This window comes from Bos indicus, chromosome 3 (assembly GCF_029378745.1).
Source record: "Bos indicus isolate NIAB-ARS_2022 breed Sahiwal x Tharparkar chromosome 3, NIAB-ARS_B.indTharparkar_mat_pri_1.0, whole genome shotgun sequence".
NCBI lineage: Eukaryota > Metazoa > Chordata > Mammalia > Artiodactyla > Bovidae > Bos > Bos indicus.
This window is the reverse complement of record NC_091762.1, coordinates 114,100,002-114,244,180: the sequence shown is the minus strand read 5'-3', so window position 1 is coordinate 114,244,180 and position 144,179 is coordinate 114,100,002. Positions and strand designations below refer to the sequence as shown.

The 144,179-nt window shown below is 43.4% G+C and overlaps 1 long non-coding RNA gene, 1 other non-coding gene and 1 pseudogene across 6 annotated transcripts; 2 read left to right on the top strand and 1 right to left on the bottom strand.

Annotated features, from left to right (window-relative positions):
* The first annotated feature begins 11,681 nt into the window (after positions 1 to 11,681).
* On the top strand, positions 11,682 to 11,761 carry LOC139182396 (small nucleolar RNA U2-19). Its single transcript, XR_011566060.1, has one exon. It is a non-coding gene; the product is annotated as a small nucleolar RNA U2-19 (small nucleolar RNA).
* Positions 11,762 to 11,933: 172 nt separating this feature from the next.
* Positions 11,934 to 11,997, top strand: LOC139182395 (small nucleolar RNA U2-30; annotated as a pseudogene).
* A 26,944-nt stretch (positions 11,998 to 38,941) lies between these two features.
* LOC109556557 (uncharacterized) lies at positions 38,942 to 106,426 on the bottom strand. 5 transcript variants are annotated; one of them, XR_011565954.1, is made up of 5 exons: positions 106,131 to 106,426; positions 103,954 to 104,068; positions 74,266 to 74,400; positions 40,805 to 41,021; positions 38,942 to 40,365 (listed from the first exon to the last, which is right to left on the bottom strand). It is a non-coding gene; the product is annotated as an uncharacterized lncRNA (long non-coding RNA). The 5 variants fall into 5 exon arrangements; XR_002180421.2 differs by having other exon boundaries at positions 38,942 to 41,021; positions 106,131 to 106,420; XR_011565956.1 differs by lacking the exons at positions 38,942 to 40,365; positions 40,805 to 41,021; positions 74,266 to 74,400 and adding exons at positions 89,022 to 89,164; positions 91,999 to 92,142 and having other exon boundaries at positions 106,131 to 106,425.
* Positions 106,427 to 144,179: the final 37,753 nt, after the last annotated feature.

The window sequence follows — 144,179 nt, the reverse complement described above, 5'->3', positions numbered from 1 at the left end:
AGCATACTGGAAATGAAAGTGAAGGTGAGCTTAGCAGAGAATTGTGTAATGAAGGATCCTAAATACTTGCCAGAGGTGAGCCTCAAATGTGTGAAGTCAAAAATATAAGCTGTAAGAATTTGCAGGATCCACGATGCTCATTAAATAAAACATAACATGCTTTTCAGACCAGGACCATACTGATACCCCAGGGAGAATTTCTTTCAAGAGTCCTTTGAGGGAGGATCTGCTTATCCTACAATTAAGCTTGTGAACAAAGGATAGGAGGGCTTCCCAGGTAGCGCTGGTGGCAAAAGAATCCGCCTGCCAATGCAGGAGCCTCAAGAGATCCCTTGGGGCAGGGCCTGGCAACCCACTCCGGTATTCTTGGCTGGAGAATCCCATGGACGGAGGAGCCTGGCGGCCACAGTCCATAAGGTCACAAAGAGGACTCTAATGAAGTGGCTTAGCACTCAGCATGCTCAGAAGGATAGGAAGACACTTCATCCAAGTTTTATTCTTATAACTCCCCCACTGTAGGCTGTATCATGAGCTCTTGAGGTGAATCTTTCCTACAGTTGCCAAAGCATATGAGGAAATGGGCATCGCTTTTCTTAGGTTTCTTGTAAATATCTGGAACCCCTTTCTGTCCTTACTCGTGGAAGTCCAGCTTCTGTGCCTAAAAGATCAGACGGTCACGAGCTCATAGTGATGCGGCTAATTAAACAAGGAAGCCATCAGAATGATGTGGTTCTGATGCCAGTGCTGCAATGTATGCAAACAGAATCTGGATCTGTAAATGCCCCAAGCTTCCAAAATCTCAACACCGAGGATGACCAATCACAACAGCCAGGTAAGCTATAAGCCAGAGCCAATCAATCACTGTCTCACTTTGCTTCTGCTTCACTTTTCTCTATAGAACTGTCTTCCCAGCTCCTAGGAGTAGAGTGTTTCCAAGCACTTGTGGTTTGGGGTTACCCCACACAAATCAATTTTTACTCAAACTCTCAATTTATCCTTTAACAGCACACAAATGCGAATGTATAAATATTTTCACAGGAATGTCCTTTATAATTGCCAATGTATGCAAATAAAAATCACCCCACAGCTCGGCATTAAGCAGGTTGGCTAAGGTAGCTCAGTGGTAAAGAAATCTGCCTGCCAATGCAGGAGCCACAGGAAACGTGGGTTCAATCCCTGGGTCAGGAAGATCCCCTGGAGAAGGAAATGGCAACCCACTCCAGTATTCTTGCAGGGATAATCCCATGAACAGAGGGGCCTGGTGGGTTACAGTTTATGGGGTCACAGTGAGTCAGACATGACTGAGCATGCATGCGAGAGCAGATAATTAAATATATTGATTATTGATTAAGATTCAATAAAAATGGAAAAATTGAAATCAAAAGAAAACTACAGAAAATACAAAGCATCCACTTAGTAATAGAAAATTATTCAGCCATCAGGAGAAACAACTGTGAAGAACATTTATTGATGTTAATTTTTAAAACCTGGGTACCAAAGTTTATGGAGACTGGCATTGAGATTTTATATGCATATGAAAAAAAAAAAACTGGAGAAAATGGTTAAAATAATAATAGTGGTGGCTGCTTTTCCTCTTCCTGCTCTTGGCTTCTGACTTGTCTAAATTGCCTTGCTTGTTTTAAGTAATCCCTGTTTGGTTTGTTTGTTTTGTTAATCTCCGCTGTTGGGTCAAAGAGTTAAACGACCAGGTCGCTTGACAGTCAGCCCAGACTTCTACTCACCGGCAGGAAGCCTTCTGCAAGCTTGACTGATTTGTATCAATTGCAAAGCACTGTTTGTTCTTCTGTAAACTAGGCTGGTTATCATCACTTAGAAAATTCGCTTGCACAGACCTCCCTGTTGCAACTCCTAAAACTGACTCTTGCTAATTTGACCTGGAAAAAGTACAAGCCCAGATGGAGCAGGATTGGAAATGATCTCTCACCCCTGCAGGTCCTCCGGGGATGAGGAGGGTGATTTCTCCTCCAGCACACATCCCTTTATGTAAGACTCTGGTGAGACAGACACCCTTAGTGGCAGTGACCCGCCCTCTTTTCTTTCCTGTCTTTGCTATTTGGCAGCATAGTTTGTTGGAACCTCACAGTGGGGCCATGGAGAATTAGAAGAAGCTGGGAAGAGTGAGGACCACGGTAGGAGAGACTAGACTAGGGTAGGTCCACAGGAAGGATGAAAGTCAACAAGTAAAACTCATGTATCATGAAAGAAAGTTGAGCTTGAACTGGACTTGAATCATCTTTTACACCATTGGGGCACAGTCCAGAGGTCACGGTTTGGGGGGAAATTTGGTGGTCCTAAGTGGTCCTTTGGGCTTCCCAGATGGCGCAGTGGTAAAGAATCCACCTGCCAATGCAAGAGACGTGGATTGATCCTTGGGTTGGGAAGATCTCCTGGAGTAGGGAATGGCTACCCACTCCAGTATTTTTGCCTAGAAAATTCCATGAACAGAAGAGCCTAGTGGGTTATGGTCCACGGGGTCGCAAAGAGTCAGACACAACTGAGCGACTGAGCATGCACACATACAAATGGTCCCTTTACAGCATGAAACAGAATTCTCATCTAAGGCACAGGTCTGGGAGCAGAGCTCCAATCAATGGGCCCATGAAGCGCATTGAGAGGAAGTGCAGAGTAGTAGGGACAGTCAAAGCGTTAGGACCCACGAGGTGGTGTCTAATGCCAGCCCCTCAACCACTGGCCATGGCAGAGCCTGCCCTGTTTCCCCTCCCCCCAGGAGCTTATATGGTGGCCCAGTTGGCCTGTGACTGTGGTGCCTTTGTTGGGCAGAGTCTACTTCCTATCCCACTGGCTGAGTTTGGGGGTGGGACTTGCTTTGGCCAATGAAATGTGAGCAAAAGTGACGTAGCCTGTCTGTCCCCAGCTGACCAGGTGGTATTTTAAGATCCATTGTCAGGATTATTGCCGTGGCTGTTGCTTGCTTTTCTTTTGTTTTGTTTAAGCTTTCTGGCTATTTCCCTTCACCATGAGAAGAAGACCTTGGCCCCCAGATCAGCTGCCCCTTGGATGTGTTTCTGGACAAGGGAGGATAGAGCCAGAGCCAACCTTCTGCCAAAGTGTAACTTATGCGAGAAACAAAGCTGTGTGGTTGTGTGGGTGTGAGCTAAGGTGCTTCAGTGGTGTCTGACTCTTTGTGATCCTACGGACTGCTGCCCACCAGGCTCCTCTGTCCAAGGGCTCCTTCAGGCTAGAATACGGGAGTGGGTTGCCATACCCTCCTCCAGGGGATCTTCCCAACCCAGAGATTAAATCAACGTCTCTTATGTGTCCTGCATTAGTAGGGGGGTTCTTTACAACTAGTGCCACCTGGGAAGCCCACTTTGTGGTTAAAAGGGGTTGTGCAGTTATTATTATTACTATTATTTTTGCCAAAGAGTTACTTTTAAGATTCAATCCCCATAAGCCAGTTACTTAACCCCTGACAGTGCATTTTATGGGGCTGTTTTCTATGGCTCTTTGGAAGATGAACAGGGGAATGGTGGGACTGCATTTAAAACAAAGAAATGAAGGTGAGATAAGAACTGTGCCTTCTCCTGGACACTCTGTTCTGGTGATTGAAAGAGGGGTCAGTGGTGAGAGTTTCCACGACTTCTGTATTGTTTTCCTGTGAATTGAAATTTCTTTTGTGCCTTGAAAAATATTGATCTAAAAATGAAACTGGTCAAACACATGCATTTTTTTTGATGTTTTGGAGAAATGCAATGTTCTCAAGGGAAAAGACATTCATTGTGGTTGAAATTACCCTCTTTTTGCTAGCCTGAGCATGACCTCTTGTGAATGAAAAATTGCAAAATGCTTCCAGGCCTCTAAACTCAGATTTATTTTTCTCAAATAGCTGAGCTAGAAAAACCTGCTTATGTCCCTATGTTACTGAAAGTGGGATCAGACTGCTCACCGCTCTAAAGCCAATACTGGAGAGGCAAGGCTGGTGGAAAGGAAAGTTAGCTTTATTTTGGAGATCAGCAACCAGGATAGGGGGTGGACTGGTGTCCAAAGGCCAAGTCCCCTTGACAATCAGGGGCAAGAGTTTTTCAAGGGGAATTTTAGGGGTGTATAGAGTGGAGGGAGGGGGCTACATACAGAGCAGCAAAGTCAGCTCTGACAATCACCTCGAAACTGGTCTTGCCGTGGTCTGATCAGGGTCATCTTGATTGTTTTAAGTACACTTATTCTTCAGTTCCAGGGTCAATTTGTTCCCATTTCTTTGAGGCCAACTCTTGAAACTGTGGCCACAGGCTTCCCTGGTGGCTCAGTGGTAAAGAATCTGCCTGCCAATGAAGGAGACACAGGTTCAACCCCTGGTTGGGAAGATCCCCTGGAGAAGGAAATGACAATCCACTCCAATATTCTTGCCTGGCACTTCCCATGGACCAAAAAGCCTGGCAAGCTATAGTCCACGGGGTTGCAAAAGAGTTAGATATGGCTTAACGACTAAAACAACAACAAACAACAACAAGTCATGCTTACAGTCTGGTCATCATGTAGTTAATGTCTTCTACCTGGTGGAGGTTTTAGTATCGACAGGATAGCTCAAAGGAAATGACTCAGAATATTATCGATAACCCTTGAAGTGAGGAAGTGAGGTCGCTCATTTGTGTCTGACTCTGCAACCCCATGGACTGTAGTTTACCAGGCTCCTCTGTCCATGGGATTTTCCGGGCAATAATACTGGAGTGGGTTGCCATTTCCTTCTCCAGAGGATCTTCCCAGCCCAGGGATCCAACCCGGGTCTCCCACATTGTAGGCAGATGCTTTGCCGTTTGAGCCACTAGGGAAGTCGAGGAAGAAGTAAATGTCCTTGACTTTGCTTAATGACTAAACTATGATTATCTTGTGCTGTTTGACAGCTTTCCTTTGCGTCTGTATTTTCTCATTCCCCTGATTAAAGTTATTCTTTGACTGAAGTTTTTCTACAGACAAAAGGCAGGTGGAGGGCATGGTGGGGGAAGGATGGGAGGGCCCTGCTGCATTTCACCTGCAGCTGCTCCTGCGAATGGCAACGAGAGCTTCCTTTGCAGCTTTGGGAGAGAGGCTGACCTGGGAAGGACTGACACTTCAGTCCAGCGTGAGCTGCCATGGTCTCCCTCTCCAGCACCTCCCAGCACTTGAATTTACACCTTCATTACCTCCTATCTGGACTTGGGAAACTGCTTTTGGGCTGGTCCTTCCCCAGGCCCTGTTTCTCCTAAAGACCATGACTAGAGTCTTCTTCCTAAACCTCACCCCACCAGAGTCTTCCTCGGATGAAAATCCTTGCTCCCTATTGTCTACCAACACCTCCACCTCCTTTCCTGAGTCTCAACAGTTCTCTCCAGCTTTCCTGCCCAATCAGAAATTCTACCCATTCATCAGGAGCCAGGCCTTTTCCTACACTGCAATCTTCCTAAACCTTTTCTAGTCTCTAATCATAGGTGATTTCTCTCAGCCACGAAAGCTAATTTAGCACTTCACCTTTAGTATAATAATAAATTATAAGATTATTGACAATCAAGGTAGAAAATCTGGATATTTAAGGGAATTGTGGAGAAAATGAAAATTCAGAAGCATAACTGCCCCTCAGGGGACAATCACTGTGATCATTTAGTGAATTTTCCCCAGATAATTGATAAGGACTAAAAAGAATGCTAATCTCTAGGGTAGGCACAGGAGTGAGAGGACTTCCCAGGTGGCGCTACTGGTAAAGAACCCACCTGCCAATTCAGGAGACATAAGAGACGCTGGTTTAATCACTGGATTGGGAAGATCCCCTCGAGGAGGAAACATCAACCCACTCCAGTATTCTTGCCTGGAGAGTTTCATGGACAGAGGAGCCTGGTGGGCTACAGTCCATGGGGTCACAAAGAGTCGGACACGACTGAAGCAACTTAGCACGCCACACGCACCCCATGGATACACTGAAGCCCTAGCCCCCAGACCCTCAGAATGTGACCATATTTGAAGAAAGGGTCTTTATAGAGGTCATCAAGTGAAAATGAGGTCATGAGAGGGAATCCAAACCCAGTTTGACAGGTGTTTTCACAAAGGAGGAAATTTGGAGGCATATATACAGATAGGGAGAACTCCACATGTAGATGGAAGACAAGGGTCAGGATGATGAGTCGGACATGACTGAAGCGACTTAGCACACATGCATGAAGGGTAAGAAGTAAAAACTATCAAGGAGTTGGATTTGTACATTGGGTAAATGGCACGTTGGAAGGCGACAAGGAAGCAAAAAATTTAAAGAAATCAAAATTGAAAGATACCCATATTCTTTGACCTAGCAACCCTGCTCCTCAGAATTTATCCTACAGAAATAATGGCATAAATATGCAAAGGTACTAGTTGGAGAAATCTCATTGCATCATTATTTTTAATTGCAAAAAAAAAAGGAAATATCATTAATATTCTAAGTTGTACTAAGAAATGTTTGTCTTTAGTCCCTCAAGCCACTATAAAAAAAGTGCCATCAACTGGACAGTGTATAAGCAAACAGAAGTTGATGTCTCACAGCCCTGGAGACTGGGAATTTCAAGGTCAGGGTACCTGCCATTTTTTTTTTTAAGTTAAGAAATTAAAAACTCAATATTCAAAAAACCAAGATCATGGCATCTGTCCCATCACTTCATGGCACGTAGATGACAAAAAATGGAAACAGTGACAGACTTAATTTTCTTGGGCTCCAAAATCACTGCAGATGCTGACTGCAGCCATGAATTTGAAAACACTTACTCCTTAAAAGAAAAGCTATGACAAGCCTAGACAGTGTATTAAGAAGCAGAGACATTACTTTGACAACAAAGGTCTGTCTAGTCAAAGCTATGGTTTCTCCGGTGGTCACGTATGGATATGAGAGTTAACTGTAAAGAAGGTTGAGGGCCAAGGACTGATGCTTTGGAACTGTGGTGCTGGAGAAGACTCTTGAGAGTGCCTTGGACTGCAAGGAGATCAAACGAGTCAATCCTAAAGGAAATCAGTCCTGAATATTCATTGGAAGGACTGATGCTAAAGCTGAAGCTCCAATACTTTGGCCACCTGATGAGAAGAGCTGACTCATTTGAAAAGACCCTGATGCTGGGCAAGATTGAAGGCAGGAGGAGAAGGGGATGACAGAGGATAAGGTTGGATGACATCACCAACTCAATGGACCTGAGTCTGAGAAAACTCAGGGAGATAGTGAAGGACAGGGAAGCCTGGTGTGTTGCAGTCCATGGGATCTCAAAGAGTCGGATGCAACTGAGCAACTGAACAACAACAACTTTTCACAGCAATCTTTATTTCTGTAATAAATTTATTGGTGCTTTTTGCATTACTTTGTTTTTAAAAATTAGAAGCCACCCAAAGGTCCATCAGCTGGGGATTAGTTAAGTCAGACATCAGTGAGATGCCTATGAGGTTGTCAACAAGAAGACAAGCTGCATTTTAGTATATAGTGTGGCTCAGCCTGCAGTACTGAGTGTGTGTGTGTGTGTTGGTGTTGTTGAGTCGCCTGGTCATGTCTGACTCTTTGCGATCCCATGGACTGCAGCACACCAGGCCTCCCTGTCCCTCACCATCTCCCGCAGTTCGCCCAGGTTCATGTACACTGCATTGGCGTTGCCTCCCACCATCTCATCCTCTGATGCCCTTTTCTCCTTATGCCCTCAGTCTTTCCCAGCACCAGGGACTTTTCCAATGAGTCAGCTGTTCGAATCAGGTGGCCAAAAATACTGGAGCTTCGGCTTCAGCATCAGTCCTTGCAATGAGTATTCAGGGTTGATTTCCCTTAAAACTGACTAGTTTGACTGTGTGTGTTTTAATATGTGTGTATTGTTTACTTACCTAAAGTCAGTTCTAATGTACTTTGCCTAGATTGTTTTCACAAACACAGGCATAGAAAAACTTTTTGGAATGAGGTCTATCTGCCAGTGATTAATGGTGGTTATCTCAGAAGGATGAAATTCAGAAGGATTCTTTTTCTGATTTGTATGTTCTTGCATTTTATAATACTAAATAAAACATTGTAGTCCCCTGCTAGAATAACAATAATAAAAATTCATGACTGGAACCGTTTAAGTGGGATATTTTTACAGGGTTGTTTATAAAAGGACTTAATGAAAAAATTAAAACTTCTTAGAAAATAAAATCGTATACTTAAAACTCGCAATTAAAAATTGAATATTCAGGGCCTGAGTAGACTTTTTTCCAAAGAATACATGGAGACCAACAGATACATGAAAATATGCTCAGCATCATTAACCATGAGGGAAATGCAGATCAAAACTACAGTGAGATGGCACCCCATGCCTGTCAGAATGGCTGTAAAAAGACAGCAAATCGGTGTAGAGAAGAGGGACCCTGGTGCACGGTTGGTGGGAATGTAAACTGGTGCAGCCATTATGGAAAACAGTAAGGAGATTCCTCCAAAAATTAATAATAAAACTACTGTATGATAGCAATTTCAATCCTGGGTATTTATCTGAAGAAAACAAGAGCATGAATTAGAGAAGTTATATGCACTCCTGTGTTCATTGCAGCATTATTTACAATGACTGGGATATGGAAGCAACCAAAGTGCCCACCAATAGATGAACAGTTAAAGACGATGTGGCATATATATACACACACGTGGTGGAATATTACTCAGCTATAAAAAAGAGTGGAATCTTGCCATTCGTGACAACTTGGATGGACCTACAGGGTATTACGCTAAATGAAATAAGTCAGAAAAAGACGAATACTGTGTGATTTCCCTTATATGTGAAGCCTAAAAAATGAAGCAAATGAACAAACAGGAAGAATCATAGATATAGAGAATGGAGAGGAGGCTGCCAGAGTGAAAGGGGTTTGGGAGAGGAGAGAAATAGAGGAAAGAGATTAAGAGGCACAAATACTCAGTAACAAAAGAAATGAGTCACAGGTGTAGAAGGTACAGTGTGGGGAATGTAGTCAATAATTATGTAATATTTTTATATGGTGACACATGACAACTAGACATCATGGTGATCATTTTGAAATATCAAATCCCTATGTCGCATACACAGTACTGTAAATCAATTATACTTCAAAACAAACTGACAAACTCACAGAAAAAGAGATGAGGTTTGTGGTCACCAGAAGCAGGGGTTGCAGGGAGGGGGGAAATGGACGAAAGCAGTCTAAGAGTACAAACTCCAAGTTATAAAATAATCAAGCACTACAAAAGTAATGTGCAACTTGAAAAGGATAATAACACTGCCGTATGCCAAATAGGGAAGATAAGGGAGTAAATGCTGAGCGTTCTCATCACAAAGGAAAAATGCCTTCTAATCTATTTCTTTGATGTTATATCAGATGATGGATTTCCACTGAAATGATTATGGTAATTGTTTCCTAATGTATGTAAGCTAAAAAATGGTACCAATGAACTTATTTACAAACAGTTACAAATGTAGAAAACAAACTTACAGTTACCAGTAGGGAAGCAAAGAGGGAAGAAAAAGTTGGGGGATTGGGATTGACATATATATACTACTGAATTGTTATTGTTCAGTTGCTCAGTGGTGTCCAACTCTATGAGACCCCAAGGACTGCAGCACACCAGGCTTCCCTGTCCTTCACTGTCTCCCAGAATTTGCTTAAACTCATGTCCATTGAGTCAGTGATGCCATCCAATCATCTCATCCTCATGCCCCCTTCTCTTTTTGCCTTCAATCTTTTCCAGCATCAGGATCTTTTCATATGAGTCAGTTCTTTGCATCAGGTGGCCAAAGAATTAGAGATTCAGCTTCAGCATCAGTTCTTCTAAAGAATATTCAGGACTGATTTCCTTTGGGATTTACTGGTTTTATCTCCTTGCTGTCCAAGGGACTCTCAAGAGTCTTCTCCAGCATCACAATTTGAAAGCATCAATTCTTCAGTGATCAGCCTTCTTTATGGTCCAGCTCTCATATCTGTACATGATTACCGGAAAACTACAGCTTTGACTATATGGACCTTTATCAGCAACACTATTATATATAAAATAGTTAATTAACAAGAACTACTGCATAGCACAGGGAGCACTATTCAGTATTCTGTAATAACCAAAAGAATCTTAAAAAGAGAGGAGATATATATATAACTGATTCACTGTGCTGTACAGCGAAAACTAACACAGCTTTGTAAATCAACTACACTTCAATAAAAAATGTTTAAAAAATCATTATGCTGTATTCTTCACACAGTACTGTATAGTCAATTATTATCTCAATAAAGCTGAAAGAAAAACTTCATCTATAAGTGAGGGTTAACATGAGAAGTTAAGAAAGGCCTGAGCGGATATCTTAAACTCTGGTGTAAACGCTCCCTGGGTTCAGCTCTGGGAACTCTGTGAATACTCTGTGAATTTCACTCCCCTCACCAATAAGGGCCCTGACACCTCCGGGATGGGGAGGTGAGCTGGCAGGACCCATGCCTGTTTTCTCCCTGCACTCACCCTCCAGCCACACTTCTTGAGATAAAGTCCTTGAGATTGCCCTAAAGCAGTCAAAGCCCCTTCTCCCCCTTGATGGATCATCTTCACACCGAGACAAGAATTTGCATCAAGAGACTTGAAAGATAAACACCAGTGTTCCTCACCTGCGCCCGGAGTGGGCCGGGCAGGCAGCACTGGTCTGGACCTTCTCAAGACCCAGGCCTTATCACTGATGGCTGGGCTTTCTCCCTGTGCTCCATCCTGACCTGCTGTTGCCCAGATGTCAGCTTTTCAGCAACAGAGACTTCAAAGAGCAGAGCCTCACCAGCCGTGTTGGAGAAGCTGGTCTCCTCCAAGCAGTGAGTGCAGCTCAGAGGTTTCTATTCTGCAAGCATGGAGCTCTCACCTCGGCCTCCTTAGGGAATGAGATATCTGATGGGGCTGCATCCTTCCTGTGAAAGGAAAAGCCCCTTCCACACTGAAACAGAGCTTAAAACAAAGTTTTCCATCACACAGAAAACCTGAGGTTTTGTCCATTAAACTTATCACCCAAAACTGTATATTTAAACCTGCTGAAGATTTCTGCTGTGTTGCCTAGACAATAAAAGAAACACATTTTCACCTGGGATTCTGAGAGAGTTCACACTGATTCTTTTCCGTGGTAGTCTTTCCTGAGTTGCTCCCCACCCCCACCCTTTGGGACCAGATTCCTTCCTTAATTACATATAGGTTGACTCCAAGGACAAAATTCAACATTCACTGCAGCCTTTCCAGAATGTCAAATTCATTAGCGCTGTTTCCAGTGTTTGCTAGAACCTAAGCAGAAGTGAAGAACAGCACACACGCGCACACACACACACACACACACACTGCCCCAGGCTTTGCAGGCAGGACCATCAGCTACAAAATTAATCGTGATTTCTTAAGGGAGCTGATGACATTCTCTTTCAGGTTTCTGGGTTGCTGGACATTCACAGATGCTAAGTAGGGCCGTGACCCAGGCCTTTGAAGTTTCCAGCCCCACAGGTTGGAAAGGCAGTGTGATTTAGGATGGTCAGTAGGGGGGAAGAGCAGTCAAGTAGACCTCCCCCTCAGACAGATAAAGGCAACCCAGGGGCTTGGGCAGCTCGGTGCCTTCTGTGCCTGGTAGATCCAAGAGAGGGGAGTTCCCAGGGGGCAGAAATGGACACAGTGATGGGATTGCTAATATGTCCTAGGATGAGAAGATGATTCTTTGCATAAAGATTAAAGCAATTGTCGATGATGAAAATAGCCAAATCTGAGCATCAAAAGATCTCTTGGTGTCCCTAATGCATGATCTCTATATTTCTGAGAAGCAAAAGGATAATTTAAAACAATAAGGAGTGTGTGTGTGTGTGTATGTGTGTGTGTGTGTGTGTGTGCCTGCCTGTGTGTAAAGGTGACAGTGGGTAACTGAGGACTTATTGATGGAGTGAGTGTGTGTGTGTGTGTGTGTGTGTGTGTGTATCAAAGGCTAATCAGTTCTGAGCAATGATGAAAAGATGTTACTGTGGATCTTTATGAAGGTTTCTACACTTGATCTGAGCTCAGAATTAAAAGAAAAAGATTAAAGCAATTATTTTTGTTTAAAGTTTCTCAGAAAGAAGAGGGAGTTTGTGGGGGAAGGCTTTTGGAAGGGGATGGGGAAGAAACTCTCTGTTCATCAAGACTCGGCTATTTCTATTTGCACTTCCTTCCATAAGCACAGACCAGGGATCCTTAATCAAAACTCTGTCAACTGCCTCATGCCTTTCTCACTGCAGTGCAGGCTACCCGTGTCCAGAGGCTAAGGTTTCTCATCCCTCGGTCTGTTTGGAGTAACAGCAAATTCCTCAAAACTACTGTCTCCCCGGAGGCATTCTGTGATCTCGTGAAAATGGACTTAGGTGGTTTCTGGATTAGCACTGTCCGGCGACACGTGGTGACCCTTAAATTTGAAAGTAATTGTTATTGGGGATTCTCCCAATGAAAAGAAAAAATTAAGCAGAGGTAAATTTTATGGAAGAGTCAATCCAACTTCACTTTCAAAGACCCAGGCAGATAGAGGCCACCAGGGCTGGGATGCCTCCTTGTCTCCCCAGAACTGAGTTACTGGGCTCTTCTCCGGGGGGCCTTGTCTGAGCGGGAGCTGTTCTGACAGGTAAACAGAAGCCCCAGCTCTGTTGGGAATATCCAGGACAGGGTTTCCTGGAGCCTGCTTCCCCTTTCGAAGGCCACAGAATGTCTTGGTATGAAAACAGGCCCTACTTAGGAAAATTATAAGAAATCATTTATAATAAACAGGATTTTAAAAATAGAGTCTTGATTTAGGCTTGGTTTTTATTTCCAATTCAGAGCTTATAAATCTATGACTTCAAAACACTGTAAGCTTCAGTTTTCTCAACTTTAAGATGAGTATTCTTTTTTTAAAACAGTTTTTTTATTGGAGTATACTTGATTTACAATGCTGTAGTTCTACGTATGCATATATCCACTCTTTTTAGATTCTTTTCCCATATAGGTCTTTACAGATTATTAAGTAGAATGCCCTGTGCTATGAAGTAAATCCTTATTAGTTGTCTATTTCATATATAGTACTGTTTATATGTCATTCCCAGTCTCCCGGTTGATCCCTGCCCTCCCATCCCTGCTTTCTTCCCTATAACCATAAGTTTTTCTATATCTGTGACTTTATTTCTTTTTTTTTTTTTTAAGGATATTCTCTTACACTTGTCTCTCCTCTGGTTGTTGTAAGAATTAAATGAGATAAATAAACTATTTTAGAGTAAGAAGTGCTTGTCCCCTAGTAAGTGTTACTAAATGTAAACTATTGTGTAAGTGTTGCAGAAATACTATGTATATGACACAGTTGAGTTCAGCTCAGTGGCTCAGTCGTGTCCAACTCTTTGTGACCCATGAACCGCAGCACGCCAGGCCTCCCTGTCCATCACCAACTCCTGGAGTTTACCCAAACTCATGTCCATCGAGTCGGTGATGCCATCCAACCATCCCATCCTCTGTCGTCCCCTTCTCCTCCTGCCTTCAATCCTTCCCAACATCAGGGTCTTTTCAAATGAGTCAGCTCTTCGTATCAGGTGGCCAAAATATTGGACACAGAGTAGGTCTTCAACAAATGCTTATTTCTATGTGTTTGTAAGTGAGATAATGCTCATACTCTTTTAGAAAGATTGTTGTTGTTATTATTTAGTTGCTAAGTCGTGTCCAACTCTCTTGCGATCCCATGGACTGTAGCCCACCAGGCTCCTTTGTTCATGGGATTTCCCAGGCAAGAATACTGGAGTGAGTTGCCATTTCCTTCTCCAGGGGGTCTTCCTGACCCAGGGATTGAACCGCTGTCTCCTGCATTGGACTGCGGGTTCTTTACCACTAAGCCACCAGGCAAGCCCTGTAGAAAGATACTAGGAGCCAAAATCCTCTCCCAGCCATCTTACCAATAAGTTTAACCATAAAGAAGGTCTGTTTGTCTTGGGGAGATACTTCTGTTTTTCTAACTTATGAATGGATGAAATGATCCTTTCTCCTTTTTCCCTTAGGAAGCCAGCATTGAACTTAGTGTTATGCTTACTTACTCTGTTGTTTATACGACCCTTGAATAACTGATGAGTGCATAGCCCAGTGTCCAGCTGCATCAGCACAGCAGAGCCTGGGGATCTGTCCGCCCTGTGAACACAGCCAGGGGGAGGCAAGACTAGACCTCTGGTTGGCAGACTTTTTCAGAGGCAGGGAGAAGAGCCTGCTGTCTCTTTGTTTTGTGGTTGCTGTTTGGGGCTCTCTGCAGGCATAGGGGAGACATTAAGGGTAAAGGAATTGTCTCTTTATTATGGTTTATTTTAAACAGCTTCAAGGGGCTCTTTATTGTTTCTTTGTTTTGTTTGCTCCAATTGCTTCAAAGCTGGAGTGTCTTTCTTGGGAACAGAAGATGAGGTCAGCAGAGTCCTAAACAATTCAAGGGAGGATGAAGTTGGTGAGTGGACAATGATGCTTTTTGAGAAACAGTGAAAAGAGAGAGGAGATAAAAAAATAATTGGTATTGTATTTATTATGGTAAGAGAGATTAACTGACACTTGAATTCAAAACCTTGGTAAAGAAAAAGATGGCTTGTACCTCTGGGAATAAATCATCTCACACTTTCTCAGATGAACCAATCACCTGGATGGGTTTCTTTGAAAAGCTGATTCACAGGGCTTCCCTGGTGGTTCAGTGGTCAAGACTCCACACTCCCAATGCAGGGGGCCTGGGTTCAATTCTTGGTCAGGGAACTAGGAACTCACATGCCACAGCCAAGACCTGGCACAGTCAAATATATACATAAATTTTTAAATTAAAAACACAGTTGGTTTACAAGGCCCATCCCAAGGGGAACTGCTCATTCTGTACACCTGTAGGAGTATGCATTCTAACCTAGGCCCCTCGGAGGCCGGGCAAGGTGCCTTGGGAAGGCTCACTTAACACAACACAAAAGTCACAGACAGCTGGTAACTTCATTGAGTGCGATGATTACTTTGCTCTGGATTCCTCGCCCCCTGAGGTCTCTGGGGACTGTACCAGGGAAGATTGCACCAAGGATAAAAGAGGAGCAGAACCTTTTCATCCTTCCTGGAAAAATAGCTCCAAGCACTTTGGCAGATTGACCGGCTGGGTTGAGGCCTGGGATATTGGGAAGGAGGAAATGGAATCAGTCCACATAGTAAGTGGCTCAGGACCATGGCCGCAGGGTCCCTGGGCAGTGTTTAACCCACCCCCAGATGCAAACAGCCTTACAGGATGGCCGCTGACAGGCTCCCAACCTGGGCTGAGGAGTCAAGTAAGGTGCACACGGCACAGGTGTCCACAGGCAACGTGAGTTCAAAGATACAAGAGTAACTGGAAAGATTCATGGTTAATGAAAACAACAAAAGCCGAGGTGGGCTGAAATCACACTAAGGAAAGATACACATCTCTATAGATATTATGAGGTCTATGGGATCATATTTACACAGAGATGGCACCATAAACCTAAACGGATTCACAGTTATAAATAACTTCAAGTAGTCAACTTGAGGCTTTGAGATATTGTGCAGTTCACTACTCACCAGGGAAGTGGTGAGACTCTTCTGTGAGAAGTGGGGAGGGGGCGGAGTGTTTTCAAAGTGTTTTGCAGACCTGATACTGTTATTAGGCAAGGAAAGGACTATCGGATAAAATGTTCGGAAGACTCTGGGTTAAAATAAGTGGAATATGATTTTGTTTTTTATGGCAAGACTTCTCTCTGTTCATTGCAGATCTGTGGGTTTGACTACTAGACCCCTTTGGCAAAGATCATCTTTCAAAATTAGTATCTCCTGGTCTGGTTCTGGGAAATGCTGGGCCACACAGCTCCAAGTGTCTCCTCTGGCTCTTACAACCCGCAGCCCACAGAGAAGTGAGACATGGGAAAGCCCACAAATGCCGCTGTGAGCGCAGCGGGAAGAGAGATGGCTGTCCAAAACCCTGCAGGCAGCTGGTGCGCAAAATGAAACACTAAACGTTAAAAAATCCATACATACCTCTCACAAAATAATTGCCTCTCCAGAAAGCATATCAGGTAGAAAAGAAAATCACCTGCGTGTGTCCTCAAGAGTCAAAATGAAAACCTACTCAAGTGCATTTGTAGTGCACACATTACAAAAAGAAATTGCACTACCTCAAGAGAAGAAAAGACCCCGTTTAGTAAATGGCAAGTCTCAATGAAGGAAAAATAAATGCAGTGGCCCTCTGCGACGTCCAAATTCTGATGTACTGGGCCTCAAGGAATCAGACACAGTCATGCCAGCAGCAATTGGACCCCACAGAGCAAGGCAGCCGCTTCTCAGGAGAGCACAAACTGCTCTGCTTCACCCACAACAGCAGGAGCCTGGGGTCGGGGGCGGTGTCCAGAGAGGTCAGAGAAGGGAGACAAAACGGGCACGGACAAGAATACCTTGTACTTTCCTTTTTTCTTCTTCTTTTCCATTTTTCTTTCCTTTTTATAGGCAATGATTTGGCAAATTTAGAATCTTGGTCAATGAAGTGTGATAAATAGGGGTCATTAGAGCAATGCTAAATTTTGCAAACTGAGTGAAGATAAAATTAAGAGAAGACAGCTTTAAGGAAGGCAAAATTACAGCAAAGTTGGCTTCAATTTAGAGAAAAAAAGAAAAGTGTAGACCTCATTTTCCCAGGAAATGAGAGTATTACCTCTAGCTTGAAGCAGGCCAGTAGCCTCACTTTTCTGCACCTCGGCTCTTTCCTTTACAGTATAATGTCAGCACATACTGGGACCTCAACAACTTGGAGGTCTTAAATAGGGAATGATGGTTTTACTGGAAGGGAGAAAGGCTACTTTCTTTAGAGAACACTTAATATAAATCTCAAAGAAACAACTAGAATCATATTTAAAGCTGAAACGCTCCAGAAAGATCTGTTTAAGATAAGACAGGAAAGGATGCTCTTATCACCACTCCTCTTTAACTTTATTCTAGAAATTATAGCCAATGCAATAAGACATGTGAGAGAAATAGCTTTTTTAGAGAGAGAAAATGCCTATTGCCAGAAGACTACATAATTGTCTATCTAGAAATCCCGAAATAACGAACAAAAATAGCCAACAACAAAAAAATAGAATTATAACTTAAAAAAGTAGAACTTAGAAAGACATATATGTTACCGATCGTTATCCGAAATATACTAATGACTCTTAAAATTCAACAATAAGGAAACAAACAATCTGATTTTAGAAATGGGCTGAAGGCTTTAACAAACACCCCACCAAAAATGAATTGCAAATAGCAAACATAGAAAGATACTCCATATCGTGTACCAATAAGAAAATGAAAATTAAAGTGAGATAGCACTACATACCTGTTAGAATGGCCCAAATTCAGAACATCGACACCACCAAGTGCTGAATGTATAGTAACAGGGACTCTCATTCATTGCTGGAATGAAGAATGATACAGCCACTTCGAAAGTCTGACAATTTTTTTTTTTAATAAAACTAAGCATATTCTCACCATATAATCCAGCAATCCCACACTTTGGTATTTATCCAAAGGAGTTGAAAAGCTGTGTTCACACAAAAGCCTACATAGGGAAGTTGTTTAGTTGCCAAGTCGTGTTCAACTCTCATGACCCCAAGGACTGTAGCCTGCCAGGCTCCTCTGTCTATGGGATTTTCCAGGCCAGAATACTGGAGTAGGTTGCCATCTCCTTCTCCAACACATGAAAGTGAAAAGTGAAAATGAAGTTGCTCAGTTTCACACATCACTACAAATTTATCCAAACCCATAAAGTAGACAACACCAAGAATGATCTCTAATGTAACCTATGGACTTTGGCTGATCGTACTGTGTCATTTGTAACAAATACAGCACTGGGCTGGGATATTGACAATTGGGCTGGCTGTGCATGTGTTGGAGCAGGGAAAATTTAAGATCTTTTTCTTGACTTTCTGCTCAATGTTGCTGTGAGCCTGAAACTGCCCTAAAAAATAAGCTCTATATTTTAAAAAGAACTCAATAGCTTGTGAGATGTACCTAAACAAATGAGAACCTCCTTATGAATGGCAATATCTAGTAGGAAGAAAAATTCACTGTATCTGTGTATCCAACAAACTGAGGGTTGAAAAGAATTGCTGGAGGCTTTCAAAAAGCAAAACTTCAGTTTGCTATGCACTGAGAACTATTTACATAGTATTTACATTGTGCTTATAACTATTTATATAGCTTTTACATTGTATTAGGTATTTAAGTAGTCTAGAGATCATTTTGGAGAAGGAAATGGCACCCCATTCCAGTACTCTTGCCTGGAAAATCCCATGGACGGAGGAGCCTGGTAGGCCACAGTCCACGGGGGTCAGGAAGAGTCGGACATGACTGAGCAACTTGACTTTCACTTTTCACTTTCATGAATTGAAGAAGGAAATGGCAAACCACTCCAGTATTATTGCCTGGAGAATCCCAGGGACAGAGGAGCCTGGTGGGCTGCCATCTATGGGGTTGCACAGAGTTGGACATGACTGAAGCGACTGAGCTGCAGCAGCAGCAGAGATCATTTAACTTATTCAAGAGATGTGCACAAGTTATATGTAAATACTATGTCATTTTATATATGGGACTTGAGCATTGTCATACCATCCACAGAGGTCTTGGAACTATATACAACCTTGTAGATTATGTATATATGTACAAATATGCCTTATGTATATCCAGGAATAAACTTAGCATAAAAGTGTAAGAATCCATTCAAGGAAAAAAGAAAACTATAAAAGACATCTAACAATAAATAACTGAAGAGGCTTGGAGAAACCTACTGTGTTCTTGGATGGAAAATCTCTTCAGTGTTTTAAATATAACGCTTTTACCCCAAATTGGCTATAGGTTCAATGAGAGACCAGTGAGCTTCCATTTTTCTCTTTAATATAATGACAAAGTGATTCTAAAGATAATCTGAAAAAATAAACAGGTGGAAGTCCTAATAATTTCTTTTAAAGATGAGTAATGATAAAGGCCTTAAAACATATTATAAACATAAAGTAATTAAAATATGAATACATCTAAATAAAGCAGACAGCTCAGTCACAACTTAATGTGAAAACAGTGACACAATACATTGGTGGAAAAAGAAGGATCATTTAATAAATAGTGCTGAGAACATGGTTAGCATCTTAAGAATAAACAAATGAAATTCAATCCTTACCTAATGTAGTCTAAAAACTAAAGTAACAAGTTAAAGAATTTTAAAAACAAAAATGAAAAACATCTGCTTTCTTGGTCTGCATTAGGAGAAACTTTCTAGGAACAAGTGCAATGCAAGGGTTTACAAATTTAAAGATCAATACTTCTATAATCAGAAAATTTTAAACATATAAGTTTTGATAATTAGAATGTTACAAATTAAACATATATATGAGAACTAATGTTATAGTCAGGGTCAAATTTATAGCCTTAAGTTCTATTATAATTAACTAAGAAAAAATTGAAATAAAGATACTAAACATTCAGAAAGGGAAATTATAACAAAATTCAGAAAAAAACTAATTTGAGAAAATAGTAAAAAAAAAATAATGAAACAAATACATGTATTAATAAGCTAAAGGCAGCTTTTGACAAATAAATCCTTCTTTAAGAAGCAATTAACAAAACAGATGACATTAGACTGCTTGTATCATGAGGGTAGGAATCCTACACATTTCATTGACCTTGGGATCCTCAACACATAAAAGATTGCCTACAATTTAGTAAGTCAACAAAAACCACCTTTGAAAGAATAAAAATAGATATACAACTTAAAAGTATAGTGAAAAGATGACAGAAAACCTAATCATAGAAAATTAAGAAAAATGTGGAGATAGCATGATAGGGAAGTTAAAAATTTAAATATTTCCATAAATTTAAAAATCTCTATGAAATAGAAAACAGTGGAAGCCAACAAGAAAAAAAAAAAAAAAAACCCTAAAGTAAAATCCATGAGAAACTTGTTTAAAATATCTCCAAATAAGAATCTAAGGCCAGACAATTGAATCTGTGACTATTACTTTAAAATCAGAAAAACCTACAATATCCATGCAGTGTAAACTGTTCCAAAATTTAGTTTTTAAAAGTGTGTGTGGAGGCAAGAAGGAAGGGAAGGACAACTCAAGCTATAAACTGAGGAAGAACATATTTATAATATTATAAATATTAGCCGTCTCACATCTCATGCTTAAAATGTTTTGGCTATCAAAACATTTAAAATATTTTTATATGTCAAGAAATGTCATAAAGAATGATGAGTAAAGTAACAGACTTGGAAAAACGCTGGTCATGCCAAGAGATAATTAGAGAAAGCAAAGTATATTCCTGACCCTGTATGTTCTCTCACTAAGCGAATATATGCAACAAAAGAAGAGATGCAAATAGATTATAAACATTGTTTAAATATCAGCATCTTTCAGTTCAGTTCAGTTCAGTCGCTCAGTCGTGTCCGACTCTTTGTGACCCCATGAATCGCAGCACGCCAGGCCTCCCTGTCCATCACCAACTCCTGGAGTTCACTCAAACTCACATCCATTGAGTCGATGATGCCATCCAGCCATCTCATCCTCTGTCGTCCCCTTCTCCTCCTGCCCCCAATCCCTCCCAGCATCAGAGGCTTTTCCAATGAGTCAACTCTTCGCATGAGGTGGCCAAAGTACTGGAGTTTCAGCTTGAGCATCATTCCTTCCAAAGAAATCCCAGGGCTGATGTCCTTCAGAATGGACTGGTTGGATCTCCTTGCAATCCAAGGGACTCTCAAGTGTCTTCTCCAACACCACAGTTCAAAAGCATCAATTCTTCTTCGGTGCTCAGCCTTCTTCACAGTCCAACCCTCACATCCATACATGACCACTGGAAAAACCATAGTCTTGACTAGATGGACCTTTGTTGGCAAAGTAATGGCTCTGCTTTTGAATACGCTATCTAGGTTGGTCATAACTTTTCTTCCAAGGAGTAAGCATCTTTTAATTTCATGGCTGCAGTCATCATCTGCAGTGATTTTGGAGCCCCCAAAAATAAAGTCTGACACTGTTTCCACTATTTCCCCATCTATTTCCCATGAAGTGATCATTAGGGGCTTAAAAATATTAAACAAGATCAAATTTGCAAACATGAAAAGAAAAGATAATACCCAGTTTTGACCAGGGTTGTAGGAAATAGTACTCACATATAAGGCTAGTTGGAGGCAAATTTGAGTAACTTCTGTAGAGGATGATTTGGCAATATGCTCAAAAGTCTTAAAAATATTCAAATCTATCAACTTCTAAATCCCACTTTTTGGAATAATACTTTTTATCCAATATGTAATGTCTCTTCTTGGGATAACCAGAGTATACCCAGGTTGCACCAAAGATGTTCATTTTAGCATTGTTTATGCTCACAAATATGGAACCATGTCTGATATTTTGTTGATATAAATTCTTCGAAGTGTTTTCAATTTCATTTTCTCATTTAATTCTCAGAAAACCTCTTGGTGGTAAGATTATAATGCCCATTACAAAGCTTCAAAAATGATAAATATCTCAGGCAAGTTATAGAACATACTTGAAACCCTTGGGCTAATTGAGCAGGAGCTTGGACTGAGCCCAGGTCTCTGGAGGTCTGGTCCACATGGTCTCTACCATGTTAGGATACTAGAGATGGATCTTAGAAATTACATGGGTCATGCAAACCCCGAGGTTGGATCGGTAACTTAGGCTGGTTAGCAAATGACTGAGCATAATCGCCTTCTTCTTATAACAATAATCTTCAGACTGCATCAAATGTTGGTCTGTAACTCTCCGAACAGAGCAGAGAATGGTTTTGAGGACAAAGCTACAGGGAAAAGATTTGGGGAAGCTAAGAAGTACTCCAGAAGTTTGTTTCAGGAAAACCCAGCTTCCTCAACAAAAATATTTTTATTTTAAAATAAAGTAATAGCATCATTCCTTTAATTATTAATATCCATGCATGTGTGCTAAGTCATTTCAATCATATCCAACTCTGCAACTCTATGGACTGTAGCCTGCCAGGCTCCTCTGTCCATGGGATTTCCCAGGCAAGAGTACTGGAGTGGATTGCCATCTCTTTGTCCAGGGAATCTTCCCAATTCAAGGAGTGAAACTGTGTTTCCTGCCTCTCCTGAATTGGCAGGTGAATTCTTTACCACTGAGCCACCTAGGAAGTCCTTTAAACTATCCAATAGACTTTAGATATCAGAATGAATTAATATACACTGTCATCCAAACACCCTCTTCCAACAACACAGAGAAGACTCTACACATGGACATCACCAGATGGTCAACACTGAAATCAGATTGATTATATCCTTTGCAGCCAAAGATGGAGAAGCTCTATACAGTCAGCAAAAACAAGACCAGGAGCTGACTGTAGCTCAGATCATGAACTCCTTATTGCCAAATTCAGACTTAAATTGAAGAAAGTAGAGAAAACCACTAGACCATTCAGGTATGACCTAAATCAAATCCCTTATGATTATACAGTGGAAGTGAGAAATAGATTTAAGGGCCTAGATCTGATAGATAGAGTGCCTGATGAGCTACGGAATGAGGTTCGTGACATTGTACAGGAGACAGGGATCAAGACCATCCCCATGGAAAAGAAATGCAAAAATCAAAATGGCTGTCTGGGGAGGCCTTACAAATAGCTGTGAAAAGAAGGGAAGTGAAAAGCAAAGGAGAAAAGGAAAGATATAAGCATCTGAATGCAGAGTTCCAAAGAATAGCAAAGAGAGATAAGAAAGCCTTCGTCAGGAATCAATGCAAGGAAATAGAGGAAACCAACAGAATGGGAAAGACTAGAGATCTTTTCAAGAAAATTGGAGATACCAAAGGAACATCTCATGCAAACATGGGCTCGATAAAAGACAGAAATGGTATGGACCTAACAGAAGCAGAAGATATTAAGAAGAGGTGGCAAGAATACACAGAAACTGTACAAAAAAGATCTTCATGATCCAGATAATCACGATGGTGTGATCACTGACCTAGAGCCAGACATCCTGGAATGTGAAGTCAAGTGGGCCTTAGAAAGCATCACTACCAACAAAGCTAGTGGAGATGATGGAATTCCAGTGGAGCTATTCCAATGAAAGATGATGCTGTGAAAGTGCTGCACTCAATATGCCAGCAAATTTGGAAAACTCAGCAGTGGCCATAGGACTAGAAAAGGTCAGTTTTCATTCCAATCCCAAAGAAAGGCAATACCAAAGAATGCTCAAACTACCGCACAATTGCACTCATCTCACATGCTAGTAAAGTAATGCTCAAAATTCTCCAAGCCAGGCTTCAGCAATACGTGAACCGTGAACTTCCAGATGTTCAAGCTGGTTTTAGAAAACACAGAGGAACCAGAGATCAAATTGCCAACATGCGCTGGATCATGGAAAAAGCAAGAGAGTTCCAGAAAAGCATCTATTTCTGCTTTATTGACTATGCCAAAGCCTCTGACTGTGTGGATCACAAGAAACTGTGGAAAATTCTGAAAGAGATGGGACTACCAGACTACCTGACCTGCCTCTTGAGAAACCTGTATGCAGGTCAGGAAGCAACAGTTAGAACTGGACATGGAACAACAGACTGGTTCCAAATAGGAAAAGGAGTACGTCAAGGCTGTATATTGTCACCCTGCTTATTTAACTTATATGCAGAGTACATCATGAGAAACGCTGGGCTGGAAGAAGCACAAGCTGGAATCAAGATTGCTGGGAGAAATATCAATAACCTCAGATATGTAGATGACACCACCCTTATGGCAGAAAGTGAAGAGGAACTCAAAAGCCTCTTGATGAAAGTGAAAGAGGAGAGTGAAAAAGTTGGCTTAAAGCTCACATTCAGAAAACGAAGATCTTGGCATCTGGTCCCATCACTTTATGGGAAATAGATGGGGAAACAGTGGAAACAGTGTCAGACTTTATTTTTGGGGCTCCAAAATCGCTGCAGATGGTAATTGTAGCCATGAAATTAAAAGATGCTTACTCCTTGGAAAGTTAGACCAACCTAGATAGCATATTCAAAAGCAGAGCCATTACTTTGCCAACAAAGGTCCATCTAGTCAAGGCTATGGTTTTTCCATACATGACTGGTTTTTCCAGTCATGAATGGATGAGAGAGTTCAACTGTGAAGAAGACTGAGGGCCATAGAGTTTATGCTTTTGAACTGTGGTGTTGGAGAAGACTCTTGAGAGTCCCTTGGACTGCATTGAGGTCCAACCAGTTAATCCTAAAGGAGATCAGTCCTGGGTGTTCATTGGAAAGACTGATGCTGAAGCTGAAACTCCAATACTTTGGCCACCTCATGCGAAGAGTTGACTCATTGGAAAATACCCTAATGCTGTGGGGGATTGGGGGCAGGAAGAGAAGTGGATGACAGAGGATGAGATGGCTGGATGGCATCACCAACATGATGGACATGAGTCTGGGTAAACTCCGGGAGTTGATGATGGACAGGGAGGCCTGGTGTGCTGCGATTCATGGGGTCGCAAAGAGTCAGACACGACTGAGCGACTGAACTGAACTGAAATGATCATCCATTAAAAGACAACCAGCAAGAAAAAATTCTTTAGCCATTGAAAATTTTGCATGCTTCCCTTTCTCTTTGAATTCATATTTCCATTCCTATAGAATTTAATCTGATGTGAAACATTTTTTGTTTGAAAGTATTCCATTTATTATATGTCTCTGAATCAAAAACGAATGTGCCCATAAGCAGGAGCTAAAATATGTTTCTAATATCCCATGTCCATATGCATTGTGATGCTAAAAATTACCTCTGGATCACATTACCATGACAATTATTAGTAGCAAAGAACTGACCAAAATACAAGTAGATTTCATATTTTGATGGATAAATATTAAAGGGGAAATGTTAGCAGAAATTTATCTCTTCACGAGATGAATGATGCTATCTCAATTTTCAATCGTTTCATGAGTAGGAATATTCTCCTTTTAGAATAAGTTAGAATTCACAATTAAACTACTTCTATGTTTTTCATTTTTATAACTACCAGCACTAAGGTTTTTTCTTTTGCATGCAGAAGTTGGTTTTTTAAATTTTTAAATTTAATTTTTTAATCAGTCAGTGTCACTCAATTCTTTGAATTTTCTGAGCTATGTGCCAAAAACATGCACTGCTTTTTCATCAAGAAAGAGAATAATTTTAATGATAATCAACTGTTGACTTTTTGGAAAGCAAACATAAAACTGCCACCTGGTGTGTGAAAGGATTTTTATCTAGCCATTAAAGCCTTTCAATATTTTCAAGACCATCCCTGACATTAAATGGAGAAGGAAATGGCAACTCACTCCAATAATTTTTGACTGGAAAATCCTATGGACAGAAGAGGCTGGTGGGCAACATTCCATGGGGTCACAAAGAGTCAGATATGACTTACAACTAAACAACAACCAACATTAAAATGTCTTTGCGCAAAGAGTCCTGTAGGTGAGTAGGAGGCAGTTCCTTTTTGAAATATACCAAACGGGGAGTGCGAGAGGGGAACCCCAACTTCATCACCCGTTGAGGACACTGAGACTGTCCAGATGACTCAGTTCCTCCTGCCTGATCCCCACTGGAAACTCTTCTCATTTCTGCGGGTGTGTGGTCCCCTGGCTGAAGACCTCTGGTCAACAGGGCTACTGACCACCTGAATCAGGAACCATAGTCAAAAAGAAAAATCAAAGAGGCTCCAGGCTAAGATGGCAGACTGACCATCAGAGTCTAGTTTTGTTCTCTCCAAACAACACCTAGTCTCATTTTGCTAAATCAATGAAAGACTGGGGAGGAATTAGAGGACAGAGATGGAGACAGGGCCCCGGGTGAGCAGGAGCAAAGATGACAACATGACCGCAACGACTTTGGGAGAACTGGAAAGAAGATGGGTGCAGTGATGACTGAAGAGCTTAAAAAGTTGACTTCACTTTCAGGAAGGAAGCTGAGAACCAATCTGACTCTGAAAGGCCCTGGGAAGAGTCAGCTCTAGGTACCTGTGGATCTGGTGGTGAACCCAGGGCAGCCTGTGTGTGCTGACGCAGGACAGTACTTTCAGGCTGGAACCCTGTGACTCTGGAGACCCACCGGGTGAGGTCTGTGTCCCGGAGTCACTGTCTTTTACTTGAGGACGGAACTCCTGGGTCAGCCTGACCCATCTGGGCTTGTCTTCCTTGTGTGTTGATGGGGTTTCTATTCTCCCCTCAATACACTGGCCCCTGGTCCACCTGAGGTCCCTAATTTTACCCTACAAAAGTGTTCACACTTGGCCTCCTTGACAGCTGGAGGTGAGCCAGCAAGCTTAGAAGCTTGGAAAGCGTGAGCAGCTCCCTGACCTTGTTCCTCCTGTGGTCCCCAGTCCACCCATCCCATCTGCCTGATACCCCAGCTAGGATGGTCCCTGTGGCCCCCAGAACCCACTCAAGATCTTGCTTATGGCTGCCCCAGGAGGGGCTCTTGTAAACTCTCAGCAAAGTGGAAGCCAGGCTCTACAATAGAGATGGTTCCATTTACTCTCCTGGGAGCTTTCATTTCCAAGCAGGGTTACAATCTTTTCTTTGTCATAAGCACTAAATTTGTGCTTATTATCCGTTTCTCTAAACCAAACAACACGTTGCTCAGAAATATATACATAGGTGGTAAAACAATAAAGAAAGCAAGGGTGTGTCTAGCCTGAAAGTACTGGAAGGAAGTTCTTGGTGAGAGGCACCAGGCAGCCCTGCAGGACTGCTGATGCCTTACTTTTTATCACGAAGGTGGATGCACGGGTGTTTGTTTTATTACTGGCTTTCAATGTTTGTATTTATTTCACACACACACACACACACACACACACACACACACTCTGCTGAGAGCTCAGCCAGTGCTATTAATTCCCCCAGGGAGGACCAGTTCAGAGTCCCTGTGTGATTGAGGTTCTGACCTGAACATTTAAGGAGCAGCTCAGGGCTTTGGTGACCCTCTTACGATGTCACTCTGGGTGTCCCGCTGCAGGGACCACCCAGTCTCCCTGGTAAGTCTCCAGGTGCTTTCACTGCAGCTCCAGAAGCATTGCTGGAGAAGAGCTTCTGTTCTTAGAAATCTGCCCTCCCCAATCCCTCCTTGTCCACCAGTGACTTTTTCCTCCACATCTCCTTCAAAGCATCCCGCCTTTCTTCCTTTTGAAGAAATAGGGCAACCAAACTGCCATCAGTCTGGAGAAACCTGTGCAAGCTCCTTTCCTCTCCAACTGCCTGGGTTTGAGGCCTTAGAAGCCTTGACTTAGGGAGTCAGTGACGCAAGTGTTCTCCTCCCCGCAGAGGAGAGCAACTCGGGGACCAGTTCTGGATAGTTCGTGAGCTTCAGGCACTGGTGTCAGACTGCAGATAGCATATCCTGGCTCTGCGGCCATGCCCAGCTTGTTTCTCCCCCCTCTGCTTGTTCCCTCGTCTTTACAGAAGATGCTGAGATGCAGCCCAGTAACCCGCCTCCAAACGCTGGTCCTTCCAGCCCCACTTAGTTCTCAGGTCTCCAAGCCACTGTCGCATGCTGCTGAAAGCCAGGGTGAGGGTGTGCTCCTTCTGGCCACGGAAAAGTGGCTTCCAGGAAACATCTCATATAATGACACCGCACGGACGCAGTGCTGGTGGTTCTGAGATTGGGTGGAGCAAGCCTTTGTCATTCAAGGCTCATTTTGGATTCTCCCCCTCTGTTAACACCCCAGGGTTTACAGCACATAAGCTTTCATGAGGAACGCTGCTCTCCAGTCATACTTTCCTCCTTCTCACCATTTAGGCTGGCGTTCCTTGAAGACATTGCTTACATGCACTGTGTTTGGCATACAGTTCGTGCTCCCCAATTTTTCATTAATCTGATTTATAAGTGAATGAGCTTGGAACCAAGCAGGAAGCATGTTTTTTCTCAGCCAAAGCCATTGATGGCAAATTCCTCCCTCACCTCCACATTTCTAGAGCATAAGCAGGACAGGAACAAGCAGAACATGGAGGCCACTGAAGTGGAGACGTCGATCCAGGACCCGAAACCCCTGACTCCTAGCCCAGGACACTTACCCCACACAACTGGGAATAACCTGTTTTGCATGCTTGGTGGATGAAGGGCACAGCTTGGTGCAGTGATGAAGGACAGGAGAGGGAACAGGAGGTCCTGAGTGTCCTGGAGGAATGTCACATGGGGAGGGGATTCCCTGGAGTAAACCTGCAGCTAAAGACCATCTAGTCAAGGCTATGGTTTTTCCAGTAGTCATATATGGATGTGAGACTTGGACTATAAAGAAAGCTGAGCACTGAAGAACTGATGTTTTTTAACTGTGGTGTTGGAGAAGACCCTTAAGAGTCCCTTAGACTATAAGAGATCCAACCAGCCATCCTAAAGGAAATCAGTCCTGAATATTCATTGGAAGGATTATGCTGAAGCTGAAACTACAATCCTTTGGCCACCTGATGGGAAGAACTGACTCATTGGAGAAGACCCTGATGCTGGTAAAGACTGAAGGCAGGAGAAGGGGACGACAGAGGACGAGACAGTTGGATGGCATCACTGACTCAAAGGACATGAGTTTGAGTAAACTCCGGGAGTTGGTGATGGACAAAGAGGCCTGGTGTGCTGCAGTCCATGGGGTTGCAAAGAGTTGGACATGACTCAGCTCCCTCACTTCATCATGTGAACGCAGGGTTGTCCCACTCAGACGTCACACCTCTTGAGCAGGTAATTCAAAGAGGATGCAGATGTGGCTTCAGAGACCCCAGGCCACATCCAGGCTCTGTTGGCTACTCTCCTCCAGGAGCCTGCATCCCCCAAAGTGGGGACGATGATGCCTGTATCAGTGGGGTGACTGGAGACAAAATGTGTGTACATTTTAAAGTAATTGGCCCTTGACCTTTTGAAATTAAAACTTGTTTTTGATGTTAGAGCCAATGAGACTGGCCAGAAGATTGGATCTGGGGAAGGAGGGGAAGAGGCAAAGGCTGTTAGTGGTCTTGACCATGAGTACAAAGGTGCCCAGAGGAACTGTCAAATGAACTGGAAAGCCGGAGGTGGGTAGATTTAGGGGGCCTGTGATTGCACAGACTTCTAGCTCCTCCAGACCTCACTGCCCAGAGCCTGTGTCAGTTCATTTTCCTGAGACAGTCTGTTCCTGTTTGCACGGCTCCTTGTATCTCTGTGGTTCTCCTCTCCATCCAGAGTAAGCAGGAGTCTGTTTTGTCTATGGAATGTTCTAGAAATCATCTCATCTTCAGTCCTCTCCGTGGAGTCCATTGAGGCTTCCCTGAGAATCAAAGCCCCAGCTTCGCCCCCGCCACCCTCACTGCCTTCCATCCTGGAAGGAGTCCCCACACACCTCCACTAGTGGGTCTCTACTCATGCGGCTTCTGGCTTCCGGAACAGATGGGCGGGGCTTGGATAAGCAGACCCTGAAGCTACAAACACATCCCATAGGAGGCCTAGTATAATTCCAGGTGCAGAGGGAATTGATGAAGCCCCCAGCAAAGCCTGCCAAGGGGTCTGGCCCACCAGGCCGAGGCTCAGCAAACAGGCTCCCACATCTTTCAGAAAGGAAGGACTTTTCAGGTTGCTGAGGAGGCCGGAGCCCCTGACACTGTTGTCTTGATCCACAGTGAGCTGGAGGCCGTTGTCCTGACCTTCTCTTGAGTGCTGACTTCTGAATCTGTCACAAACCAGCTGTGTAAGATAAAATGACAAAGCAAAAAAAAAAAAAAAAATGCAAACACAAAACAAAGCACTTGTCCAAGCTTTAAAATCAAAACCAGATGTCTGATCATCAGTGAATGCCTACTTTTATTGATTGACACTTAACTTCTTGCTGAGATATAGGAAACATCCCACTCTTACGATCAACACCCAGTTTATCTCATGGAGGGCCTCTTTCCTAGAAACATGACTAATAGGCGATTTGGGTGTGATCCCTGCTTTCCATGTGACCAGGGGAAAACCAGGGTCAGGATAGCGGTCATGGGCAGTCTTCCTAGGGCGCTGCTGACACTTGCTGTTCTGGGAACGTCATTCCCACATTCTAGAAGTCTTCCTACCCAGCTCTTTTGAGAGGACCCCCGTGCTTTCTAGGCTGCTGCCATCAGCAATCCTGGGGGCTCCCCTCCCTGCCAGGTCCTAAGCTATGAGCCGTCACTGGGCTGAGAAGCTGGAAGCATGGGGGCTGCTCTCCTCCCACCACGCCTGAATCGAGGCTGCCAGCACCAGTGCTGGGTGCCCTGGGCTGCCTGAGGTCCCTGGGGGCAAAGCCCTCCATCACTCTCGGGTACCAGATGAGCTGCAGGCGGCGCTCTGTGCCTCCGGGTCATCCAGCCACTCCTTAGCGCAGGCACTGCCCCGTGTGGAGCTCCAAGCACAGCCCCACCCTCAAGGGCCTCTCAGGACCCAGGAGCATTTCCCATGTGGTGGCATCAGTGCTTTGATAGAATCAATCAGAGGAGTGTCCACAGCAGCTCTGGGGTCCCACGCTCCCCAGAAGAGAGTCTGGAATGTGAGCATGGGTGATGAGTCATCTGGGTGAGAGGCAGATAGGAAATGGGGTGTTCACGCAGGGGGACTCACCTTTGTGCTGGGTTCATCAAGACCTCAGCACGCTGCTTCCCCACCCCCTACAGAGAGGCAGCTACCATGGCTCCCTGCCTCCCTCGTCCTTCCTTAGGAAGGGGCTGAGCGTGAGTTACGGGGCAGACCATGCTCAAAACGGCCCTTCCCCTCAGGGCTGTGGATTAAAGGACTGTCCCACCTCCTGAGCCTTCCGAGGGGGTGTTAGTTCATTGTGTGAACAGCCCAGCTGGCCTCCCCTCAGGAGCTCCTAGAATCCACAGGTCTTTTCCCCTATGGGATGGACCCCAAGTCCAGTCTAGCCCTCGGAGGGTCCCAAACACCCCTTTGTCCCAGAATGCTCTTTATGATACACACAGCACCAAACCATAAAACATGTGCAAGAAAGCCCAGTGTTAGGAGTTCCATCTCTTTTCTCCATATCACTGACCTCAAGGCTTTTATTAAATGTCAGCTATCATACATTTTCAGTCCCATCATTATTCACCAGACCTGCATGGCTGGCACCTTAAGCATGAGTTTTGTGGGTGACCAGCTCCACGCACGTGGCCTCGGTTCACATGGAGACCCTGGCCAGGTGCCTAAGCTTTCGCATCAGAGACCGATTTGAGTTGTCCCAAATTTTAGTGGTAGGTTTGGAGCCAGAATATGAAGTCTTTATTTTTCAATTTGATATTTTGATGTATAGATTTGAAAAAGGAATAAAAGTGTGTTCTAAAACAGGGATCCCCAACCCCTGGGCCCCTGACCAGTACAGGTCCGTGGTCTGTTAGGAACCAGGCAGTAGGGCAGGAGGTGAACAGTAAGTGAAACAAAAACCACACCCCTACCCCCCTACCCCACTACCCGCCATCGCCCAGCTCCCCCATTCCCCCTTCCCCCTCCCATTCCCCTACCCCCTCACCCGCCGGCCTCCCGTAAACCCCTACCCCTCTCCACTCTTCCACCAGCTCCTCCCCACCCCAGTCTTTGGAAGAGTTGTCTCCCACAGAACTGGTCCCTGGTGCCAAAAAGGTTGAGGACTGTGGTTCTAAAAAGTCCATCAAAACTGAGCAGTGTAGTGGGGGCTGGGGAGACCTGAGCAGTGCAAAAAGGTAAGACTTTTGATGGGGGCCTGGCCGTCTGGTCCTGTCCCTCCCCAGTGTGAACACAGCACTGGTGTCTCACGGATCCCAGCAGGCACAGGTAAACCCGCTCAGCCATACACTCCGTGAGGATGAATGGGACAGGACACTGTGCTGGGCTGGGCCCAAAGAGGCAGAGAAGCGCTCTCTCAGACCCGAGGCTGGAGGAGGAGGGGGCGCCGGTGCACCGTGTCAGTGGGGACTCCTGACAGCAGTGGGTCCACCGGGAGGGCACGGGCACCCCCACTGCCTTCCCTGCATCCTGGTCTCCTCACTCGGGGGCCAGCACCACCGTCGGTCATTTGCAAGAAAGGGGATTCCCCTGCAGCCTCTCCCACCTCAGTTCTGCTCATCCAGGTTTCTCCACGGCAGCACTATTGACCTTTCGCATCACTTTTTGTAGAGGGGCCATCCTGAGCAGGTAGGATACTGAGTAACATCCTTGGCCACTAAGATGCCAGTCAGTGCCTCCCTCCAAGTTGTGATCCATACACTCCGTGAGGATGAATGGGACAGGACGCTGTGCTGGGCTGGGCCCAAAGAGGCAGAGAAGTGCTTTCTCAGACCTGAGGCTGGAGGAGGGATTTGTCAGCCATCCTTTGAGGGTCTAAATCATCCCTAGTTGAGAAGCACTGCATTATTTTTCTCTCCTTAGTCTGCCCACTTCCCTTTATCTCTGCCTTTGTCACCCTGTCTGGTCTCCCAGATGGTCACTACGGTTGCCATCTAGTGTGTCTACATTTTATTATTCCTACTGCAGCAACGTCGACATTTTCTCAAAAGAAGTCCGGTCATGTCACCCTCTGCTGAAAATATGTCCGTGGTTCTTGTTGCCCTTAAGACAAAGCCCCAAATATTCCACAAGGCCCACAAATCCCTGTTCGTGAAGTGCACGTGTATCCCCAGCCCCATCTTGTCTTACACCCTTCGTTTCAGCTGCGCTGGTCTTTAAGTTTCAGACAGTCTTACAACTCCGGCTTCTCCTCCATTCAGGCCCCTCTCTCCCTCACTTAATACCTGAGCTGTTTTTCCAGCATCACGCTCATTCATATACCTGTGCTCCATCCCCCATTGAGAGAAGCCCCTGGTTCCTTGCATGTTCGTGGATGGAGGGAGGGCAGAGGCGGGAGGCAGGCTCTCCAAAGAAGAGCCTTGGAAATGCTCAAAAGTTCGCCTGGGGCGTGTACCAAAGAGAAGGCTATTCGTGAATCCTCATGCATTAATTTGGTTTCAGTCCAGATACAGTTTTGGAAGGAAAGAAACATTAATTCTGTCTGACTTGCTAAGTAGGGAGGAGTCCTCCATGTCAGTGACTGATGAAGTAATCGGTAACCAGTGAGCAGAAGGTGGTCCCTCGAGATGAGAGTTGAGCAAATGGACACCTGAGCAGGTCATGCCTGGGCAGATCCCACCTGGGCAGGCACCTAGGATCCAGATCAGAGTGAGCACATCCTGGGCTTAATTGTAATTTTAAACTTTTTTCTTGAAAAATTGTTTATTATTTGTTTACTGTATAACTACGTATTTGTTGCCCAACTTTTGAGAAATGTACAGAATAGAAATAAGCAAATTTAAATCCCCTATAATTTCACCTCACAGTCCCTGCCAATTAGTTCATGTCGTTGTTTTGTTAGCTTAAAAATAGGAGTATTTGCTCCATGTTGTTCTGTAGCCTGTTTTTGCACCTAAGCTGTAAATCTCGCATTTCCCAGTGCCATTTTAGAGTCTCTGAAAATGTGATTTTCATGAACATAGGGTCCTACTTTGCAGATGGCAATGAATGGTCTCAGAGCATTGACATCACTAACAACATTTTACAAATCTTGGCATTTTCAAGGAATTAATCATTTCTTTCTAGACAGAGTTGATTAAAAATGTGTGTAAAATTTCCTGATTATTTTTGTTGTGTTTTCAAATTTTAGTTACTAATTTCAATTTAATTGCTAAGTTCATACAAAAGAGCCACTTTTGTAATTCAGTTTTCCTGTGTGCTATTTAATAGTCACTTTTGTAAATATCCCATGGATGTTTGAAAGAAGTTACATTTTTTTTGCATGTAAATCTTTTTAATAATTATCCTTTAATCAATTATATTATTTTATTATCCAAAATTTCTATGCTTCTTAAAATTTTCTGTTAATTCCATAACTTGCAAATGAAATCTTATCTTGGTTTGTTAAAATTTTCAGTTACAAAATTTTTTGTATTGAATTTCATCTTAGATTTTTAAGTTTCTTCTTTAAATATGTCAGTGCTGTTTTATTTGGCACATTAGGATTCAAGATCACTAGTTTCATCATAATTATATCTTTAGCAACCTGAAATAACCTTTTTTGTTTAATAATTTCCCCTGCATCCTATTTTATCTGATAAAAGATTTGAAAATTCTGCTTCTTAGCAGAAGACTTAGCAGCAGCAGCAGAAGCAGAAGCATAACAAAACACATTAAAATTTTGCTTTTGATCCAGTCTTAGAGTCTCTTAAAAGGAAACTTTATTTTGTTAATTGTCTCAAAAAGGATGTTTGCTCTTACTTTTGCCATCTTATTTTTATGCTTTTGCTTGCTTTTTTAAAAATGCACACTTGATATCCCTTTTCTGTCTTTTGCTCTATGGAGTATCTTTTTTTTTTCTTATTATAATTTGGAAGATATATATCCTAACCTTCCTGCCCCAGCTGCTGCTGCTGCTGCTGCTGCTAAGTTGCTTCAGTTGTGTCCGACTCTGTGCGACCCCATAGATGGCAGCCCACCAGGATCCCCCGTCCCTGGGATTCTCCAGGCAAGAACACTGGAGCGGGTTGCCATTTCCTTCTCCAATGCATGAAAGTGAAAAGTGAAAATGAAGTCGCTCAGTCGTGTCCGACTCTTTGCGACCCCATGGACTGCAGCCCACCAGGCTCCTCCATCCATGGGATTTTCCAGGCAAGAGTACTGGAGTGGGGTACCATCGCCTTCTCCGAGGCTTCCTTAAAACTAACAGATAATTGATACATTATCTGTGTAAGTTTGTGGTGATCTATTTATACATCACAAGATGATGACAATAATAGCTTTAGCTAACACCTCGTGCCCCTATTTAAATTCTACTAACTTTACCTCTAAGTTGTGAGATGCTTCACCCTTTGCCCAAAGCTGACATCTCTTTGCTGACTTCATATCTACTAAAATGACATTTTTTGCCTGCATTTAGAACCAGGCTGTGGAAGCTGAGGATCCACCCCCCTGACTCCTTTCCTGACTGCCCTGGGGCTGACAGAAACTTCTTGGAGCCTCAGGGAAAGGGAAGGCCATCAACCACAATTCTGGGGTCAGTAGATGTTTGATGAGGCCCTTCCCACATGGAATAGGAGAAGTATTTCCAGAGAACCAGGGAGTTTCAGGCAGCCTCATTCATGGTGAATTTAAAAAATACAGACTGGCAGAACTGTTGGTGGTTGAGAGAAGTGATCACCTTCACCTGGGGAGCAATGTCTGGGAAGGGCCTGGCTCCCTTTGGTCTGACTCAGAGCTCTGTTTCAGAAGCCTCATTGTGCATCAGCTAATGAGCATTCCTCAATCTGTCCTCATCTGCACCATCATTGGCAGAAATCCCTCCTCAACTGGGGCCAGGCTTCATGGGTATTCTTAGCTTCTGGTGCAGTTGCGATTTTGCGCACGTGCCTTCATGCGTCTTTCAGTGGGAGGATGGGAGAGGGTGAATCAGGCAATCAGGAAAATCAGGAACCTGCTCTGAACTCCCGTATCAACCAGGAGTCTTCAGGTTTGGCTCTGAGTGACAGAGTGAGCCATGACGTTGTAAATGTTTGCTCCAAAAGCTAATGGTGCTCATTTCAGCAGATACCGCAGTTCAGCATTTCCCAAAGTACATGTTGAGGGGAAAGAGATAATAAAGCACGCTGCATTTGGAAAAGAATTAAAGCAGGGGAGGGAGAGAGCTTCCACGGTCAACCTTCCTGGGGAATCAGTATGGTCTATGTTCCTTGGACATTCAAGACATACCTCAGTGTCTTAAAGGCTAATGCTATTCTGCAGCAAACTGATTTCACTTTATCGAGACCAGCGCATCTCAAGTTTAGGCTTTGAAACCTTTTTGGTAGGGCACCTGGTAATGTCTAACAGAACTGGTGTTTTTCCCCAATGTTTATTGCAGCACTTTTTACAATGGCCAAGGCACAGAAGTAACTTAAGTGTCCATCCAGGAATGAAAGGATGTAGAATATGTGATACATATACACAATGGGATATTACCTAGTCATAAAAAAGAATGAAAATGCCATTTACAGCAACCTGGATGGACCTAGAGATTATCATATTAAGTAAAATGAGCCAGATGGAGAAATTAAAATGCCATATGATATCGTTTAGATGTGAAATCTAAAACAAGATACGAATAAGTTGATATGCAAACCAGAAATACACCCACAGACATGGAAAACAAACTTATGGCTATCAAAGGGGAAAGGGATAAATCAGGAGTCTGGGATTATCAGATACATACTACTGTATACAAAATAGATAAGCAACAAGGATCTACTGTATAGCACAGGGAAGTAGAGTCAATACATTGCAATAACTTATAAGGGGAAATAATCCGAAAGAGAATATGTATATTTACATATAGACACTGAAACTCTTTTCTGTACACCAGAAACTAACACTGTAAATCAACTATGTCCAGTGCCTGTCCACGCTCAGTCATTTCTGACTGCTTGTGACCCCACAGACGGCAGCCCGTCAGGCTCCTCTGTCCGTGGGATTCTCTGGGCAAGAACACTGGAGTGGGTTACCATTTCTGCCTCCAGGGGATCTTCCCGACCCAGGGATTGAACCCACGTCTCCAGCAGTTCCTGCACTGGCAGGCAAATTCTTTACCTCTGAGCCACCCGGGAAGCTCAAATCAGCTATACTTCAATTTAAAATATAAAGATTACTTTGAAAAAAAAAAGAACTGTTGATTTCCAGAATACATGTGGGGATCTGTGGTCAGTGTGGGCATGAGAGAGTCTGCCCACGGTGGGAAGGCAGCCCGTCTCCTCTAGCCACTGCCCAGTTTTACCAAAGCTCTGGTCTGGGAGCCTAGCTAAGGGCACATAGCTTGTTGATGCTTCTAAATTTTTCAAATTCGTTAGCTCTCCAGACACCAATATACCTAGAGCGTGTTTTCTTAACCTTCCACAGAACCAGTGTTACTGACTTATAATTAACAGTATGTTTTCAAACAGCAACTGAAAATGCTGACTTCTATGTTACTCAATAGGCAAATATAATCTTTGGAGGTATATTTCATCACAAGTACAATTTCATCATAAACACAGATAAATGTGTCTCATTCCCTTTTCAACTGTTGAGGGTAATCTGTGTTTTTCTCTTGGCCTTGGTTACCAGGAAACTCAAACAAATACAGTGTTCTTTCTCTAAGTTACTTTCTCACTGTTGTCTGGAAATACCGGATTTCTCTGTTCATTTGGCATAATCTCTGATTTTTTTCCCCAGCTTTATTAATATGTAACTGACATATTGTACTGTGTAAGCCTAAGTTGTACAAAGTAATGATTTGACATAGTGTGAAAAGATGACCACGATAAGATTAGGTGTCTGTCGCCTCCCGTAGTAACCACTTTTGTATTTACGTGTGATGGGAACTTTAAGGTCTACTCTCCTAGCAACTTTCAAGTGTATGATACAGTACTGTTAACGACAGTCACCGTGCTATGCTTTAGATCCCCGGAGCTTAGCTATCTTCTAACTGGAGATCTGTACTCTCGGACCACCTTCACTCAATTCCCACCCACCCCCGCCCCGGCAGCTATCACGCTACCCCAGGTTTCCATGAGTTTGTAACCTCTGAACTTTTAAATCCTCAATTCTCCTGTTCTACTTTATGACTATTTCTTATACCATTAAGAATCGCTTTGGAACCGAGTAGTAGTCACAGTCTCTATCTTCATGTATTCTTTGTGAAAAGGAAGTCAAGATAAATCTAACATTTCCCAGTCCAGACGCTAGAAACAAGTGTCATGAACTCATGAATCAAGAGTACAAACAGTAATGTTAACAAAGAAAAAGGTCTATTTTTCAGGGTCAACAAAATCTTGAATTATTCTGATTTAATACTTTAAGCTCCAAGATTATTCTGATGTTCATTTCCATAACTATAGCCAGTTTTTTTCTTTTTACTATGAAAGTCTCAAACATACCCAAAGTTGAAAACCTCCCTGGGCCCATTTGCCAGCTTAAAAGTTCAAATCATCAGCGCTTTCCTAATATTGTGTCACGTTTCGTGTCGGTTTCTATTGTTCAGTTGCTCAGTCATGTCTGACTCTGTGACCCCATGGACTGCAGCACGCCAAGCTTCCCTGTTCTTCACCATCTCCCAGACTTTGCTCAAACTCATGTCCACTGAGTCGGTGATGCCATCCAACCATCCCATTCTCTGTCACCCCCTTCTCCTCCTGTCTTCAATCTTTCCCAGCATCAGGATCTTTCCTAATGAGTCAGCTCTTCACATCAGGTGACCAAAGTATTGGAGCATGTCTTTCCAATGAATATTCAAGGTTGATTTTCTTTAGGATTGACTAGTTTGGTCTTCTTGCCGTCTAGGGGACTCTCAAGAGTCTTCTCCACACATTTAAAAACAGTTTAAAGCGAATTTCTAAATCATGTTTTTAACATACTTACATACATATATTTTTAGCCTAACCACCATGCCATTAGCACATCTTTAAAAATTAAAAATATTTTTTAATATCATCTTATTGGAAAAGACACTGATGCTGGGAAAGACTGAGGGCAGGAGAAGAAAGGGGTAACAGAGAATGAGATGGTTGGTTAGCATCACTGACTCAATGGACACAAGTTTGAGCAAACTCAGGGAGATGGTGAAGGACAGGGAAATCTGATGTGCTGCCATCCATAGGATCGCAAAGAGTCAGACACAAGTGAACAACAACAATAGTCATTCGATAATCAAATGTCTCTAGTTTTCACAAAAATCTCTTTTTACAGCCAGTTTGTTCCAATCAGAGTCCCCTGTAAGCTCTACACTCTGTATGCAGTTGTTATGTTGGAGATATTCTTACATATCATGACTTTCTATAGTCTGGAATGAGACATGTAAGGATGTAAAAGCATTCTCTTTGATGATGTGACTCATTACAAATGCTACAGAAAACATCACAAAGCAGTTTCCTTTTTAGCCTAAATATTGCACCACACAAGTGTAGGGGAGGAAAAAGCTTTCCTGGCCCTTCCTAGAGTCCCTGATTGGATGTGAAAATCAAATTGACAAAGACAGATCAATAGAAGCAAAGCATATCAATTTATTTAATGTAAGTTTTACACGACTTGGCAACCTTTATAAGGAAATTAAGGCCCAAAAGAACAATTTAACTTGAGTGTTTCTATGCTGGGTTTAATGAAGAATGGGCAGCATGGAAACACGCCAGGACAAAGGCTACGAGCTAAGAGTAGGTAAGTGGGAGAAACAGCAAGGGCTGTGTGTGTGGAACCTTCTCGGCGTCCCTCAGTCTTGGCGATAATGATGCTCTTCTCCTGCAGGTAGAGGAAGGGCACCTCTCTCAGGAGGGTCCATGATCGGCTCTTGGGGAAGGTCCCAGAGTTCTTCCTGAACCTGCTGTTTCCTCAAATCCCTTCATCACCTTAAAGTATTCAATATGCCAATATTCAAATATGTGCCATATTTGAGGGTGGTCTGTGGAGAATCCCATGGAACAGAAGAGCCTGGTGGGCTCAGTCCTTAGGGTCTCAAAGAGTCAGGCACGACTGAAGTGATGAAGCACATTCACATTAGCACATTAGTCCTAAGCCTTATCATGAGAAAATAAAAAATCCTGTTATTACAATTATGCACTCTTTTTAAACAGCCAACAGAGTGCACAGTGAATTTCATATTTTCTTTTTATCATGATGTGATATCAAGGCCACTTCTGTTTTACTAGAGTCTGCATAATTCTCATTTGTAATCGGTGCATATCATTTCACCTTCTTGGCCACTATTCTACTGCTTTAGCCATTTTGGAGCCCTGGCTGGATCCATCAGGGGATGGAAGGGGGATTGCTAGCCAAGGTTGGAAATTTTTGTCCCCCACCCCCAGGCTTTTGGCCCCCTATATTGCTTTTAGCCCCATTGGTTATGGGTCTATGGGGGCTTCCCAGGTGGCTCAGTAGTAAAGAACCTGCCTGCCAATGCAGGAGACATAAGAGACTCAGGTTTGATGTCCGGGTCAGGAAGATCCCCTGAAGGAGGGCATGGCAGCCTACTCCAGTATTCTTGCCCGGAAAATCCCATGGATGGAGAAACCTAGCGGGCTACAGTGCATGGAGTCACAAAGAGTCAGACGTGACTGAAGTTACTTAGCATGCACGCAGTGGGGGTCTATGGAGGTGAGGAGGAAGAACGCGAGGGTGGCGGCAGGGAGTTGAGGGAAGCTGGCCATTTTCCCAGGATGCACCTGAGAGGTTTGCTTCCCTTCTGTCCTCTGGGATGAGGTACCCTCTCCCTGAAGGACCAGCTGGGGAAACCACGTATTCACCCCTCCTCTGAGACCAGTCGTGGTTAGAGAAGAGACCAAATCTGCCAGCTTGTGTGTCCACGACAAGCTTGGAGGGTTCAGGCTCCAAGCGGCAAGGAATAGGTGGGACCACGATCACTCCAGTTCTGTCCCCAGTGAGGACAAATGGGTGACGGACATGGAGTTCAGGACCTACAGAAAATCAAAGTTCTTAATGTTAAATAACATGGTGTCTTTCTTTTTCTCTCTCTCTTTCTTCTTTCATTGGAGTATGGTTAACTTACAGTGCTGTGCTAATTTCTGCATTATAGCAAAGTGACTTAGTTATGCAGATACTTTTGTTTTTATTTTCTTTGCCATTATGGTTTATCCCAGGACATTGAATACAGTTCCCCGTGCTCTACAGGAGGATCTTGTTGTTTATCCACTGTCTATATAAAATAGCTTGCATCTGCTAACCCCAAACTTCCAGTCCATCCCTCTCCCAACCCTGCAGTCCCTTGGCAACCAAAAGTCTGCGCTCTGCATCTGTGAGTCGGTTTCTACTTTTTAGACAGGTTCATTGTGTTATATTTTAGATTCTACATGCAAGTGATGTCATGTGGTATTCGTCTTTCTCTATCTGACTTACTTCACTTAGTTGGATAATCTCTAGGTCTATCCAGGTTGCTACAAATGACATTATTTCATTCTGTTTATGGCTGAGTAGTATTCCATTGTATGTATGCACCACATCTTCTTCAACCCTTCATCTGTCTATGGACATAAATAATGCAATATCTTCTCTATCATTAGTTGATCATCTTAGAATAATCCTGTGCCCAAAGGCTGGTTTCGCCAGGTGTGATCTGTAGGAAAAAAAAACAAAACCAAAAACCACTATCATCTCATTTGTTGTGGCAAATGATGCATCCCACATAAAACAAGGATCACAATCTGGGTGCCTTGTGACCACAATTGTAAATAATAATACTTTGATAATATTATTTTCATTGTCATCAAAAAAAGGATTTTCTAGGAATATTTATGTGTGTTTAGATATTTGGGGGGTTGAAATCAATCTTGAATTAAACATTTTTTAGAAAGAGATAAAGAGGGGGAGAGAGAGATATTGTTTGTCAAAACAGTGATACTAACCACCAGGAGGCGAATATAAATACAAGGCTCAGATGAAGCCATTTTTAAGCACCAGTCACAGAGGTTTTAAACAGCAGCAATTACATCAAAGAGAGAAACACTGAAAACAATTTTGTTGCACACCAAGTTCTTCAAATGCAACCTCTCAGACATAGCTCCATAACCCTGTTTTAACGAAAGGAACCTTGACAACAGAATTAATCAAGCCAACAATTCAGTTGGGAAGGACCTGCCAACTGAAGCTCCCAGAGATGAGGTCGGATGTAGGGAGACCACTGGAACAGCAGTACCCTGTGGGGGCTGCTTTTGCTGCTAAGTCGCTTGTCGTGTCCAACTCTGTGCGACCCCATAGATGGCAGCCCACCAGGCTCCGCAGTCCCTGGGATTCTCCAGGCAAGAACACTGGAGAGGGTTGCCATTTCCTTCTCCAATGCATGAAAGTGAAAAGTGAAAGTGAATTCGCTCAGTCGTGTCCACTCTTCCTGACTCCATGGACTGCAGCCCACCAGGTTCCTCTGCCCATGGGATTTTCCAGGCAAGAGTACTGGAGTGGGGCCCTGTGGGGGAGGGGCTCAGAATTCTTGCACCTTAATATTTTGAATCTGCCAAAGCTCGAGCAATGAGTAAAAGCCTTAGAAGTCACCTCACGACATCGTTTTGATTTCCAAAGCGGCGACGAACTGTATCACTTGCAGTATCAGCATAACTGAGCCAGCATCGTTAAGAAGTCTGAGCAAGGCACACAGCTGGCACATTGTGCGTTCAGATTGACGCGCTTCCAGCCACGAGTGTCCCTGATGTTTGTGCGGGAAAACCAAGCCCTGTCACAGAGTCTGCGAGACGACGCTTATCTGACAGCTCTGGGAAGTGCAAAGCCAAGCACGAAGGAAAGAAATATGTTCCCAACAGTAAGTAGCAGATGTTCTTAGATCAAATATTTCTGTGAAAAACTATAGAAGAATCAACTGATGAAACAGCAGAGGATATTTTCAAGGCTTACATCATGGTTTAAAAAAAAGAGAGAGAGAGGAAGAAGAAATCTCTTGAGCTCAGCTACCTTGGCTTCTTCATCTGTATAGGGAGGGTGGGGGCTTCTGCTAGTGGTAAAGAACCAGCCTGCCAACGCAGGAGGAGTAAGACACGTGAGTTCGATCCCTGGGTTGGGAAGATCCCATGGATGAGGGTATGGCAACCCACTCCAGTGTTCTTGCGGGGAGAATCCCACGGACAGAGGAGCCTGGAGGGCTACAGTTCATGGCACCGCAGAGTCTGACACGACTGAAGAGACTTAGCACACAGGCAGGCAGAGGGAGTGTGGAGGTTACATCGCTCCTTCAACCACGGCTCTCAGTGTGGTTCTGGGCAGAGGCAGGTATGTGGTTCCAGAAGGAAGTGTTTTACTACCAGACATGGATCAGAGGTATTAGTACTAAAGCAAAGACGCAGAAGCAGAAGATAAAAAGTCAAAAAAAAAAAAGGGGGGGGGGGGAGAAAGCAAGAAACAGTGAGGCGTGGTCACCCCTAGGAAAAGTGAAAATATTGTCTCAAACATAACCCTCTTGGCTACTGCTAAAACGCCATGGCATGTGAAATTTTTGCAGAGTTGGGGTGAAAAAAAATCAAGAATCCCACAAACCTGGCATTCAAACCAAAACACTTTTGCAGTCTTTTTTTAAAAAAATATTTATTTTTTTAGCTGGACTGGGTCTTAGTTGTAGCATGTGGGATCTAGTTCTCTGACCAAGAATAATTTAACCAGGGCCCCTGGAACTGGGAACGTGGGTTTTAGGCATTGGACCACCAGGGAAGTCCCCATTTTTGCATTCTTCCGGCCCTTTCTACCTCCGGGCCTGATCTACCTACTACATGTCACCCAGTCTTGAAACTCGGACCCTTCCTTCAAGAACCCTCTCTCTCTCTAAGCCTGGGAGTGTTGGAGATATTACCAAGGAGGCAATGGCCCTGTGAGGACCCACTGGTGACCCACACATGGCCATCTTTCTGGTCCTTCTTTCTTGTCCTTCTTCCCTTCTCCATCCAGTGGAAACCGAGGCTTCTCTCCCTCATCCCTGCTCCATCTCTGAACCTGTGCGTCCAAACAGGTGCAGGGGCTCAGCTCACCTGCTTGCTGTTTGTCAGGAGCATTGTCCTGGAGGCCCTTACAGTTGTGGATAACAAAGCACTCTGCTTGCTCCCTTGTTTTTTACAGTTCATTTTGTCACTGCCAGCTCCACAGTTAAGCTTTGCTGCTGCTGCTGCTAAGTCGTTTCAGTCGGGTCCAACTCTGTGCGACCCCATAGACGGAAGCCCACCAGGCTCCCCCGCCCCTGGGATTCTCTAGGCAAGAACACTGGAGTGGGTTGCCATTTCCTTCTCCAATGTGTGAAAGTGAAAAGTGAAAGTGAAGTCTCTCAATCGTGTCCGACTCTTAGCGACCCGATGGACTGTAGCCTACCGGGCTCCTCCATCCATGGGATTTTCCAGGGAAGAGTACTGAAGTGGGTTGCCGTTGCCTTGGCCAAAGTAAATTTGGCATCTATTTGGAAAGAGAGAGACTGGGAAGCTTACCTATCCCCTGTCCCTGCCGTGTTTGGATTTTGCCTCTGTTATTCCCACCTCCGCGTATCTGTTATTCCCACCTCCGTGTATCTGGGACTGCTAATAAGCCGCACCTGCAGAATTGGCCCTGCCCCAGTGCTGAATTCTGCGAGAGGCAGAACACTTGCTGAGATGCCCAACCACATGTCCTTTGTTGTACTGAGGTGAGATTATAATTAACTGGCCTCCCAGGCCTGAGACTCAGAAGCTCACTGGCCATCACTGGTGTTCTGAATTGTTCTCCAAGTGTCTTTCTACAACAGCACCCCCATCACTCAGCTTCTCAAATCAGAAACACGAGGACAGGGGGGTCACCTTTTTCAGTTTCCACTTCTTCAAGGCTCTGCCTTCCATGGGATCAAACACTTGGTCTGCCTCTGGGACATTCTCAAACCTGCTCCACATTTTTCTGACTCCAGGCACCACCCATGTTCATGTCTCAGCAAAATTACTATGATTGCCTCCTAGTAGGCTTTTCAGACCTTCCTTACTTATCTCAACCTAACAAACTATGTGATATTTTAAATAAACACAAACCTGATCATGTTAATCTTACAGTTTTCCTTCTGTGCTTTCCATTGAGTTTGGCATAGGAGTGGCTTTGCATTTGGGATTGCCTTGATGCTAAAGCTGAAATTCCAGTCCTTTGGCTACCTCATGCGAAGAGTTGACTCATTGGAAAAGACTCCGATGCTGGGAGGGATTGGGGGCAGGAGGAGAAGGGGACGACAGAGGATGAGATGACTGGATGGCATCACCGACTCGATGGACATGAGTTTGAGTGAACTCCGGGAGTTGGTGATGGACAGGGAGGCCTGGCGTGCTGCGATTCATGGGGTTGCAAAGAGTCAGACACGACTGAGTGACTGAACTGAACTGAACTGAACTGGCTTGGAACACTTTGCCCAAGCTATTTATATGACTTGATAGCATCTTTGCTCAAGTATAATTCTGACCACCATACATAAAACTGTAGCTCCCATACCTCTTATTCCCCATGTTCTTTCCATCTCTCTATATAATTTCTCACCATCTGACCTACTAGAACTTTTTTTTTAATTTAAGTATAGTTGATTTAAAATATTATGTTAGTCTCAGGTGTACAATGAAATAATTCAATTCAGTTCAGTTCGGTTCAGTCACACAGTCGTATCCGACTCTTTGCAACCCCATGGACTGCACCACACCAGGCCTCCCTGTCCATCCCCAACTCCTGGAGCTTGCTCAAACTCATGTCCATTGAGTCAGTCATGCCATCCAACCATCTCATCCTCAACCCATCTTATTATCTCTCCTTGCTATTCTTTGGAACACTGCATTCAAATGGGTATATCTTTCTTTTTCTCCTTTGCTTTTCACATCTTTTCTTTTCTCAGCTATTTGTAAGGCCTCCTCGGATAACAATTTTGCCTTTTTGCATTTCTTTTTATTGGGGATGGTCATGATCACTGCCTCCTGTACAATGTCGTGAACCTACGTCCATAGTTCTTCAGGCACTCTGTCTACCAGATCTAATCCTTTGAATCTATTTCCCACTTCCACTGTATAATCATAAAGGATTTGATTTAGGTCATACCGGAATGGTCTGGTGGCTTTCTGTGCTTTCTTCAATTTAAGTCTGAATTTGGCAATAAGGACTTCATGATCTGAGCCACAGTCAGCTCCCGGTCTTGTTTTTGCTGACCGTATAGAGCTTCTCCATCTTTGGCTGCCAAGAATATAATCAATCAATTCAATTATACATATATATTTTTTTTTCAGATTCATTTCCATTATAGGTTGTTATAAGACATTGAATATAGTTTCCTATGTTGTACAGTAGACCCTTATTGTTATATCTATTTTATATATAGTAGTGTGTATCTATTAATCTCAAACTCCAAATTCTTCCCTCCCCTCCTTTTCCCCTTGGGTAGCCATAAGTTTTTTTCCTATGTCTGCGAGTCCATTCCTGTTTTGTAAATAAGTTCATTTGTATCATTTTTTTAGATTCTACATGTAAGTGATACAGTGGGGTATGTGCTTTTCTCTGACTGACTTCACTTAGTGTGACAATCTCTAGGTCCATCCATGTCGCTGCAAATGGCATTATTTCATTCCTTTTTATGGCTGAGTAATATTCCATTGTGTATATACCACAACTTCTTTACCCGTTCATCTGTTAATGGACACTTAGCTTGTTTCTACGTCTTGACTATTTAAATAGTGCTGTTGTGAACATGGTGTGCATGTATCTCTTCAAATTAGAGATTTTGTCATTTCAGATATATGCCAGGAGAGGGGTTGCTGGGTCGTTTAGGAACTCTGTTTTCAGTATGATTCTCCGCAGTGGCTGCACCAATTTACATTCCCACCAGCAGTGTAGGAGGGCTCCTTTTCTCCGTGCTCTCTCCAGCGTGTGTTGTTTGCAGACTTGCTGGTGATGGCCATTCTCACTGCCACGAGCACTTCGTTGTTCCCCAGTGACTCCCTCTTCCAGTTCATCCTGGGCCCCCAGTGTGAGCTCAGTAAAGCAGGTACCTTGTACCTTCTGCTTATTACTCTGGTCTCAATACCTACAGTGATGCATGTCACGTCGTAAGCACACAACAAACAGTCACCAGGTTGAATCAAATCAAGAACTTAGTAGTGAGTGGTGGATCAGGGTTTAAATTCAAGCAATCAGACCCCAGAAATCTTGATACTTGCCATTAATAACCTTCTATGAGCACTTCTAGAAGTGCTCAGTCGCTACAATTGTGTCTGACTCTGTGCAACCCTATGGACTGTAGCCTGCCAGGTTCTTCTGTCTGGGATTCTCCAGGCAAGAATACCAGAGTGGGTTGCCATGCCCTCCTCCAAAGGATCTTCCCGACCCAGGGATTGAACCCAGGTCTCTTATGACTCCTGCATTGGCAGGCTGGTTCTTTACAACTAGTGCCACCAAAAAATCAGTGACAGATCACAAAAGATATCTCCTGGAGATACACAGGAAACAGGTAGTAAAATGTAATTTTGTAGCATTTATAGTTGAGAATTTTAGATTCCATCAAAAGAAAACACAACTCTGTGAAAATCTATGAAATGGTTTCCAAAATTACTAGAAAATGCTGTGTGGTAAAGTTTGAAAGAGAAACATAAGGCTATTTACTATTTCTGAGGGAGAAAACGTTGAACCTAAGAAAGCAAATAAAGAAAAACAGTAACAAAGGAAAATGCGGTTGACTGCTTGTCTCGAGACAGATACAAATAGAAGAGAGTTCTCCATCATCCTTTCTCCGCTGATGGGGGAGAGGAAAGATCCTCCCTGCCCCTGCAGTGGACAGGTCAAAGGCAATCCATAGATGCTGATGGAAGTGTCAGAAAGATAGAAACAGTTGCAGAAAGTAAGCTCCTCCCCTGGTGGCTCAGAGATAAAGAATCCACCTGCAATGTAGGAGCCTCAGGAGACAACGGGTTGGATCCCTGGTTTGGGAAGGCCCCCTGGAGGAGGGCATGGCAACCCATTCCAGTGTTCTTGTTTGGGAAATTCCATGGATAGAGGAACCTGGAGGGCTACAGTCCATAGCAATCTCCTCCCACCTGAAGGGTTTGAGGGTGGAGGGATGTCGTAGAGAACAAATAGCTTATTACTCATTCAGCCAAGAAGCTTAGACATTCCTTTTACAAAGAAACAAACTGACACAGGAAGGCAGAGTTCTCTACCCCAGGGCCTTAAGTCAAAAATTAATAACATTAGAAAACATCCTGACTGTTGTGAAATTTTTTTAGAAGTCCCCTAAATAGCAGTTTGTGAATCTTTATCAAAATTAACAATATACTGACACTATACCCAGCAAATCAGTTTCTTTTTTTTAAATATTTAGTTTTGAAATTTAGTTGATTTACAGTATTGTGTTAATTCCAACATATTTGTTTCTGAGTCACCAACCTTCAGAAATATTTGTCCATTCAGCAGGATGTATGTCTCTAGGATAGTCATTGGAGTCTTATGTGTGACAGTAAAAACCTTGGGGGAATCCAGATACCATCCATAAGGTTGTTGTTATTTTTTGGTTCCTAAGTCATGTCTGACCCTTTTGTGACCCCATGGACTGTAGCCTGCCAGGTTCCTCTGTCCATGGGATTTCCCAGGCAAGAATACTAGAGTGGGTTGCTATCTCAGAAGAGGGCGGGAGTGAGGCACCCCTACCTCCCGCCCTGGAAGAAGAGGAGGATCAGGATGGGTGGAGAGGGGGGGAAAGTGGAGAGGGACGGTCCCTTCCTGTTCAGAATACTCCTGAGTCTTTCAATATTTTCCAACAAGAATGTTTCCATCCATGTATTTTTTAAAGACAAAAATGATAAAGAGAATAAAAGAGAATGAATACATAAAACTCAAAGCTGGTTCTCTAAGGATGGGCTGGAGAGAGCTCTAGTAACTTCCTCAATAAAAGTTATACTTGAAAACCAGAAATGAAAAAAAAAAATCTGTGGATATTACATTACATGAGAAGACTGGGCACAGATCAGATCAGTTCAGTCACTCAGTTGTGTCCGACTCTTTGCGACCCCATGAATCGCAGCACGCCAGGCCTCCCTGTCCATCACCAACTCCCGGAGTTCACTGAGACTCACGTCCATCAAGTCAGTGATGCCATCCAGCCATCTCATCCTCTGTCGTCCCCTTCTCCTCCTGCCCCCAATCCCTCCCAGCATCAGAGGCTTTTCCAATGAGTCAACTCTTCGCATGAGGTGGCCAAAGGACAGGAGTTTCAGCTTTAGCATCATTCCTTCCTAAGAAATCCCAGGGCTCATCTCCTTCAGAATGGACTGGTTGGATCTCCTTGCAGTCCAAGGGACTCTCAAGAGTCTTCTCCAACACCACAGTTCAAAAGCATCAATTCTTTGGTGCTCAGCCTGCTTCACAGTCCAACTCTCACATCCATACATGACCACTGGAAAAACCATAGCCTTGACTAGACGAACCTTTGTTGGCAAAGTAATGTCTCTGCTTTTGAATATGCTATCTAGGTTGGTCATCACTTTCCTTCCAAGGAGTAAGCGTCTTTTAATTTCATGGCTGCAGTCACCATCTGCAGTGATTTTGGAGCCCAGAAAAATAAAGTCTGACACTGTTTCCACTGTTTCCCCATCTATTTCCCATGAAGTGGTGGGACCAGATGCCATGATCTTCGTTTTCTGAATGTTGAGCTTTAAGCCAACTTTTTCACTCTCCACTTTCACTTTCATCAAGAGTCCTTTGAGTTCCTCTTCACTTTCTGCCATAAGGGTGGTGTCATCTGCATATCTGAGGTTATTGATATTTCTCCTGGCAATCTTGATTCCAGCTTGTGTTTCTTCCAGTCCAGCGTTTCTCATGATGTACTCTGCATAGAAGTTAAATAAACAGGGTGACAACATACAGCCTTGACGAACTCCTTTTCCTATTTGGAACCAGTCTGTTGTTCCATGTCCAGTTCTAACTGTTGCTTCCTGACCTACATACAAATTTCTCAAGAGGCAGATCAGGTGGTCTGGTATTCTCATCTCTTTCAGAATTTTCCACAGTTTCTTGTGGTCCACACAGTCAAAGGCTTTGGCATAGTCAATAAAGCAGAAATAGATGTTTTTCTGGAACTCTCTTGTTTTTTCCATGATCCAGCGGATGTTGGCAATTTGATCTCTGGTTCCTCTGCCTTTTCTAAAACCAGCTTGAACATTCACGGTTCACATATTGCTCAAGCCTGGCTTGGAGAATTTTGAGCATTTCTTTACTAGCGTGTGAGATGAGTGCAATTGTGCGGTAGTTTGAGCATTCTTTGGCATTGCCTTTCTTTGGGATTGGAATGAAAACTGACCTTTTCCAGTCCTGTGGCCACTGTTGAGTTTTCCATATTTGCTGGCATATTGAGTGCAGCACTTTCACAGCATCATCTTTCAGGATTTGGAAAGATGGAAATTTGGAAACAGGATTTGGACTGGGCACAATCACATGCAAATAAACTTTAAAGTGTCAGTAAAGAGGCATCTCATTCTCGCTCATGTGTTAAATGAAAAATGTTAATCCAAGGAGAAACATGAATAGATTTTTTAAAGATAAAACAATTTTAAACAAAAATCAAACAATAGAAAAATATTTTTTAAGTATTGCCTCACCCCCAAATTCACTGGGGAATTCATTTAAATTTTCAAGGAAATGAGTCTCCCTTCATAGATTTTTCCAGGCAAAGAAAATGACACTTTTCTTTTTATGTAAGTAAGCTATTTTCTAATATTAATACTTTTGTCAAAGGTAGCATGTTACTAATAGAGTTTCAAATATCCTAAAGTACCTGCAAATAAATTCACAGATACATACAATATTTCAGTTTGTCAGGTAAGTCTTATTCCAGAGAGTCAGAAGCAACATAATTGTAGAAAATCTGTTAACACAAATTTCAGATTAAAAGATAAAAACAGAAAACTAGCAATCGATGCTGGAGAGACATTTAATAAAGTTCAACAATCATTCTTATGGTGGGGGGGCGGATAAAACCTGTCAAGTAACTAAGTACTAGAAGACTATATCTTATACCAAATAGACAATACCGTGCTTTAAGACTGAAGAACCAGAAGCATCTCCAATAAAATCTAAAATGGAATTCTATCATATTCTACTACCTAACGTTGCTCAAGAAAATCTAGCAATAATATGAGGCATAGCTTTTATTAAAAAGACCGCAGAGGACAATATTATCTTTGAGATATGATCGCTTACTTAGAACACTCATCAGCCACAAATTTTAAACTATCACAGCTAATAGGAGAGCCCATAAAAAGGCTGGATTTCAACAATGAACACAAATCAATGATTATAAAATACACTAAGTCTGACTTACAAAAGCAGCCTAAATTGAGGATTCTCAAGATTATGAGTGGCTTATGAACAAGGTTTAGAATGTGGTCTTGCTGGACCTCTATGAACAGGAGGGACTGTGGGAGGGTGGCAGCTTGAAATTGTCACTTCATGATGGCCTTGAGCCCACCAGGACTGTAGCCTGCCAGGCTCCTCTGTCCATGGTATTTCCCAGGCAAGAATAGTGGAGTGGATTGCCATTTCCTTCTCCAGGGGACCTTCCTGATCCAGGGATTAAACCCATGTTTCTTGCATCTCCTGCATTGGCAGGTGGGTTCTTTACCAGTTGAGCCACCAGGGAAGCCCTGAGCCCAAGACAGTATGAACTCTAACAGTTGAAACCTTGGTCATAATTTGAAACCTTTCTCTCTGTTGGCTGTTTTGTTGCCCTCTGTCTGTGGTTCCATAGAGATGATCTCCTCTAAAAGAAAAGAAAATGGTCTGGTCACCCCAAGAAGAGATCAAGGCAAGAAGTGTCTTGCTTGGCCCCCAGAACACTAATCCCAAAAAGCATTTTGTGTGGCCCCCCTGAGTGGAGGGCCACTGCAGAGGGTTGGGGGTGAGGCCTGAGCCCAAGGGCTGGTCCCAGTGGCTCAGCAGGAGAAAAGCCCAGGAGATGACCTGAGCGTTCCTCCCGCATGGCTCTAGGCAAGCTCAGTAACGTCCCAAGATGAGCTTCTCCTACAGGAGGCAACCTGATGCTGGTCCTGCTTCCCCTGTCCAAGCATCAGAGGACCAGTGGCGTGGCTGGGGTGGGGAGCAGAGTATTGCTTTCTTGGTTTCAGGCAGGAAATCTATTCTTGTCCACTGTTGTCTGAAAGAGTGATTTTCAAAACTGTGGGCCATGATCCAGTAGAGGATAGAGAATCTATTTGGTGGGTGTTGAGCAGCATCATTTAAAAAATGAAACTGAATGGAAGAGAAGAGAATTCAGAACGCTGGCTGATTTCACAGATAGCGAGAGCAGTGCTCTTCTGTAACACACTGGTCTCAGTTGTGAGTGTGTGGGCTGACATGATGGAAAAGTATTCATATTATGGGTTGCAAGCATCCTTTGCCTTGGTTTTGGAGGAAGAACTGGGCAAACCCCTATAGATAAGGGGCTCCTGGGAAAGGAGTTACCAGCAATGTAGGAAGCAGGATGCTGTGAGCATGAAGGCAAACACTTCCTTACGTACCTGGAGATACAAAGGCACTCCAGCCAAGCCCTTGGCATCATCCTTGCCTTCCGTTCCTCTCTCATCTCTGCTTCTAAACTGTATGCAAATGATGTCTGGTGCTGTTCAGTCGCTCAGCTGTGTCCAACTCTTTGTGCCTCATGGACTGCAGCACACCAGGCTTGCCTGTTTTTCACCAAATCCCGGAACTTGCTCAAACTCATGTCCATTGAGTTGGTGATGACATCCAACCAGCTCATCCTCTGTCATCCCCTTCTACTCCTGCCTTCAATCTTTCCCAGCATAACGGTTTTTTCAGATAAGTCAGGTCACATCAGGTGGCCAAAGGATTGCAGCTTCAGCATCAGTCCTTCTAATGAATATTCAGGACTGATTTCCTCTAGGATGGACTGGCTGGATCTCCTTGCTATCCAAGGGACTCTCAAGAGTCCCTTGGACTTCTCCAACACCACAGTTGAAAAGCATCAAATCTTCAGTGCTCAGCCTTCTTTACGGTCCAATTCTCACATCCATAGAAGGCTACTGGAAAAAACATAGCTTTGACTAGATGGACCTTTGTTGGCAAAGTAACATCTCTGCTTTTTAATATGCTAGCTTTTCATCCAAGAAGCAAGAGTCTTTTAATTTCGTTGCTGCAGTCACCATCTGCAGTGATTTTGGAGCCTAAGGAAATAAAGTCTGTGACTGTGTCCATTGTTTCCCCATCTATTTGCCATGAAGTGATGGGACCAGATGCCATGATTTAGTTTTTGTTTCTTTTTTTTTTAATTGAAGGATAATTGCTTTACAGAATTTTGCTGTTTTCTGTCAAACCTCAACATGAATCAGTCATAGGTATGCATTTATCCTGGAGAATGAAATGGCAACCCACTCCAGTGTTCTTGCCTGGACAATCCCAGGGACGGGGGAGCCTGGTAGGCTGACGTCTATGGGGTCGCACAGAGTCGGACACGACTGAAGTGACTTAGCAGCAGCATGCATTTATCCCCTCCCTTTTTGAACCTCTCTCCCATCTCCCTCCCCATCCCACCCCTTTAGGTTGATACAGAGACCCTGTTTGAGTTTCCTGAGTCATACAGGAAATTCCCGTTGACTATCTATTTTACATATGGTGATGTAAGTTTCCATGTTACTCTTTCCATACATCTCACCCTCTCCTCCCCTCTCCCCATGTCCATAAGTCTATTCTCTATGTCTGTTTCTCCATTGCTGCCCTGCAAATAAATTCTTCAGTACCATCTTTCTAGGTTCCGTATATATGCATTAGAATACGATATTTATCTTTCTCTTTCTGACTTACTTCACTCTGTATTATAGGTTCTAGGTTCATCCACCTCATTAGAACTGACTCAGATGTGTTCCTTTTTATGTCTGAGAAGTATTCCATTGTGTATATGTACCATAACTTCTTTATCCATTCATCTGTCAATGGACATGTAGGTTGCTTCTATGTTCTCAGTTCAGTTCAGTTGCTCAGTCGTGTCCGACTCTTTGCAATCCCATGAATCACAGCACACAAGGCATCCCTGTCCATCACCAACTCCCGGAGTTCACTGAGACTCACGTCCATCGAGTCAGTAATGCCATCCAGCCATCTCATCCTCTGTCATCCCCTTCTCCTCCTGCCCCCAATCCCTCCCAGCATCAGAGGCTTTTCCAGTGAGTCAACTCTTCGCATGAGGTGGCCAAAGGACTGGAGTTTCAGCTTTAGCATCATTCCTTCCAAAGAAATCCCAGGGCTCATCTCCTTCAGAATGGACTGGTTGGATCTCCTTGCAGTCCAAGGGACTCTCAAGAGTCTTCTCCAACACCACAGTTCAAAAGCATCAATTCTTCGGCGCTCAGCCTTCTTCACAGTCCAACTCTCACATCCATACATAACCACAGGAAAAACCATAGCCTTGACTAGACGGACCTTTGTTGGCAAAGTAATGTCTCTGCTTTTGAATATGCTATCTAGGTTGGTCATCACTTTCCTTCCAAGGAGTAAGCGTCTTTTAATTTCATGGCTGCAGTCACCATCTGTAGTGATTTTGGAGCCCAGAAAAATAAAGTCTGACACTGTTTCCACTGTTTCCCCATCTAGTTCCCATGAAGTGGTGGGACCAGATGCCATGATCTTCGTTTTCTGAATGTTGAGCTTTAAGCCAACTTTTTCACTCTCCACTTTCACTTTCATCAAGAGTCCTTTGAGTTCCTCTTCACTTTCTGCCATAAGGGTGGTGTCATCTGCATATCTGAGGTTATTGATATTTCTCCCAGCAATCTTGATTCCAGCTTGTGCTTCTTCCAGTCCAGCATTTCTCATGATGTATTCTGCATATAAGTTAAATAAGCAGGGTGACAATATACAGCTTTGATGTACTCCTTTTCCTATTTGGAACCAGTCTGTTGTTCCATGTCCAGTTCTAACTGTTGCTTCCTGACCTGCATGCAGGTTTCTCAAGAGGCAGGTCAGGTGGTCTGGTATTCCAATCTCTTTCAGAATTTTCCACAGTTTCTTGTGATCCACACAGTCAAAGGCTTTGGCATAGTCAAAGAGCAGAAATAGATGTTTTTCTGTTCCATGTTCTAGCTATTGTAAATAGTGCTGCAATGACAAATGGGATACATGTGTCTTTTTCAATTTTGGTTTCTTCAGGGTATATGCCTAGGAGTGGGATTGCTGGGTCATATAGTGGTTTTATTCCTAGTTTTTTAAGGAATCTCCATACCATCTTCCATAGTAGCTGTATCAATTTACATTCCCACCAACAGTGCAAGAACATTCCCTTTTCTCCACACCCTCTCCAGCATTTATTGTTTATAGACTTTATGATGATGGCCATTCTGACTGGTGTGAAGTGATATCTCATTGTAGTTTTGATTTGCATTTCTTTAATAATGAGCGATGTTGAGCATCTTTTCATGTGTTTGTTAGCCATCTGTATGTTTTCTTTGGAGAAATGTCTATTTATACCTTTTTCTCACTTTTTGATTGGGTTGTTTGTTTTTCTGGTATTGAGTTGTATGAGCTGCTTGTATATTTTGGAAATTAATCCTTTGTCAGTTATTTCATTTGCTATTATTTTCTCCCATTGTGAGGGTTGTCTTTTCACCTTGCTTAGACTTTCCTTTGCTGTGCAAAAGCTTTTAAATTTAATCAGGTCCCACTTGCTTACTTTGGTTTTTATTTCCATTACTCTAGGAGGTGGGTCATAGAAGATCTTGCTTTGATTTATGTCATCGAGTGTTCAGCCTATGTTTTCCTCTAAGAGTTCTATAGTTTCTGGTCTTACATTTAGGTCTTTAATGCATTTTGATTTTATCTTTGTGTATTATCTTGATGTTAGGAAGTGTTCTAATTTTATTCTTTTACATGCAGCTGTGCAGTTTTCCTAGCATCATTTATTGAAGAGGCCATCTTTGCCCCATTGTATATTCTTGCCTCCTTTGTCAAAAATAAGGTGCCCATAGGTGCATGGGTTTATTTCTGGGCTTTCTATCTTGTCCCATTGGTCTGTATTTCTGTTTTTACATTAGTACCATACTGTCTTGATGACTGCAGCTTTGTAGTATAATCTGAAATTAGGAAGGTTGATTCCTCCAGTTTCATTCTTCTTTCTCAAGACTGCTTTGGGTATTTGGGGTCTTTGTGTTTCCATATCAATTGTGAAATTTTTTGTTCTAGTTCTGTGAAAAAATGTCATTGGTAATTTGATAGGGATTGCATTGAATCTGTAGACTGTGTTCAGTAATATAGTCATTTTCATAATATTGATTCTTCCTACCCAGGAACATGGAATATCTCTCTATCTGTTTATATCATCTTTGATTTCATGCATCAGTGTTTTATAATTTTCTGTGTACAGTTCTTTTGTCTCCTTGCTGCTGCTGCTGCTGCTGCTAAATCACTTCAGTCACGTCCAACTCTGTGTGACCCCATAGACGTCAGCCCACCAGGCTCCCCCGTCTCTGGGATTCTCCAGGCAAGAACACTGGAGTGGGTTGCCAGTTCCTTCTCCAATGCATGAAAGTGAAAGAGTGAAAGTGAAGTCACTCAGTCGTGTCTGACTCTTTGCGACCCCATGGACTGCAGCCCATCAGGCTCCTCCTTCCACGGGATTTTCCAGGCAAGAGTACTGGAGTGGGGTGCCATTCCCTTCTCTGTTTTGTCTCCTTAGGTAAGCTTATTCCTAGAAATTTAATACTTTTTGTTGCAATGGTGAATGGATTTATTCCTTAATTTCTTTTTTTGATTTTTCATTGTTAGTACATAGAAATGCAAGTGATTTCTGTGTATTGATTTTGTATCCTGAAACTTTGCTAAATTCACTGATTAGCTCTAGTAACTTTCTTATACTATCTTTAGGGTTTTCTATGCACAGTATCATGTCATCTGCAAACAGTGAGAGCTTTACTTCTTTTATGATCTGGATTCCTTTTATTTCTTTTTCTTCTCTGATTGCTGTAGCTAGGACTTCCAGAACTATGTTGAATAATAGTGGTGAAAGTGGACACCCTTGTCTTGTTCCTGACCTTAGGGGGAATGCTTTCAGTTTTTCACCATTGAGAATAATGTTTGCTGTAGGCTTATCATATATAGCCTTTACTATGTGGAGGTAGGTTCCTTCTATGCCCATTTTTTAAGAGTTTTAATCATAAATGGGTGCTGATTTTGTCAAAGGCTTTTCCTGCATCTATTGAGTTATCATATGATTTTTTATCTTTTAATTTGTTACTATGGTGTATGACATTGATTGATTTGTGTATATTGAAGAATCCTTGCATCCCTGGAATAAATCCAGTTTGATCATGGTGTATGAGCTTTTTGATACACTGCTGAATTCTATTTGCTAAAATTTTGTTGAGGATTTTTGCATCAGTGATATTGGACTGTAGTTTTCTTTTTGGGGTTGTCTTTGTCTGGTTTTAGTATCAGGGTGATGGTGGCCTTGTAGAATGAGTTTGGAAGTGTTCCTTCCTCTGCAACTTTTTGAAAGAGTTTTAGAAGGATAGGCATTAGCTCTCTCTAAATGTTTGATAGAATTCTGTGACGAGCCATCTGGTCCTGGGCTTTTGTTTTTCAGGAGCTTTTCGATCACAGCTTCAATTTCAGTGCTTGTAATTGGGTTGTTCATAATTTCTATTTCTTCCTGGTTCAGTCTTGGAAGATTGAACTTTTCTAAGAATCTATCCATTTCTTCCAGGTTATCCATTTTATTGCCATATAGTTGTCTATAATAGTCTCATAATCATTTGTATTTCTGCATTGTCTGTTATAACCCCTCCTTTTTCATTTTTAATTTTGTTAATTTTATTCTTCTCTCTTTTTTTCTTGATGAGTCTGGCTAAAGGTTTGTCAGTTTTGTTTATCCTCTCAAAGAACCAACTTTTAGCTTTATTAATCTTTACTATTGTTTCTTTCATTTCTTTTTCACTTATTTTTGCTCTGATTTTTATGATTTCTTTCCTTCTACTAATTTTGTTTTTTGTTTTTTTATTCTGCTTTTTCCAGTTGTTTTAGGTGTAAATTTAGGTTGTCTATTCGAAGTTTTTCTTGCTTCTTGAGGCAGGATTGTGTTGCTATAAACTTCCCTCTCAGAACTGCTTTTGCTGCATCCCATAGGTTTTGAGTTGTCGTGTTTTCATTGTCATTTGTTTCTAGAATGTTTTTTATTTCCTTTTTTATTTCTTCAATAACCTGTTGGTTATTTAGAAACGTGTCGTTTAATCTCCATGTGTTTGTGTTTCTTGCAGTCTTTTCCTTGTAATTGATATCTAGTCTCATAGCGTTGTGGTCAGAGAAGATGCTTGATATGATTTCAATTTTTTTAAATTTACTGAGGTTTGATTTGTGACGCAATATTGTGGTCTATCCTGGAGAATGTTCCATGTGCACTTAAGAAGAAGGTGTATTCTTCTGCATTTGGATGGAATGTCCTGAAGATATCAATGAGATTCATCTCATCTAATGTATCATTTAAGACTTGTGCTTCCTTATTAATTTTCTGTTTTGATGATCTGTCCATTGGTGTGAGTGGGGTGTTAAAGTCTCTTATTATTATTGTGTTACTGTCAATATTGTGTTATTTCTCCTTTTAATGTCTGTTATGCAAAAGTAGGAAGTCAAGAAACACCTGGATTAACAGGCAAATTTGGCCTTGGAATATGGAATGAAGCAGGGCAAAGACTAATAGAGTTTTGCCAAGAAAATGCACTGGTCATAACAAACACCCTCTTCCAACAACACAAGAAAAGACTCTACACATGGACATCACCAGATGGTCAACACTGAAATCAGATTGATTATATTCTTTACAGCCAAAGATGGAGAAGCTCTATACAGTCAGCAAAAACAAGACCAGGAGCTGACTGTGGCTCAGACCATGAACTCCTTATTGCCAAATTCAGACTGAAATTGAAGAAAGTAGGGAAAACCACTAGACCATTCAGGTATGACCTAAATCAAATCCATTATGATTATACAGTGGAAATGAGAAATAGATTTAAGGGCCTAGATCTGATAGATAGAGTGCCTGATGAGCTACGGAATGAGGTTCGTGACATTGTACAGGAGACAGGGATCAAGACCATCCCCATGGAAAAGAAATGCAAAAAAGCAAAATGGCTGTCTGGGGAGGCCTTACAAATAGCTGTGAAAAGAAGAGAAGCGAAAAGCAAAGGAGAAAAGGAAAGATATAAACATCTGAATGCAGAGTTCCAAAGAATAGCAAGAAGAGATAAGAAAGCCTTCTTCAGTGATCAATGCAAAGAAACAGAGGAAAACAATAGAATGGGAAAGACGAGGGATCTCTTCAAGAAAATCAGAGATACCAAAGGAACATTTCATGCAAAGATGGGTTCGATAAAGGACAGAAATGGTATGGACCTAACAGAAGCAGAAGATATTAAGAAGAGATGGCAAGAATACACAGAAGAACTGTACAAAAAAGATCTTCACGACCCAGATAATCACGATGGTGTGATCACTGACCTAGAGCCAGACATCCTGGAATGTGAAGTCAAGTGGGCCTTAGAAAGCATCACTATGAACAAAACTTGTGGAGGTGATGGAATTCCAGTTGAGGTATTCCAAATCCTGAAAGATGATGCTGTGAAAGTGCTGCACTCAATATGCCAGCAAATCTGGAAAACTCAGCAGTGGCCACAGGACTGGAAAAGGTCAGTTTTCATTCCAATCCCAAAGAAAGGCAATGCCAAAGAATGCTCAAACTATCTCACAATTGCACTCATCTCACACGCTAGTAAAATAATGCTCAAAATTCTCCAAGCCAGGCTTCAGCAATATGTGAACCGTGAACTTCCTGATGTTCAAGCTGGTTTTAGAAAAGGCAGACAAACCAGAGATCAAATTGCCAACATCCGCTGGATCATGGAAAAAGCAAGAGAGTTCCAGAAAAACATCTATTTCTGCTCTTTGACTATGCCAAAGCCTTTGACTGTGTGGATCACAAGAAACTGTGGAAAATTCTGAAAGAGATGGGAATACCAGACCACCTGATCTGCCTCTTGAGAAATTTGTATGTAGGTCAGGAAGCAACAGTTAGAACTGGACATGGAACAACAGACTTGTTCCAAATAGGAAAAGGAGTTCGTCAAGGCTGTATGTTGTCACCCTGTTTATTTAACTTCTATGCAGAGTACATCATGAGAAATGCTGGACTGGAAGAAACACAAGCTGGAATCAAGATTGCCAGGAGAAATATCAATAACCTCAGATATGCAGATGACACCACCCTTATGGCAGAAAGTGAAGAGGAACTCAAAAGCCTCTTGATGAAAGTGAAAGTGGAGAGTGAAAAAGTTGGCTTAAAGCTCAACATTCAGAAAACGAAGATCATGGCATCCGGTCCCACCACTTCATGGGAACTAGATGAGGAAACAGTGGAAACAGTGTCAGACTTTATTTTTCTGGGCTCCAAAATCACTACAGATGGTGACTTCAGCCATGAAATTAAAAGATGCTTACTCCTTGGAAGGAAAGTGATAACCAACCTAGATAGCATATTCAAAAGCAGAGACATTACTTTGCCAACAAAGGTTCGTCTGGTAAAGGCTATGGTTTTTCCTTTGGTCATGTATGGATGTGAGAGTTGGACTGTGAAGAAGGCTGAGCGCCAAAGAATTGATGCTTTTGAACTGTGGTGTTGGAGAAGACTCTTGAGAGTCCCTTGGACTGCAAGGAGATCCAACCAGTCCAATCTGAAGGAGATCAGCCCTGGGATTTCTTTGGAAGGAATGATACTAAAGCTGAAACTCCAGTCCTTTGGCCACCTCATGCGAAGAGTTGACTCATTGGAAAAGCCTCTGATGCTGGGAGGGATTGGGGGCAGGAGGAGAAGGGGACGACAGAGGATGAGGTGGCTGGATGGCATTACTGACTCGATGGACGTGAGTCTGGGTGAACTCCGGGAGTTGGTGTTGGACAGGGAGGCCTGGCGTGCTGTGCTTCATGAGGTCGTAAAGAGTCAGACATGACTGAGCGACTGATCTGACCTGATCTGATCTGAATGTCTGTTAGTGTTTGTCTTATGTATCAAGGTGCTCCTGTGTTGGTGGAATAGATATTTAGAATTGTTATGTCTTCCTCTTGGATTCATCCCTTGATCATTATGTAGTGTCCTTCCTTATCTCTTGTCATCTTCTTTATTTTAAGGTCTATTTTGTTTGCTATTAGGATTGCTACTCCAGCTTTCTTTTGCTTCCCATTTGCATGAAATAAATTTTTCTATCCTCTCACTTTCAGTCTATATGTGTCTTTAGGTCTGAAGTGGGTTTCTTGTAGACAGCATATATATGGGTCTTATTTTTTCATCTATTCAGCCAGTCTGTGTCTTTTGATTGGAGCATTTAATCCATTTACATTTTAAATAATTATTAATACATATATTCCTATTGCTATTTTCTTAATTGTTTGGTGTTGATTATGTAGATCTTTTTTCTTCTCTTGCATTTCTTGACTATATAAGTCCCTTTAAATTTGTTGTAAAGCTGGCTTGATGGTAATGAATTCTCTTAACTTGCGTTGTCTGAAAAGCTTTTGATTTGTGCATCAATTTTGAATGAGATCCTTGCTGGATACAGTAATCTTGACTGTAGATTTTTTCTTTTCAGTACTTTGAATATATCCTGCTATTCCCTTCCAGCCTGCAGAGTTTCTGCTGAAAGATCAGCTGTTAACCATATTGGCTTTCCCTTGTATGTTACTTGTTGCTTCTCCCTTGCTGCTTTTAATATTCTTTCTTTGTGTTTAGTCTTTGTTAGTTTGATTAGTATGTGTCTTGGCATGTTTCTCCTTGGGTTTATCCTGTATAGGACTCTTTGTGCCTCTTGGACTTGACTATTTCATTTTCCATGGTGGGGAAAATTTAAGTTATAATCTCTTCAAAATTTTTCTCATACCCTTTCTTTTTCTCTTCTTCTTCTATAATTCAAACCCCTATAATTCAAATGTTGGTGTGTTTGATATTGCCCCAGAAGTCTCTGGGATTATCTTCAGTTCTTTTCATTCTTTTTACTTTATTCTATTCTTCAGAAGTTATTTCCACCATCTATCTTCCAGCTCACTGATTCATTCTTCTGTTGCAGATATTCTGCTATTTATTCCTTCTAGAGTATTTTTAATTTCAGTAAATGTGTTGTTTGTCTATGTATGTTTATGCTTTAATTCTTCTAGGTTTTTGCTAATTGATTCTTGCATTTTCTCCTTTTTGTTTTCAAGGTTTTTGATCATCTCTACTATCATTATTCTGAATTCTTTTTCAGGTAGTGTGCCTATTTCCTCTTCATTTATTTGGACATCTGTGTTTCTAGTTTGTTCATTCATTTGTCTAGCATTTCTCTGCCTTTTCACTATTTTTTTTTAACTTATTGTGTTTCAGGTCTCCTTTCCCCAGGCTTCAAGGTTGAATTCTTTCTTCCTTTTGGTTTCTGCCCTCCTAAGGTTGGTCCAGTGGTTTGTGTAAGCTCTCTATATATGCTGAGTTTGTTTGTTTGTTTGTTTGTTTTTCGCTTGTTTGTTTGTTTTTCCTCTGATGGGCAAGTCTGAAGTGAAATGAAGTCACTCAGTCATGTCCAACTCTTTGCGACCCCATGGACTGTAGCCTACCAGACTCCTCCCTCCATGGGATTCTCCAGGCAAGAGTACTGGAGTGGGTTGCCATTTCCTTCCCAAGGGGATCTTCCCGACCCAGGGATCGAACCCAGGTCCCCCGCATTCCAGGCAGACGCTTTAACCTCTGAGCCACCAGGGAAGCCATGGTAATCCTGTCTGCTGATGACTGTCTGTTTTGTTTGTTGTTCAGATGAGGCACGCTGCACAGGCTGCTACTGGTGGTTGGGTGATGCCCAGTCTTGTATTCAAGTGCTTTCCTTTCTGTGAGTTCTCACCATCTGATACTCCTTAGGGTTAGTTCTCTGGTAGTCTAGGGTTTTGGAGTCAGTGCTCCCACTCCAAAGGCTCAGGGCTTTATCTCTGGTCAGGAATGAAGATTCCACAGTTGCTATAACATTAAGTGAGATCAAAACAAATACCCCAAAACAAGAAACCAAAGATGAACCCCAGGCAAAGGGCAGTTAAAAAAACAGGCAAATAATAATTAAAATAATGGAATATACACATATACATATATACCTATAAGCAAAGTCAAAACAGTCCAACAAAAATAAAGTACAGTAGATTGACCTGGTGAACAAAGGAAATCAAAAATTATATTTACCAGTTAAGAACAATGCTAACTAAAGCACAAAGTGGAAAACACAACTGAAGCAAGGTGCCAAGTTGGGGATAAAGCAATGAAACAAAACTAACGAATATGTTGAGAGGAAAGGAAAGAAAGAAAGAATAGATATGCAAAGTTAAATAGAGGTAGATGAAGATTTATCTACATTAAAGATTATCTGCAAGGAGAAAAGTACAGTAGGAAAGACAAACAAAGGAATAAAAGTAGAAAAAATATAATAGATTTAAAAAGTTAGAAATTAAAATTACAAAAAGGAGAAAAGAACAAAAAGTGAAAAAAGGAAGAAGAAAGAAAAACAGGGAAAAAAAAAGAAAAGAAAACTCCACAGAACTGCAGAAACCCAACGTAGAGGCAGAGGTTTATGACAACAATAAAAGGTGTGACTGAATACACACACACACACACACACACACACACACACACATATACACCCATAAGCAAAATCAAAGCAGCCCAACAAAAATAAAGTACGATAGACTGACCCAGAGAGCAAAGGAAACCAAAACTTATATCTACCAATTAAGAACAAAACTAAATAAACCACAAACTGAAAAACAAAGCTAAAGCAAGGTGCAAATTGGGGAATAAAGCAATGAAAATAAAACTAACAAATATGTTGTGAGGAAAGGAAAGAAAGAATAGATATGCAAAGTTAAATAGAGGTAGATAAAGAAGATTTATATACATTAAAGATTACATGCAAGGGGAAAAGGACAGTAGGAAAAGCAAACAAAGGAATAAATGTAGAAAAAATAATAACAGGTTTAAAAAAATTAAAAACTAAAATTTAAAAAAAAGAGAGAGAAAAGAAAATTTCACAGAACTACAAAAGCCCAATGTAGTGGCAGAGGTTTATAACAATAAAAAATGTGACTGAGAAAAACTAAATAGTCAAAAGCCTAACTAGATTTCAAAGTGGCAATAAACTCGACTTTCTTTTCCTGTGGCGTCTCTGCCCCAGTGAGAGCTGAGTGTGAAGATTGTGAAGATGGTGCAGATGCTTGGCTTGCGGGAACCCTGGTGGCACCCACCGTGCAGGGATAAGGACTGACTCTGCTGCAGGACTGCCCTATCAGTCTTTTTTTGAGCCTTTTGTAGCTGCCGATCAGAAGGTCTCCGGGCAGTCTTTCTCCATAGTTCCGCCCTTTCAGGCACTTAGAGGGCTCCCTTGCCTAGGGTCCTTCTCTGTTGTTTGGTGCATCAGGCACTTAAAGGGGCACCCTGGGTGGGGTCCTACTCTGTAGATCGAGGCATCAGGCACATAGAGGGGCCCCCCTGGCTGGGGTCCTACTCTGTAGTTCAGAACATCAGGCTTTTGATGGGCTAGCCTTTCTACTGTTCAGCTGCCAGTGTTGGCGTGTGGGGAGAGAGAGGCTATGGTGATGGCTCCACCCTCTACGTGTGACTCAGCAGTATCATCTTGCTTCCATGGCTGCCTGGCTTTCTTTCACAGTCACTTCCCACCGCAATATCCTCCTCACATCCCCTCAATCTGTCCACAGTCAACAGCAGCCCTCGCCCTGGGATTGCTCCACTATCCCCAAACTCCAGCTCCCAGCCACTGTGTCTTCCAAGGGACCTGTGCTTCCGTCTAGGGTGTGTATGGCTGTGGCAAGGACTGTCTTATTCTCATTCCATTTCAGTCAGTTCACTCACTCAGTCATGTCCAGTTCTTTGCAACCCCATGGACTGCCACAAGCCAGGCCTCCCTGTCCATCACCAAATCCCGGAGCTTGCTCAAACTCATATCCATTGAGTTGGTGATGCCGTCCAACCATCTCATCCTCTGTCGTCCCCTTCTCCTCCTGCTCTCAATCTTTCCCAGCATCAGGGCCTTTTCAAATGAGTCAGTTCTTTGTATCAGGTGGCCAAAGTATTGGAGTTTCAGCTTCAACATTAGTCCTTCCAATGAATATTCAGGACTGATTTCCTTTCGGATGGACTCGTTGGATCTCCTTGCAGTCCAAGGGACTCTCAAGAGTCTTCTCCAACACCACAGTTCAAAAGCATCAATTCCTTGGCACTCAGCTTTCTTTATGGTCCAACTCTCACATCCATACATGGCTACTGGAAAAACCATAGTTTAGACTCGATGGACCTTTGTTGACAAAGTAATGTCTCTGCTTTTTAATATGCTGTCTAGGTTGGTCATAACTTTCCTTCCAAGGAGTAAACATCTTTTAATTTCATGGCTGCAGTCACCATCTGCAGTGATTTTGGAGACCCCAAAAATAAAGTCGTCACTATTTTCACTGTTTCCTCTGTTTCCCCATCTATTTGCCATGAAATGATGGGACCGGATGCCATGATCTTAATTTTCTGAACACTGAGCTTTAAGCCTACTTTTTCACTCTCCACTTTCACTTTCATCAAGAGGCTCTTTAGTTCATCTTCACTTTCTGCCATAAGGGTGGTGTCATCTGCATATCTGAGGTTATTGACATTTCTCCCGGTAATCTTGATTCCAGCTTGTGTTTCTTCCAGTCCAGCGTTTCTCATAATGTACTCTGCATAGAAGTTAAATAAACAGGGTGACAATATACAGCCTTGATGAACTCCTTTTCCTATTTGGAACCAGTCTGTTGTTCCATGTCCAGTTCTAACTGTTGCTTCCTGATCTGCATACAGATTTCTCAAGAGGCAGATCAAGCGGTCTGGTATTCCCATCTCTTTCAGAAATTTCCACAGTTTGTTGTGATCCACACAGTCAAAGTCTTTGGCATAGTCAAATAAAGCAGAAGTAGATGTTTTTCTGGAATTCTCTTGCTTTTCCTATGATCCAACAGATGTTGGCAATTTGATCTCTGGTTCCTGTGCTAAATACAGCTTGAACACCTGGAAGTTGTCATTTCACAGACTGTTGAAACCTCTCTTGGAGAATTTTGAGCTTTACTTTGCTATCATGTGAGATGAGTGCAATGGTGCAGTAATTTAAACATTCTTTGTCATTGCCCTTCTTTGTGATTGGAATGAAAACTAACCTTTCCCAGTCCTGTGGCCACTGTTGAGTTTTCCTTATTTGCTGGCATATTGAGTGCAGCACTTTCACAGCATCATCTTTTAGGATTTAAAATAGTTCAACTGGAATTCTAGCACCTCCACTAGCTTTGTTCATAGTGATGCTTCCTGAAGCCCACTTGACTTTGCACTCCAGGTTGTCTGGTTCTAGATGACTGATCGCACCATCATGGTTATCTGGGTAATTAAGATCTTTTTTGTATAGTTCTTCTGTGTATTGTTGCCACCTCTTCTTAATATCTTCTGCTTCTGTTAGGTCCATACCTTTTATGTCCTTTGTACCCATTTTTGCATGAAATGTTCCCTTGGTATCTCTAATTTTCTTGAAGAGATCTCTAGTCTTCCAATGATGTCTGCTTTGCCTTAAATATATATCAGAATCCTAACACGTTCCACCCTTTCGTCTGCAAAATGGAGGCCAGAATGTCTAGAAGCTGTCACATGACGCTGGCATTTGGAGACTCCCCAGGAAGGACATCTTATGACTTTATTCTGGTTAATTACCATGAAACTTGTGAACCAGTGATGAGAAAGGCAGCACACTTTTATACAAGCCATGTCACCCACTGCTTTATCTTTTAGCAGACAATACAGGTTCCTTCTCTGTGATGCTGCCAACTCCAGGACTTCTGTGACACTGGCTCCCTAGTGAGAGCCTTGAAGCTCTTGTGCTTCCTCAGGGGTTTTGACTGTGTCAGGCTTTGTGGAGAGGTTCCCATTTCTGGTTAGGACCCTAAGCGACCTTGAGCAGACTCTGACGCAGATAATTCCACATGGCCCTAGGGGAAGCTGCCTTGTTCGTCTGGGCTGTGGTTTTTCCATTTTTTTAAAAAAGGGAAACCAGCTGTCCCCTGAGTCATATTATTGTGACCGGTAGTAACTCCCTGAGAAATGTCTGTAAAAGTTATAGGGTTCAAATCAATACTGGGTAAAATTAAGCAGTTTGCTGTGTCTCCTTCTAGAAAAGGATTTTGTAAAACAGCATCAGTTTTCTGGGGAGATCTGTCTATGGGTTTTTCAAATTGGGAGCTGAACTTGCAGATGGACCAGGGGGTGAGGACAGGCCAGCACATCCAGGACAGTCCTGGTTTATCTGCACGAGCCCCTCCTGCCCCTCTGGCTAAGAAGCTGTAACTCAACCCAAGAAGCTGTTAGAACAATAAGCTTGCACATAACATAGTTGGCTGCTTCCCAAGACGGCAGGCTGAGCACAGCAGTGGCTTGATTTTGACGCTTATGCCTAAACTCCTCTACTTTGGGGGGCTCAAATAAAACTGCAGAGAGGTGTCAGTTACTTAGAAATGGCAGACTCTTCTCCTTTGCTTCATTTTCCAGATGAGTGCTTCCGTCACTAGCCCTGTGTCAGATATGCTCAGTGAGGGCTCAGTTGCTCACTCAGTCATGTCTGACTCTTCGCAACGCCATGGACTGCAGTCCACCAGGCTGCTCTGTCCATGGGATTCTCCTGGCGAGAATACTGGAGTGGGGTGCCATTTTTCTCCCCCAGAAAATCTTCCCGATCCAGGGATCAAACCTGCATCTCTTGTGTCTCCTGTATTGTCAAGCAGATTCTTTACCACTAGTCTACCTGGGAAGCCCATGTCAGATAGAATTGTTGGCAAACAAAGACTGAATTATGTACAGAGGACTTGTAAAGGACTATTGGAAAAATGGATCAGAACTTAATCATTTCTCTAGAGAAAAATTGTTTTACTCTTACAAAGTACAGTGGGTCTTAGTGATGTCGGTCCTGGTCATTGGGCAAGGAGATATCTGCTCAGGGATGAAGTTTGGGATCTTGGCATGAGCAGGAGAGTGGTGGGCGGATGTGGACCAATTCATCCACACTTGTAGAGGAATCATGACTTCTGCTCGTAAGTTGCTGTTTTGTTTGTTTGTTTTGTTTTGCTTTGATGTGAACTGTTTTTAAAGTCTATTGGATTTGTTACAATACTGCTACTGTTGTTTATGTCCTGGTTTTTTGGCCATGAGACATGTGGGATTGTATCTTCCTGACCAGGGATTGAACCTGCACCCCCTGCATTGGAAGGTGAAGTGTTAACCACTGGACCACCAGGGAAGTCCCCCATCTATAAGGTGATGGGTTGGAGTCGAGGCAGCATTCTGTGGCCCTGGAGCCCTGCAAGTCAACTCATTCATCTGTGCGTCCATCCCTGGATTTGATCTCAGCCCTGTGCTATTCTGCCTGTGAGCATCTGCTTGAGTTTGGTGTAGGGCACACTCAGGGCTGTCCATCTGCCTTCCCTCCCACTGCTTGGCTCACAAGTTATTTCTAAGAAAGTTTCCTCCCCAAAACCTCCAAAGTAGATTGAGGTCCCTGTGCCTTAGAGTTCTTACAATACCTCTTTGCTTCCTTCCATGTTACTCAGCACATCATACTGTAACTGCCTCTTCTACTAGATTGCAAATTCCTGGCAGATAGATATTTTTCTAAATTCATCCTAGAGTTCCCAAACCTGACATAGCAGCCACTTGTATTAGTCAGCTACTGCTGTGTAACAGATCACCCCAACCAACAAGCAAACAGCAGAGCCCAGATTAAAACCAGTCTCTGGAGTCTGATTTAGAATTCTCTTCCCTATACCCTGACTCCTCTAGGTTAATAAAAGACTCCCCAAAACTACTGGCTGTGGATGTGACATCATAGAGAGGAGTGAATCACATATCAGTGGGTGCATTTACGGATTCTGTTGGTCTTGACCTCCTTTACATCCAAACACCTGTTCTAACTATGTGGGTGTCAGGGAGATTGTGAAGGTGGATCGCCTGTACCCTCAGGAGTTGCTATAACAGTTCTCAAAGTGGGGTCCCCAGAGCACCAGCATCACTCCATTACTTGAGCTCCACCCCACACCTACTGAATCAGAAACTCTGCAAATGGGGTCCAGCCCTGTGGCCTCACAAGCCCTCAGGTGATTGTGATGCATGTTTAAGTTTGAGAATCACTGATCCAGAAGTTTCCAGGTCACCACTAGCCCATGGTTGGCTGCCCTGGTGGTACATGGGGCCAGTGAAGTAAAGGAGACCTTAATACATCAAGATATCCTCCCATGTCTATGGGCACTGCAGTCAGAGTCAGGAGTGGAGAGGGTGGAGAATGGATTTATGTAATAAGCTTGTTGTGGTTGCTTGATCTTACATTTGACAGCAGCAGGTTGGGAAGACTGGCTGAATTGTCCCACAGAACAAAGGGATGATTCCTTTTATGTGTCACAGCATGCCCCCTCTTTCTCAGTCCTCTCTAGTCCTTGCCTTCCTAGGCTTAAAGTCTCACTCTGGTTCCTTTAAGCAGTTATCCTCAGTTTCATTTTTTCTGGCTCTGAGTGTGTAGAACCCCCAAACAAAACATGTCTGGTCCCATGGTGGTTCATGCTCGTGGCTCTGTCAATCTGCCTGTGTAGCCTTGGGAGTGGGAGGGGCGCCCCGTGATTCTGAAGATGCCAGGAGGTGGGAACGTAAAGGTGAGTCACACAGCCCAGGCAGCCCAGGTGAATGAAATGCTGCAGCTTCAGGCTGCACTGTTTCCTCTCTGCTTAAAGACGCAGCCTCCTCTTCCAGGAAGGCCACCATCACAGGCTGGGGTGGACCTCCACCCCTGTGCTCACCTCCGTGGCAGCAGTCTTCTGCTGCAACCTCCAGAGCTGCAAGCTGCTGACTCCTTATCTGCCCTGTGTTCCGGGTCCACGAGCCAGGCCTCTGTATTCCAGCAACTTCCCCTCTGACGTCCCACACGATGATTAACCGCACATAGGTGTCCAGTAGATGTTTGCTGAGGGAGCAAACACTCCAAAGAAGCCTTCCAGACTCTGGGCAAAGTTTCTGCCCAAAAGTCATGTGCGTGTGTGTGCATTTGAACACTGCATGTGTTCATGTGTGTGTGTGTGTTTGAGAGTATGTGCTTACCTTTAAGGGCTTCCCAGGTGGCTCAGTGGTAAAGAATCCACCTGCCAATGCAGAAAACTGGGAGACACAGATTCGATCCCTGGGTCGGGGAGATCCCCTGAATGAGGAAATGGCAACCCACTCTAGTCTTATTGCTTGGAGAATCCCATGGACAGAGGAGCTTTGTGGACTCCAGTCCATAGCGTCGCAAATCGTCAGACATGACGGAGCGACTGAGCATGCTTAGCTTTATATGAATATGTGTGCCTGTGAGTAGGTATGTACATGAGAGTGTCTATGTGTTTGTGTGTGTATCTGACTTTGTGTGTGTGTGCGTGTGTGTGTGTGTGTGTAATAAGGTGTATATCTCTGTGTGCCCCTGTAGAGGCGGACGTGTCCTGGGGGTGGGTGCATGGCATGCAGGGTGTGGCCAGAAGCAAAAACAGAACCATAAAGAAATTCACCATTCAGAAGGCTCATGTCAGAAGTGGACATCAGAGCAAGGCACTCCGAGAGGAAAATGCTAGATTCCAAAGCAAAACATGTCTTTCATTTTCTTGCTGTGACATTTGCTGGAACCACAGCCCTGGCTCCAGTGCCATGTGGTCAGTGTGGTTCTTTTCCTCACGAGGAAGTGAGAGCAGGTGCGGGTTCAGCTCTGAGCTCCTTTCCTAAATAACTTCCCGTCTGGGTTCCCCATTTGAGGCCTCAGTCCCCAGACTTCCCCTTTCCCCAAAGTCCCTGTGTCTTTCTGATCTAAGAGTTTAACCTCTGAGACCAGAGTGTGCCGACCCATGCTGGTCTCTGGCTTGTTTGCTCATGGCCTTCGGGATTTGCAGTCCTCGGTGTTCTGTCTGGGCAAGAGTGCGTGTACATGTGTGTGTGGAGATGGGGGAGAAACTGACGGACACAGATGGGATTACCTTTCAGGAGACAGGCAGAAGGATGAAGAAACGACAACCAGACAACAATTCCATATCCTCAAGTTACTAAAAGTCCTCCTGCCACCATCTTTGCAAGCTTTTCATTTAGGTCAAGAGTTTGGGGGCCAGGTTGTCTTCTCCTCACTTATAGGGAGATGGCTATATCTGTTCTCCTCTGCCACAAAAATACAGTGCAAGTATCATGCCCAAACTGGGTGCTTTACTTATCATTCCGCATATTTCTTTTATTAAATTAGTTTATTTATTTTCAGCAATTTGGGTCTGACCCAATAAGACAAGTCCTCACAAGGGACTAAGGCCTTCCTGGAGACAGTGTGAAATGGCTGGATTGGAAAGGGGCCAAATGCTGGCTTTGGAGATGGAGGGTCCACAAGACAAGGAAAGTGAGGGTCTCCATGGGTGGAGAATGACCCGTAGCTGATGATCCTCAAGAAACAGGGACTTCAGTCCCAAGAAATTGAACTCTGCCACCAATCAGAATGAGCTTGCAAGTAGATTTGCCCCTAGAGCCACCAGCAATGAAAGTAGGCTGCTGACCACTGTGATTTAAATCTTGTGAAACCTTGAGCACAGAAATGAGTTGAGCCCTGCCTGGATTTCTGAACCAGAAATCTAGAACTGTAAGCTATAAATAGATTTTTGTCTCAAGTCACTAAGTTGGTGGTATTTATTACATAGCAGTAGGACACTCATAACCCATTCCAGTACTCTTGCCTGGAAAATCCCATGGACGGAGGAGCCTGGTAGGATGCAGTCCACGGGATCGTGAAGAGTCGGACATGACTGAGCAACCTCGCTTTCACTTTTCATTTTTGTGCGCTGGAGAAGGAAATGGCAACGCACTCCAGTGTTCTTGCCTGGAGAATCCCAGGGACGGCGGAGCCTGGTGGGCTGCGGTCTATGGGGTCGCAAAGAGTCAGACAGGACTGAAGCGACTTAGCAGCAGCAGCAGCAGCAGCAGCAGCAGCAGCACGACACTCATATAGCCTGGCTACTTTCTTTGAAAGAGAAAGGGAAAGTTTAGAAGGAAAGAACACACATTACTATCTCGCTGAAGCAGCCTGCCACAGCTGCACTGATACTTGCTCTCCTACAGGGGAGAGAAATTGCTTTAACTACTATATCTTTGGGCTTCCCAGGTGGCTCATTGGCAAAGAATCCACCTGCCAATGCAGGACAATCCAGAGACTCAGGTTCAATCCCTAGGTCAGGAAGATCCCTTGGAGTAAGAAATGGCAACCTACTATAGTATTCTTGCCTGGAGAATCCTAGGGACAAAGGAGCCTGGTGTGCTACAGTCCACGAGGTCACAAAGAGGGAGACACAGCTGAGTACGCATGCACCATATCTTCACCAGCAATGACTTTTATAATTTTGTTTTGTTGACAAGTGAAAAATGGTGTCAGATGGGTATCCTTAAAGGCCTTGGAATAATCTGTTGGAGTGAACATTGTCATGGTCACCTACAATTACTCCTTAGGTAATAGTTCTGTGAATGGGGTAAAACAAAAGTATGTGTTTAATGATTTAGATCAGTAACTTCATAGCTTTCCAAAGAGCTCTCAGCCACCATGTAGAAGATCACGCACTCCTGCCAACACGAGTTTTAGTTGATTTTTTGTCTGTCTGTGTTTGTTTAAGTAAAATTTGTATTGAAATATGGCATTGTGTTAGTTTCCTAGGAATGCTATTATTTGCTCCAAGCAGATGTGTGTTCTCTCACAGTTCTGGAGGCCTGAAACAGACTTTGGCAGAGCCATGCTCCCTCCTAAAGCTTTAGGGCAGGGTTCCCCAACCTCCAGGATCCAATGCCTGATGATCTGAGGTGGAGCTGATTTAATATATTAGAAATAAAGTGCATAATAAATCTAATGCACTTGAATCATCCCCAACCCCTCACTCAACTCCTGCCCAGTCCATGAAAAAATTGTCTTCCACAAAGCCAGAACCTGATGTCAAAAAGCTTGGGGACCGCTGCTCTGGGGGAAGACCTTTCTGCTGTGGAGTAAGACATTTTCCTCTGCTAGGTTCTTCTGACTGGTTTAAGAATTAAATTGACATGAGACAGATTAACAAGAGAAAGCAAACAAAAGTTTAATAATATCTCCATGGGAGAGACCCCGAAAACTGAAACTCACTAACATGGCTGAAGTCCTTCCCTTAAACGCTATCTTCAGCTAAGGATAAGAGAGGAGGTTGGGGAAGTATATGGGGTTTCAAAGAGGAAGAAAGTGATTCTCGTAGAGATAGAAAAGCAAATGTCTGGTAAACACGTGTTTTCTGAGCCTGCAGGGACAACGGACACAGATGGACTCTGATCGCCAGGCCCTGCCAGTGTCCCCACCTCACCTGGCCCATATTTTTTGCCAGCATCGTTGGTGATAGCTCTCTTCTGCAAAAAGACCCTTTGTCTAAATTCTTTAGGCAGCCAAGGGAAAGGTAAAAAGTAAGACTTCCTGAGTCATCCGGTTCTTAAAAATAATCAGCCTAAAATAATCCCCACATCAAAGAGACACCTTTTGGGGTGGCCCACATTGCTCCCTGCCACAGCTCTGCCTCTTTCCAGCTCTGCTGTTGTCATTCCTGGAATTCCCTGGCTTGTGGACACATCACTCCAACTTCTATATCATCACATTACCCTCTCTTCTGTGTGTCTGCATTTTCCCTGTTTTTATAGGGACACTTGTTACTGGATTTAGAGCCCACACTTAATTACTCAACATTCAAAAAACTAAGATCATGGCATCTGGTCCCATCACTTCATGCAAATAGATGGGGAAAAAATGGAAATGGTGACAGGTTTTCTTTTCTTGGGCTCCAAAATCACTGCAGATGGTGACTATAGCCATGAAATTAAGAGACCCTTGCTCCTTGGAAGAAAAGCTATGACCAACCTAGACAGCATATTAAAAAGCAGAAACATTACTTTGCCGACAAAGATCCATCTAGTCAAGGCTATGGTTTTTCCAGTAGTCATGTATGGATGTGAGAGTTGGACTATAAAGAAAGCTGAACATTGAAGAATTGAAGAATTGATGCTTTCAAGCTGTGGTGCTGGAGAAGACTCTTGAGAGTCCCTTGGACAGCAAGGAGATGAAACCAGTCAATCCTAAAAGAAATCAACCCTGAATATTCATTGGAAGAACTCATGCTAAAGCTAAAGCTCCATTCCTTTGGCCACCTGATACAAACAGCTGACTCACTGGAAAAGACTCTGAAGCTGGGAAAGATTGAAGGCAAGAGAAGAAGGGGATGATAGAGGGTAAGATGGTTGGATGGCATCACTGACTCAGTGGATATGAATTTGAGCAAACTTCGGGAGATAGTGAACAACAGGGAAGCCTGGTGTGCAGTCCATGGGTCATAAAGAGTCTGACATGGCTTAGCAACTAAACAACTAATCCAGAAAGATCTCACCTCAAGATCTTTAACTTAAGTAAATCAACAAAGACTCGTTTTTCAAATAAAGGTCACATTCATAGCTACCTGGGGTTAGGACTCAGATAAATCTTTTGGAGGATCACCATTTACCCCAGTATAGACATCCAAATATAAAAGTCCACAGACCATAAGTGGATAATTCAATGAACTTTTACACACTGAACACCCCTATGTGACAACCGCCTAGAATGACACCAGAACTGCAGAGACCCCCCGACACCTCCTCTCCGCCAGCCCCTTCCCTCCTCCCCAGAGTCAGTCTCCATTCTGACCTCCGTCACTCCACTGGCTCTGCTCGCATTTGAACTTCATGTAGGTGGAATGCTGTGTGCCCAGCACTGGAGAGAACACCAGGTCTACTGTCTCCGTTTCTTCTGGCAGTACACCTAGAATCTCAAGAGAGCCACCTAACAGGAGAAGAAATAAGCAAAGGAGTTAATAAAATGACCAAACTTACTGTAAGTCCACCAAAGTAAGTCGCTTTTTTATTTAGAGATATGTAACTGAGAGACTTCACTTTCACTTTTCACTTTCCTGCATTGGAGAAGGAAATGGCAACCCACTCCAGTGTTCTTGCCTGGAGAATCCCAGGGACAGGGGAGCCTGGTGGGCTGCCGTCTATGGGGTCGCACAGAGTTGGACACGACTGAAGTGACTTAGCAGCAGCAGCAGTAGCAACCAGTTAAATGGAGGAGGAAATGGCAACCCACTCCAGTGTTCCTGCCTGGGAAATCCCATGGACAGATGAGCTTGGTGGGCTACAGTCCATGAAGTCGCAAGACTCAGACGTCACTTAGCATGCTTGGGGGAGGGGAACCAGTTTAAAATGTTTTAAATCCTGTTTCTAATAGCACCCACAAAAAGAAGAGCTAAAGATATCCTTCCTAATAAATATGAGGGGGCAAATAACTAAAAGTAAAAATTAAGCTGAAAAATAACTTAGTTTTTAAAACATAGTTAAAACTATGTCTAAAAACATAGTTAGTTTTGACATGTATATCTGACACATAGCAGCTATGGGTCAGAATGGAAAATGCTCTATTTGAAAGTGAATAGCCTTCCCAAATGAAGCTGACAGAGTAAGTAAGTAGAAACACTGAAGAAAACTGTCCCCACGAAGAGAAGTGAGGGCATACGGGCTTCCCCGGGTTTGTACGCTGTGCCGATCTACACCAAGTGCTTCTGAGCGCTGCAGGCACAAGAAGCAGCTGTGTGTCAATGACCAGAGATCAGCCAGAACCAGGTCTGCATTTAACATATGTTAAATGAGGCATCACTCATGAACAGAAAATGAAAGATTTCTCAATCAAGGATGACCCAGTAATTGACAAGATATTTGAGGAAAATACCTGCTTCTAACTTTACCACACACCAGAATAAACTGTAGATTGATCAGAGCTCAGTTATAAAAAAAAAAAAATAGAAAAGAGAGAGGGGGAAAAACTCCTTGGCTTCTGTATGGAGAAAGGACTTCTAAGTTTAAAACCAATGGAAGGCAGTAAGAGGGAAATGGTATATTGGCATTCACATAAAAATTTTATGCCAAATATCACAAAAAACATGAAAGTCAAATTATAGGCTGAAAAAAATTTTTTGATGAAGATGACTGAGAAAGAATTTAAATGTCAATAGATAGTTCCAAAGCATCAGTGAGAAAAACTGAAATGTTCTATTAATGAAATAGGCAAAGAAAAAGCTTTAAAAATTCAAGAAAGATGAAATGGAAGAACTTTATAAACAAATGACAATATAGTCAATCTTGCTAAGAATGAAGAAAAGTAAAGTTGAAGAAAAGGACCAATTTTTGCTTTCACTAGCGTTTGTGAAGGTGTGTTAGATAAGCTGTGCGTTTTCACATCTAATGATGGGAGAATAAATTTTTGAATTTATTCAGTCTTTTTGAAAATCAGTTTAGCAGTTTGTGTCAAAAGCTGAAAACATTCTAATATACTTTAAGTGGAAAAAACACAAAGGTTTGAATTGTGTGTGTACGTATATATGTGTGTATATATATGTGTGTGTATATAAATTGGGCTTCCCCAGCGACTCAGCAGTAAAGAATCCATCTGCAGTGCAGGAGACATGGGAGACTCGGGTTCAACCCATGGGTCAGGGAGATCCCCTGGAGGAGGGCATGGCAACCCATTTCAGTAACTCCAGTATTCTTGCCTGGAGAATCCCAAGACAGAGGAGCCTGGCAGAGTACAGTCCATACGGTCATACAGAGTCGGACCCGACTGAAGCCGCAAGTGTGGGCAGGACGATAAAGGATGAATGACAGATACTGTCGGGAAGAGAGAGGCTGGACCATTAAGAACATCTTGAACTTGAACTTGTGCTGTATAGAGGGAGATAGGAGTGATGGGGCACTGGATGGATTTTGTACTTGAACGTCACATAATCAGGTGTGTCTGTGGGGAAGATCAGCAGTGCAGAGAATAAACAGGGGGCAGGGGAGATACTGTACAGAGGGTGATGGATTCAGAAGCTTCTAGAACCTTCCTTCTGGAAGACGATGGAATCCTAAACAAGAACGGTCATAGTTAAGTTGAAATGTTGCAGGGGGGCGGGGGGACTGTTTGGAATGACAGCTCCTCAAAGGACTTTTGTGATTACTCCTGGTTTCCTCCCCTTAGAAAAATAATTGGCTAATAGCAGACAATCAATAAATGTTTGTTGACTGTATAAGTGAATCAGTAAAAAGACACTAGATATTTAGAATATAATACTAGAGAGAACTGGTGAATTTCCAGATGTAAGAAATAATGGTAGAGAACTTTAGGAAAGGTTGAAATCAAACAATAATTCCTCCAAACAATCATGTCAAGAAGCAAATTCATCCAATGTTGCCTTATAGGCTTCCTGAGATATTATTGTATTATAGTAATTTTAGTTATAATTCTACAGACCATCAAAATTTTTTCAAGGGCCACTTAACTGTTTTTCTTCTAAAAGGGAACAGACCCGTTCTGTGGACATAAGCCCTTTGCTAGGATTAACAGAAAAAACATTTTCTCCTTGCCTCATTGTCTTATAATTTAATTTTAGGTTTTATTTTTAATACAGAAATTTTGCATTTTTCTATTTTGAAAAGTACAAGATGTCACTCAGAGTTCCCCAGCACAGAACCATTGGTGTCAGTGCCAGTTTCCTAGCTGTGATATTCCGCTACAGTCATGCAAAATGTATCCATGGGAGAAAGTGGGTGAAGAGTCTAGGGGGATCTCTCTGTTCTTTCTTACAACTGCAGGTGAATATTTTATTTTAAAATAAAAAAAAAAGAACTCATCCTTGAAAGGCTCATCTTCCTCTCTGAGGATTTTTCCACAGCAATGCCAAAAGAAAATCTTGGATTTGCGTACAGCCTCTGGAAAATGTGAGTTATCTGTACTTTCTCTGTCGATGAGCCCAGAAGAGAAGACGGTTGCTTGGCTGTTGTATTTGCAGCGTTTCTGTTTTCGGTGGCAATTCCAGAGTAAACACACCTCTTATTTACAGCCCCCAAACTGTGAGAGTGTCACCATGGTTATCCTTCCGCTCTTCTGAGCTTTATCACTTCCACTCCGGATGTGGTTTGTTCTGTATAAGACTTGCCACCATTTCAAAGGAGCAAAAATGAATCATTTCTGAGTGCTCTATGCACTGGCATGGTACCGCGTTGCTTATCTCGAGATGGTTCAGTCCAGACCCCTTGAAGAGGGCTCTGGTTCAATCAACGTGGTCCCCTGATTGCAGTCAACACCTGCAGAGGCACAGCCCTGGCTGTGTGTGTGTTTGTGGTGAGCTGAGGGGTGGGAGACGGCAGAGAGCTGGGGGACAGAGAGAAGCCTCACCCAGGCTTTCCTCTCTCTCACTCTCCTCTTCTTGACTCTCAGGATGTCTCTGGTCTCAAGGCTCTTGTAGCCCCAACCTTTTTCCATCCCCAGGCATTGGATGCAAGGGAGGCACTCTGCACGTGCTGGCTGGCTGGCTCAAGTTTCTTGTTGCCCCATGACCTGTCTTTTGTCTCCATTAGTCACCCATCCATCTTTGGAACCACTGCACAGCCTCCCAGACTGTGCTCCCTAAGTGTCCATTTGGCCCTTGTCCAACTCTGTGGTCAGCCAGAACTATCTCTAAAATATTACTCTCTTGCTTAGTGTCCCTGGGACTCCAGAGCACCTCTGGGTAAATATGAAATATGGTGCACACAGACGTCCCTGACCTGATTATGCTCACCCACCCAGCTCTGCAGGCCACCCTCCAGCTCTGTGTACAAGGCATTGAAGGGTGGCCCCACTTAAAGGGCCCCACAAAGCAACTGTAGGCACCTAGGAGCCCAGGGGTTCCTAACTGGGAGCAGCTGGGTTTGGGGTCCCAGCCAGAGTCCCATGACTTTGAGAGTGTCTGCGCTCTGACTCCACTTCCTCCTAAACTGTCTGGGGCTTATATCTGCTAGACGGCAGTGTGCCTGGCTTCACAGTTGACCTTAGATAGTCAGCATCTTTGTGGGGTTGGCGAGGCAGGTCCCATGTGTGACTGCAGGGCACCAAGAGGCCACCTGCCCCAAAGAGCTTCACCTCCTGACCTACGAGTCCAGAAAGTACCTTGACAAGAGCAAACAGCCACTCTGTGGTCCTAACACAGATTTCTAGCTGTAATACCCACTAATCCTCTTCATGGGTTTTCTGATTCAGTCTGGTTGGGCATTCTCGAACCTCCGCAGCCATCCACAAAGCCTCCCTCTTCCTGTGAGCGGGAAGGGCGGTGCTGGAGCAGGACCGAGAGCAACAGGAGGCTGGAGACTGCATTTGGGGACTTCGCTGGTAGTCCAACAGTTAAGACTCCAAGCTTCCAATGCATGGCGGAGGGATGGGGGGTGGGGCTCGATCCCTGCTCAGGGAACTAAGATCCCATGTGCCTTGGAGTGCAGTCAAAAAGTGAAAAAAAAAAAAAAAAAAAAAGATTGCATCAGGACAAGGACTGAACCAGGATGCTGGATCCCAAACCTGAGCAGATACATGTCTGGTAATATCATGGACACTGCCCAGAATCCATACATACTGGGGTACTGTGCTGTGCTGTGCTTAGTCGCTCAGTTGTGTCTCTTTGCAACCCCATGGACTGTAGCCCACCAGGTTCCTCTGTCCATAGGGATTCTCCAGGCAAGAATACTAGAGTGGGTTGCTGTGTCCTCCTCTAGGGGATCTTCCCAACCCAGGTCTCCTGTGTTGCAGACAGATTCTTTACCAACTGAGCCACCAGGGAAGCCCAAGAATACTGGAGGGGTAGCCTATCCCTTCTCCAGCTGATCTTCCTGACCCAGGAATTGAACCGGGGTCTCCTGCACCGCAGGCGGATTTTTTACCAGCTGAGCTACCAAGAAGAGCTAAGTAGTACAGTTTGGCGTGTCTAGCTAATTCAGCTTGGACATCAGCCAGTCCAGCTCCTCCCTTTACAACTGAGGAAACTGAGGTTCAGAGAGATTCTGAGGCCTGCCCCTCTTGCAGCTAGAACAGGCAGGAACCTTTGTGAACCAGCCAGGGCCAGCTGGCCTGAATCACAGCTTGATCACTACACCGGGGCAGGCCTGTTCGTAACTGTTCAGGCCTAGGCTTGTTCCTTACAGACTGTAGTATAAGCAGCACCGCCGAGGCGTGTGCAGTGCACAGACCATACAACTGTACAGAGAGGCTGAGAGCCAGAGTCAGGGTGAAGATCGGGAGCGACACGAGGCCTCGTCACTCGGCTGGGTCGGCAGCGAGAATGAAAGCAGGTGGAGTGCAGCCAGCTGACAGCAAGGCCCTTCCCGGAGACAGAGAGCTCCTTGGGCATTTAGTCTTGAGGGGAGCTTTGATGGGTCCAAGATGCTAACCCCTGAGCCCATGCACACTGGGCCGGGGATCCAGGGTCCCAGCCCAGGGGTCAAACCAAGTCAGGAGCGACGTCCAGCAGCCCTTTGCACTAACAGGCCCGGCGCCCAGAAGGAGCACACGGGCAGAGGTCGCGGTGCACACTCGCAGGCGGATGGCAACACCTCTGCCGGTGGTGCCAGCCTGGGGAAAGTCAGAGCCGCTGCGAGGCATTTAAATGTAGACAGTAAGCTCCAAAGGATTAGTGACCCTCAGATTCGCAGGCCTTTTTCAGGTTACAGACATGTGTGGATACCTGTTTTACTTAATCCCTGAGACGCGGGGCTCATGGTCCGCCCCCGCCCCCATGCTCCAAGTGTATTTCGCAAGTTACAGGTAAGGACAGACGAAGAACTTGAACAGAAGAGTCTGGTTCCAGGTGCCCGGCCTGAGCCACAGCGCTCCCTTCTGGCCAGACTGGAAACTTCCGTTCTGGGGCTCGGTTCAGTTCAGTCGCTCAGTCGTGTCCAACTCTTTCCATGGACTGCAGCACGCCAGGCCTCCCTGTCCATCACCAGCTCCCAGAGCTTACTCAAACTCACGTCCCTCGAGTCAGTGATGCCATCCAACCATATCATCCTCTGTCGTCCCCTTCTCCTGCCTTCAATCTTTCCCAGCATCAGGGTCTTTTCCAATGAGCCAGCTGTTCACATCAGGTAGTCAAAGTATTGGAGTTTCAGCTTCAGCATCAGTCCTTCCAATGAATATTCAGAACTGATTTCCTTTAGGGCGGGCTGGTTGGATCTCCTTGCCGTCCAAGAGACTCCCGAGAGTCTTCTCCAATACCACAGTTCAAAGTATCAATTCTTCGGTTCCCAGAGGATGAAAGGAGCAGGTCAGGGTGGGCACCTGACTCAGGCCACGTGGGAGAGAAGTGGGGTGAAAGTGAAAGAGACATTCTAACAGGCAGACCCTGACCACAGCGACAGAGCACTAGTGTCTGAACCTCTGGGCACCATTCTGTCCCCAAAGGTGCCAGAGATCTAGTCCTCCCACACAGCTGCTCCGTGGGCATCTCTGTGTGTTTCTTCCGAACCAGTTCTTTTTTGGAAAACTTGCCTTTTTTTGTGTTCACGTGTCTTTCTCCCTGGCCACCAACCCTGGCCAGCTGTTCTATCTTCTGTGTTTCTTCAGCCCTTTATTATCCTACATTCCATACCAGACTCATTTTAGACCGGCTCATGATTTTTCTTTTTTATTAAAAGAGTATATTTATGGAGAATGCAGAGAATGTAGAAAAACACAGAGGCAAAAATAGACATCACCTGCAATCCAGCCCCCACGATATAAATCCCATTATAGTTTATATTGTGTGTGCTTAGTCACTCAGTTATGTCTCACTCTTTGCAACCCCATGGACTGTAGCCCGCCAGGCTCCTCTGTCTATTGGATTCTGCAGGCAAGAACATTGATGTGGGTTGCCATTCCCTTCTCCAGGGGATCTTCACAACCCAGGGATTAAACTGGGGTCTCTTGCATTGCAGGCAGATTCTTACCTTCTGAGCCACCAGGGAAGCCTGATAGATTGCGTTATTTCCTTCTAAATCTTAAGTATATAATTAGATTGACACTTTACAAATAATCTTGTAATTTATTTTGTTGCTTAGCAGTAACTGCAGGTGTGTCGAAACGTTTTCCAATACTCTTTTTAATGGCTTTATCACATTCCATCCTGTGACTGGTCCACGATTTATATTGTACTGTGGTGCTGGAGAAGACTCTTGAGAGTCCCTTGGACTGCAAGGAGATCAAATCACTCAATCCTACGGGAAATCAACCCTGAATATTCTTTGGATAGACTGATACTGAAGCTGAAGCTCCAATACTTTGGCCGCTTGATGCGAACAACTGACTCACTGGGAAAAAAAAAATCAACCCTGATGCTGGAAAAGATTGAAGGCAGAAGGAGAAGAGGGCAGAGGATGTGATGGCTGGACAGTGTCACCAATAGAATGAATATGAATTTGGGCAAATTCCGGAAGATGGTAAGGGTCAGGGAAGCCTGGTGTGCTGCAGTCTATGGAGTCTTAACTTGGCGACTGAACAACAAATCTCCCTTGCTGGATATTCTGACTGCTTTGAAGTTTACTTTTGGGGACAATACTATAGATAATAGCTTGTCAGTGAATTTCTGTCCGTGGGGTAGAATCCCCAAAGTGAAAGCACCAGTCAGAGGGTCCCAGCAGCTTGAAGGCTCCTGACAGTCCCGCCCAGCTGAACCCTCACTTTTGCAGGTGTGACCTCTCTCACTTCTCCTGCTCACCCTGGATCAAGCGGCCGCATGGCCGTGACCTTTCACTTCTGTTTCAACATGCATTTGTCTGATTATCAGTCAAGTTAGCATCTTCACCATGGGGATGGCTAAAATCTCTGAAGGGGACAATGAATGACAGTTCTTTCCCCTGCCTTTGGTCCAGTAATTTCAGAAGTCAGACCAAAGAGGGACGGAGGGCTGAAACATCACCTCTATTCCTAATAAAGATGAAGACGGAGGACGCAGCTTCATGTGAGAGCCAAAATGCCTATGAACTAAAGTAAGAATTCAGTATCATCCTTTCTCTGAATCTTTCCTTTATATCCTTTCTCTGCCTCTGGAGTGGTGCAGGTTGGACAGACCCTCCCTGATGTGGGTACTTCCTCATGAGTCCCAGCTTAGGGGAGCAGAGGAGGGTCACCCTTGCAGGCATCTGGCTCTCGGAAGGGAAATGGAAGTGATGAGTGAGCATCCCTATTTACTTTTCTGAAAGGCCCTCTTCTCTTAGGAGAGGCTCCCCAAGTGACTCAGTGGTAAAGAATCCACCTGCCAATGCAGGAGCCCCAGGAGACTCAGGTTCAATCCCTGGGTTGGGCAGATCCCCTGGAGGAGGAAATGGCAACCCACTCCAGTATTTTTGCCTGGGGAATCCCACGGACAGAAGAGTCATAGAGTTGGACATGACTGAGTGGACTGAGCACATACACACACTCCTCTTAGGAGAAAGTAAAGAAGAAGCTGCAGGGAGATCAGTAAATTTGGGGAAAAGTCCCCCAATTGGGGTGTTTGGAGAGTGGCAATGAGCCCTTTCTCTTTTGCTTTTATCTGCCAATGGTGTTTTCTCCTATTAGTATTTATTTGTCAGCATATTTCCATCTGGGTTGACTTGTACCAGTGTCTTGTCGAGTCCTTTTTTTCTACTTTGTCTTTTCCTCTGAAGTAAAGTGTTTTCGAGCTATGAAAGTTTTATGTTATTTTTTAGCCAGATCTATCATTTCCATCCGAGGAATCGGCCACACCCATCTCTACCACATTTGGGAGAGTCCCCTGGGCCAGGCATTCTGCTCAGACCTGTGCATGTATCACCTGAAATCTTCACAGCAGCCCCCGTGGGGAAGAAGCGATTCTCCAAGCCGAGGTTTGCCAGGTGCAGTGAACCGCCAGTAACGCGGGCGTGGTAGGGCCAGGATGATCGGACGCCAGCTGCTGTGTCCATAAAGGCCAGGTCGACCTGGAGTCAGGCACGGTGGCTCAGGGCTCAGAGCTTTTGGGAAATGAAAATGCTCATTTTCATTAAGGCTCCTAATTCCTATGCCAGGAAGTGAGCCTGTCTTCACGGATAATTTTTGGTAGGGATGATACAGATTCCAGTGTAGGAATGATAAAAGACCAGGGAGAGGCTGTGACTCATTTTAATACTGTGTTTTGAGAAACATCAAAGCTACCGCAGATTTATCTGTCTGCCTGGAAACACAGCTGTTCCCGGAAAGCTTATCCTTTCATACTTGTCTCAGACTTCATACAGTTGGTGGCCCCTTTCTTTCCATTTTTTTTCATTTATATGCATAAATTATATTCATTGAAATTATTCAAAAACTGCAGTAAGGTATCTAAAAATAGTTAATAGCCCACTATCTCCTCTATCAACCTTTTAAAATAATGTTTAAATGATAAATTCTTGAATAATAAATAACTGGAATAATATTACTTAAATAACTAATAATTCAATAATAATGAGTACCACCACTCATGGAACGCTTCTTTTGCACCAGGAATATAGCATCATTCATTTACTCGGCAGAACGAGTAAATGCTACCCTAGCATCCAAGTTAAGGTAAATGCTACCCTTATTCTTGTTTCACAGGCAAAGAAACTGAGGTTCAGAGAGCTTAGTAAGTTACATAGGGTCCCACAGCCAGAGCTGGGCTTCCACATTAATGTTTGGCTCCAGAGGCCATGGTCTTAGCTACTCTACTCTGTCCATCCTCGGCAAAAATGGTGCATATGTTAATGTTCTTTGCTTAGATAAACACGGAGGAACATTATGTAGGTCAGATCACCACCTTGTCTTTCTTTTCCTCTTTTCTTTGTAGCAAAGTCACTTGTTTTCCTTGACAATATACTTGGGTATCATATCAGATGGAAGCAGAGAACCCAGTGAATCTTTTATAGTAGTTGTCTTACAGTCTGTGATTGAATATTCTGTATTTAACCCCTTCACCACTCATAGGCTGTTTCCATTTGTTTTCTCTTGAAATAAATGCTGAAATATGTATCCTTACACACAAAACTTCGTGCTTTTTACATCAAAATAATGTGCTTTTTACATCAAAAGACTAGATGACTAACATTGGAATTGCTGTGTCAACAGCCTTGCATATTTAAAATTTTAACACATCAGTCTCATGTGGCCATAAGCTATTTCTACCAGACTTTTAAGGAACAAGTCTTTTTAATTTTAAACAAATTCTGTCAGACAAGAGAAAAGAGGGATTACTTTCAAACTCATTATATGAACTCATAACCTTGATATAATACAATGCCATGACATCACAGAAACGAAATATTTGGTCCTATGTAATTCATGCATATAGATATAAAATATTAGAAAACATAGCCCCAGAGTCTAAATAAAGATGAGGTGACACATTTTGCCAGTTGTGCAAGGATTGTTTGATGATATAAAATTTACTACATTAATCAGTCAGAAGAGAAAAACAATATAATAAGCTCAGTAAATTCAGAAAAAACATGTGATAAAAAGAAATGCCCAACCACAATTTTTTAGAAGTTCAAAATTTGGAAACAGAATTTCCTTGAATGGTAAACTGTACCTATAAGAAAAGTAGGACAAATGTCTTCCTTGATGAAGAATGTTAAAAGCATTTTTTTAATTGAAAAATATGAATCAAGGATGCTCTGTCATGATTTCTATTTAACACTGTGTTCCTAGCCAGTCTGTATAACAAAAATGATAGTAATAAATTGAGATAGTAAAATAACTAATTACAAATAGACTATTCTTAAACCAATGATGAAAACATCTCATCATCTGAATTAAGGATTATTACTATTCCAAAGCTGTGCACCTGAGATCCAAAGAAAAAGGCAAACAACTAAACTCTCATTTATTTCACAAAAATAGACACAATTCCACTAAGTGAGTATGTAAAAATGGCTTTGCATCTCCCCACATCCTTATCAGAACACTGGCATGGATAGCCTTTCCTTTCTGCAGGGGATCTTCCCAACCCAGGGATTGAACCCGGGTCTCCTGCAATGCAGGCAGATTCTTTACCATCTGAGCCACCAGGGAAGACCTCATCAGCATTGGCTGTTATCAATATTTTCAGATTTTGCAGATCTATGGTTGAGAATTTGGCTGTTGTGTTGTTTTTATTTGTACCATTTGCTCAGATGGTAGAGAATCTACCTGCAGTTTGAAAGACCTGAGTTCAATCCCTGGGTCAGGAAGATCCCCTGGAGAAGGGAATGGCAACCCACTGCAGTATTCATGCCTGGAGAATCCCATGGACGGAGGAGCCTGGCGGGCTACAGTCCATGGGGTCACAAAGAATTGAACACGACTGAGTGACTAACGTTTTCACTTCACTCTCACAGCCAGTGGTGAGGGGACCATCTTCACACACCCACTTTTCATCGTGCTGGTTGTTCACCTGCCCTGTGCAACCTGACGTTTGTTCTTCTCCTGCCTGCTCTGGGATTTTGGAAAATCTGCTTCCCAGCTCCTTGCTGACCAGTTTTCTGTTGGATTCAGCCACTGGGAGATGCTGGAAGCAGATCAGGAGGATGGGGGAGGGAAGGTCTCTGCAGCTGACTGTAGAGAAAGACCCAGAGTTGACAGATGCTTTTGCTTCTGAGCTGGTGGAAAAGTGGGTGATTCCACATTCCACTGATCCAGGCAGGGGCCTTGGACGTCTCCATATTTGGTCCAGGCAGCATCTCTGGTGGGTCCAGAATCCACCCATCAGAGTTTCAAACAGCCGTGGAGTAGGAGCAACAGGCGGGCTCCAGCCTCTGACCGCTGGTCTTCACCCCCACCTCCCTTTTCTCATCATTTCCTTCCCCCTTCTTCTTTGCTCTCCCAGCCCTTCCAAAACCTTTGCAGCCACCTTACATTCCCTAAACTTGAAACATCTAGAATAGTTTCTGATTGCACTCTGCCCAAAACTTTGTGTATATAATTTGCCCCATTTTCAGAGTTGAGTTTATTTTCATTTCTATTCATTAAAGAAAGCATTATTTCTATGTGAGCTATTAACTTATCTGCCATATGTCCTGCAAACATTTTCTTCTAGACCATGTGTGGTTATTAATCTTGTTTATGATGTCTTTTCCAGACAGCTGTCCCCTTTGCCTTATGATTTCAAAATCTGGAGGTGTGACTATATGTCCCCAAGCTTATTACAGCTGCATACAGCAGTTTCAGGCTTATCTAACGTCTTTCTGATGCCCACTCAGATGTTATTCTCTGGATCCTTCTGAGTTCTGAGGCCAAATTGGTGTTTCTTGTACCTCGGTCAATAAATATGCTGCCTGCCTCACTTCCAAGTCCACTACTGGTTATAAAAATTACACAAAATGCAAAACTAGAACAAGCAAAGGATGTGAAAATTGAAATTATGACTGAGTCACCAAGAAATAGTATATGGTGGTGGTGGTTTAGTTGCTAAGTCACATCTGGCTCTTTGCAACCTCATGGATTGTAGCCCACCAGGCTCCTCTGTCCTTGGGATTTCCCAGGCAAGAATACTGGAGTGGGTTGCCATTTCCTTGGATTCTTTATGGACTGAGCCACCAGAGAAGCTCAGTGCTACAAAAAATACATAATAATCCATAATAGTCGATCCTTGAGAAAGAACTCCATGATTTCTGGGGCCAATATCCAAACCAAGGAGTGGTGAGAGTGTGGAGGGGGTCAGGCTACGTGTGACGGTTTTGGAGAAAACCCTACTGTGTGCTTTGCTTCTCCGTCCCTCACCAAGAGAGAGGGAGGTGGAGGAGGGCCCGAGCCCTCACCTCAAGCAGAGAGCGGGCTTTCAATCAGACTAACCATAGGCTCTATTTATGAGACCACTGCAGCTGGGGGACCCATGGGACTGTGGACTGGATGGTAAGACACAGGCTGCCTCTCTGCTCTAAGAGTTGCTGCTGCAGTGCACTCAACTTCATTTCTAGGCTGTGGAGAAGCCAAGAATGTGTAGGTATGTCTACGCATGAGAAATGGCCTCACTTGACTGTGAGGGAGAGTCAGCATGAGTCCTGCCTGACAGGGTACACAGAGGGGTGCAAGGACCCCAGCAGCAGGAAGCTGGGACGATACCGGCTTCCTAGATACAAGTGGACATGAACCAGCTCAATGGACATGAACTTGGGGTGAACTCCAAGAGATGGTGAGGGACAGGGGCACCTGGTGTGTTGCAGTCCATGAGGTTGCAAGGATTGGACACGACTTAGCAACTGAACAACAGCAGATACAAGTGACTACCGGCAAGAGAGAAGAGAGAAAGAGAGTGTTTCCTGCCACATCAGAAAACAAGAACGTCAGAGTCATCAGTGGTCCAGCCCTCCAGTGTGAGCTGGTGAGCCCTAAGAGCACTCAGGAGGGAGAAAAATACCTGCCCATCTAGCACCCATAAGATTGCAGCCACTCTCTACAGGGACCCCCAAGGGAGCTCAGGTTGTGAAAAAATGCAGGATACTGACCCAGGATAGCTGGGATGCATGAAAGGAATGATTTCAGTGAGCCCAGACTCTTGCATCTTCTCATACATAGAAAAGCACTAAATTCTTCAACTTGGAATATCTGGATTTCTTTAAACAATAATCTTTTGATGTTAAGACTCCCTGCTCTTTTTTTGTAAAACTTCTATATAACCTGGCTCCTCCACTCACTTCCTCAGAGCAGCTCTCTCAGGGTTACTGAGATGTGATCTCTTGGGCTTGAAGTCCAAAAGCTTCCCACCAAATAAAACATAGCTCTCAACTTTTAGATTGCGACTATTTTTTAAGTCGACAGTACAGTTGCCCTGGTCAAGGGAACTCAGGAAAAATAGTCAAGAGAGGGCCAACATTAAATGCCCATGAGACAGAGAACAAAGCCAGCCCATGGCAGAACAGAAAACCCACCCAGAGTTCACCCTGCTTACACGAGGGGATATTACCTCTAAGTCAAGTTGATTTGGCTATTCCAGGTGACTGGTTGCTTTAAATTCTGGATTAATGCTATGTTTTGTGACTAAAGGCAGCCACAGGGCTGTCTTCACAGAAGAGTGAGCATGTAACATGCAGGTTTTTATTCACAGGCAAAGGAAAAACTTCCCCCACTAAATGGATATTAAAGGGCAGGGAGAGACAAGAATAAAAGTGTGTTGTAATTACAGCTCCTGTATGTGCTTATTTCAAGCAACACTTATAGGCACAAAAGTCAATAGCTTACTACTGAGCTCAGAATCTCGGCAGAAAATATTAAGAAGATAATTCTAGGCACAGTAGCAAAAGAAGCAGAATAATTAGGAACAAGATAAATCAGAAAAATGTGCAAGACATGTGAAAACAACCACATATAAATTCTGCTGATGAGTATTCAAAAGAAAAATACGATACAAAGAGATACAGACAAAACCCATTGTTCTGTTGTTGTTTAGTCACGAAGTCATGCCCAACTCTTTAATGACCCTATGGACTGTAGCCCACCTGTCTCCTCTGTCTCTGGGATTTCCCAGGCAAAAGTACTAGAGTGGGTTGCCATGCCCTCCTCCCGGGGATCTTCCTGACTCAGGGATCAAACCTGCAGCTTCTGCATTTGCAAGTGGATTCTTTACCACTGAGCCACCTGGGAAGAGATCCAGACCAAACCCATCATTATAAAAACTGTTTATTATTCTCATACTCATTTATATTAGATATGATCCAATCTGTAGTCCAACAGAATTTTTGAAATGTAATCAAGTAATTCTAGGCTTTAGTTGTAGGAAAAATATATGTAGAATAGCTGGTCATTTCTGAAAAAGAAAAATTATCAAAGAGTAAATCTTTTCATAAATTAACATGAATGAAGTGAAAATTCATTTATTCATTCTGCAAATATTTTGAGCATCACCTGACCTGACCAAAGTGCCGTTTGAGATGTGGGTGCCTCCACATAGAAGCAGGAAACACCTGTGAGAGGCTCTTCAGTCTCTCTGTCTCCCTGCAGGGCAATTGGGAAGACACGTGCTCCTGACCAGGTAGCTGTGTGACCCTAGAGCCAAGGACAGTCTAGACCTCCACCACGTGGGCTCTGAGGAGTGGTCCAGCGAGCAAGGGAGAACTTGCATTCTCTTTCCAGACTTGACCTCCAAGTCATGCATCACTTTGAGTGTAGTCTGTGAATCACACACCCAGCCAGACTCACGGGGGAGATAAGGCTCCCCAGAACTGCAGAGGGGACTGAGTCTAGCAGAGCCCAGTAGGGGCAGATGGTCATGGCCGCCTTTGGGGTGTCTGTCTGTTGCTGGGGTGGGGGAGCTTCCCTGGTGGCTCAGTGGTAAAGAATCCCCCTGCAATGCAGGAGACCTGGGTTTGATCCCTGGTTGAGAAGATCCCCTGGAGAAAGGCATGGCAACCCACTCCAGTATCCTTACCTGGGAAATCCCATGGACAAAGGTGCCTGGCAGGCTACAGTCCAGGGGCTCACAAAGAGTCGGACACAACTGAGTGACTAAGCACACACCCACCCCAATGGCAGGTGTTAACTCCTTGATGACCCTGAGCACGTAGCCCCAGGCTTCCTGGCGCCTAAGGACTCATAATGCTCACCCTTGTGACCCTGCCCTGTTGCTTCACCATCGGTCAGTCAAAGAACCGTGCACCAGCTAGTCACCTACCCCGTGACCCCTGCTCCTCCCCAGCTGTCTTTTAAAAGGCTTTGCAGAAACCCTTAGGGGACTTTGAGGTTTGGGTGGCAGGAACCTCCCGTCTCTTGCAGGGTCCTGCAGTAAACTGTGCTCCAGACTCAGACGTTTCGGCTTGTTTGGCTTCACTGTGCCTCTGGGCACAGGAACACGTGCTAACAAACTGGGCTGGGACCGGGGAGGGGGAGTGAGGCCCCTGGGGCACCACTTTTAAGAAGGTGCTTACTCTTGGGCTAGGGACTGACTGCCTCCCTAAATCTGGCACCTCGCTCACCCTACCCTAGTTCCAAGGCCAAGGCAGCAGCAAGAAGGAACCTGCATGTTTTGAATGTGAGCCCAGGTCACCTCCTGAGACAGGGCTGCTGAGAGCGCCGGGATTTGTACTGTCCCTGGGTTTGCTGGTCAGTGACCTCGCAGAGGCCTGTGGTCAGCAACCTTCCACCAAGAACCAAGTAAGCAAAATGAGCATTTTATGTCATAAAAAAGATACTCAGCTACATTCTCTGGAGACTTACCCAGGTTGTTAACGTATCAATTGTTGTTCCGTTACTCAGTCGTGTGTGTCCAACTCTTACGACCCCATGACTGCAGCCTGCCAGACTACTCTGTGCATGGAATTCTCCAGGCAAGAATACTGGAGCGAGTTTGACATTCCCTTCTCCAGGGGATCTTCCCGACCCAGGGATTGAACCCTCATCTCAGCAAGTGGACTCTTTACCATCCGAGCCTCTTGAGAAGTCCAGTGTATCTGTTGTTCTTTCCTTTCCATGGCTGAGCAGTGTTTCACTGTGTGGGTGTCTTGGGGTGTTTAATCATCTGCTCTTTGAAGGGCATTTGGGTTGTGTGGTTTCTTGCTATTTTGAATAAAGCTGCTGTGGACACTCATGTGCAGCTGCTGTTGTTCCATCACTAAGTCGTGTCTGACTGCGACCCCATAGACTGCAGCACGCCAGGCCTCCCTGTCCTTCACTGTCTCCCAGAGTTTGCTCAAACTCATGACCACTGAATTGGTGATGCCATCCAACCATCTCACCCTCATGAATATTCAGTTACATTTTCATTTCTCTGGAATCAGTGCCGAAGGGCAAAGGGTTTTAACCCTCGATATAGCAGTTGGGGACAGCAAGATGTTTCTAGTGCTTGGACAACAGAAAAGTGCTTTCTGAGTAAAGGAGGAAAGAGCAGGAAGAACTGAACAGTGCGCGAGCCTCCTTCACGGGAGCTGTGAGCGCAGGTAGAGGTCATGTAAGTATTTCCCCATCTGCATTTCAGTGTCCTCTTCATGCGCACAGGCGAAAATAGAAGCACAAATAGCTGGAGGAAACACAGCCTGTGAAACCTGCACTGTAAGTATTAATTGTAAAACACGAAACTGAGAGCTCTGCAATTACTACATCATTTATAACGGGGCTGTGACAATAGACCAGGAGTGTCTGGTCCCGCCATTCTGTAGTTCGCCTGCAGGTATGAATGTGGGGAGTGATTTAATCGGGGGCCCCTGATAAAGCTGAGTCACAGTGACTATGTAGCACCTGCAAAGCTCTCAAAGAAAAGGGCATCCTCTTAGCATACATATGTTAATTTAAAAGAAATTTAAAGAAGATTTGACTTTTACGTTAATCCAGTACAATGATGATAAAAAGATAGGTATTGGACCTGCATGTGAATCAAAGCTTGGTAGCTAAACAAAAATGTACTTCAAAGACAATGAGCAGATTTCCCTATAAAAAAATCGTATCTATTCACATGGAGCAAAATCTTGAGAAATAGCCTCAGAACATAGAATAAGGGATAAAGAAGTTAAAAGATGATAGATAACAAATGTGAGAGAATTTAATGGAAAAATAAATCCAACCATCTAACAATATTCTCCCAAAAGGGAAAATAATGCAGAAACATTATCTGAACATAGGAAAGAATTTTGAAAAAAGCAACTTTCATACCTACTAAGTGCTCGATCGCTCAATTATGTCCGACTCTTTGTGACCCCATGGACTGTAGCCTGCCAGGCTCCTCCTCTGTCCATGGGATTTTCCAGGCAAGAATACTGGAGTGGGTTACCATTTCCTTCTGCAGGGAAATGGAGACTGCAGTGTAAAAAAAAAAATGTGGCCAAACTCTTAGCAAACATAATTAAAATCTGGCCATACCTGACCCTGATCTGAATTACATTTCCCCTGTTTGGCTGAGCTGTGCAGCTCTTGGGATCTTAGTCCCCCACCCCCAGGGACTGAACCCATGCCCTCTGCAGTGAAAGCATGGAGTCCTAAGCACTGGACCGCCAGTGAATCTCCTGAATTACATTTTTAAAACAGTCAGACTCTATAAAAATAATTTTTCCAGAAGATAAAAAATAACTCCAAATGTGTAATGTGTTACCTTCAAAGAATTAAAAACCAGATTGAACACAAACTTCTTTAGAAGTTCAATCTAAGAAAATTAATTTGCTTTGAAAAAAGCAATAAAATGTAGCCCCTAGCAATTTTTTATTTAAAGGATTTGTAATTAATATTTGCAAGCAAGAAGCTGAAGAACTTTTTTAATGCATAATTTCCCTTGTAATACAAGATCATAACTCCTTCTAACATAATAATTTATAAATATTCTTGAGATTTCATATACAGAACCATATTTAAGAATGACTAAGTTTTGTTGAAAGAAATTGAGTAGGTGATAAGGATTTAAATTAGTTAAACCTACAAATAATCACAATAATTCTTTTAAATTTGCACATGAATTTGAAATCATAACAAATAATAATAAATGAAACTAATATGAAAACTAATAATGAAAATAATGATGTGATATGGTTTACAATCTCTGATAAAATTGCAGAAGATTGGATGATGTTGGAATAATAAATCAATTGGTAATCTTCATCTCCAATAAAAAGTAAAACACACTTAATTTTTTTTTAGCATGAAAATAATTAAACATAGGTTCAAGACTTTTTGAGAAATTGTAGCATAAAAACTAGTAAAAGCTGAACTCAGATTTTAAACCTCCAATTTCTCAAGAAGTGAAAGGAAATAAAAGCCAGTGTTTATAACAAAAGAGAGAAAGAAATGAGAGGGTGAAACAAGAAGATATATAAGATGTAGCAAAATACTATGCCAATAAAAGTGTTTTGGATCTCTTATCAAAAAGCACGGTCTGTATTATATGTTGAAAAATTCATTAACTAGATTTCTACAAGAAATCTATGCAAGAGAAATAGATGATTAAATATAAAATAAATTCTGGGCAAAAACAACAATAACAGCAATTAAAAAATATGTATATAAGTATGGCAAGATTAATATCAGACAATTTTAGGAAATAAACACAAAGCAGGACCCAAAGTCATTTTATTTAGTTAGTTATTATTTTTGGTAGCACTAGATCTTCATTGGTGCAAGAGGGCTTTCTCTCGTTGTGGCAAGAAGGGGCTACCTTCCTTGTAGTTCGTGGGCTTCTCATTGTGGTGGCTTCCCTTGTTTTGGAGAACAAACTCTAGACCCCTGGGCTTCGGTGGAAGTTATAGCACGTGGGCTTTGGTAGCTGTGGCACATGGGCTTAGTTGCTCTGAGACAAGTGGAATCTTCCTGGATCAGGGACCGAGCCCATGTCCTCTGCATTGGCAGGCAGATTCTTATCCACTGCGCCACCAAGGAAGTCCCCAAATCATTTTATATTCAGATAAAATCCATGGCTAAGCTACATCATAAAATATATTTATGTGATTAATAGCTTAATGTGGATGGAGAAGGAAGGGACAACCCACTCCAGTATTCTTGCCTGGAGAATCCCATAGGCAGAGGAGCCTGGCAGGCCATGGTCTGTAGGGTCGCAGAGAGTTGGACATGACTGAAGCGACTAAGCATGCAACTTAATGTGAAAATTAAGAAAAATAAAACTGGTAAACTGTCATAACTGAGTGAGTAGAAGACCTCAGCACTACTCTGAATTGCTGTCATCATGCTATGGAAATGAAACAGCATAACTTAACCATAAAAAAGGCGAGGGGAATAATAGATATAGTCTACACCTGGTGCTCTGGATGGCTTCACAAAGGTAACAGTAGTTTTGTAAGCACTGAAGTTTTGAACATGAGATTCAGGCAAAGCACCTTGGGAAAAAAAAAGTCTGATTCTCCTTAGGCTAATTAACCATACAATTTCTCTGATAGTTGCTCTTTTCTGGGGTTTACCCCCAGAGTCCCTGTTTACTCACCGTTCCTTCATTTCTCAGGCACATGGCACCAACCATGTAGGGATCTTTGATCACACAGAGCAGAGACCGCTGGGGCCTGGAAGGGCTCTGTATTAAATTTCAGTAGCTGTATTTGTAACCTGTCTAGAGGCATAATTCAATCTCCTCTGCTAATGTAATTACCATCTCTTTAACCCCTTACATAATCAACCACTGTTTACTAGGGCCAATGTACATTTGACCTTGGGGTGACAATGTGTTTCACCCATCAATGTCAAACAGCCCAGCTGGCCTGGGTGTGTTGAAAATAGATTTTGATTTGGGGGGAAGAAACTAGTTTTTAAAATTATACATGAGTAATACATGAATGGGCTTCCCAGGCGTCTCAGTGCATGAAGAATCCACCTGCAATACAGGAGATGCAGGAGACTCAGGTTCAATCCCTGGGTCGGGGAGATCACTTGGAGGAGGGCATGGAACCCACTCCAGTTTTCTTGCCTGGAGAATCCCCATGGAGGGAGGAGCCTGACGGGATACAGTCCATAGGGTTGCAAAAAGTTGGACATAACTGAGCATGCACGCATGCAATACATGCTGCTGCTGCTGCTGCTGCTAAGTCACTTCAATTGTGTCCAACTCTGTGTGACCCCATAGACAGCAGCCCACCAGGCTCCCCCGTCCCTGGGATTCTCCAGGCAAGAACACTGGAGTGGGTTGCCATTTCCTTCTCTGTGCAATACATGAATACATTCTTATTGTGAAAGAATCAAAGATACATAAATACACTGAAGAGATTGAACTCTGTCATGATCAGAGACTCAACCTGGATGCTGGGGCACAGTGTTAGCCCCTCAGTCGTGTCCAACTCTGTGATCCCATGGACTGTAGCCCACCAGGCTCCTCTGTCCATAGAATTGTCCCTGGGATTTTCCAGGTAAGAATACTAGAGTGCATAGCCATTCCCTTCTCCAGGGGATCATCCTGACCCAGGGATTGACCTGAGTCTCCTGCATTGCAGGCAGAGTCTTTATAGTCGGAGCCTCCAGGGAAGCTGGGGTAACAGTGGTGCCTGAACAGACAGAATCCCTGACCTAGCAGTGCTCCCTGCTCATAAGACAGCCTGCAAGTCTGATTCTTTGAGAAGCAAAAGGTTCACTGCTATGACGATAACACTCAACACCTCTCATCTGGGCTCTACTGGGAAGACACAGTTTCATCTATTGTTTTATTTTCACTTTCTTCCATTTTCTTCCAGAAGATGGAAAGCCATAATTGCTGAGCGTGTGGGTTTACTCTTCTGTTTTTGTGCTGCTATGAGATATTTAAAGATAGTTTTTGAGAGGGAAAAAAAAATTCCAAGAAAGAACCTTCTGTTGTTGAAAACTCTAGGTTTTTCATGTGATAATATGTGACATGAAAGCATATAAGAAAAAGGATTCTTTTAAAATGTTCACTGTTTTTGAATTCCTCCAAGAAAATATGTGTGGTTTTTAGGCCCAGAATTGCTGACATTCACCAACAATCCAAATCTGCTTCTGCTTAGAGTTCAGGATGCTCGGAGACTTGAAAGCAGGAGCTGGAAGGAAGCTTCGGGACCTTGGGCGGCGGGGCTGTGCGCGTGCAGCTTAAGGAGGGAACAGGTCCTGTTTCACGTGCTGCCCGTTCCCCGTGCCCCTGCCCATGGGTGTGGTCCCTCCATTCTCCTGATCACAGGCTGAGGCCCTTCTGGACGCGGCTGTGACTGAGGGTCTGTAGTGGCTCATATTCCAGGCCAACTTGGGAAGCCACACTTGGTTCCTGGGAGCCCAGGGTGGTGAGGGTTGTGAGTGCTACACCTCTGATGGGTGGGAAGAGGGATGGTGGCCCCCACGACTGTCATAAGGTTTAGCAGCATTTACCCTTTAGGCTCTCTTCACCCAGCCTGACCCCATCTTCATCTACTTCTGGTTTATTCTTTTATTTTGAAGATCACCAATTTTACCCATTCTTGCTTTCATATTTAGTTATAGAAGGTAAGAAATATAAGAAAAATCACTCAGCTCCTCCAGCCTGTCATCTAGTACGTAGCTATTCTTTACCAGGGTAGCCTTCCTGAATTCCTCCTAATTCATTTAGAGCTATTTATATTCATTGGCAGACACATTCATATAAAACAGTGTGTGTGTGTGTGCACGCGTGTGTGTGTGTCAACTCTTATTATACAAATATAATTTTTTAAACAAAACTCTCATGGACATATTTCTAGATTAGTATGTATAACTACCTCATTTTTAATGGCTTCCTGCTGCTGCTGCTGATGCTAAGTCGCTTCAGTCGTGTCCGACTCTTAGCGATCCCATGGACTGCAGCCTACGAGGCTCCTCCGCCCTTGGGATTTTCCAGGCAAGAGTACTGGAATGGGTTGCCATTGCCTTCTCCAAATGGCTTCTTAGAGTTCCTCTATTCAAATCTACAGTGATTTATTCCATCATTCTATTTTGCTACAAATGAAAGTGTTTTTCCAGCTTTTCCCCTATTTTCCCCAATTATTTTCTAGCAATACAAACCGAACATCCTGGAACATTATTTGTGCTATTATTTCCATAGTATGGATGCTCTGCAGTGTCATTATGGAGTCAAAGCGTATGGTATTCCATTAGCCTATTCAAAACGGTGTTGTTGATACCCTAAGAATAGACATTAAATGGAAGAGAATAAATAAAAAATCTAATATAGAGAAATTTAATATCAAGAAAATGTAGATTTTCTAAATGCTAATGGAAGTATAAATTCAAATAAATATCATTGTAATTAACCATATATTTGCAAAAATATACTTGATATATTCCTCAGACAGCATACAAAGTAATTTCCATGTGGATTAGAGATCCAAATGACATAACAACTATTTAAATATTACCAGAAAATATAAAAGATTTATTTTCCTAACCAAGGAGGAGTGAGGGGTGGAGATGGGAACAGGGTGGAAAGCCAGCCTTTACAAGGAGAAAGCTTATAAACCACACATAATAATATGGACATACTTGATTTCACGAAAATTAATGCTGTGCATATCACACACACAAACATACAAAGTGAAAGGCAAATGACAAACTGATCATTTAGCATATTTAATAGCAAATGCAATATTTCTGCTTTATTAACAATGCTACAGCCTTTGACTTGTGGATCACAATCAACTGTGGAAAATTCTGAAAGAGATGGGAATACCAGACCACCTGATGTGCCTCTTGAGAAACCTGTATGAAGGTCAGGAAGCAACAGTTAGAACTGGACATGGAACAACAGACTGGTTCCAAATAGGAAAAGGAGTTCGTCAAGGCTGTATACTGTCACCCTGTTTATTTAACTCATATGCAGAGTACATTATGAGAAACGCTGGACTGGAAGAAACACAAACTGGAATCAAGATTGCTGGGAGAAATATCAATAACCTCAGATATGCAGATGACACCACCCTTATGGCAGAAAGTGAAGAGGAACTCAAAAGCCTCTTGATGAAAGTGAAAGTGGAGAGTGAAAAAGTTGGCTTAAAGCTCAACATTCAGAAAACGAAGATCATGGCATCCAGTCCCATCACTTCATGGGAAATAGATGGGGAAACAGTGGAAACAGTGTCAGATTTATTTTTCTGGGCTCCAAAATCACTGCAGATGGTGACTGCAGCCATGAAATTAAAAGACACTTACTTCTTGCAAGGAAAGTGATGACCAACCTAGATAGCATATTCAAAAGCAGAGACATTACTTTGCCAACAAAGGTTCGTCTAGTCAAGGCTATGGTTTTTCCAGTGGTCATGTATGGATATGAGAGTTGGACTATAAAGAAAGCTGACTGCAAAAGAATCGATACTTTTGAACTGTAGTGTTGGAAAAGACTCTTGAGAGTCCCTTGGACTGCAAGGAGATCCACCCAGTCCATCCTAAAGGAGATCAGTCTGGGTGTTCATTGGAAGGACTGATGTTGAAGCTGAAACTCCAATACTTTGGCCACCTGATGCGAAGAGCTGACTCACTGGAAAAGACTCTGATGCTGGGAAAGATGGGGGGCAGGAGGAGAAAGGGACGACAGAGGATGAAATGGTTGGATGGCATCATTGACTCTATGGACATAGGTTTGGATGGACTCTGGGAGTTGGTGATGGACAGGGAGGCCTGGCATGCTGTGGTTCATGGGGTTGCAAAGAGTCAGACACGATTCAGCGACTGAACTGAAGAACAAATGTATTCAATAGGTAAAGATTTCCTATTAGACAAAGATAAACATCTCAACCAAAAGCATACGAACAAATAATTAACAGACATTGTACAGAGACGTAACACATTAGAAAAAGATGCTCAAGTCTGCTAATGAGGAAAACGAAAATTGAAAACTCAGGAAGGAACTATTTTTCTACCTTATATTTAGAAAAAAAATAAAAACTGATAATAGCCAGTAGTGGTAAAACCTTGTACAAATGGGTATTCTTATATACTCTTAACTGAGGTTTAAATTTGTGTTCTTTAGAAAATAATTTTGCAGATTTTATTTAAATATTACATTCCTAGTCTTCCTCTTGATGAAAAGACTTTCCCTGGGACTCTAGCCCCGTTCTAGGCTCTTAGGGAGAGCTACGATTTGAGTACCTCCGCTTGCTCTAAGGGGTTGGTAGATGCCTATGTCTCTGACACCACAGAGCGGGTCACCCTGCACAGGCAGACTGTCTACCTGTGCTCATCTCATTCAAGCAAAGTCTTATTTAAGGCTGACTACCCTCTATAGTTGGCTTCTCTGATAGCTCAGCTGGTAAAGAATTCACCTGCAATGGAGGAGACCCTGGTTCGATTCCTGGGTCAGGAAGATTCCCCTGGAGAAGGGATAGGCTACCCACTCCAGTATTCTTGGACTTCCCTGGTGGCTCAGATGTTAAAGAATCCACTTGCAATGTGGGAGACCTGTGTTCGATCCCTGGATTGAGAAGATCCTCTGGAGGAGGGCATGGCAACCCACTCCAGAGTCTTGCCTGGAGACTCCCATGGACAGAGTCGAACACGCCTGAGCAACTACACACAGAGACACCCTCTATAGTAGTTGGAGGTGCTCCTTTGCTTGAAATCTTGATTTCCAAGCTCCAACTTTGTGCAAGCCCCATTCTCTCTTTGTTCTTGGACAGAAAGAATGAATGAATAAGTTTTAAAAATAAACATTGCATTCCTGATGAAGTAGTATCATGCAAGACTTAAGTAATACTTTATAAAACAATTAAGAATGACAAGAAAGCTTAAAACCACCATATATTCTTCTTTCATTTATTCTGGAAATAGAACTGACATACGACCCAGCAATCCCACTGCTGGGCATACACACTGAGGAAACCAGAATTGAAAGAGACACATGTACCCCAATGTTCATCACAGCACTGTTTATAATAGCCAGGACATGGAAGCAACCTAGATGTCCATCAGCAGACTAATGGATAAAAAAGCTGTGGTACATATACACAATGGAATATTACTCAGCCATTAAAAAGAATACATTTGAATCAGTTCTAATGAGGTGGATGAAACTGGAGCTGATTATACAGAGTGAAGTAAGCCAGAAAGAAAAATACCAATACAGTATACTAATGCATATATATGGAATTTAGAAAGATGGTAACAATAACCCTGTATATGAGACAGCAAAAGAGACACAGATGTATAGAACAGTCTTTTGGACTCTGTGGGAGAGGGTGAGGGAGAGATGATTTGAGAGAATGGCATTGAAACATGTATATTACCATATGTGAAATGGATTGCTAGTCCAGGTTCGATGTATGATACAGGGTGCTCAGGGCTTGTGCACTGGGATGACCCAGAGGGATGGGATGGGGAGGGAGGTGGGAGGGGGGTTCAGGATGGGGAACACATGTATGTGTTCATGTCAATGTATGGCAAAACCAATACAATATTGTAAAGTAATTAGCATCAAAAACAAATTAATTTAAAAAATAGAATGACAAGAAAACTTAATAACCACCAAATATTCTTCTTTCATTTATTCTCTGTTAGAATGAATAATGGTTTTTCTACTCTTGATTGTTTTTAAAGAAGCACCATTTAGAGACATTCCCCAATTCTACTTTTCTATTTTCTATATTAACCTCTCTGTTCTGCTTTTACCAGGCTCTCACTTCTTAAATTGCACGTGTAGTGTTTAATGCATTTTTAAATTAATCAACATGTGGAAGGCGATGAATTTATCTCTAGGGATGACTTTGGCTGAATTACATTATTTTGATATGTAGTATTCTTATGACCATTTTCTAAATAATAGGATGGTGAGGAAGTAGAGTCAATGGGTATAGATGACCCTTTTAAGACAGAAAGGGAAGGAGCATGGAGGAAGCAGATGGAGAGGAGTGTGCAGTCAGGAGGGGAGTCTCCTTGAGACTAGAAAGAACTAAGCACATGTAAATGCTGATTGGGAAGAGCCAGTGAAGGGAACATTGACGGATAGCATAGAAGTGGGAAGAGACGCCAGTAGAGTCGGGCCCTGAGGGTAGGAATATTGAGTACTGTCCCTGGTGGCTCCTTTCAAATGCATGGTCATTCTGAGCATGTTGCCTTGGCTGCCTCCAGAGAGGCTCAGAGGTAGAGAATGGGCTTGTGGACATAGCCGGGAAAGAAGAGGCTGGGGCAAGCTGAGAAAGTAGCATTGACATGCGCACACTGGTTGGTTGGCTTGGTTGCTAAGTCGTGTCCAGCTCTTGTGACCCCAGGGACTGTAGCCCTCCAGGCCCCATTGTCCATGGGATTTCCCAAGCAAGAATACTGGAGTGGATTGTCATTTCCTTCTCCAGGGGATCTTCCTGACCCAACAATCGACCATGCATCTCTTGCATTGCAAGCGGATTCTTTACTGCTGAGCCATCAAGGAAGCCCATATATACCCTATGAGAGTTGGACAGAACTGAGCGACTAAACACACAGTGGGTGAAATGGATAACTAGCAGGAAGCTGCTGTATAACACAGGGATCCCAGCCTGGTGCTCTGCGATGAATTAGAGGGATGGAATGGTAGGGGAGGGTGGCTTAAGAGGGAAGGGATATACATACATACATATACATATATACATATAATTATAACTGATTCACATTGATGTATGGCAGGGACCACCACAACCTTGTAAAGCAATTGTCCTCCAACTAAAAAAAAAGAAACATGCCAGCTCTGGGCCCCTCTCCTCTACATCTGCCCATCCCCATCACCCAACCAAAGTTGACTCGTGTTCTGGATCCAGCCGGTGCTACAGGAGGAAGTGGAACAATGTTGAGTTCCCATGTGTAAATTGTCTCTGCTGGGCTGCTCTCTGGACTTGGCTTGGGCTGAGCTGGCTGGCTTGGGATGCACAGACCAGCAATGGGAGGAAAGGAGTCCAGCTGGAAGTAGACTCAGGTCAAGTTGCAACCAGAAACCCCACACACCTGCTCAAAACAGAGCTCTGATAGTCTCATCCTCCCCTAAGGCCTCTGATAGCTCTCCATTGCCCTTGCAACACAAGCAAACCCTCCCAGTGGCTTTCCAGGGCTTCTGCTGCAGAGCTGTAGGTAATACTTCTGGATCTTCCATCACACTCTTTCTCTAGGGGGCTAGAATATTGCCCTCACTTCCTTTGTTGATGCCTTAAATGTCGGATCCTCTCTTTCCTTCAAATTTATTGCAAAAGCCACTTCCTCCACGAAGCACGATCTGGATTCCCATACACAGAAATTACCTTCATTCTCCTCTAACTGCCATCACCCTTACTTTGTGTCCTCTTTCAACACCAGGATCCCCATCTTGAGCCTAAATCACTTCATTTGGAACTCAGCCAAGCCTGGAAAGTCTGTAGGATGCCCGGGTTGAAATTTTCAGGAGTCAATTTACCTGGGAGACCATGCACCTCTTGACAAGAACTCATCCTGAGGGAACAAAACCAAGGCCAGCAGGAGGTCAGTGACAATGAACTTGAAGACAGTAGCCATCTAGGCACCAGAATCCATACAGATATCAGCACTGGGGTTGACCTTGTGGGGGAAGACCAGCCCCAGGGACTGCATAAGATCTCAGAGGCCTGGACATCAGTGTTGGCAGCTCCAGGGAGGATGTCCAGGCCATCTGACGGCAGCAGGGACCACGTTGGCAAATGGAAGAATGTGAACTTGAAGCCACCTAAGTCAGGAAGGAGGATGTATTGGCTCACACATCCTGGAAAGATTGAAGGCAGGAGGAGAAGGAGACGACAGAGGATGAGATGATCAGATGGCATCACCAACTCAATGGACATGAGTTTGAGCAAGCTCCAGGAGTTGGTGATGGACAGGAAAGCCTGGTGTGCTACAGTCCATGGGGTCACAAAGAGTCGGACACGATTGAGTGACTGAACTGACCTGACTGACATCCCGGAAGGCCAGGGCAGAGTTGGCCTCTGGGAACCCAGATCCCAGGGTGGAGATGACACCCTCAGGTGTGACTTTGCTCCATACCTCTTCCTTCTCTGCTCTGAGCTTGTTCCCTTCATGTGCAGTGGGTTCACCCTTAAGCAGCCATAGTCCTGGCCATCGTTGGCATTGCCTACTGTCATCCCAACTTGGTTACCCGGAGCACACCTCAGTACCTGCAAAGGTGGATTGGGCTTGGGGAGAACCCCTGTGCCCACCCACAGACTAATCAAAGAGGCCAGTGGAATGAATCAGGAATATAAATGGGTAGTCACATGGCAGTGAGCTGGTTGTAGTAGAGGAGGAAGTGTTTCCCATAGGAAATGATGATCTGACTACCCAAGGAGGGCAGTGCTCTATGGAGGTGTCTTCAAGGGCACTGGGAGCAGAGCTGCAGTGGAGACATCCCTGGGACCCCATTGGGAGAGAAGAATGGTGGTGGATCTCCCCAAGGAGACCAGGGGCCATGTTTCCTGAACGCAGGAGGCTACCGGAGCCAAGTGGGAGGAAGTTGCAAAGGCAGAGATCTCACAACTTAGAGGTACCCCTCTCGTGATAGTTTTTATCGCCTAATTGTGATGCCCTGAGTGAACTGGGTCACACTGCTTTGTTATAGACATTTGTAGGTGTAAATTACAGTCCTTACAAAGTCCTGAGTTCCTTGACCACCGGACCTGTTTCTGCTCCCCCAGAGAACACAGCCCAGCACCTTACGTAATGCAGAAGATGTAATTAGCAGTCAAATGTATTCATTTTTATTGTGATCAAAAGGCCCAGGTTTACCTTTTTATCTGAACCTATCATTTGGGACATAAATTAATCCCTAACACTGAGTCAGCCCCTAATAGCCATGGTGTTGGGGTCCCTGTTATGGAGCTACTCAGGTGCTCCTACCAAAGCGCCAGCAGCGGAGGTTACAACATCTCAGACATGGTGGTCCCTTCCCCCTCCTATTGTGCCCTGCGGATCTCAGAGAACCTCTGTCAGCTGGTCCCCAGGGTATTTCCAGAAGGGAAGGGATGTTCGACTTGCTCCTGTTCCAGATAAAGCTTTGAGGCAGGTCTAACCTCTGCGTGTTCGGACTCCGAGCCCAGGGCTTGTTTCGACACGTTGCCCTGCCTGCTGGTAAGGACGGTTCTGGGTGAATTACATCTTTCTGAAGAGCATGAAGTTTTTGCCAAACAGCGCCTTTCCTTTTGCTGGAAACTACAACTTCCCTGATATGTAGACACTTTTTGCCGTGAATCAACGACCCAGACCACTTACCACAAATTACAAATGACAGGCTGAAATGAGCATTGTCGTGTGAATTTCCATCTCAGTGCCTTCAGAGCTCTAGGGAAAGCCGCTTGGTACCCCATCCCGGTCACTGGAAAGTTGCCTGATGAAAATGGAAAGAAAAAATGTAACCCCCTCTCTCTCTGCTCCCGCCCTCTGCCTCTCCAGACCCCTGCCCTCCATCTCCCCTCTGTTTCACATCCTATGACTCACGGGACCTGCAAGTGAGTCACTGAGATCCCCACAGTGAGTGTGCTTGGCCAGGGCCAGGTACCCTTCTTGTCAGGAGGCGCCTCCCACACACACTCCTTACGACGTGCCCCAGCAAGCCTTGGGCAGAGAGAGACCTCAGAGCTGCTGTCTCCTTGCTCAAGCTCTCTCTTCCCCGTTGAGAGACATCCTTACACCAACCCTCCTAGCTGAAGGCAGTCAGAACTTCCTGCAGTTGAACAACTCTTGTGGGTGTTAGATTGTTTTTCAAACACAGTGAACCTTTCCTGGTCCTCCCCCTTACCTGGTCAGGGTCTGAAGACACTGCCTCCGTGTGTCCAGCTGCAATGGTGAGAAATCTCACAGACCCTCACAAGCTGATGATTTCTGACAAATTGGAACCTAAGCTACTTGGTTGAGTGTGCTGTGTTCAGTCGCTAAGTTCTGTCTGCTTCTTTGTGACCACATGGACTGTAGCCTGCCAGGTTCCTCTGTCCATGGGATTCTCCAGACAAGAATACTGAAGTGGGTTACCATTTCCTTCTCCAAGGGATCTTCCCTACCCAGGAATAGAACCCAGGTCTCTGCACTTCAGGCAGATTCTTTACCGTCTGAGCCACCAGATAAACCATAAGTTGCTTGGTTAATAGAGCATATTTGCAGAAAATATTCTTGGCACAGTGCCCAAGAATTGGTACCTCTACATAGATTAAATTTCTCTTCCTTTCCCTTACGTCTTTTTCTATTTTCTTTCCTTTTCTCTTCTGTATTAGCATGCAAGCTTTTAGAAAGCAGAGTGCTGACTATCTGGCCCAACTTCTTGAATCATGCTTGGCGCATGCTGAGCTCAACAGATATTTGGTTTATTGACCGATTTTTCAAAATTGATGTCAGAATGTTCTGAGCTCAGGGAGGTAATGGACCTTCTCTGTTTTCTTCCCCAGTGACCCATAGACTCACTGCAGGATAACAATGGCAACGCTTTACGTGCTAGACACAGTGTTACACGTTTCACACAGGAGCATCTCACTGAATCCATGCAAGACTCTATGGTGTTGGCATTGCTATTATTTGCATCTTTACCACCAATGAAACTAAGATTCTGGGCTCTCCAGCCTACAAGTGGAGGAGCAGGGATTTGAACCTAGGTCCTGCTGACTGCAGAGGCTGTATCCATCCCTAGGTGTGTGTCAACAGGTCAGATTAATCACCTTAATGTGACCCAAGTGGAGAAGGAAATGGCAAACCACTTCAGTATTCTTGCCTGGAGAAGCCCATGGACAGAGGAGCCTGGTGGGCTACAGTCCATGGGGTCACAAAGAGTTGGACACGGCTGAGCAACTAACACATGTGAGACCAGAGAGAAGTGACATTTCATTCAAGTTTCAGCAGGGCGGAATGCAGGGGTATCACATCAAGATTGCTGGGACATTGAGTCAATGACAAAGAAACCCATGAGGGCAGCCAATCTAAGCCACACAGCCCCACAGTATCATAGAGAAGCCCCCAGTCTCACAGGACGTGACCAGGACTCTACCGAAGAGCAGTTATTCCAGGAAACCAGGTCACAGAGAACCGGATCCTCACCTTGATGGGAACGCAGACTGTCCTCTCCATCACTGAAGTGCAGGCATCTCAGGGGTCATGAGATTCCTCTGCCCAGACCCCAGCCTGCACCAGGTGCGGGTAAGTGTGCCCCGCACCCCATCCCGTTTGGTCTTCTGAACTCCAAGTGGGCAATCTCTGTGTCTCTTGGCTCAACTCAGATAAAGAATTTTTCCAAATGAATTTTATCACAGATGAGTATCTGTGCCTATCTAGCGTAAATATGTATGTGTGTATATATATGATATTATACACACACACAAGTACCCCTACTGAACGCAGAGTTCTTTGCCCAGTATAACTGAAGGTCAGTAATATCCACACATGGAACAACCAGATTAGGAACAAACCTCAGCACCTGGACCAACGTTCCTCTCCTCCGATCCCCACGTGGTCTATGGCTAGTGGGCTGGCGTTGCTTCTAACAGCAACGTTTGCTTTGCATTCAGAGTCTCCTCTCCTCAGCAAGAAACATCATGGCTTCTCAAGTGTCTGTCCAAATAGTCTGGCATAGAGAGGTGTCTCTGATTCGCTCTGTAAGGGCCACTCCCGGTGGTGTTTGGCACCAAATGCTGTGGACACAGTTTTCCCCTTTGACCTTGGCTGGGGTCACCAGGCCGCCCTACTTGAGCAGCTCCAGCACTGCTAATGCAATTCCTATCAATGCTTCTGTTTTGAATGAGTGACTCTGGATTCTTTGTTCAAACAAGTCTTTCTTCTGAGTATCAATAATTAACTGCTAAACCGGTTAAGTCCAAAGCTCTCTCAGAAAAATTGTTAACATTTAACCATGAAGACAATCCTGGTTTACATTTGTTACATATATTTTTTTCTTTATATTGTATGCTCTAGCAAATCTAATCATTTTGATTTTGCAGCTGCTTGATAATCATGTCCTAATCTTTCTTTCACTCAGTGTATCTTTGAAAGTTCTAGAAGTACATATGTTAGCCTCAAATACATTTCTACTAAGCCCCAAGCAGACCCAGGATCCTGACTGTGCTCCAAACCAAATTTTACTGTTAAGTATAAATTGCTACTTTGTTGATGTTTACTTTAATGTTTTTAATAAATGTTTCTCCACCAAATATGAAAGAGAACAATTGGCATGCAGTGAACATATATAACAGGCTACTTTGTGTAGTTAAAGGGCAATGCCATCTGTAGCCTCTTTTATTTAGCCAAGGTAGCTCAATTTTTTCCATCGATAACAATAAACAATGAAACCTCATCTGTTTGGGGAACGGTGAAGAGGGACTTCGTATTCAATTACGTGTTATAGTTATTAATCATCCAGCTAATTGGCTGAGGAATACCATTGCCTAGGGCAGTATAAATTAGTTTGACCCAACAGTATTTGCTTAATCAGATTTCACAAATAAACTAGTGGAAAAATAAATAAATGTATGCAAGGCTCTAAACTGGGCATTAGATGACTGACATCTGTCCTTGTGTTTAAGAATCTTATAGTCCAGTTGATGACACGTGACATGGCTTTTCTGAGCAAGATGGTGGGCCGTGACTCACACTTAACAACCACTACATAAGTTGGAAAAGACTCTGATGCTGGGAGGGATTGGGGGCAGGAGGAGAAGGGGACGACAGAGGATGAGATGGCTGGATGGCATCACCGACTCAATGGACGTGAGTCTGAGTGAACTCTGGGAGATGGTGATGGACAGGAAGGCCTGTCGTGCTGCGATTCATGGGGTCACAAAGAGTCGGACACGACTGAGCAACTGAACTGAACTGAACTGACATAAGTTGCCTTGAGTCATTTTTGAAACAAGCATCCTTCTGTATCCCTTTGTCTGTGTGTCCATAGGTACATGCAAACACTACATGCCCTAATTGCAGAATGGAGTTAAAAATTAGCCACCTCCCAGAACCTGTGGGGCATTTCTGCAAATACAGTGTTGACAGGACCAGAGAGAAAAAAACCACTGACTTCTGAGAAATGCTTCAGGTTCAGAGGTAAATATGCCTGTGAAGGAAGTATTCTAGGTCCCAATTTAAAGTGTGGGGTCTCAGGGACTTTCCTGGTGGCCCAGTGGTTAAGACTGTGCTTCCCCAACAGGGGACACGGGTTTGATCCCTGGTTGGGAATCTAAGATCACACATACCGTGCAGTGCAGCCAAAAAAAGAAAATTAAAACAAAAATTAAATTAAAGTATGACGTAGGATCTTGGAGGATGGGCTACACAGCAGCCTGGGTTCTCCAAAGTCCCCTAACTTGACTTTGCTTCCCTTGTGCTCAGCAGAGGGCTGAAACCCTGCCAGTCATGGAGCCTGCTACTGATGCACTGGCATCCCAGGCAGAGGACCCAGGGTGTGTGTGTGTGTGTGTGTGTGTGTGTGTGTGTGTGTGTGCAAGCCCACCTGTGTAGTGGCCATGAGCACTTTCCTTCACACCAATGTCTCTCTAGGGATCCAAACCAGGGTCAGGATGAGACGAACCTCCTGGCTGAGCCCCGTGTCCGACTCTGGCAAGCGGAACCACCAGACTTCTGGGCCCCAGAACTGACAATCCACTACCAACCCTTCTCTCACTTAGGGCTGCTGGACAAAATATAGGATGCCCAGTTAAATTTGAACTTCAGATAAACAACAAGAATGTTAAAGGAAAAATATGTCCACAAGATTTCACAGGACATGGTTATAACCAAAAAAATTAGTCGTCCATGTGACATTCAAATTTAAATGGACATCCTGTTTATTTTGTTTGTTTCTTCATTTCTGCTAATCACTTTACCCTTGAATGCCTGGGATGGCATGTGAACCATCTCAGCAAGGCAGGCCCCTGGTACACCCTGCCTGCACTCTGACCCCACTACTTACAGGCTTCAAAACCCCAGCAAAAACCTCTCGGGGCCTCAGAGTTTTCATCTGTAAAATGGAGATGATAGTAGCAAATCCCCACCCAAGATTTTTACTGATTTAAAACCTGACGGGCAGAGAGGAGGATGACTGTCAGATTGGCCAAGCTGTCTGCTCTGGTGAAGATTGACGAGCACAGGCTTGAACTGTGAGGCTGAAATGTGTCACCAACTCCCATCATACATTCCTGCCATTAGATATGCACATTCAGAAGAATACAGAAACCATAAAATCAAGGGGGCTTATCTGTGTTTTTCTTTTCCTTTCACAATGAAAACATGAATTTCACGTGTTATAATACGAACAGATAAGGTCTTCTGATGAATTGGCAGAGCTGCAGCCCCCACACGGGACGTTAATGGGGGCCAGCAGGTGCTTGCTTACCGCGTCGTTCCCACGTGCGGTCCTGCTGGTAACTTGGCAGCCACCCTGGAAATCGTGAAAATGACTGACACGTCTATTTTCACATGTTCGTCTGCCAAGAATGAGGCTAGACTAAAACAATGGGATTTTTTTTTTTCTCGGCAGGATGTGCTTCCCCAGGGCTGGGAGAGGAGGGGAGGTTGGAGGCACTGGGGGAGGGCTGCTTGTCTTCCCTAACCCAGTGCTGTGAGCAGGCTAGTCTGTCTGTCCACACCTGACCATCCCTTGGGATTACAGATCCTGTTGCAAGTTCATTTCAAATCTCTGAACATGTGACTTAGGAATTCTACGACTCCCTCCCTGCCCTCTCTTCTCCCAGAACACTGCGTGAGTGAGTGCTAAATCGCTTCTGTCTTGTCCAGCTCTTTGCGACCCAATGGACTGTAGCCCTCCAGGTTCCTCTGTCCATGGGATTCTCCAGAAAAGAATACTGGAGTGGGTTGCCAGGCCCTCCTCCAGGGGATCTTCCTGACCCAGGTTCTCTTAGGTTTTCTGTATTAGCAGGTGGATTCTTTACCAGTAGTGCCACCTGGGATGCCCCCCTGGAATACAAATGTGTGTTCAAAAGAGAATAATGAGCGTCAAGGGCAAGATGATGTTGAAAAGAGGGTGGGAAGTCCACCTGAGTGATGCCGGTGAGTAGGGAATGAGCAGAAGCAACATGGGATCCACTCATCCCTCAGCGATTTCTTCATCCAACCTCTTCCTGCACAGGGGGTGTGCTCGGTGGGTGATGGGCACAGGAAGGAATCAAAGGAAATAAGGTAGTCACATGTTGGCATTTTCCTGGGGGGAACCACTGATTGAGAGATGAGGGCTGGGAGGGGTTTTTCTGAATTTCAGAAACACCAAACAGAAGTTACCTTGCTCATCACTGCACACTATGCTCTCCTTTCAAAAGCAAGCAGACGTTTGTATCTCATGCATTACAGTAAAGTAAGTGGATTGTACTTGCCACAGAGACACAGCTCATAAAAGCAGCCTCAGTGCCACACATCATAAGGGAGCCAGACCAGGTTCACTTTCCACAGTGATGCTCAAGCTTCCAGTTCAGAATCAGGCTGCCCATTTCACACCATCACTCCTTGTTTTGTATTTTAGCACTTTTAAGAGAGATTTCTTATCATTTATTAAGTGTTATCTTTCTTGAATCTGATTGACAGCACAAATCGCGTTTTCTCTATGCTTGTTCTTTTTCTTCCTTTTGAAGAAATATTACTTCAGAGGAAGGCAGGCCTTCTGGGTCTGCCAGGACCCACTAGTCTCTCTTTCTGCTATGGTGCTGAGTTATCTTGGCTTGAGGATCCTTGCCCAACTTGTCAGACCAAGTTCTTTGCTTGAACAGCCTCGACTTACAGACTGGTAGGCATTCAGCTAGACTCTGCCAGAGGTCGCTGTAGGTTCTGACAAAGTCCTTCAAGAAGGGGCTCCAGGTCAGTCCAAGGAAGGCGGAGGTTGGGGGGCAGTGGGGATGAGGAAAAATTGGACATTACCAGTCAGCTCAGGGCCTGAAAGCTGGGGGTGACCCTGGACTCAGAGCTTCATCCTTGGCTCTTTGATGGGGCCAGGATTTCACAGAAAGCTTCCCCATGGTGCCCACTAAGTGCAGAGCTGCCTGTTGTCGTGAGAGGTGGCAGGCTCGTGGCCACCAAGCTGTCATCACCCCTTCACCTGCGACATGGCAGCTTTAACATCCCTGTGATCATTTAGGGGTGTCAGATGGTCACTGGACCCCCCACCCCCAGGACCTCTGGTGTTTCCCTCTTTCCTCCTCTCTGCTGTAGACCTCTGCTTTCCCCACTATTGCCCTGAGGCGGAATTGAAGCCAAGCCGAGGCAAATCATCGCAGATGGGATGAGAGCCACCTTTGTCCTTCTGAACAAATGCAGTTCTGGAACTGGGAGAGCTTTTGATCGTTCAGGCATCCAGCCAGTTGCTTGGGCCGTGCGTGTGCTCTGGCACAGAAGTCGATAGTGGTGATCTGGAAGCATTCTTTTCTCTTTTGGTTGTCTCCTTTTCTACAATTTCATTTCTTTACTTATTTTTGGCTGTGCTGGGTCTTCATTGCTGCACGGGCTTTCCTGTAGTTGCGAGGATCAGGGGCTCTCTCTAGTTGTGAGGATCAGGGGCTCTCTCTAGTCGCGAGGATCAGGGGCTCTCTCTAGTCGCGAGGATCGGGGGCTCTCTCTAGTCACGGTGCACGGGCTTCTCACTGCAGGGGCTTCTCTTATTGCAGAGCACAGGCTCTGGGACACAGGTGCAACAGCTGTGGCACACAGGCTTAGTTTCCCCGCAGCATGTGGATCTTCTGGACCAGGGATTGAACTCATGTCCCATGCACTGGAAGGGAGATTCTTTACCACTGAGTCACCAGGGAAGCCCTGGTTTTCTCCTTTAAAAAAAAAATTCATTTATTTTCTAATTGAAGGATAATTGCTTTACAGAATTTTGTTGTTTTCTGTCAAACCTCAGCACGCGTCAGCCATAGGTATACATATATCCCCTCCCTTTTGAACCTCCCTCCCATCCCTCTAGGTTGATACAGAGCCCCTGTTTGAGTTTCCTGAGCCACACAGCAAATTCCCCTTGGCAATCTATTTTGCATATGGGAGTTTCCATATGTGATGTGAGTTTCCATAAGGTTTTCTCCTTTTTAAAGAATTTGGTGTTTTAATTGTATTGTACATAGTTAACAAACACAGATCAATTTTCAAAATCAGAGGGACTTTCCAGACAGCCCAGTGGTTAGGACACCGGCCAATGCTGGGATCCCTGGTGGGGAAGCTAAGGCCCCACGTGCCTTGCGGTCAAACAACCAAAACAGAATCAATATTGTGACAAATTCAATAAAGACTTTAAGAATGATCTGTGTGTGTGCCTGCTAAGTTGCTAAATCGTGTCTGACTCTTTGAGACCCCATGGACCATAACACGCCAGGCTCCTCTTTCCATGGTGTTCTCAAGGCAAGAATACTGGAGTGGGTTGCCATTTCCTTATCCAGGGGATCTCCCCAACCCAGGGATCAAACCGTCCGCATTGAGGGCAGATTCTTTACCACTAGTGCAAACTGGGAAGCCCTAGAAGTGGTCTACATCAAAATAAACAAACAAATAAATAAATATAAAATATCATAGAAATCACCACCCAGAGCTAATCATTCTGGATTTTCATGTGGAGTGTTTTCTATCTATAGTTTCTAAGCCAAGCTGGCCATACTAAGTGCAGTGTTTTGTTAACTATGGACTCACACTTGACAAAGACTTCCTCTAGTGGTGGTTTAATTAATTCTGTTTTATTTCCTTGGTTACAGGCATGTGCTACCCAGTCTTAGATCAGAAGATGGGCTCTTGGGAAGACTTGGAGGCCAAGAGGTACAGAGGATTCACAGAAAAGAGGCACGGTTCCCCCTGGAGGCTGAACGCGCTCTGATGAACCATTTGGACTGATGACTCTCTCTCTCAGATCCCGTGACCTCTCAGAGTCCTCACATTTCCCACTTCCAACCCCTTGTGGAAACCTTTTCACCACAGCTTTTCTAGGACGAGGAACCATGGCCAAAGGCAGACGCTGGGGTAAGTGAATATACTGAAAATGATACATCTAGAAAGTCTATTGCCTTGGTATGTGTTGAAACCAGTTGACTAAAGTTAGCCTGTAATCCTAATCGCCACTGAAATGTGCTTCTCCATAAGTCGCTTCCCCAAGTATGTTTCACTTGTGAATAAGCCTCAAAAGTATGGTGTTTCGGGCCAGCCTTAGCAGGCGTCTGAATCCAAAGTCAGGCCTCTTATTGGTTCTGGCCAGCCTTCTGCATCAGAACAATCAACCTGAAACATAGGAGTTGGAATTGGTACAAAAGGGATGAACAGTGGCAGTTTGAATGAATAACAAAGTTGAAACATGCTTCTGAGGCTTCTATGGCCAACCAGCCTAGGGGCCCTGGTATGTGATTCACTCTCCATTTCCCGTTATTAGAAATGTTTCTCACTATTGAATGTCTTTTACTTGTCAGGGCCGAACCTTTTAAATAAGTGAGGGATGAGCTGTCAGTTTAAAAACGATTAAGGAGTAAACGTGCTATTGCCTGGCATCGTTTTTTTAAATGCGGTGGCATCTCCTGTCTTCAGGTCAAAGGGAGGAAGAAAAATCTGAGATAGTTTCCATGTATAAACCAGGCAGACGTAACATACAGCAGGTGAGCTCTCATCACACCAAGTTCATATGTCAAATTCAAGTCCAAGTTCATATGTCAGTGCCCTGAGGTTGACTCTGCTCTGCAGTAAACCCTTCCCCCACCATCACCACCACAGGGATCATCCAGTCCCTGCTTCTTCTCTGTACATCTGTGTGAAATTGCCTTCTAGATATGATCCCAGCAAGAGCCATGAGCATCCCCAAACCCTCTGTGCTGGTGAAAAACCCATGAAACAGCCAGTATATGCCCCAGGGAGAGAATGAGAGAGGCTGGGGTTACTTGGAGCCATTGACCAAGAAGTTGGCACCAGGAAGGAGAGCATCATTATTTACAGTCAGGAGGTGAAACTTGATGGAGCAAGACCCACAATGTCCAGGAGGCCCAGGGCGATGGGTGCTAAAGAGCTGCTCTGCTGAAGACCAGAAGGCAAGGGAGATGGAAGCAGATGGGACTAGATGGGATTCTGACGTCTCAGGGGGCTACACAGGGATCTGGGACCAGGTGCTTAAACTGGCTGTGATCTCTAGTAAGACACTTGCTTATTTAGGCAAGGCTGGATAGTGAGTGTTGTGTAGGACTTAACTAGTGCCCTTCTTAGAGTTTGTGCCCTTCTGAATTCCCGAATGTGTTGCAAAACAGTCCATTTTACCCTGTTTAAGACCGATTTAGAGAGTTTTTGTTAAAGATGAACTTCTGGAGGAAAAAAAATGAAGAAGAAATTGAAACTATCTTAAGGACAAAATGATCTTTTTCCTTCTAATTGCGCTTATTGTAAACAATTTGCAAAATATAGGAAAACATAAAGAAGAACTATAAAACAGGCACATATGCACCAACCGATGACAGTGAGTTTTATATTTTTCATGACTTGTCTCGTGAATTTTAACACAGTTGTGTAATTGAGCAGAAACCTATGGGGCCTTGTGAGGACAGACCACCCCCTCCCCAAATCATGTTCCCTACCTCTTGTCTGTAGAAAAATTTCAGCCTCCTAAGCCCTCTTCAAGTTCCAATGAGTAAATTTAATCAGAGAAGTGAGAAAATGCAGAAAGAAAGAAAAAGTTAAGCAAAACAAAATAATAGTAGCTGAGCCATTAAAAAAAGTCTAGGACTTTTGGTTCCTCCTCTAGGGCTATCGATAATATTCTGAACATTATCCTCTGAGCTGTTTTGCAGCTACTGGAACCCCCTACCATATGGAAGAAGTTAACTGTATGCTGATTACCAGGACCTAGACCCCAGGCTGGTTGGAGCTAGAAGGCTGATAAAGTTGACTCCTAATTACCTCACCAGCAACCAATCAGAAGAACGTCTATGAGCTGATTATGCATAATACATAAGGAAATGACAGAGGATGCAATGGTTGGATGGCATCACTGACCCAAAGGACATGAGTTTGGGCAAACTCTGGGGAGTTGGTGATGGACAGGAAAGCCTGGCGTGCTGCAGTCCATGGGGTCGCAAAGAGTTGGACACGACTGAGCGACTGAACTGAACTGATACATAATACAAGTCCCTCCTTGTCTTTGAAAATCTGTCCCTGAAAGCCTTCGGGGAGTTTGGGCCTTTGAAGCTCTGGACGCCTTGCTTGGCACATGCAGTAACCCCTGCACTTCTCTTCACCACAACCAGAGTCAGTAGATTGGTTCTACAGGGTGTGGGCAAGCGGACCCAAGTTTGCTCAGTAACAGTTGTCATCACATTAAAACCATAGTTTGCACTGTGTATGTTTGACTTAATAATGCAACACATGCATCTTTCTTTGCCATTAGGAACCTCTTTTGAAAGCACAGTGCTTAATGACTATAGCCCATTCCACTCTACTGAGGCACCATACTGTCTTATCTTTACATATTAAACTGTTTCCAAAAATTTAGTGACTTAAGCGGTTTTGTAATAAATATATTTATACATAAGTTTTAACTATGATAGGATTTTTTCTTGGAAAAATTCTCAAGCAGAGTTAACATGAGAAAAGGATTTTGAGGTCATTCACTGTACCACCATGGGAATGCCAATTGCCTCCTAACCATTATTCTGCACTATAAATAAAATACTAATTGACTGACCACATATAGTGATCTTTAAAACAGTATAACAAACACATGTCTACACAAGGCAGACTTTAGATATCAGTTAGAAATTCTGTTTAGATACAATAAATGAAATCTGTTTAGTAGAGGCTTGGGTGAATTTTTTTCAGGTAATGAAAAGATGGAGGGTAAGACATCCAAGAATATTATGGCTGCTTCAGAGAATCCAGGCTATTTTCATTATCATGCTTTTTCATCATCAGCCTGTGCCTTTCAGTCTCATGATCACAAGATGGCTGCTGTGCTTCCCTCTCTCTGTTCATTCTCCCTTTCTTTCTTTCAACAAAATAGCCTTGACCACTGCAAGATTTGGTTAACACTAGCTGAGAAACTTTGAACAAATCACTCTCTCTACTTTTTAAAGTCTGGATTTCATCAGGTATAAAATTAAAGGTTTTGGATCATTCTTGATCACTGCTTATGTGTAATAATCAATGCATACTTATCATAACAATCTTGCCATTCTTCGGCTGGTATCCGGAAACAGAGGCCACTTTCCTAAGTCACGTGAGAAGGCTGTGGCAAAGCTGAGATCAGATTACAGGCTTCAATCCGTGATGTGGGTTTATTTGATTTTGCCACTCTCATGTCTGAACTTGGTTCATTAAGAAACACACTTAAATTTAGCAAGAATGACAAAATTAAGGTTGCTATTTAATTTCTCATCTCTCCTGTGTTCATTATTCAAATAGGGGGGAAAATGGTCTTTCTTATCAAGCTACTCAGCATAAACAGAAATTACATTAGGTTATTTCATCTTGTGTCATATTGTTAAATCTGTTGTGATTGAATTTAAACATGCATTGAGCATAACATTGTCTCCCAGATTAAAGTGATTTATAATAAATTTTTGAGATCCTCTTGAGTGGTTAGATAATGGTTAGTTTAACATCTTTATTTTAAATCCACATTGAAACTGTTGAGACTTTCCACTGGATATTGGCCTCTTTGAGGAACATTCCTGTAAAAAACATAGTTTGTGAATCATCCTGTTAATACATCATCACACATAAAGAAGGTTTCACCATACATATGGCTTTTCCCCCCCATTCTTTCAGGCTCTTCTTGAAAGTGTGGCTTTCTTAGGAAAACAGTAATTCACTCATCATGTCTTAGCCAAGATGCAAAGTCATCTGAGCACCAAATCCATCAAAGTCTTGGAAAACCCACTATAACCACTGAACACACTGGGGGAGATTTGGTCAATGAAACAACTGACTTCCCCCTCCCCTCATGTTCTCAGCTTCTTTTCAGTGAAATTCATTCTGCAAGATTGGGGAGGGAGGCAGAGCAAGCCTGGGACTCAGGAAGGAGTGGTGAGTGGGAAGGTACAAGGTCCCAAGTGGTGATGCCCTTAGCTCCCTGCCAAGGGTCCTCTTTGGACAAAAACATCTCCAACAGAAATCCCTGGGATTGCCTCAGATTATGTGCACATGAAAATAAATTCAGAATCAGTTACATAAAGGCAAAGAAATAAGCCACTGTGAGTGAAGCAGCAAGCAACAAACTACAGAATAAATTCTCCAGATGTGAAGTTCATAGGCCTGAATTAAAAATATTACTGCTAAAAACATAGTAAAGAGTAGCACTTTCAAACTGGAAGAGGGGAAAAATGAAAGAAGAAAGTGAGGGAGGGGAGAAGAAGGAGAAGAGGAAGAGGAAAGAGGAAAAAGAAGCCTTCATACATAATAATCACAGAAGATAAAAATAAACTTTCCATTGAAAATACAAAGTGTTTCAGTAAGTAAACAAAATCTACTATGGCCTATTTAAATGATACTTACTGCTTTATTGACTATGCCAAAGCCTTTGACTGTGTGGATCACAATGAACTGTGGAAAATTCTGAAAGAGATGGGAATACCAGACCACCTGATCTGCCTCTTGAGAAATTTGTATGCAGGTCAGGAAGCAACAGTTAGAACTGGACATGGACCAACAGACTGGTTCCAAATAGGAAAAGGAGTTCGTCAAGGCTGTATATTGTCACGCTGTTTATTTAACTTCTATGCAGAGTACATCATGAGAAATGTTGGACTGGAAGAAACACAAGCTGGAATCAAGATTGCCGGGAGAAATATCAATAACCTCAGATATACAGATGACACCACCCTTATGGCAGAAAGTGAAGAGGAACTCAAAAGCCTCTTGATGAAAGTGAAAGTGGAGAGTGAAAAAGTTGGCTTAAAGCTCAACATTCAGAAAACGAAGATCATGGCATCTGGTCCCATCACTTCATGGGAAATAGATGGGGAAACAGTGGAAACAGTGTCAGACTTTATTTTTCTGGACTCCAAAATCACTACAGATGGTGACTGCAGCCATGAAATTAAAAGACGCTTACTCCTTGGAAGGAAAGTGATAACCAACCTAGATAGCATGTTCAAAAGCAGAGACATTACTTTGCCAACAAAGGTCCGTCTAGTCAAGGCTATGGTTTTTCCTGTGGTCATGTATGGATGTGAGAGTTGGACTGTGAAGAAGGCTGAGTGCCAAAGAATTGATGCTTTTTAATTGTGGTGTTGGAGAAGACTCTTGAGAGTCCCTTGGACTGCAAGGAGATCCAACCAGTCCATTCTGAAGGAGATGAGCCCTGGGATTTCTTTGGAAGGAATGATGCTAAAGCTGAAACTCCAGTACTTTGGCCACCTCATGGGAAGAGTTGACTCATTGGAAAAGACTCTGATGCTGGGAGGGATTGGGGGCAGGAGGAGAAGGGGATGTGAGATGGCTGGATGGCATCACTGACTCGATGGACGTGAGTCTCAGTGAACTCCGGGAGTTGGTGATGGACAGGGAGGCCTGGCGTGCTGCGATTCCTGGGGTCGCAAAGAGTCGGACACGACTGAATGACTGATCTGATCTGATCTGATCTACCTAAAGCATGAGGATTCTGTAAATTAGAAGCAAATGAATTAAAGATACAGGCAAATACTAGCGATATCTGCAGAAGCTGTTAAAACATCAGACAACATAAGCTATTGTTAGGAATAAGAATGGCAACTGTATATTGGTGTAACAATTCTAAATTTGTATTACCCTAAATAGTTACAGTTTTCCAGTGGTCATGTATGGATGTGAGAGTTGGACTGTGAAGAAAGCTGAGCACCAAAGAATTGATGCTTTTGAATTGTGGTGTTGGAGAAGACTCTTGAGAGTCCCTTGGACTGCAAGGAGATCCAACCAGTCCATTCTAAAGGAGATCAGCCCTGGGGTTTCTTTGGAAGGAATGATGCTAAAGCTGAAACTCCAGTACTTTGGCCACCTCATGGGAAGAGTTGACTCATTGGAAAAGACTCTGATGCTGGGAGAGATTGGGGGCAGGAGGAGAAGGAGACAGCAGAGGATAAGATGGCTGGATGGCATCATCGACTCGATGGATGTGAGTCTGAGTGAACTCCGGGAGTTGGTCATGGACAGGGAGGCCTGGCGTGCTGCGATTTCTGGAGTCTCAGAGTCGGACATGACTGAGCAACTGAACTGAACTGAAATAGTTACAAAATATATAAGGCAATAATAGGTAGAACTACCAGAAGAAATGGACACACTCTACACCAGGGATGAAGATTTCAACATATCCTTCTCAATTACTGATATGTCAGAAAGGCAGAAACATTAGTACAGGTGTATAACATCTATTCAATGCTGGTTAATAAACCCAGCTCAAAAGCATTCAGCATTGAGGAAATATACATTCTTCCTAGCATTCAACAAGGAGGAAATAGGCATTCTTCTCATGTACAGATGGAATATCTACAAAAATTGAACATGTTGTAGACCCAAAAGAAAATCTCAAAACAAAAACATTCCACATCTGACAGAGCATGTTTTCTGACAACAATGTAATCAGTTCAAAATGAATTTAAACATATGTATTTTTTTAATATACAGTTCCATGTATTCCACAGATAAGGTGGTTTCATTGAAAAAAAATTTTTGAGAAATACTGGGTTAAAACAAAGTTTAATGACAGTAATAACAATAACAAAGAAGAGGAGAAGGAGTTTTTTTGCTGTTAGAGTAACCATATGCCTTAATATGGTAATGAGATCAAACATTTCTAAGAGAAGATGCTTTATGCAATGTTTCATGTGTTTATTGTACCAAACAATTTTCTACTCATGGAGTAATGCATGGGACCAGTGTTCTGTGGAACATGCTTTAGGAAACATTTCTCCACAGCAACCCCTGGACATACTTCATGTGCGTCTGCGCCTGCTAAGTCACTTCAGTCATGTCTAACTCTATGATCTCATGGACTGTAGCCCAAAAGGCTCCTCTGTCCATGGAATTCTCCAGGCAGGAATACTGGAGTGGATTGCCATGTCCTCCTCCAGGGGATCTTCCCAACACAGAGATAGAACCTGCATCTCCAGCGACTTCCGCATTGCAGGTAGATTCTTTACCACTGAGCCACCAGGGAAGCCCAGACATACTTCATATAAACCATCTCTTTTATTAACCCTATTTACTTTATCCTAGCAACTGCAAGGCGGGTTAGGACGTCTCCCAGGATGTATCTAATAAAACCATGAACTGATGCTCCTGATGAGAGGAGCAAGACTCCATACACCACGTTATGATGACCAGGAAAGAATCATTTCAACAGGAAGAAGACATTCGAAAATAGGAATACTTTAAATTGTGTTCATTTTTCAAAAACACTCCAGCTGCTCTAGTCCCCATCAAAACTCTGAGATTTGCTGTACAATCCTTTCAACTGCTCCTCAGACTTGTCAGGACAGCCTGTCTCTTCTGGGTTTGACCCGCATCCAAAACAGCTCACTTTCTAGACAGTTTAGAGACTTGACTTTCTTTCCAGATCAGTGAGGCCATGACAGGGCGATGAATCACTCTGTAGACCAAGAGCTAATCCATTATGTCGCTGGAGCAATACACTATTTTTGCCTGGTTCTTGGTCTTTTTCATGGTCTCTCCCTTTTGCACTGAAATAATTATTTAGTTCTACTATCAGGGACCCATTAGTATAATGTTAAAGAGGACCCCAAATGGATCACAGGCTGAAAAAGCAGTGGACCCCCTCTGGGAAGGCCCAGCTCTGAGGAGTGGGTTTTTCCACGCAGGAATCTCACATTCTAGGATATGACATAAGCTCACACGTTGTGGGGCTTCCTTGGTGGCTCAGTGGTAAAGAATCCACCTGTGATGCAGAAGCTACAGAGGACATGGGTTCAATCCCTGGGTCAGGAAGATCTCCTGGAGGAAGGCATGGCAACCCTTTCCAGTATTCTTGCTTGAAGAAGTCCATGGACAGAGGAATTTGGCATACTACAGTCCACAGGGCTGCAAAGAGTTGGACACGACCGAAGCAACTTAGCAGGCACATGTTATGAGTTCACATGGCAGTATTTTCATACAGCTGAGGAGATACACGTGTTAACCCAAGATGGTGATTTTTAAAATGTGTCCAAAAATTCGAGATATTCCTCTCTTCACAAAATGGAGCTTAATTATCCTTCCCATGAGTATGGGTTGGACTCAATAACTCATACCTAATGAACAGAATATGGCAAAAGTCAAGGGATGTAATTTCAGAGATGAGATATATAAGACTCTGTGGCTTCCATTTTGGGTGTGCTCACCTATCTCTCACATCTCTTCCTTTGGGGGAAGCCATGTCATAAGAACCCCAAGAAGAGGTCCACACAGCAAGAAATTGAATCCTCCTGCAACAGCCACATGGTGCGGGAAGTGGAGGGATGCTATCCTGAGCCAAAACCACCCAGCCAAGCTTTTCCTGGCTTTCTGACCCTCAGAAAGTGAGTTAATAAATTTGGGGGATATTCCAAATGCAGCAATAGATAACTGGTATACCCAGTGATCAGAGCTGCTAAGGGCTTAGGGAAGCCGTGACAAAATCATCCCTGGTAAGTATCTATTCCACACTTCTGGCACTGTACTGGGCTGGTGGGGAAAAGGAAATCCTTTTCATCAGATGGATGAATCACTGGGGAGGTGCCAAGGATAGAGAGATGTTTTCAAGATACAGGAATGGTCTCTGCTGCTCAGGACTCTATGGAAGGAAGACAGAAGGTATGATCCTGACCACGTGGACACAGTAATGGAGTTGGCAACATGTTGGAGGTGAAGGTGGTGCTGGTAAATGTGTCCTTGAGGACAGTCTCCTCCGCTCCAGGAGAGAAAGACCCTGGTGTGGTAGAGGTGTGGACAATCCTGAGTGCCAACGTTAGCTTTGGCTGGCTGGTGATGGTACATACGGTAGTCAGCAGGAACTGGAAAGACCCCAGTGGGCCCCACCAAAGCTTGGCCTTCAGTAGACACTGCCAAGCAGACCAAGTGTTGGGGTTATTGGCACTTAGGGTGTAAAGATGAAAGCTTGTAAAGGTGTTGGCCAATCAATGCTTTGGGCTTCAACTGATGGATCAGTCTATGGGGAGAGATCTTGATTTCTCCTGCCCACAGAGACAAAAGCTCACAACTGGATATTTGAGTTGGAATTTGAAAATTAAAACCTGAGATGTACCTGTCCTTTTGAGATTGGGATTTACTTAAACTTTACAATATGAGGGGCCTTTCTTTATTATGTCTTCAACCATTTATTTTGAGATTTAATAAAAAAAAAATGAAATGAGCTGGAAAATATAAAAAATCTGAAAGAAATAAATAAAATTTTAATAACTTATTGACACAAAGCTTCCCACCACCCAATCTCATGACAATTAATTCTAATGTGGTACTGTTAAAATGTATATATGTCTGAAAAAAAAATGTAATGTGGAATTTGTTTTCCATTCCTGATGGGTTAATTATTCAAGCACTGTCAGGTTAACATGGTCACTATATTTTCCTGGGTAAAGAAATTGTTTCGTTATTGTGAAACTTGTTTCAGGAATAGATTTTGCATTAATTTATTGGGTTTCACTGACAACCAAACTTGGTAACTCTACAGTATAATATCAGGGTATATGGTAAAGTGAAGGAGCAAATTTATCTATTTTTTTCAACAGATGTTCACTGGACAGCTATCATGTGTCAACCAATGTGTTAAACACATATTAAGTGAGTAGTTAATAGCTTGGGACCAAAACGTGGTTGCCAGGAGAAAGGTAGCCATGCTGATGCTTCAGATAATGGTGAAAGCTAGTAGCTATTCAGTGTTCTGTGCCTTGAGTTGTGCTGTTGTACAAGAATCATCTACCAAATTGTTACAAGAACACTGTGAAGCTGTTACAACTAAGGTCCTCATTTTGCAGATGAGGAAAAAAAGAGCCTTATTAAATTGAATTAACTTGACCAGAGTTACACATACAGTCTGAAGCCCATATTGACAAACAAGATCAGTCAGATTTCAAAGCCTGTACTTTTAGCTTCTGTGTCAGCAAGAGAAATAGAATGGGAGCTGCCTGCACTGAGAGAATTTTATTAGAAACTCTAGATAAAATTTCAGAATTAAAATCTGTACATCAAAGCAGTAAAAAGAATCAACATCTGTGATGTGAAGAACCAACTGAGAAGTTCTCACGGAATGCAAATGAGAAGGACAAAAAAAAAAATCAAACACTGGAGACTGTGAAAGCTATATGGGAAATTGGATTTTCTGTGGAAGAGGTCTGAATCCATGGGAAAGAAGTAATAATATATGAGAAAAAGATTCGTATTTCAGAAAAATCTGAGTCTGCACCTTGAAAAGTTTTGCTAAGTACAGAGTAAAATTGCCAAAAAATATAAACAATAAATTAAACAGTGTGTTCTGTATAAATGTGTTCATTTTTACTGAACTGCAAGGAAATGCACAGATCTTTAGTGTTTGGGGGTCTATGAGTTTTGACCTACAAGTGGATAGAAAAGAATTCCAAAACCCTAGTAAGTTCTTTTGTATTCCTTTCTAGTCAATCCCTGCTCCAGAGGAAACCATCCTGATTACTCTCATCATAAATTAATTTTGTCTGTACTTGAACTTCATCTAAATGGAACTATACAGTAAGTAACTGTCTGGCTTCTTCTGCTCACCATATGTCTTCACAATTCATCAGTGGCTTATTTCTTTCCATTGCTGAGACATATTCCATTGTATGAATAAACAACAATCTGTTTGTCATTTCTCTTGCTAATGAACATTTGGATTTTTTCCAGGTTTGGGCGGTAATAAATAAAGTTGCTATGAATATCCTTGTGCAAAGATTCTTGGAGACATATGTTTTTATTTCTCTTGGGTAAATACCTAGGAGAGGATTCGCTGAAACAGGGCAAGTTTATGTTCAACTTTGTAAGAAGCTGCGCAGTTCTACAAAGTGGTTGTATTGATTTACACTCTCACCAGTGGCATGTCAGAATTCCAGTTCCTTCACAGACTGGTCAGCATCGAGTGCTGTCAGTATTTTTCACTTTTGAGTCTGAAGTGGTTTTTTGTGGTTTCAATTTTCATTGTCTTGAGCACTAATGATGTTGAGCATCTTTTCATGAGCTTAATGGTCATGGTCTGTCTTCTTTGGTGAACTGTCTATTGAAATCATTCACCAATTTTTCATGTAGTGGTCTCTCATAATAAGCCAGATGAGAAATTGCAACCATTTGAATCGAGAAAGTCACACTGCTGATCATGTAAGTGTTTAAGTCTGGTTCAGAACAAGCTTAGGCATGGGCTGGTTGTTCTTGTTGGTGTGCTGTGTGCTAAGTCGTTCAGTCGTGTCCGACTCTTTGCAGCCCCGTGGACTGTAGCCCACCAGGCTCCTCTGTCATGGGATTCTCCAGGCAAGAATACTGGAGTGGGCTGCCATTTCCTTCTCCAGGGGATCTTCCCAGCCCAGGGATTGAACCCAAGTCTCTTAGTTCTCCTGCATTGGCTGGCAGGTCTTTACCACTAGCGCCACCTGGGAAGTCAGGAGTCATTATCAAAACTGTCTTTGTAATGAAGACCTTTGTAATATAAAGAAGCCTTTTGTGAGTCCTTTCTGTGGAAGTCCTGATATCTTTGTTGGTCTTCATTTCTAACTATCTCCCTTCATTTGGCTGTGTATTTAGACACGGCTTCCTTTGTGGCTCAGCGCAGGATACCTGTGTTCCATCCTTGGGTCAGGAAGATCCCCTGGAGGAGGAAATGGCAACCAACTCCAGGATTCTTGCCCGGGGTACCCCATGGACAGAAAAATTTGGTGGGATACAGTCAATGGGGTCACAAAGAGTCGAACATAACTGAAAATGACTAACACTTTCACTTTTCACTTGAACATATGATTTATTATAAATGCTTTTAGGTGGAAGTTCCCAAAGCAGAAAGCAAAAATAGCTCAATCAGCTTTATCATATTTATCTTTGTTTTCACTTAGCTATTAAATGCAAATTATGAAATTAGTTTTCTAGTAATCACATTAATTAAATATAAGAAATAAGTCCATACAAAATAACACAAATATGAAGTGAATTTTAGATAGTATAAAAGTAGGAGAATAGCCTAATATCTCTTAAATTGCAGCATCTGTACTATGAATTCATGAATCGTGATCTCTATGTGCTTCTTATTTCTGTGGTTTCTTGCTTCATTTTGCCCTGAAAAGTATAGGAAGACATGGTTAATCAGAGCTAAACTGTAATAAAATACTATATGAGAGCAGTTCATTATAAAATAAAATTTAAACAATAGCGATAAGAAATCAACTCTAAACATAAAAGAAATTCTTAGAAGCAGAAAATGTTGAGAGCATAGAAGCAATTCTCATAGAAATAATACAAGAAATCTCTTAGCTGAAGATAGTTGCAAATCCTCAAATTGTAAGGCCCACTAACACCAAGAAAAATAAATGAAAGGAGATCCACACCCAGTGATGATGTATTTCAAGAGTAAAGAGCATTTATTTTGTGCATCCAGAAAAACATTTGAAAAGTGATCACATAGTCAGATTAGCATCAACCTTATCTTTCCTGGTACAAAGTGTTAAAAACCAACACATCAATATCTACAATTTTGAAAGCAAAGTATTGTAACCCAAGTATTCTATAACTTAAGCTATTGCTTATTTTTGAGAGTAACATATAAATTCTCAGATACAGAATTGAGAAAGAATATTCATCGGAAGGACTGATGCTAAAGCTGAAGCGCCAATCCTTCGGCCACCTGATGTGAAGAGCTGACTCATTGGAAAAGACTCTGATCCTGGGAAAGATTGAGAGCAGGAGGAAAAGGGGATGACAGAGGATGAGATAGTTGGATGGCATCACCGACTCAATGGACGTGAGTTTGAGCAAACTCCGGGAGATAGTGAAGGACAGGGAAGCCTAGCATGCTGCAGTCCATGGGGTTGCAATGAGTCAGACATGACTTAGGGACTGAACAGCAAGAAGGTGTATTGTTTTAGTTTCCTATTGTTTTAGCTTCCTATTGTTTTAGCTTCCTATTGCTGCTTTAACAAGTTACTGCAAACTCAGTGGCCAAAACAACACAGATTTCCTCTTTTTCAGTCCTATAAATCACAAGACCTAAAATCAAGGTGTCAGCAGGGCTGCATTCCTTCTGGAGTGTCTAGAGAAGATTCCTTTTCCTTGCATTTTCAAATTCCTAGAACTCATCTGCACTCCAGGTCTTGTGATTTTTCCACCCCCCCCCCCGCCCCCCCCCGTCAAAGCCAGCAAAGTTATATCTCTCTGATCATCTTTTGTCATTACGGTTCCTCTGACTCTCCTTTTCTGCCTCTTTTCCATCTAAAAAGACCCTTGTGATTACATTGCGTCCCCCAAAACAATCCATAATCTCTCTGTATCTAGATTTTAACTTGATTACCTTTACAAAAACCCTTTTGCCATGTAAGTTACCGTGTTCACAGGCTCTGAAGATTTACACGGACATTTTTTGGAGTTGGGGGCGCATTATTCTGTTTAGCACCTATTACCCACTCCAGTGTTCTTGCCTGGAGAATCCCAGGGACGGGCGAGCCTGGTGGGCTGCCATCTATGGGGTCGCACAGAGTCGGACACGACTGAAGCGACTTAGCAGCAGCAGCAGCAGCATATACTAAACAGGGCCCTTCTTGAAAACAAGTAAAGATCATATAAATTTAAATTTAAGTTGGAAGAAAACATAACAGTCAAACAAATTTCAAAACAGAAAAGCAGTGATTGGGGCATGCTGTAACAATCTCTAAAATAATCGGAGAGCTACAGTACTATTAATGGGGTTTCCCAGGTGGTGCTCATGGTATCTTACCCACCTGCCAATGCAGGAGATATAAAGAGACGTGGGTTCGATCCCTGCGTCTGGAAGATGCACTGGAGGAGGGCATGGCAACCCACTCCAGTAGTCTTGCCTGGAAAATCCCATGGACAGAGGAGCCTGGTGGACTACAGCCACAGGGTCACAAAGAGCTGGGCACGACTTACTCCTTGGAAAGAAAGTTATGACCAAACTAGACAGCATATTAAAAAGCAGAGACATTACTTTGCCAACAAAAGTCTGTCTAGTCAAGGCTATGATTTTTCCAGTGGTCGTGTATGGATGTGAGAGTTGGATTATAAAGAAAGCTGAGCACTGAAGAATTGATGCTTTTGAATGGTGGTGTTGGAGAAGACTCTTGAGAGTCCCTTGGACTGCAAGGAGATCCAACCAGTCCATCCTAAAGGAGATCAGTCCTGGGTATTCATTGGAAGGACTGATGTTGAAGCTGAAACTCCAATACTTTGGCCACCTGATGCGAAGAGCTGACTCATCCCACCCTGATGCTGGGAAAGATTGAGGGCAGGAGGAGAAGGGGACGACAGAGGATGAGACGGTTGGATGGCATTACCGACTCAGTGAGTTTGGCTAGACTCCGGGAGTTGGTGATGGACGGGGAGGCCTGGTGTGCTGTGGTTCATGGGGTCACAAAGAGTCGGACACGACTGAGCAGTTCAACTGAACTGAACTGAGGTGACTTAGTGCACACACTATTAATACTCGAACAAACAGAAGGACCTCTAATGGCCCAAACATCCATATGAATTTAAATCAACAAGAAAATGAGAAAGAAATCCAGTATTAGGAAAATTAAAAAATCATTTAAGGAAAAATAAAAAGTTTAGATCCTAAACTAACTCATGCCCATTGACAGTAACAAATTGAACATATGTATTCAAAAAGATAAAACCATGAAACCATCAGGGGAAAAAGTTTAAGTGAATAATTCTATAATTTTAGAGTAAGATAAATTTTTGAGTATAACTACCAAACCAAAAACTCTTAAAGGAAACCCCTGCTGGATATGTTTAAAAACATAAACAGCTCAATAGTAATCATTTCTGACCAAACTATCTCAGAGTTAATGGTTGAAAGATCAATGGTTCATTATTTATAACAAAAGTGACAAAAGTTAATATTCTTCTTATATAAGAAAAGTTTACAAATCAATAACCAAGAGACTATCACCGCAAGAGTGGACCTACAAGGGACAAAACCAGACACTTTGGGAAAATAGTTGGATAAAACCATAAACACGAAAGGAGCTTTGGTTATTGTTTAGTCTCTAAGCTGTGCCCAGCTGTTTGTGACCCCATGGGTTGTAGCACACCATCTCCTCTGTCTTACCTACTGTATGAACCAATTGTTTTTTGGTTTTTTTTTATGATAATGCTCTGTTTTGGTGTGAGCAATTTTAACTGGTTCACACCTTCCACAAGGTAACTTTACAACACACACCAGAATTTCAAGTTTGCAAAGTCTGTAGCAGCACATGGAAGTCTTCACCAGGTGGCTGGAGTAATGTGTCAGTGAGCAGGGGCGGGTTAGGCAGCTCCCCAAGGGCTCCTCTCTCTCTGGGATGGTGGGAATCTTGTTCACAGACAAACGCCCTCCTTCCCTCCCTCCTGTGGGACTCCAGCATCTGCACTGGCCCAGCAGGTCTCTTTAATTCAGGCTTCACTATTGCAAATTCAGGGACTGGGGCGGGCAGTCATGGAAGCAGGAATGCTGTTGTCATTGTCCGGTCCCTCAGTCGTGTCTGACTCTTTTTGGGACCCCGTGGACTGCAGCACACCAGGCTCCCCTGTCCTTCACTGTCTCCTGGGGTTTGCTCAAATTGATGTCCATTGAGTCAGTGATGCTACCTAACCATCTCCTCCTCTGCTGTCCCCTTCTCCTTTTGCCTTCAATCTTTTCCAGCACCAGGGTCTTTTCCAATGAGTCAAAATGATCGTGGACAGGTAAAATGCACCCATTCCTGTGGTCTTTGCCTGGTTTGGTGAGGCGTGACCACATGGGCAGTCTCTGCTCTTGTTTTATCCCCAAACACAGCCTTTTCCTCTGCATTGGAAAGGTTTATGGCAAATAAGTTCCACTCCTCTCTCTCTCTCTGGAATACTTTGGGGGTTTCATGTTCCTTAGCCATCAATAGGAAAAAAGGGGTGGGAAGAGGCAGTGTGCATCTCTTAGTTACTTGAAATGCAAAACAAATGCTTTTAGATAAACACTAAAAGCATCACAGCCCTTTTTCTTTTAAAATCTCTGTAGTTAGAAGTTGACACTTTTGAAGATGCAGGCCCATCCTCCCCTAGGAAAATTCAGTCTTGGCGTCTTAAAAAATGAATTAGCTGCTGCTAAGCCAGCACACATCAAGGGCAGAAAATACATTTCAATAAATTAATCCTTTATATAATTAAAATATTAACACTAATTCTGGGGCATGCACATTCACACATACAGATATATACTGTATCCTCCAAAAAATCAGACAGCATTTTTCACTAACCACATTTAAACTTCAAATAGACCCAACAGAGCCGTATGTATAGATTCAACGTCTAAGACTTCAGGAGACTCTAGTCCAGTCTACCTTGGCCCCTCTTGTCCCCAGGGTATCTCTCACCAGCAGTCAGACCCACAGCACTATCTTCCATCCAACTTTGCACTTCCATTGGGAATGCATATTTTTAATTAAATTGTTTAATTAAGAGTTATGTGAATTACATGCAAATTCCATTTTTTCATAGAAAATTCAAGAAAAAAGCAAGTAATCAAAATCCTTGAGAATCCTACAAGATCAAGTACTATTAACATTTTATTGAATATCTTAGTCTTAGAGAAAATTTTTTCTCAGAAATAGAATCATACTGTTTGAGACCTATGTTTTGCAATGAATATTTGATGAAATTTTCCATGACATTATGTATTTAGAATTGTTTTTTAATTGATGCATATTTTTTAATTGTTCCATTCTGTGGATTGCTACATTTTATCTTAATCCTCTAATAGGGACAGCGTAAAGGGACAAAGTAGGTGATTAAATAGTTAATCCCCAAAGGGGACTGTAAGTATGAAAAATATGAGAGACCCCTATAAGTTAATGATTACTAAGAGAACAGGTTTCCTTAACCACAAAACCAAGCAGGCTTACTTAGCAACAAAACCAGGTGGCAGAAGCACAAGACCTGCCCCAGAACAAGAAAACGGTGGCTGCGTGGGACCCACAGCCTGCCCTGAGAGCTCAGCAGTTAAAGATCCTTAGGATATGTTCTCTGCACACATGAAAACATGAAAAACGACAATTTGTGGACCTAGCTTGACCATGTAGGGACAAGAAAACTCTGCTCAACCTGGAGGAGGAGCTGATGATGGGAGAATGATGTTTGCTCAAGAAAGACAAAGAAGGTCTTCTCCCCTTCTCTGCTCTGATTATAAAACATGCCGCTGAGTTCTCAGGGCATGGCATGGCATTTCTCACCCATCCACTTGTAAACCTAGTCTAAAAAGTCACTTTTTATCTATCACTTATCTATCACTTTGCCTCTCACAGAATTCTTTTCTGTGCTGAGACGTAAAGAACAGAGTTCTTCAGAGTCCCTGAAAATGACACCTAAGGTTTCCCTCCCAGCTGTTAAATGTTTTGTATTTTTCATTTTTCACTATTTTGTAGAAACCAGCTAAAATCTGTGTGCAGATTCATGGTTCCTCATATAGGATAATTCCTAGAAGTAAAATTCTTCCAAATTTACATGCTTCAAAGTTTTTTTTATTTTTTTATTTTTTTTCAAAGTTTTTTTTATACAAAGTCATTCTCTGAAGATCTGTAAAGATGTACACTCTTGTATGACCAGGCCACTCAAGATGGCTGTTCTCTTGCTCTCTGTATAGCCCCCTACTGGGCCAGTCCCTGTGTCTTCTGTACTCCACTCTCCTGGCTGATCCCTCTTCATCATAAAGCCTAATCAGTAAATGCCTACACACTTACCCTTGATCTCAGCTAGAGATTGTTTTAATCTCTAGATCAGAATATCTTTACTATGATAGTTTATCAAATGGGGAGGACTTCTCTCCTGGTTTCCCTGGCAACCTGTGAGCCAACCTGATGTCAACTCCCTGTATAACTTGTAACCTCCCTCTCCCTCTGGGAGGGAAGACCGCTGCCACGTCCTGCCTGCTGTCTGCCACACATAGTAGGGCGTCGCTCCAGGACCTTGCTTCAGATGAGTATCCCTGCTTCAGATCCCCCACCCATTAAATGGTTGATGTCTCTGGGGCTGACTCTGGACTCTTTCTGAGGCTGTGGTGCAGCCCAACAGCTCCTAACACTGTAAGAAAGTCTAGTTTCTTCGTATCCTCACCAACCATGGGGATGGTGTTTTAAACTTTACCTAATTTGATAGGCAAGGTATTTGCACACGTGTTGCTGATGATTCTAGGAATGCTTCAAATGGAAAGATATGAATTTCATATTTTTTGTAATTTATATTCTCATCAAAGATATGGAACATTCAACAATAATATAATCATAGAGAAAAGTATGAATTAATGATCCACATTTATTTGCTGACCTTGATGTGATGTCTTTGAATGGTCATGAGAGTGAAATGAGAGAGCTTTAGTACATAGTTTATTTATGAAAGCAATGAAGAAAAGGGGTAGCCTTCTTTAGGCAGAATTCTACATGTAAATGCATGAATTGTCAGGAAAATGGAACTGTGGGGAGTGAGTAGTGCAATTTGCCTGAATATAACTAACACTGATATTATTTAGATGGGTTGTTTCTAAAACTTCCAAGGGATGATGAATTCCTGGCAATAGAAGACTTCAGTATCTAATTTAGTTGTTTCTATGGCAACAACTTATGAGTAAATAAACCCTGATGAATAGCATCTATCATCAATGCTTAACCACTTAGGGTATCATCAGAAAACATGCAAATGCTGAGATATCTTTTTTTTTTTTTTAAGAGAATGAGACGTTCTGAATGTCTTACAAGCTTCTTCCCAGAATTCTAAGGAAGAATTACTTAAATTTCCAAAGATCTTCAAATTATTCGGTCACTCAACAACTTTTATTCAGGACTTCCTTTACACCAGGGTCCTGAAATAGTTTATTATACTTGGCTTCACGCTCAGTTCTGGCCAACACATTTCTCGGATGCTAGAATATTATGCAGTTTATACACGACATACTCCTTCCCTACTTACTGTCCCTCTCCTCCAGCCAAAGAAGTAAATTTGTTATGAAAATGAGGTGTAACAATTTATAATCCTTGGGCAAAGCTGAACTGGCTCCCTGATTTAAAAGCAAAGAGAAAAAACTATTTTGGTGAGGAGGAGATCCAAAAATTTTAGGTGTCTGCCCAGTCTTGTATTGTCTTGTACAGGCCAAAGTTAAAAGGGGAAGTTCTAAACCAGCTCCTACAACTGACCAGCTAGATGGGCAGTTGTATATTCTAAGATGGATGCCAAGGAAGGTGTAAATGTGAACCAGCTTTATTCTTAATAAAGCTTAGCGAGTATAGCTGAGATTGTGGAATTCTCTTCCATCAGCCTTCAAGTTCTTGGCTAAATTAAGCTTTGTGCTGAACTGTAGTACCAGAGAAAACTCTTGAGAGCCTCTTGGACAGAAAGGAGATCAAACCAGCCAATCTTAAAGGAAATCAACCCTGAATATTCACTGAAAGGACTGATGCTAAACCTGAAGCTCTAATCCTTTGGCCACCTGATGCGAAGAGCTGACTCATGGGAAAAGACCCTGATGCTGGGGAAGATCGAGGGCAGGAGGAGAAGGGGACCACAGAGGATGAGATGGTTGGATGGCATCACTGACACGATGCACATGAGTTAGAGCAAACTCGGGGAGATAGTAAAGGACAGGAAGTCCTGGTGTGCTGCAGTCCATGGGGTCGCAAAGAGTCAGACACGACTGAGCGACTGAACAGCAACAACAACCCAAAGGGGTGTCTGTGCAGAGAGGCGATGTTCTGGGTGACCTCATCCTATACCGTCTCTGTCATCCGGGTTTCCACCTCTGTGTATTGCTTCTCCACAGGACTCTCAAATTTCAAGTCTTCACTGTTCCTGAGAATAGACCTTTTTTTAAGTGGAAACATCCTGTAAGATGGGCTCACAATTACATTCAAGTGCATTAAGAGCCGTTTCTGATCCTCACAAGGCAGCAAGAAAACGTGAAGATATTCTCTTTCCCAAAATAGAAATAAGAAAACCCCAAGAACTAACTTTGCTCACTTGTCTGTAATTGATCCAGCTCGGCATTCTCATTAGACTAAAATCCTCCTATTTTTCACTTGGATTAGCTGTCCTCTCTGCTTTTCCATTGTGAGGAGGGGCAAGATTGGATTGCTTGTTTTGTAAGATATGTAATTTTCTAAAAAGGCCACTTGTGCATATGCATTTTCAATCAGGGGTGCAGATCTCAGAAAAAAATGTTGATTGATATTCCATTGAGGGCTTCAACATATGGTTCTTTGTTTAAAGGATTTTAGATGAATCCATTCATTGAGGAACTGCAACTCTGGTTATAAGAGTATCTGCTCTTTCATGACAATGTAGCTGAACGTGTGTGTGCTAAGTCATTTCAGTCATGTCCAACTCTTTGTGAGCCCGTGGACTGTAGCCCGCCAGGTTCCTCTGTCACAGGATTCTTCAGACAAGAATTCTGGAGTGGGTTGCCATGCCCTACTCCAGGGTATCTGACCCGGGGATCAAACCCAAGTCTCTTCTGTTTTCCGCATTGGCAGGAGGGTCCTTTACCACTACTGCCACCTGGGAAGCCCCTGACCATGTAGCTACTTTAGTATAAAGACACCAGATACACTTAGTAACATAGGCTGTAAGCGCCCTTGAAGGCAGGAACCTGGTGTTATCCGCAAGAGATCTCTAATGTGTAGCTCAGTGCCCCAAATGCAATAAGGGTTAAATGAAATACTTTTGTGGCTGGTGAGATACACAGGATCTGTGGGCAGAAAACCAACAACATTGGATGGATATCCTGAATATCACATTCCTGCTGGCACTGCAGAAACTTCTTAGGTTCGTAAGACTTCCCTGGTGGTCCAGGCCTAAGACCAGCTAAGACTGCATCCCCAGTGCAGAGGCCCAAGTTCAATCTCTGATCAAGGGACTAAATCTTGCATGCTGCAACTAAAGATCCTTTGTGCTGCAATTAAGACCCACTGCAGATAAATAAATATCTAAAAAAATATTTACAAAAAAGAGAAACTTCTTAAATTCTTGACTGGAACCACTCATTCAGCAGCATCTGTTGGGGACCTAATCTCCACTGGACCCCAGACATAGCAAAGAGCTGCTCCTCGGGACATACTGCATCTCCCTCCTGCACACACCAGTGGGCTGCGTTCCCCGGCCTCCCTCCCGGGACCGAGGCCTCAGGCCTGGCTCTAGCCCATGGGATGTGAAGATGAAGGTGTGCCTCTCTCAGGCCTCGCTCTCCTCCTGCCCTTTCTCCCTTCTAGTTGGCTGGAATGGGAACAACCATGGCAGCTGTGGCCATGTGGTAAGGATGATAGATCTTGCTTCATTCAGCCTAGGCTCCTAAGAGACCCCACCATCCTCCCTGGGACTGTTAGGTAAACCAGAGAAGAGCTTCTATTATGCTAAGGCCAGCCCCGACTCACACACTTGAGATGCAGAGTTATAGGAGATGTGGTCCTGGAATCAGGGAGCGTCCAATCCTAGCCTGGACTTTGATGATCAGAAGACCACCACGGGGCCCTTCAAGCCTCCACAGAAGAGAATCACAAACAGAGTGAGCCCTCTGTGATATGTCCACTCCATGAACTGCAGGTCCTTCACGAGAAGGCCCTGGGTGGAGACCAACCATCAGATCACCTGTCCTCAGGGATGAATCAGTGTTATAGCTGGACAGAGGCAGGGGCTGAGAATCCAGGACCAGTTTCTACAGGAGGCCAGAGGGGTAATTCTGATGCCTCCAGTTTCACCAAAGTGAATCAGCAAGTGACCGCAAAAGAGGCCTCTTGTCAGGAGAAGCAATTCTGACCGAGGCACAGCTCCAAAGCATACGGCAGGTGGTTTGCGAGCAGGGGAACTGTTTCCACTGTGATCATTTAAAGGGCTTTGGATTCACAACACAGAGACCAGACATGGTTGCCAAGAAGAGAGGTTTGGGGGAGGGGTGGAGAGGGAGCTTGGAGTTAGCAGGTGGAGGCTACTATATGTAGAATGGATACACATCAGGATCCTACTGTATAGCACAGGGGGCTATGTTCAGTATCCTATAATCAACCACAATGGAAAAAAGAATATTTAAAAAAAGAACGTATGTATGTGTATAACAGTCACTTTGCTGTATAGCAGAAATTAACACAACATTATAAATCAACTATGTGCACATCAATAACCTTATGCGAAGAGCTGACTCACTGGGAAAGACCCTGATGCTGGGAAAGATTAAGGGCAGGAGAAGAAGGGGGCGACAGAGGATGAGAAGGTTGGATGGCATCACCGACTCAATGGACATAAGTTTGAGCAAGCTCTGGGAGACTGAAGGACAGGGAAGTCTGGCATGCTGCAGCCCATGGGGTCACAAAGAGTTAAACACTACTGAGAGAATGAACAACAATATATCAATGGGAAATAATTAAGTGGCTTCGGTGACCTCAAATATTAAAGTACTTTTTTATGTATTTTTCATCAGTTCTCAAAATGACCTGCTGACCAGTGAGGCAAGTCAGTTCAAGGCCATGCAACCTTCTCGGGGAAGAAGTCAGAATACAGATCTGACACTGACTCAGCATTCTTTCCCACCAGGCCAAGCTGTAGTTCATGTCAGAGCTGAAGAGGCACTTTCTTCAGTAGTCCCTCGTATTTCTTAATATCTTTAGTGAATCCACAGACCAGCAGCAGATATGCTCAGTCAGGACCAGGACCACATGATTGGTGCTCCGCCCCACCCCAGCCACTTCCGCACCCTTGAGACGACCTTATAGCTACACAGAGCATCGAGAAAATGTCACGGGGTAAGATTTAAATGTCAGGATATCAATCTGGACCTCAGATCCAGTTCCCCAGACAGAATACCAATGAGGAGGACCTGAGGATTATAATAAGAATGCTGGGCTATTCGCTGAGAATGTCAGGGTCTCTGAGGTTTAACTGGCTTGTCTGAACCTCCATTTCAGTGAAAGTTAGAAACTCGGACATTATACTTCCTTTCTTTTTGTTCTTCGCAAACATTTCCTTCATATTACTCATTTTGATTCAGTATTTGCCAAGTACCCACTAAGGGAAAGGCTTTCTGTCAGATGGCCATTGTCCATCTCCTGGATGGCAAGAAGGCCAGTGTGGAAGATAATTATTAAAACTGTGGACATGGATTGTGCCTGGGTTCTCCAATCTTCTGGAGGCCCTTTCCACTATACTTCAAATTGCTTGAGCCCCACTAACACAGGGAAATCCAGCATTCTACTGGCATTTGAGTATTAGAGGGTTAATACACAGCAGACAGTGCTCTATTACCATACAAATATATATTATCAGCCCAGCTCTCAAACTCAACTTTTTTAAAATTATTTTTCTATTCATGCTCTATTTTCTGAATGTTTTCAATGAATATGCATCACCTTTATCTTTAGGGGCAAAAAACAGCTATTTGCCTTTTGAAAAAATTATAATTTTGAAATGTTTAATTAGGTTTTAAGCTGTTGTAAGAAACCAAATGTTTTCATGTACTTCTAGATGGAATTTTAAATTCATAACATATTGACAGGTGGGAATTTGACAATATATATTTCAAGTTCTAAATATGAAATCCATTTGACACTACCATTCCTTTGCTAGGCATTTATTCTAAAGAAATATGCATATATACCCACAAAGTCATGTGCTCAAATGTGATTGTTAGAGTTCAAACCCCAAAGATTCCCTTTCCTCCTGCGGCTTCATTCATGTACCTACTCATCAAGTGTTAACTGGGCTCCTACTAGTTCCCAGGCAACATTCTGTGAGTTGAGCAAAAGCACCCTGCTCTCATGACAATCTCGTTATAATCAAGGGAAAGATCCGGACAATTAACCCACAACTAATTATACAGTAGAAGCTATTCTCTCTTCATCCAAAATATGGATACATCTACTCCTCTCATTCGCACAAGCTTGAGGCTCTTGTGCACATGATTTTACTGGAGGCTAGTGCAAAACCCAGAGGGATTCTAGATTAGAACTAAGAATGCCTTCAAACCGAGTGTTGGACTTTACTATTACTAAACATTTTCTGGTCATCCCACACCACCAGGCTTGCTTTCCTGAGATCCAGCCTCTGGACCTCCCATCCCTTAACCATTTTCTTCAATCTCCCCCTTTTTATGGGTTAAATTGTGCCCCCCAACCCTCCCTCAGAAGATAGAATGTTGAAGTCCTCACACTCAGGACCTCAGAGTGTGATCTTGTTTAACCAGTGAACCAGTGAAGTTGCTCTGACTCTTTGCGACCCCATGGGCTGTAGCCTACCAGGCATCCATGGAATTTTCCAGGCAAGAATACTGGAGTGGGTTGCCATTTCCTTCTCCAGGGAATCCTCTCAACCCAGGGATTGAACCCAGGTCTCCCACACTACAGGCAGACACTGTCTGAGCCACCAGGGAAGCCCCGATCTTATTTAAAATGAGACTTTTTCATGGGTCATCAAGTTGAATGAGATCCTTTGGGTGGACTCCAATCCAGAATGACTGGTGTCCTTATAAGAAGAGAAACATTGGGCTGATGTGCACAGAGGGAAGATGATGTGAAGATGCCCAAGAAGGCTGGAGGAAAACAGAATTAGAGCGGTACATCTGCAAAGCAAAGAATGCCCAAGACTGCCTGCCCTTCATCAGAAGCCAGGAAGAGGCAAAGAAGGATTCTCCCCATAGGTTCCAGAGGAAGTGAGGCCCTGCCAACTCCTAAATCTTGGACTTCAGCCTCCAGAGCAATGAGACAATGCAAATCTGTTGTTTCAAGTCACCTAGATTGTGGTGCTTTGTTAAAGCAGCCCAAGGAAACTGATCTACTCCCATTATTGAGATCCAAACTCTACCTTCCCATCCAATGGCTGTCTGCAGAAAACCCAAGCCTTCTAGACTTCACCATAGAGAACAAAAATAGCTCACTTCAATCTCCTATAGCCTGATCTCCTTCAAGGCTCTCCCAAAGCAAAAAGTTATTTACTCCAGTGATAAATTTTGGTCATTTTCCTACAAGGAGGAAGCAGATGCAAGCAAATCAATTCAAAGAAATGAAGCCCAGAAGCTCTGGATGAAGCTGGCACTAGGGACCTGGATCTCTGCCCACAGAAGGCCACTAACACTCAAGGAACCCTGGAGCCACAGCCTCCACTGCCTCTGTCATGGAGATCTCTGGAGTTTGAAGTCCCTGGGCTGGACCCCTCTGGGGTCACCAGCTTCTCAGAGACCCGTCCATCAACACTGTTATCATGCCTTCCTCTACCCGGTCACCTGTACTGGTGATGGGGGAAACAGGGTAATAACAGGCATCCTCAGTGAAGTTGTTGTTGTTCAGTTGCTAAGTCATGTCCGACTCTTTGCCACCCCATGGACTGCAGCATGCCAGAGTGAACTCTGGGAGATAGCATCCTCCACTACCTCCCAGAGTTTGCTCAAATTCATGCCCATTGAGTCAATAGTACTATCTAACCATCTCATCCTCTGTTGCCCCTTCCACTTTTGCCTTCCGTCTTTCCCAGCATTAGGGTCTTTTCCAATGAGTTAAATCAGAAACCCAGATTTGAGAGGAAAGGGGGTGGGTTCCATTTGGGATCCATGGTGCTAATTTTCCTCCTCTGTCCTAGAGTTTCAGTATCTGATACCAGGGGGGGAGAATGCTGAGCATGCGTGTGGGCTTTCTGTACCTATAAAGGTATAGAAATTTCTCATCCAGATCCCATTTTAATTTCTAAAAATAAGCTAGACTCATAATTATTGGTTTCTGATTTAAACACCTAATAGAGGGTTTGAATGTAGAAAAACACCAGCTCTTTAAGAAAAGTCGCAAAGATGAATGAGCTGTCCACAAAACTGATCTCTGTGGCCCAACACAGGTCAATGACAGTTCAGTGAAAGGTCGTTAACAAATGCAAACTGTGATCAATTATTTAAATATCACTTAGGACAGACGTAGTGCAAAGCCTTTACAAACCAGACAAAATCGATTTACTGAAAATAGTGCTGTGCTTCCAAGAGACCAACCAGGTTCAAATCGATAAAATTGCCTCCAACCATAAACCTTTCCTCCAAGGCCGATTTATCATTATCCATACCTTTTAATAAAACAAGCATTTGATGAGGATTTTTCGTGGTGATTTTTCTGAAAAAACGTGTTAGCCAAGAGAATAATTTGTCCCTCTGTTCGCACAGGCTGTCCCCTCTTGGTGAGGTTTTTGTTTAAAGGAATTGAAGGGAATCTGTCTTATTCTGCACTTTTGTTCAAAGGAATTGAAGGGAATCTGTTTATTCTACACTTTTTTTCAGAATAGAAACTTCAAGATTCAGAGTTCAATTCAACTTGATGATCACTAATTGGGCATCTAAAGAATGGATCTTAACTTTTTTCCTCCCCACTGCCAGAAAAACAATGGATGGTGTTCATACCTACAAAACCTTCCCCCAAGTGACCTAGTTCAGTTCAGTTCAGTCACTCAGTCATGTCCGACTCTTTGCGACCCCATGAATAGCAGCACGCCAGGCCTCCCTGTCCATCGCCATCTCCCAGAGTTCACTCAAATTCATGTCCATCGAGTCGGTGTTGCCATCCAGCCATCTCATCCTCTGTCATCCCCTTCTCCTCCTGCCCCCAATCCCTCCCAGCATCAGAGTCTTTTCCAATGAGTCAACTCTTCGCATGAGGTGGCCAAAGTAGTGGAGTTTCAGCTTTAGCATCATTCCTTCCAAAGAAGTCCCAGGGCTGATCTCCTTTAGAATGGACTGGGTTGGCTCTCCTTGCAGTCCAAGGGACTCTCAAGAGTCTTCTCCAACACCACAGTTCAAAAGCATCAATCCTTCGGCACTCAGCTTTCTTCACACCAACTCCATATCTTTCAATCACACTGAGGAACATGTATCAGAATGCAAGAGAATGATCGTGACAATATTACAAGGATAATATGAAATACATTCTACTTCTTAACAGTAAAAATAAAACTTACAAACTGTGGTGCCTCAGCTACCATTAGAGCCACCATAATGACATATTAGTGAAAACCACCGATAATAAGATGTTCAGTGTTCGTGATCAAAGCCCTCTCCATGCAATATTATTTTAATGACTTTTAAAAGGGATATGCATTCATGCAGGAGAAAGAAGCATGACCTTGAAACCTGTTAATTAGGGAAATGAACGTCTGATTCCTTTATTAATGGCTCAAAACCCAGTCTGCCTCTGCAGTGTGGTTTTGCAAACCTCTTCTCTGAGATTGTGCAGGGAATTTAACTCTTCTGGGGGCAAATCTGATTTTCCCAATGGTCAAGTCCTTTCTACCCCGCAAATGGTCAACTTCTCTGTTGCCTTAATATACCAACCACGCTAGAAGGAGAAAGGGGAGAGTCCCAGGAGATTATGTGGTAGAAGGGACAAGAAAAGGCCTGTCCCCAGATCAGGATTCCCTCTGGACGTGTCAGCAAGGCAGGCAGTAAGTGTAGAGGACAAGGGCCCGATGTCGGAGGCTAACTGGTAACTTTGGGTCCCCACTGCATGAGGGCTGGTCCTCGGCTAGAACACAGTGGGTGCAGGCCTGAAGTTACCTGCAGCCTTTTCATTGTTCAGTGATGTCTTCAAAGCACATGTCCATTACACTTTTTAACCTTTCATTGTGGGAATTTTGAAACATAAAAAAGTAGGCAGAATAGTATAGCGAACCCTAGCTGCTGCCTCCGGTCTTCAACAGTTATCTGCTCCTGGCCCATCTTGTTCATCTATCCCCAAAATTTCCCTCTGAAACTGGGTTTCCTGAAGATTTTTTTTTCCTTTTGGCCATGGTGCTAGGCTTGCAGGATCTTAATCCCCCAACCAAGGAGCAAACCTGGGGCCCACCAGTGAAAGCGCCGACTCCTAACCACTGGACCGCCAGGGGATTCCCACACGAAGAATTTTAATTTACCCCAGATAGTCATTATCCACTTGATCAGTTGGGGCCAATTACTTAATCTCTTCAATCCTCAGTCTCCTAGTCTCAAAGATATGCACATTTCCTCAGGGAGACTGACATAACAGGTATGGAAGTCTTAAGAACCAGTGCTCAAATGGTAATAAAGGCAACCTTAATAGGAAAAGGAGTACAGCAAGGCTGTATATTGTCACCCTGCTTATTTAACTTATACACAGAGTACATCATGAGAAACGCTGGGCTGGATGAAGCACACGCTGGAATCAAGATTGCCAGGAGGAATTTCAATAACCTCAGATATGCAGATGGCATCACCCTTATGGCAGAAAGTAAAGAACTAAAGAGCCTCTTGATGAAAGAGAAAGAGGAGAGTGAAAAAGTTGGCTTAAAGCTCAACCATTCAGAAAACTAAGATCATGGCATCCAGTCCCATCACTTCACGGCAAATAGTTGGAGAAACAGTGGAAATAGTGGCAGACTTTATTTTTCTGGGTTCCAAAACCACTGCAGATGGTGATTACAATCATGAAATAAAAAGACGCTTACTCCTTGGAAGAAAAGTTATGACCAACCTAGACAGGATATTAAAAAGCAGAGACATTACTTTGCCAACAAAGGTCCATCTAGTCAAGGCTATGGTTTTTTTTCCAGTGGTCATGTATGGATGTGAGAGTTGGACTATAAAAAACGCTGAACACCAAATAATTGATGCTTTTGAACTGTGGTGTTGGAGAAGACAGTTGAGAGTCCCTTGGACAGCAAGGAGATCCTACCCATCTATCCTAAAGGAGATCAGTCCTGGGTGTTCATCAGAAGGAATGATGTTGAAGCTGAAACTCTAATACTTTGGCCACCTGATGAGAAGAGCTGACTCATTGGAAAAGACCCTGTTGCTGGGAAAGAAAGATTGAGGGTCAGGAGGAGAAGGGGACGACAGAGGATGAGATGGTTGGATGACATCACCAACTCAATGGACATGAGTTTGAGCAAACTCCAGAAGCTGGTGATGGACAGGGAGGCCTGGCATGCTGCAGTTCATGGGGTCGCAAAGAGTCGGACACGACTGAGTGACTGGACTGAACTAAATTAACTTCCTGCTAGATGCTGTCATGGAATTCTGAATGTAACCAGCACAGTGAACCAGGGGACCCATGGGACAGAAGGATCCAGCAATTTTGTCTTCTTTTATATCCCTTTAAATGAATTCTGATTTCCCCTGTTCCGATGAAGACTTGGGAAGTGATTTGTTTTTTCCTAGCCATTCTTAGGGAACACACAATCCTTCTCTGGTTACTGGAATGTCCAGTCCATGTAGGGCTGAAGCTTAAGGCTTCTTTCAGATACAGCCCCTCCCCCTCCTCCCATGCCCATGCAGGCGGTAAGCCACACTGGGGCTGGGAATGTGGCTGTTTCTTCTTTATTCCACTCCTTCCTGTCCCCCCTTAATCATTCCCTGCACACACGCACACACATTATAAAGCCACAGACAAGAGGCAGTCATCTGAGCCATGATGTTCTGAGTTGAAGGGCAGAGGATTATACTGACTCTGTTACTCATGGGGGGCATTTCTAGGTCCTTGGGAGAAACTCTGTTCCCATCCCTGAATACTACTTTCCTGTTGCTCCATAATATAGACAGATCTCTAACCGCTTTCTGCTTCCACACCCCCTGTCTCCCATCCCAGTGCCATCACGGGACCCAGTGGTACCTTGAGTTTCTCTCTGATGAAGGATATTGCTGGACCCGATGCCTTCCAGCGTGGGCTCACCTGTGTGGACCCATGAGCAAATGCTTGTGGATTCTTTGCCCCGGCACATTCTGGGCTTGTGGGTCAGTCCCGGATTCCCACCTCCTGCAGCTCACCCATCAGTAGCTGACCAGCTCTTCTCTGCCTCTTCCACCAATCTGAGGGAGTCGGGTGCCAGGTCACTGTGTCCCCAAACTGCAAGGGGCTTCATATCCCAAACTCTCCAGGGCGTCCTGGTGAAAATCCTCAAACCATGCTCAAGATTGGAGCAGATACCCTTCACCCTCTTTGTAAAACCCTTTCTCTCACTTGCCACATCCCATCTTTATTTAATGTGGGTGAAGGTCTTAAAAATTGTACAACTGGGTTTCTTAATCTATGTTCAAATCTCTGTGTGGAGGTTTCAGTGGGTTGTCACATCTGTTGTCTTCAAGTTTCAGTTGAACCAAGACAGGAGTTTTAATGTATACTCTATCATTTTACAACCAGTGAGTAACCTGGACATCGCAAAGCATATGGCCAGAGTTGGAAGCTTGACTGGAATCTGTCTCTTCTCTTTTTAGAGAGGGTCTCCTTTTGGGAAATGCAAAACTTGGTACATTTTTAATTTTTTTTATTCTTGCAATACAGACATCTTTGTTCTATTTTTTCACGTTATTCCCCTCTCTTGGCCCCCTGTGTTTCTGTGGGTATGTTGATGACTTTTCTGTGTTGGCCATTTGTTTTTCTGGATGGAGTTGTTTATTAATATTGGAAGTTGAGACTTGTTCAGTTAGAGATAATGTGATGGCATAAACAAATATTTCAGTATCAAACAGAGAAAAATGATATATATACATATATATATATATATAATTACAGAAAGCATAAAAAAGTATAAAGCTTCCATGAAAAGCCACCAAAAACAACCCTAAGATTAATGACAGTCTCAGGAAAATAGTTTCAACTCACATGAGCTTTGCTCTCATAAAGAACTCTTAAGAATCAGTTAGCCAGAAATATTCTCAGAGGAAAATAAAGGCATTTAATTTAAAAAGAAGCAACATATGTACATTTCAGCATTAATTAACAAAGTGAAGATTTAAATAACTATGTGATATTGTTTTTTTTCCATCTCTAAGCCTAAGGATAAAAAATAATCATATTTCATGTTAGCACAGACTAGAAATTTTTCATATTTTTCTTCCAGGAATATAATTTGATATAACATTTCCTAAAATGCATTTTTTCCTACATGAATCAAGAAGCCTAAACATGATGCGTGTCACCTGAGGAGTGGTGTCTGGCTTAGGATAAGGGCAGCGTTCCAGGTCAGGCTCTGCACCCTGAACCCCAGTGCTGTCTGGGGAGAGCTGCCTCAAGGATTATGACACAGTGACGGATGCCCTTCCAACTTGGTCTGCACTGAAGTGTGGCCAGGCCAGGCTCTTGGAGCAAATTCCAATGGACCACATAAGAGGCTGATCCACACCAAGGATCATGTCTAAGGGCTCCATCCTAATTTGGCTTTCTGTAGTCATCATCTTCTACTTCCCCCAGATATGTATTTGTTTCTCATCTCCAGTAGGTTAATTTAGAAAATAGAATACAAAAAAAGGAATGTATCAGTTCAGTCACTCAGTCATGTCCAACTCTTTGTGACCCTGTGGACTGCAGTATGTCAGGCTTCCCTGTCCATCACCAACTCCTGGAGCTCACTCAAACTCATGTCCATTGAGTCGG